Source organism: Meriones unguiculatus, chromosome 6 (genome assembly GCF_030254825.1).
Source record: "Meriones unguiculatus strain TT.TT164.6M chromosome 6, Bangor_MerUng_6.1, whole genome shotgun sequence".
In the NCBI taxonomy this organism is placed as follows: Eukaryota; Metazoa; Chordata; class Mammalia; order Rodentia; family Muridae; genus Meriones; species Meriones unguiculatus.
Window position 1 is genome coordinate 17,433,152 of NC_083354.1, and position 129,803 is coordinate 17,562,954.

The 129,803-nt window shown below is 43.4% G+C and overlaps 1 protein-coding gene and 1 long non-coding RNA gene across 2 annotated transcripts; one reads left to right on the forward strand and one right to left on the reverse strand.

The window, feature by feature from the left end:
• Nucleotides 1-12,488: 12,488 nt before the first annotated feature.
• Nucleotides 12,489-90,581, reverse strand: Aldh1a2 (aldehyde dehydrogenase 1 family member A2). Its single transcript, XM_021660031.2, has 14 exons — nucleotides 90,337-90,581; nucleotides 55,262-55,366; nucleotides 54,954-55,094; nucleotides 52,797-52,926; nucleotides 45,664-45,725; nucleotides 43,574-43,702; nucleotides 43,341-43,454; nucleotides 26,017-26,119; nucleotides 24,194-24,378; nucleotides 22,762-22,926; nucleotides 22,494-22,651; nucleotides 21,774-21,848; nucleotides 14,136-14,224; nucleotides 12,489-13,142 (listed from the first exon to the last, which is right to left on the reverse strand). Exons 1-13 carry the CDS (start codon nucleotides 90,451-90,453, stop codon nucleotides 14,152-14,154), a joined length of 1,557 nt encoding a protein of 518 aa, XP_021515706.1. The 5' UTR covers nucleotides 90,454-90,581; the 3' UTR covers nucleotides 12,489-13,142; nucleotides 14,136-14,151.
• Nucleotides 90,582-117,670: 27,089 nt separating this feature from the next.
• Nucleotides 117,671-123,403, forward strand: LOC132654598 (uncharacterized). The gene is made up of 3 exons (XR_009592229.1): nucleotides 117,671-117,741; nucleotides 119,031-119,176; nucleotides 120,594-123,403. It is a non-coding gene; the product is annotated as an uncharacterized LOC132654598 (long non-coding RNA).
• The last annotated feature ends 6,400 nt before the right edge of the window (nucleotides 123,404-129,803 follow it).

Here is a 129,803-nt window from a genome sequence, read left to right on the forward strand (position 1 = left end):
AACACACGAAGATTACGATCACCCAGCCTGTAACAGGAAGTAGGGAATGGTTAGGTGGATTACAACCAGACACTGAACTGCTAACATGCTAGGCACACGTGTTCACACAACCTCCCTTGGCGAATACTATTATATTCCCATGAAAGATGGGGAAACCAAGGCAAAGTTATGGTAGATGGCTTGGCTGGGCTCAGAGGTGGTGGTAGAGCAGGTGTGTATCCAAGTGGCCCGGCTGGCTCCAGGGTCAGAACCTCTGATGTTCCCTCAAGTTGATGTAAGTTCTTGGATGTACTTGGTGCTTTTCACGTAACTTATTCTTTCAAAGGAATCTGAGAAAATGCTGCTAAGAGAAAATGGGGCTTTCGCCATGGAGCTCAAGCGCCCTTCGGCTACCTAACTTCCATGCCAGGAAGTTCCTAGGAGGAACCGCTGGTGCCCATCTGGCGAGAAGCTTTCCAAGCCCTCTTCTGCCTCTGACAATCATGTTTTCACACTGTGCACAGGTATGCTTGAGTCGCAGTTCCAGCCTAGTAGGCTCTTGCTCTGCCTGTCTGCCTGTCTGTCTGCCTGTCTGTCTGTCTGCCTGTCTGTCTGAGTCCCTGGTCTGGTCTGTGTGCTTCCGTGTATGAAGATTAGAAACAAGCTTTCTTTACTTGGCAGCATGTTAAAGCTTTGCCGTGCTCCTCTCCTCCCCCACGGGGAGGAGCTGGTGAGGGAAGCCTACCCGCTAGAGAGCTACACGAGCAGGGAGAAGCGCCAGGGCCACCCGCTCAGGGACAATCTACACGGCTGTCACTCAGAGTCTGCTTGCAGGCTGGCTGACCCTTGTAGAGTCGTTCTTCCGCCGTTCACCCCGTCACACCGCTTGTTCGGCTTTTCTGCCAGTGTGGCCTTTTTGTACTGATTGGCTAAGAGCTCTCGATCTGTTAGGTGCGAACATTTTGGATGTTGTACATATTTCAAGAATTTTCTTTCCGGTGTATTGTGTGCGTGTTTTCAAAGACTGTTTATTGAATGCCCTTCGTGCGTTGTCAACAACCCCCACAAGTGTGGACACGCCGGGTATGCTATTTTTCCGTCCGTTGTCTTTTTTTAATTTAGATTATTTATTTATTTATTTGTGTGTATGTGTCTATGTGTGAGTGTGTGTGTGTGAGTGTGTGTGTGTGTGTGTATGTGTGTGTGTGGTGTCCATCTGAGTGTACGAGGGGTGATGCTGTGCACATCTGTGCATGTGGAGCCCAGATGTTGACTTCAGTGTCTCCTCAATCATTCTCCACCTTCCATAGGGAGGCAGGGTCTCTCGCTTGAACCCAGAGCTTTCAACTCGTCGAGCTCGACAGGGCCCTGGCTGCCCTGTCTCCTCCTCCTCCTCCAAATCCCTGGGGTTACAGGAGGGAGGTCGTGCCCACGTGGCATTAAAGTAGGTGCCTGGGGTCTCAACTCTGGTCCTCATGCTCGAGCCGCGATCGCATTCCCAGAGCCCCCAGAGCCGTCTCTCTAACACTCTCCCGCCATTGTGCAGGAGAGGGATACGCAGTTCAGGGGACCGGCAGCTGGCCCAGTCTCACACCAATGGCAAAGCCTGTCTCACTGCCGAGCCAGTCTTATCACCACTCAACCTCAGACTAAGGGCTCCCCTGGCCGACTGCAAAGATGCTCATTTTACAGCTCAGGCCATTTTGTGATAGGAAGTGAGAAAAGACTCAGATCTAACGATGAATGTCAGTGGGTGTGACACTGAGAGAAAGGAAGGATAAATCAAACCCTGGATGCAGGGGCGGAGTCATGCTCATAGGCAGCAGCAGAGCCCAGCACAGGGCCTGGGAAGCAAGCGTACTAGGAACCTGTGAGTGAAGGATGTGCCTCTGGCAGTCTACAGTTGTATTTTTCCGGCATTGGTACCTGTAAGGTCCACTGTCCTTGGAACTGCCTGTGCCCTTGACTTCAGGCTGATTGCTGTGTGTATCCTGCCCTGGGTTTCTTCTTCCTGTCTGTAGCTCTCCTGGGGACTCCAGCAGAGCATCCATTAGCCCACTGGCCAGCCTGGGACACAGGAGAAGCCCTGTTGAACCTCCCTGTGTTATGGTTTGAGAGTGAAGAAGGAAGCCTGAGGTTCAGCTTGTTCTCCGGAGCCCTGCCTTTCCCTGCAAAGTCCACTCAGAATGAAATGGGTTCTCACCACCCTGCTGGCCCTTCCGGTTTTCCTAAACCATACACTGGGGAACCTCCCCTTGCCTGGAGGACAGGTGCTCTCCTCTTGAAGTAGACTTCATACCCTTGCAGTTCTCTTCTCTACCTCATCTCTGCTGCTTTCTCCCATCTCTTCTCAGATGCTACTGTGCAAGAGTGAGTCAGCATAGGGCTCAGGATCCGGGTTTTAGACAGGCCTGTGACCTCTGACCTCCACCCATCCCTCTAAAATGCCTTTAGAAGCAAGGAGGTAGTAAATAATCCAAATGTCGTCCTCCCCATAAAATTTCTCTCCAGGATGTCATCAGTTCTTTCCCCCTTATCAAAATTTATCACCATCTTCCTCTCCCTCCCCAAGAAGCTCTTCTTATTGCTAATGGAGGATTACCACATCATGCTACAGAGATTTGTTTTGCTTTCTGTGTCACAGCTGAAGCAGGGGTGTGCCTCAGGACCGACATTTCTCTCATTCAGTCCCCATGTCCAGCACAGGGCCCGACTGGACACAGGACATGCTCTCTTTGTTCAAAGAATGGAGGGACGACCACAGGGAATATGACCAGATTGGAAGTGGGCATGTATTTCGGGGGTGGGAGGGGGAGAAGTAGAGGCCATTGGCTAGAGTAGGAAGGATGCCGCATGAATACAAGTGGGTTGGGGGAGAGACCTCTAGAGAGCGGGGAGTAGTCAGGGAGAGCTTGAAGGCTGGAGCTCCATCGTTTCTACTGATACCCCACAGTCAGGAAGAACTCTGCTTCCTAGCTCCTGCATCTTTCTAATATCCTCTCCAATCTCATTTGTTGTCAATAAAACGGGCTTACTCAGAGCTCTCACCCCAGGGAACGGTGGGATTTAAGCACGGCGATGTAACGTGAAGAACGCGAGCGAACACAAGGGACGCATATGGAGAAGAGCAGGCAGCCCCGGGGCTACGGAGCACGGCCAAGAGCGTGGAGTCAGCACACAGCTGGGACCGCAACCCAGGTGCCTGGATCCTAGCAGGGTCCCTCCCACAGCACTGGGCCACTCCCAGGGCCCTCTAGATTTTCCACAATGCAAAGGGATTCTTCCTCTGCTCACGCAGAAAGCACACGCTTCAGGCCCAGCTCCGAGGCAAGCCAACTGGATGGGATAGCAGAGGCAACCCGGTGACGAAGTCAAGGGATCCAAGTGCTGAAAAGATAATTTATCCCAAAACCAGACCTCTGGTATGGCCTTCCCGGGTTATTTATTAACTAAGAGCAGGAGAATGTGAATCCACAGAGTGCTAGGACCATTAACAGATGATCCGTGAGCTGTTACTGACTTTACTCTCCAGAGCCGGGACTTTTACCCTCTAGCACCGGGGTAGTTTTTCAGCTACATAAGTCAGCTTTTGGAAACGATCTCTGCATTATTTCCATTTCCAATGCCATAAAGGACAGAAGGAGAAAAAGAGGCAGAACTGCAGAGCTCCCATCGTCCCAGGGGTGTGGAGAGAGGCACCTTTCACTCCTTCCCAGGCAGTACCCAATGCTCTCCATCCCGACACTCCAAAACCCCCATTGCCCTGCTCTGAGTGTGCGCGCCCTTCCCCGCTGGTTCCAGGCCAGAGGGAGAATTCTGCTTTCCTTTGCAAAGGGGAAAGAGGCTTGGGCCTGCACACAACTGTAGCCCTCAGGTCCCTGAGCAGTGCTGACCTTCGGCAGGATGTCAGCCGGGCAGAAAACTACGCAAAGCAGGCCCCAGGCCTGTCTCAAGACCAGCTGCAGCACAAATACTTCAGAGAACATCTCTGGAGAGCTGTCAAGAAACAAGATCAGGCTTGTCTGGAGAAAGGACATTGCTGAGGTACCATGGACATTTCAGGGGGAAATGTCCAATGTACAAATACAGCTTTCTTCCTTTAGAAGACTGAAGATAATGTTTGTAATCAACTATTAATAATAACCAAAATTATTCAAATTTAAAATAAGACAAATAAATGGTACCCCGGACCTCAACCCTAGTTCACGTGAGTCACACTCTCCAAAGAGAAAATGGGAAGCTAGTTTTGAACCAGTTCCCTGACAAGATTCTGCCTCGAGTTCAAAGCCATTGCCCTCAAGGACCACACTTCCCTTTCCAGCCAGAACCCCTGCTTTACAGGTAACAGAGAGAAATCCTGAAAGGGCATTGACTGGGCCAAGGTCAGGAGGTGGACCTTGATGGAAGACCTCTCTTTCGTAGGAGTCAGCAAGGAAAACCCGGGCTGGGTAGGTGGGTTAGTCTGTAAACACTTGCTGCACAAGTATGCGGTCTGATTTCCAGCATCCACGTAAAGGATGAGTGAGCCATTGTGGGTGTCCCCAGTGCTGGGTAGACTGAGGCAGATGCATCCCCAGAACCCACCGACCAGCTAGTCTAGCTGAATCAGTGAGCCTCAGGTTCAGTGAGAGTCCCTGTCTCCAAAAAGAAGGTGGAGCGTGATGGAGAAAGAGGCACATAGCCCGATGTCACCTTTTGGCTTCTAGCCTACATATACATGCTCATGTGCATACACAAGGGTACACGTACCGACACGCACTCAGGAACATGTCCACACAACACATATATGCACATGTCTGAATACATACAAGTACACACACATACACACACATCTGATTTTTTTTGATGCCGGGACTTTGAAAGTCACAACGGCCATCCCTTGCACCTCACCATCTTTTCTTCTTGATTGTTCTTTCTACACAGAAAGACTTTTGTTCCAGGTTTCAAAGTTTCATAGTCTACAAAACTCCTGCTTTTTTCCAACTTAATCTTGTAAGCCAAGTGGTCATGTGTTTAAGGGCACACTAATGTGCTACAGAGATGCTTCATGTGATTTTCTGGAAGCATCTGTCATCAGCCACCACTTCTTCAGCAGGAGACGAGCGTTGAGGCTCAGAACCTGGACATAAGGGTTTGTCTCGTGGGAGCCATTTCTTCTTTTGGCTCATTTCCTATATCTGAAAAATGAAGGCATTATACGAAATAATCCCCAGCGTCCTGTTTACTTCTTGAAATGCCATCACACAATTGCAATCCCCACCTAAACCATCTTTATGTTTGAAACTCGGGTGAGAAGTACTGTCCCTGGGAAGCCAGTTCCTGGCACCCCTGACATGTCTATAGCTTTGAGAACAAGGAACATGAGTTGTGCCATTTCAGATCTGAGTGGGTGGCCAATTTTAGTCTTTATCAGAAAAAAAAAAAAAAAAAAAGAGCAGCTGAGATGAGGAATAGCCTGTTAGAGCTGCAGAGAACCCAGTGTGGAAGGCAGTTCGCTAGCTCGGATGTGCCTGACCCAGGTCATCCTGGCCTCACAGAGAGAGGAAAGCAGGGTATGTGCTGGGGAAAGGAAGGGGGTGGGGCATGGGGGGGCTCTAGGGTTCATACCATGGCACATTCTGCTGTCCCGGCTAGGAGGAGGAGGGGCCTTGGTTTAACGCCGGGCTCCTGCCAAAATACTGAGAGAGCAGCACTTCAGGCCTTATCAGTCATATACCCTGTGTGTGTGTGTGTGTGTGTGTGTGTGTGTGTGTGTGTGTGTGTGTGTATGGACATATCAAGTCTTACTATGGGCAGATTTTTTTAAAATGTATTACAGTAACATATACAAAACATAAAACTCAGCCTTTTAACCACACTGAGTGCATAGTTCTGTGGCATTTGGAGCATTCGCCCCGTGGGCTGCCATTACCACTACCCATCTTGCCTACATGAAGCTTCCATCCACGTTCCTCCCTCCAACCCCCCGATGCCCACCATCCACCCTTCCTTCCTTCCTTCCTTCCTTCCTTCCTTCCTTCCTTCCTTCCTTCCTTCCTTTCTTCCAGTGACTCTAGGAAACTCACTGAAGCAGAATACATTTGTCTTTCTGTAATTGGCTTATCTTACTTCACATAATGTCATAAAGATTCGTTGTTTCAGCTCATCACAAGATTTCCTAACTTTCCAGTGCTAAGCTTGGATTGTATAGATAATAATGCATATACCAATGCATAACATGCAATTTTTACATTGTCAGACACAATGCATAAAATAAATAAACGTAGGCACCAGAAGCAGAGATTTAGTTGCTTCAGGATGAGGTAAAGAGGAAAACACTCAGCAATTTTCCTTTTCTACCAAAGGAAAGTACTTGGGACTCAGTGTGGGGAAAGAAAAGGAGAAACACACAGGCCCTTCCTCATAGTGTTTTGCTTATCCCTTCCTCCCTCCACTAATGCTTATGGGTGCCTTTAGTCATGAATGCCACTGCTATGGACACAGGCACACACACACCTGCTGAAGTCTCGGCTGTGACAGGTTTTCACTGGCCTCAGAGGACACTACTTGGCACACTGGGCTCTTGAGGGCACATGCCTCAACTTGAGGATTTTGTGCAGCGTTCCATGGAGCTGGTCCCCTGCTTTTAAACCTGTAAACACCCTGGCCCCAGGCTGAGTCCCATCACCCCGTGGAGCCCCCTAGTGGGCAACTGCGGGTTCTGCAGGTTCCCATTTCTTCCCAGGACATCATGGCCGCGCTGCAGAAAGCTTTCCCTTCACAAGTGTCATGGCTTCCTGCCCCTCAGCTGAGGACATGGATGTGTGACTCAAATAAGCACATATCTTGGAGTCTTAATGGCCTTCCAACTCAGAAATAATTCAATTGGAGGGTATGGGAACCCCCATACTAGAGAAAACTTTAAAGGTTACCCAAACATTTCTAAACAATCTGTTGAATAGACAAGATTCAAACTGTGGCTTAATTTCCTGAAAAGAATCCCTGACAAGCTCTTTTAGTGCCAAGCTCTTCCAAAGCCAGAGATCTCTGAGGGTTAGAGGGAAGAGAAAGAGAAGTGTTTCCAATATGTATGTGGCTTTGGCACTAATTTCTTTGTTATCTTTGAAAGGGAAAAGAAGCCAGATCAGAATTCCTGGGTCATCGTGCCCCAAGCTAAGCCCTCAAGATTCTGTGGGTTTCCCAGATGGGTTTATTTGTGCTAAGTTTTTAAAGCTTATCAATTAGTCTTATGGGAAAGCCTTTTATAGTTTGCAAGAATATCAGTTTTATTTAGGAATGAAACCAAGCAAGCAACAAAGAAACTGTTCTGGGTTCTTGGGAGTTTGCTATTGGTGCTCCTTCAGGCTTGGCTGATGTGAATTCGGCCCCTACGGGGAGACACTCCTGTCTGCAAGGATCGCCTGGAGCTTCCCTAGCTGGGTCCCTTTGGGGCTTTGGAGAGGAAAAATTAGACTTTTTTTTTTTTTAAGATTCAGTGTGTGAGTGTGCATGTGTGTGTGCCCCGACCACACGCTTGTTGAATGTGCCATCTGTGTTTTCTTGTGAAGGCTAGAAGAAGGTGCCAGATCTCCTGGAACTGGAGTTACAGGTGTTTGTTTGCTGCTCAGCACGGTGCTGGGAACTGAACTCTGGTCCTCTGGAATAGCATCGTATGCTTTTCACTCCTGAGCCATTTCTTTAGCCCAGGAGAATCTTTTCAGATTTCTCCTCTGGGGGAGTCTATTCTCCTTCCTAACGACCTTCATGATTTCTCCCTACCACTGGTTCTCAACCTTCCTAATGCTACACCCCTTTAAAGCAGTTCCTCATGTTGTGGTGACTCCCAACCAAAAAATTATTTCATGGCTTCTTCATAACTGTAATTTTGCTACTGTCATAAATCATAATATAAATATCTGATAAACAAGATATCTGATGCTACCCGCCCCAAAGGGGTTGAGATCCAGAAGTTCAGAACCATTTCTGCAGGCAAAAAGTACCACATTTCTTACATGTATGGGACCACAGCAACAATCATAACCTCAGTTCACCAACACTTATTCAGCACAGGGTGGCAAAGTCCTCTTCTGGATACCCACTCACCTTTGACCCCTTCTCACTATCTGTCCTTTCAAATAGAAGGAAGCCAGGACAACTAATTGACCCTAACTCTCTATGTCTCAGTGATTGACAGGGGTGTGGGAGCTGCTGGTTGAGATTTTTAAACAGCCATTAGCCTTTCAGCTCCACAGCATACACTGTATCACTGATCACTGATCCAAAACTCACAGGTGCCAGGTGCCCTCTCTCCTGGCTTACACACACACACACACACACACACACACACACACACCACACACACAAATGTGAAATCAGCCACTTCCTTGGAACTACAGCTCCAGGAATGGAGACTTTTCATAGTCTCTGTTGCTTGTTTGAGCCCTTAAAATGAAGCCAAGCATTGCCTGGGCGGTCTCAAACCATCACAAAAGAGCTAAAAGTAAGGTAGGTCATTTCATCATCCCCTTTTAGAGGTAAAGAATCTGAAATTTTGGATGGATAGCTTTTCAAGGACACTTGACTAGATGCTGGCAGAAACCCTTTCGAATCATTTCCCATTGCCCATTGCTCTTCTCTGTGGAATCAGAGTGTGTCAAATCTGAACAACACCAACACCACCGACAAAACTAAGGAAAGGATTATGCGACAGCCTCATTCGTCCACCTCCCCCGCCGTTCCCCTTGATTTGACTGCCCATCTCCCTGGGCTGGCATCGGCAGCTCAGGGCCAGGACTGGATAGAGCTTCCAGCATGAGCGCTGCTGCGCTAGCTGGGGGCCTCAGCTAACTGTATTAATGCAGTGCCTGGGTTCTACTCCACGTTACACAGATCCCCTGTTGCTCATGTGTGGCCAATGGAGACTGAGGTTCCTGCTGTTTCCCAAACAGCTCCTCTCTCCCATTCGCTTTTCCAAGCTCTGCCTAGCGAAGCACTATGTCTCCCACCATTTGCTGCTTACGCACCTCTAGGGGGTACTGAGAGTTGTCACCATAAGAGACATCAGTCCGTAAGTGGACACACCCCATCTGGAATCACAGAGGGGTCTTCCTAGGACCCTGGGAACCCTGCATTTGGCTGTGGGTGTGGCAGGTCCTGAGGACTCTGGTCCAGCCAGGCGTGCTGAAATTGGTCTGCCCCTCGTGCTGCTCGAAACACTGACTCTGAGGACACAAGTGCTTCTCCAAACAGAGAGGGAGACAGTGCTGAGAAGAAATCAGGCCATTTGGGCTGAGCTGACCAGGTTGCTTGCCTTGCAAACACGAGGACCTGGGTTTGATTCCGGTTCCTATATAAAAGGTGTGAGACACATAGATCCGTTGGCCAGAGAGCTGAATGGAACCGGGGGGTTCCAGGCCAATGAGATCCCGTCGAAATAAAGAATGATGCACATAGATGTCCTCTAGCCTCCACATGTACACACAGACACACGGGTACCTGCACACACAGGAACACATGCACACACAAAGGGGAAGAGACAGGGCGAGAGGTTCTCGTCCTGTTTTCTTCAGCTACCACTTAGACGGTGTGGCTTTCACCGTGGGCTTCCACATCCTCCCTCATGGGTTTTCATGATCGTTCTCACCCTGCCTGCTCCACAGAGGAAAAGGAGGAAGAAGCAACTTTAGTTGGCCCAAGAGGTGCAGCACGCACAACTCTAAACAGCTACCGGGAGTAAAATCTGCCAGTCCATAGGCCATTGGACCTCACGGTGCCTCAGCCAGCTGTGAGGAAAACGTGAACACCCTGGCTCTCCAAGATACTTTCCTCCGGGAAACCTTGGATGAGAGAAACTTATGCAATGATCCCTGAGTTGTGTTACAGATGTATCACTTGGGACTGGGCTCCTCAGCCTTGCATTTTGATTGGTTGTGGTTTTCTGTAGTAGTCTTTGTCTGTTGCAAAAAGTTTCCTTGATGAAAGGTGAGGACAACACCTACCTGTGGTCTAAGGACAAACACAGAGAATGTAGCGAAGGAATGGGCTGCTTTTGCAAACTGGCAGCTGTAGCTTCTCCTCCAAGATCCATGCCCCCACTAGCCCTGGGTGGTTGGTTAGGTTGCCAGCACCAGATGTGATTTCACTCTTGCTGAGCTCTGAAGTCAAATTAGAGATCTGTTTGTTACCACCAGATGGCTTAATTTCTTTCCAGCATGGTCTCCTTGGTCTGTGTTTGGAGATGCACTTCTGGTCTCAGATTCAGTGTTTGGAGCAGTATAAAGGGCAAATCAACTCCAGCACTCCTAGCTGAACAGTTCTCCAGGCTCTAGCACACCTGCAGCCAAAGGCATGATTTCTGGGGCCCTAGGAAGACACCTCCTGTGATTCCAGACAGATGTGTTTAACTTACAGAGTGATGTTGAATTTACGCCAGTTCCTTCTTGCTGGCCACTTAAGAGTGGCAACTTCTGGTACTACCCATTTCCACACACGGCACAGGCCACTACACCCAAGCACGCAGACTCTCATGTGAGGCAAGCACCTCACTGAGCCATCTTTCTAGGTCCTCCTTATCTGCCCCCTCTGACACAGTGCTTTTCTATTCACACTGCCACGCTGGCACTCAGCCATTGCTATGGGCAAAGTTTCCAAACTGGGATTGAGCAGTTAGAAAAGCTCTTCCACCTTGGGAAGAGACTCATGAGATGGTAAAGTCACTGTTGCCTAAGTTCCTTTGTGTCATAAGATTTGCAAGGCAACAGGTAGAACTAACTTCCCTGTATGCCCATCAACTTTGCCCGGATCTGTCATGGTGAACATTTTGGAGAGAATCACAGAGCGGGATAGGAAGTCTCCTCATGCGCATCTCCCCTGACCACAGCCCCTGGCTATCAAACTGAGTGCTTCCTCCCTGGCCCTTGTTTCATGCTGTCAGTCCTTCCATGTTTAGGCCACAGCAAATTACCCAGGCAAAGTTCCAATCCCTTCCTCAAATACCTGCTCATAGGTTCTATCTGGGTATCTCCGGGTCAACCACAGTATCCATGTCCAAAGCCCCACGTCAAGCTCTCAGCCTGCGACTTTGATTCAGTTTCTGGGGCAGTGTGCATCTGCCTCCCTTCCGACCTGACTTTGAAACAGCAGTTACCATTTTCTTCTCTCAGATTCATTCAAGTGCTGGTAGTTTCTTTTCTTCCCTTCCTCTCCATCCGAGTATCATGTCAGACTGTCTCTTTCTCTGACCTCTGCTGCTGTCCCTCTATAGCAAACCCACCTCCAGGGCCTCTGTATGGGCACGTTGTCAGTATGTTGGACCTGCCTGGTCAACCCATCTGTTAATCTTGTCAGGCTTGGCCTCACCTCTATCTCTATAGTTGCTTTCATCAAGACTGCTCTCTTACACTAACCCCATTCATTCTGTATACACACACACACACACACACACACACACACACACACACACACAGAGACAGAGACAGAGAGACAGAGACAGAGACCGAGAGACAGAGAGGGAGACAGAGACAGAGAGAGAGTGTGTGTGTGTGTATGTGTAATGGTGTTCCAGAGGACTCATTACTCCAGGCCTTTCTCTTGCTTCATCTACTGTATGTGAGGGCAATTCATAGAAGCTTTGCCTTACATCTGATTCTGGCCCAAGGGGCTCCACTGCCCACTTTCCATCTGTTCCTGTGAAGGACCATAGCAAGGAATCCCGGTCCACAGTGGCACATCTCTGCCCACTGTCAGTTTGCTTTGGGCAAATTCATTGGTCCACATTTTGTTTCTCCTGACCAGAACCTTGATAGAGACTCCAAGGGTTGGAAGTGAAAGATGTGTAGATCCTAAGTGTGGGAACCATTCCCTAAAAGCTCCACCCTGAGGCTGACGTAACAGCTCAGCAGGTAAAAGTGCTTGACGAATGGGCCTGACTACCTGAGTTTGATCCCAGAAACCTATGGTGAAAGGAGAAAACCAACTCCAGCAAGTGGCCCTCAGGATTCTACAGGTACTCTGGCATGTATGTTCCTGTCCCCACATCAATACATTCACACACACACACACGAAATAAAAAAATCAAGTCTATTATAACTGGACTCTGAGAGCACAGAGAATGTCAGTGAACTGTAGCTAACAGAGAAATCCTGCTTACAGCCACAGGAAGATCTCACCAGCTCATCGGCCTTTGATTTCCTTCTGGTAAGAGTGAAGCTACTAGGAAGTGCCCAGCAGCAGGAACCCTGATGGTGAGCTCAGGGCTTGTTGAGGTCCACATCACAGATTCCTTTGAGGGTTGTTTCTGAAACCTGAAGTTCACATGTGCCCATATTTATGTGCCACAAAACTGTAAACACACGGGTTTTAAGTAGTGTCAGAGCACAAGTTTGTTTGTTTAACCTTAATGTATTCTATAAAATACCCTCGCAGACTTCTGCTCAGTCACGTAAGAGCACAGCCCAGCCAAAACTCCCAGCTAAGAAGTAAAGACGAAAGTGTTCAGTAAAACAGACTCACAAACACAAACAATCCCAAGGAGTACACAATATAAATGCTTTATTGCTAGCACAGAGGTTTCTTTTGAAGTAAATTAAAAGTCATAAATCTTCATTTTCACATTCTATGCTGTGGTTTGAAGGGAGCTAGCTGGTTAATGGTGTGTTCACATCGGTGTACTGTAGAAAGATCAGGGCGCCCGCTGGAAGGACTCAAAGCACATGTCAGGGCTCTGTCTGCCGAGCGCATTGTCGTCATTTGTCACGAACAGTAAGGAGAGCTTGCTTGAAGACATTGTGGACAGGCAGGTTATAAATAGAAAACTGAAAACTGATTTGGTTAGAAAGCAGGAAACCGTTAAATAGAGAGGGCGACAGATAATATGTCCATATTCTACACCTAGGTTATATTTGGCATTTTTAAATAATGTTGTTCACCCAGGCTAGAGGCTGGCTTCGATTTGGCAGCTGGGGAGAGAAGATGAGGAAGCCAGTGCTGTCTCCATCCCAAATGGGGTTCACTGGAAGGCAGAGAGAAGGGTAGGATTGGAAGGAAGGAAAGCTGTTGCTTCCCCTCTTCCCCCCTGCAGGCTGAAGCTCATTTGTTATGAGGCAAGAATGGTGAATGGATGACTGGGCCACAGGGCATGACAGAGGAGGCCGGGCGGGACATGGCAGTCTTGGCATACTGGCGCTCTGCAAACAGAGAAAGGGGATCATCAGGCTGGAGCGCAGCTTTCAAATGCATTGGCAGCAGACTGCAGGCAGGTGATCCAGGCACAGGGGGCCAGAAGAGCCAGCGCACTGGAGTAGCAGGTGTTGGTGCAATGGGGACAAGGATGCAGGAGAGGCCGTGGTTCTGACACCAGCAATAACTCACTCCACAAGGCCAGCCAGCCTTGGGAACAGTCATTTTGCAAGGCCTCTGGCATCACCAACTTCCTGAGCCTACCTGGTGTATTTTAGTTGGTCCTAAGATGAGCTTTGGAAAATAGCTCAGTCATCAATGGAAGCAAGGGCTGTGGTCTTCACTTTATTCCAGAATAATCAAGAATTTCACACACACACACACACACACACACACACACACACACCAAACTGGAGCAAGCTCAGAAGCTGTGATCTACCAAGATGACCTCTGATCTCCTCATCTGCATCTTCTTTTTGCTGTGCTATTTATGGAAGTAAGAAAAGGACTATCCTTCACCAGTGCCACTTAGAACATCTGCAGTGTACCAGCTCCTGGCATTTTTAGTCTGCCCTGGCTCTAACTAAAACCATTTCATGTTTTGCTTTGAAGAAATGGATAACATGAAATGGTAATTTGGCTGCAAAACCTTGGAAAATTGTTCCCGGCCCAAACATCTGCCCTAAATGAGCTCAGCTGAGGTCTCCTTGGAAGAGGGAGGAGTGAGGAGCGAGCAGGAACTGGAAGGAAGAAAATGAAGACAGGGCCAAAAAGCTCTTTCGGACAAGTGCCCCGCCCCCCCTGCCATCTCCCTGATATTTGGTATCATTAAGGTGACTTCTTCCAGAGTGTCTATAAACCCTGCCTTGCTGGCCTGTGTCAAAGGTGCAGTGACCTGCCTGCTATGTCATCAAGTAAATATTTAGAGAAGGGCTGGCCTCAGCTCTGTACTCTTCAGGCTGGGCTCTACAGAGAACACGGGGAGCCAGCAGTGCCTTCACCTTCTGCCTGGGCCTCTTAGGAGTTCTTCTGGGGGATCTTCACCGTCACGGTCTTCACCTCTGAGTACTCTCGCAAGCCAAACTCACCCCTGAAACACACAATGGGTAGATTCAGACACCGGCCGCACAGGGGACCGAGCCTGAGTTGTGATGGCACCCTCTGTAAGGTGGGCCTGTCAGCTGTGAGTAGCAGGCCATGGAGCTCTGCCTACAAACTCCTTGTGCAAAGCCCTCCTCAGGGCAGAGAGCTGCCCGCTCACGGGCAAACACAGACTGCTAAAGGTTTACTTGTTTTCAGAGCACAGGATAGAAAGGAAGGGATTCCTTGGTACCCTGAGAGCCAGACCTGGGCTTAGCCAAGGTGAGATAGCTCACAGCTGAGCACCGTGGCAGTGAGAAGCCAATCTGCCAATGCCCGGGCCATGTTTCCACCTTCTGGGAACACTGGTCCTTCAGGACTGAGTGTGCCACTCTGTAGGGCCTGCTCCAGCCTCTGCGGACTTCTGATGTCCCCGTGCTGACAGCCTGCCTAGAGGGCTGCTCTCTACCTATGAGAGGGACCTCTAGATTAGAATCCTTTTCAGTACATAAAATTTTAGTTTCTCATTCCTTATACTTCCTAAATGGGGATGGGCAGGATAGCCAAAGGCCCACCGTGTGAAAACGAAAACCACCTTCATCACCTTCAATATGGTCCTGACGAAAAGCTGGCGGGAAGATGTAAGAAATAATTAAGATGGCCATTAGGGATCCCTCTCCCTAAGAGTCTCCACAGTTACTTCCTTTCCGGAATTGTGGCTGGTAATGGGTCAAGGGTTGTCAGGAAGTAGTTACGGAGACATCACTGCTGGGCTGAGGAAAGCAAAGCCAAGTAACTGGTTGTAGCCCAACTAGGTTGCAGGTGAGTGCACCTCAGAGGAAATGTCTACCACAGTGTCACTTCAGCTATGGCACTCTGTCCCCCATGGAGCTGGGCTCAGTCAGCTGGCTTTCTGACCTCCCTGGAACTGTGGGCTGGCCACACTACTCTTCACATTGAGGACACAGAGGGAGAGGAAGTGGAGGAGAGAGTGGATGAAGGCTTTTGCTTTACAACCCTCTATTCAAGTTCTACCCTGTTGCCACATTGTCTCTGTCAAGAGATGGACTACTCAGAATTGCTTCTGCATGTGAAAGACTAGTGAGAAAACCGTCTTCTGCATCCGTCAGCCACGAAAGACCCGGTTCCTATAGCTGAGTTCTACAAGCAGGACCTGAGGCAATGGCCCATCCTGCTACTTTTGGGATCCCACGGTCCTATGCACAGCTCCAACAGCATTGTCAGTAGCTCCTCTGGGGACCACACCCAAGTTGACAAGGGACCCCTGGGATACAACAGGCAACCAAGAAAACTCTAAGCACGCCATTGCCATCACTGTCTGGGCCATTCTACTCAGAGGAGAGTGAACGGGGCCTCATTACACATAGCCCCACTAACTCCATCCAGGCCCTGGGTGTATTACCAGCTTCCTCTGGCTTCCTCTGGCCTTTTTCCTGCCCTGGGGTCATTCTGAAAGTGTCTCCTCTTCAGGACATCGCGTGCTTTCTGGTGGCAGTGAGGTCACTCACTGCCTTCTGTTTCCTTACACATGCACTTGGGCAGACCCTGAAGCATACTTTCTTCCCACTCTGGTCCCCAAGCTGTGAGAAGTATGAGGGGGATCTATGGAATCAGAAACAGGTCACCATGGCTGCATTCGAGTGTGCCCTACCCTGTTTGTGTGTGTGAAGCTCTTGGGTGGCCTTACTGGCTGGAGGGTTTTTGCCTAGTCCTAGGCAGGGATGGATACACGGGCTTCTTGGAGGCAAAGGAGGTAACTCAAACCCACAGTCAAAAGGACTGCCATGTTCCCAGGGTTATCAAGGAGTGTCAGTGAGAGGCCTCAGAGTAGTGTAATAGGGACATTGTGGAGCAAAAACAGAATTCTGTAGTCAGTTGACAGGGAAAAAATGGCTCTTCCGCTAGCTAGCTGAAGGGTTCCTTTGGGCTACCCTTTTCCCCAAGAACAGTCACCTCCCCTGTGGCAGTTCTTGGGCCCCAGCATACACAGTTATCACCCAAGGACTACACTGTGGGGCTTTGACCCGTCCCACACCAAAGTTTCTGCTTCTGTGGGTCTGGGGAGGGTCAGAAGACTGGACACGGGACTCTGAAATCTTTGAAGTTTAGATTTTTCTGCAATTTCACATCATTTAGGGTCTTTCTCTCAAATCTGCTCACTAACTGTAGTTAGTCTGCGAGTCTAGATGCACAGTTAACAAGAGAGAACCTCACTGCTCAAGAGCCAGGCCTTCCTTAGGGCACTTCCACCTTGTGCCCACCATCATCACTGCACGTGGTCTCAGGGCAAAGACCCCAAGAGGTTCCCGTGTCTGCTTCTCAGTAGATGAGGTTAGTCACCGAGATGAATAAAGGGGGCGCCCAAAGATAAGAAAAAGTGTTAGAGTTCAGTGGCACCCAGCAAACCGTCTTAGGAAGCCTTAGATTTCTGTCTAGAGTGTATTTCCCCATTCTTCTATTGAGCTCCCTGCAGCAATTTTCTGAATGAGGTCCGCACTCTGCCTGTACCAGCATCATTCCCGAAGCCTATTAAAACATGAAGCTCCTGGTCCCTAGTCCAGAACCACTCAACCAGTCTCAGAGCGGGACCCCAGAGAGGCATACAATAATCCCAACCCTTCAGATCAAAGATGACTTCTGATCATGCATGCTGTGTATGTGGGTGTGAGTTTGTACATGTGTGTGTGCGTGTATGATGTATTTGTGAGTGTGTGTGCATGCATGTATTTGCGAGTGTGAGGGTGAGTGTGTGTGCGCGCATGACTTGAGAAGCTTGGTTGCAGAGCATGCAATCATACTTTCAGTCCTAACCCTAGCTGTCTCAGACCTTACCCTCCACAGCTGTCTTTCCATACCTTCAGGTCAGAGTGATTTTGTAGGTAGTGTTTTCCCACCTTTCATCTCAGGAGACTGAAATCATGCAGGAGCAAAGGACAGAAAACAAGATAAGAAAACCAGCTTTGGGGCAGGCAGCCCCTCTAGCCTGTAACCTGGGGAAAGGGGGAGGGGCACATCAGGTAACCTGTAGAGGGCAGCCACCCTGCAGTCTGGAGAGACACTTAGGCAAGGCAGTCAGCTGGGAGCTTGCTTCCCTTCTGCCCCAGCTGGGGATGGGCAAGGAGACTCTGGGATGTGAGACAAACAATCCTTCCTGGAGGGAAGGCTAAGTGGATTTTCTGGAGACTATCAACTGGATGGAAGGCAGAGCAGGTTCTTTGGTTTAAAGCATTTCCTATTACTCTAGGTCATTAAGAAATAGAAAACATGTTTTGGGAGTAAGTGGAGACCAAGAACCAGGTCATTTACATCACAGCTTCTTAAACTGTGGCCCATAGGGGCTTGTGTAGGGAATAGGCTCACGAAAAGGTTGGCAATGGTACAGGGTTTCTGAATACTCAGTGGCCAAAATTAATTCAAAATCAAATACATAATGTAAGGGAGGTGTTTCAGGCTGTGCTCGCCCATGTTAACTCTTGTGGCTTCATGTGTGCCCGTGTGGTTCTGAAAACGAGACACACTTAGCACCTTACATGCCATCATGCTATCTTCCAACCTCAACACATCAGCTCAGGTTCCAGACCACTATTTTCGCTATGAGGCAGGGGCATCTGCCATGAATTCCATGTTTATTAGAATACAAGATTGCTTATAGAAACGTGATTTTTTTTTTATTATAGAGAAGAAAAGCTTTTAGTATTTTCCTCTTTCCTTCCTTGGCCTGTAAGTAGCAAATGAGCACATCTTTGGATTGTATTATTAGAATGTTTGATTTAAGTGCTATCGTGCAATAAAATGCTATTGTAGTTCGATAAACATTTGTTAAGTGACTTTGGGTTGGGATAGGATTGCCAACAATTTCTGGCCCTAAGCATGCTTCTGCTACTTGGCAGTCCATGTTTGTGTGAAGCTGTGTTCTCAGCTCTGACAAGATGCCCTCTGTCCTACAGCATCAAGTATCCAGCAAATTTAGTCCTTTATATAAAAATAAGCGAGCATTCCCATCTCTTTAATAACCAAAGTGTGTAAAGTTTGATAAATTTTTGACCAAAAAGTAAAACTATATACATTAATAATTACTTTTTAAGAAATTTCTTTATGATTACCAGGAAATGTTTGGGTTGTATGCCTATTTTGCATACTTATATACTTAGGGTTTCCTAAAAATTTCTCAGGCAAAAAGGAGTCACAAATAGAAAAGGGTTGAGAAAGCATGACTTGGGTAAGATGGATCAGTCTCATCAAAGCACGCCATCCCTCATTTCTCTGCAAATGCCGGGGGAGGTCACACCAGCCACTCTCTCTCTGTAGGGAGAGAGTCTCTCTGTAGGGAGAGAGTCATGTTTTCTTGGTCGTTGTTACATATGGTTTGACAGGGCCAAAGTGTCCCCCCAAACAGCCTTCTAGCAAAGGGAGAGTTCTGGGAAGAGAGCAGAGCCACATAACATCAGAAGTCTGAATCCTGGCAGGGCCTCTTTCTGATGAGGGACAGGGTAGCCTGGGGCTGGGCTCCACTAGCCGGAGGACATTTATAACAAGTTTATTTTATGCTGGTGATTCACCGTGTTAATGATCTGTAGCAAAACACTGAATGAGAACAGTGCTCCCAGCACCAGTGACTGTCCCAACACTTCAGAGAGATTGGTGAGGACAGCCACAGAGGCAGGAAATGAGAGAGCAAGCAGAATGCAACCCCAAGAGTGGGAGCAGAGAGTTAAGGCCATATGGGGGCCAAGAAGCGGTGTGGTATGCAAGAAGGCTTTGGACAGCTGATGGAGGACAAGCTCCCGTGAGGACAGGATTCCAGGTGTGTTACAGTCCTGGCTGGAAGACAAGTGTGGACAGAGGGCAGGGCCACGGGAGCAGGGGAGCAGAAGAGCTGTGCCACTGCTCGGAGGGAGAAAAACTGCTGCACCTCAGAACTACCATGTTCCTCAAGGAAAAGAAGAGCCACACTCCCAGCTCCCGGCTCCCTCCTTGATCACCGCTGGCAGCTTTGCTCTCCAAAGGCTTTCCAGACTCTACATGTTTATCTACTTAATCCTAGCGTATCCACAAAGCAACACTCCCAAGCAGGTACTATAATTATTTTCATCTTGTAGAGAAGGACTCAAAGGCTTGGGGGAGACTGAAATTTTTCTCCTAAGTTACAGAGGTAGGAAGCAGAAGTGCCAAGGTTTGCATCTAAGCAACAAGACTTTCCAAACTACTCTTAGCCTTGAAGCTGTTCTGCCCAACTAGGGCAATGGCAAGAGGCTGGAGGATGCCAGCTGCAGTGCGTGAGGCCGGCAGGGGCCCTCTTCAGGTTACTGGGGTCCCTGCACATCCCGCAGACAGCATACTCTCCCACAGCGCTTGTGCTCACGCTCCCTCTACTACCTTGCTCTGCCCTCCAAGCTCAGAAGAATATCCTTCATCTGCTCATCTGCCAAGTGCTCCCACCTTAAAAGGCCAATTCAAAGCCCTGTTCAAGACCATGGTGAAACTGCCAGCCTTTCACTGATCTCCCTCATCTCTGAGCTTCTTTCACTTCAGGTTCTTTCCCGGGCCCCTCTGAGCCCTGCCATGTTGTACATTTCATTTATCCAACAACACTCTAAGTGCCTTGATGTGCTGCAGTCCCTGCACAGAACGAGCCCAGTGATTTGCTGTCCGTGTTCACTACTAGTTAGTAGGTTGTGGACCAAACAATTGCTTTTTTAAAAAGCCATTCAGTAATATCAGGGGGAAGGGGCCTGGATAATGTTTCTTCCTGTGAGCCACAGGATTCAGAAAACAGATTCACTCCTTCCAAACTGAGACTGTTGAACTAAGTGGGGATGCCAGATCAGGAAGCCTCTGGCCGCAACTCATTCCAAGAATGGCACTCTCCCCCCAAATCAATTTGTATTGAAGTCTGCACCAAGTCTCCTGTCCAGACTACTTGTGCTGCGGCCCTGTTTTTACAGCTCACCAGCATCTCAGGACAACTGTGTTGGTTTTGAAGACTTTCCAGAAGAGCCCTGTGCTTGGCCCTAGACGGCCATGGCTGACTGTCATGTTAACTATCTGAAGCCACTGAGGCTTAGGCTTGAGTGTCAGAGCGGACTTGTACTCTCTGTGGGGCTGAGGTAAGTCGTGACCACTCGACCCTGAGCTCCTCAGCTGAGTTATCTGCACATTAAAGGGAATACATCTTTATCACTGCAAAAATCAAACGGGATGATGGGAAGAAAGAAGGTAGCACAAAGCCAGATAAATGGCAGCTACTTAGCTGGAGGCAGCTGCTGAGGTCCAGCTGCTGTGTCACCCCCAACTGTGTATGTGGGAACTTGTTGCACAATGTGATAGTCTTAACAAGTGGGGCCAGGCCTCATGATTAAGTCATGAGGGCTCCGCCCTGACAAATGGGAGCTGAGCCCTTCTAGGATAGGCTCCAGCACACTTCCTTCCCTCTGAACTTCATGAGGACATGGCAAGTGCCATCTGTGAGAAATGAGCCAGACACCAAATCTACCAGCACCTTGTCCTTGGACATAGTTCCCAGAGCCATGAGCACAAAGTTCCTAATGTTTACACTGCCAGAAGAAGGTTGTGTTGTAGTGGCCCAAGCGACTAAATAACACCCGCTACTGTTAATGCAGAACTCTTCTGTTCATCTTCCCCACCAGGCTTTGCCAAGGCATCTATATGTCAGGCATTATATGCCTTCAAAACTCTGATATCCCCTCAGTTGCCAAGCAATTTCCCTGAAAGGCCTTGAGATGTGTTCAATTTAGATCTTCATCCAGTCCCCTCCCCAGACCTGTGTGCTAGTTCCACAGTCCCAACTCTAGAGGCTCTAGAGGGGCTGAGCAGGTGGTACAAACAAACAGCCCGGAATGGCAACCAGCAGTTAGCCCCTTGACACTACAGGACTGCAGCAAGCTGCAGAGCTCAGAGCACTGGTGAATTTGTTCTTGAGGGTGAATGTAAACAAGCCATCCAGGCTTTCTGTAATGCATCATGCTTTACTGCCTCAGCTCAAGGTTCCCCAAGCTATGAAGGCAGAGGGAAATGTTCCTGGGGCGGGTTCTGGGCCCTGGCCTGGCAGCTGCTGGGTGCTAGGCCTGAAAAGCTGCAATAGTGTGTTCTCTGTGGGGTCTTTTCTGCCCTCAGCAGACAACAGAGGTTTTTCCTCTGTCCTTACAAGATGAAGTCGAATAATGGACCCATGTTCTCTGTCCACTGTATGAGGGAGCCGCATGTAACCTTGGTACCATGTGACACTCAGCTTATATGAGTTTATGCTCAGTAAAATGTCACATTAAGCTGGGCATGGTAGCTCACACCTGGAATCTCAGCACTCAGGAGGCAGAGGCAGGAGGATTGCTGTAAGTTTGAGGCGAGCTGACAGGACAATGTCCCAGGCATTTCCAGGCTTCAGGGTGAGGCCCTATCCCAAACAACGGCAGAAACAAAGCCTGTGAATGGAGGCATGAAGGTGGAGTGGAGTGTTTTGTCAGCGCCCTTTTGTACCGACACATCCCATCTATGCAGACAGCAGAATCTCCGACACTTACATTTCTCTCCCATTTCCAGACATCTTGAACCCCCCAAAGGGGCTCTGAGCATTTAAGGCATTGTAACAATTGATCCTGAAAGAAGAAAAGAACACTGTCAATATGAATCCCACCTCACAAAAATAATTCAACTGATGTCTTTCTTTGAGAAATTTTTTTCCAAAGTGAAAAATTCATAATGACTTCCATTTTCTGGTCTAGTTAAAGACAGTTTTCTCAGGTTGAGGTCTGGCTGTCTTCTGTCTTCCCCCCTTTCAGAGGACCCCTATCTGATAACACCCTGCCACAGTTTCAATGTTGTTGAACCCTCAAGGGTTCACAGGTTGATAGCTTGGTCCGCAGGGTAGCAATGCTGAAGATGAGGAGAAATTGTTAAAGGTGGAGTCGGAGGGGGGGTGCTCCTTAGTCACTGGGGGAGCTACCATAGAAGCAAGGGATTGAGGATTGAGGCAGTTTCTGCAAGAGCAAGCTGCTCTAAGAGCAAGCCTCACCTCTGACTCTTGCTCTCTGTTTTCTGTCTGGCCATGTGACCTCTTCCTCCACCACCCTCTGCCATGAGGTAACATGGCCAAGAAAGGCCCTGCCAGAGTCTGACCATGCTCACTGGGCTAATTGCCTCCCCTGTGAGCTAAATAAAACTCTGAAATAAAGCTAGTATTTAGTGATAGTAATAAACTGTGGACTGACACAGGCCTCTTGAGCGCACAGGGGGCATCTTACCAAACTGTCCCCGCTTGCATTGCAGATGACACCATGAGAGCCTTGTTGATGTCATTAGTGAAGACAGCTGCTACAAGTCCAAAGTCTGAGTTATTGGCTCTTTCTATAACTTCATCCATAGTCTTAAACCTCAAAATTTCCTGAACAGGACCAAAGATCTACAAACAAAACAGTGTATGCAAAGATGAAAACTATTAAAACCGAATTACTGTCCAAATGCTTTGGAAATCTCGGGAAAGATGTGGCTATTTTAGGAATGCCATGATACCTCCTCCTTGGCAATCCGCATGTCATCAGTGACGTTGGAGAACACGGTGGGCTCAATGAAGAAGCCCTTCCTTCCCAGTCCTTTGCCTCCACACTCCAGCTTGGCACCCTCAGCCACTCCACTCTGGATGAGCTCCAGGATCTTGTTGTATTGTTTCTTATCAATCTACAGGAGACATCATTTGATGACTCTTGGAAGGTCTTCCAAGAAACCGCGAAACACGCACATTCTCATGAACCCCTTCTGTGTGACTTTCTTCCCCCAATGTCCTTGTATGCAGTCACATCCTATGAGGGTGATGCTACCAAATACATTTTGAACAATGAAAAAAGTGGAATTTTTGTACGATTGCACCTTACAGAGAAGGAATCCAAAGGACTCTGACGACTGCCCAACCGGAGATACCAAGGCGAGATTTTTTAAAACTTATCAAAATGATAGAAGCCTGGCCCAATGGATATTCAGCTTCTATAAAGAATACTTGGACTTCTTTATATATTCTTACAAAGAATGCTTACTTTTTTCAGATGAATAATTAAACAAATCATATACTGACATTAAAAAGACAAAACCAATGGATTACAGCCTCTCAGTTGTGCCCCCTTAAGGTACTATTGGGTTTTTCTCTAAAGGAATTCCTTTAGAGTGGTGAATTAAACTTCCTAAGGGCAAGATTCCTGGTTGAAAACAGAAGCCGGCATGGAAGTTGCTGTTCAGTCATTATGGCGAATAACATAAGAAACTGTATTCACCCAGGTTTTCTTAGCTAAAACCTCAATCTTCTCACCAGGGGTCCCCAAACTGAGAGGTGGTTTCCTTTGCTAGAAAACCCATACTTTGTGACCCAGATGAGAGCTGGTTCAGACAACCCCCCACAAATTCTGACCCCGAGTAGTTTAAAACTGTAGGTTTTGGAAACCTAAAATGGTGGTTACAGCTTGACATGCTCCAATGTGCAGCCTGGCTGCTTAGGAGGTACATTTGTGAAGTGTCTGCTGTACCATGAGTGTAAGAAAGCCAGCCAACTTTCCAGTCCTACACACTACTTCAGGGTTACTCCCTGGTAACAGGGAGAGGAGTCTGAGGAGAGGTCCATCTTTTCTGACCAGAACATCTGAAAAGCAGCTAGAAAAATGGGGGATGGGGCTACCTTAACAAGATCCACCCTGCCACACCCAGCAATCTCCTTCCTACTAGATCACCCCCAAAGTTTAAAATGCATTTCCTGTAATTCCAATTCCATAGTCCTTTAGAGGTTATCTATAGTGATGTAAAGAGAGGCAACATCCCAGAGGCTGCATTTTCAACTGTAAAGAGAAGGTATAAGAGCAAGGAGGCAGTTGGAAGTGGAAGAGGCTGTTTGGCTGGGTCCCATTAGCACGTGTGCCAGCTCTGACTAAACTACATAAGGGTGCTGCTTACGGTTTCTTACCTGAGGACCCTGCTCGGTGGTGGGATCAAACGGGCTCCCCACAATGCGCCTCTTGGCCCTTTCCACACTTCTTTTCACGAATTCTTCATAGATGGACTCCTCCACAAAGATGCGCGACCCTGCGGTGCAGCACTGCCCTTGGTTGAAGAACACTCCCTGGTGGGCCTGCTCCACAGCATAGTCCACTACAAGAGGGGGCACCACACTCTCAGCACAGCTCCACTACAAGAGGGGGCACCACACTCTCAGCACAGATAGCCTGGGGCCTGTCTAGGGAGCCATCTTCCTGTCTGCTCCGAAGGCCCCGTTATAGCGCCCTGCTCATCATAGCCTACGCCAGTGAGTAGCTCGGGATTAAAAACATATCTTAGTATGTTCAAACCATACAATACTTGGAAACCTCACCTTACTGAGCCTCTTTCTTGTTTCTGCAAACAGAAGGACCAGCCCTCATCACTCATAACAGATTTAAATTTCTCTATACAAAACACCCAGGATGATAACTGATCAAGAAAAGCAATGGAGACTAACAAAAGCAATGGAGACTAACACATAAGGGTAAGAGCTTAGCAAACCTTTCCAGTTTTAAGAAAAACCAGAAATCAGAGTTTTAATATGTCCTTTTAAGCTCAGTGTAATGGTTGGAAGAGTAAACATATATTCCATGCATTTGGCCTGTGGGCTGCTTGCTTAGGACTCCTGATCAACTGGGCCTTGTACGTTTAATTGTAATTTGGGTGATTAAACTGTAACAGCAGTGATTCTTTGCAGATACTACATCTCTACAGATGGAATTGCTCAATAGCAGTGTGATAATTACTTCCCCCTCCTTTCTGATGTCTCCCACTTCAGGGTAATATTGATAAATCTGTGTACTGGTTGCTACATGACTGACTGAATCACTGGTGTAATCGTAGAAGCTTGTACCCCCAGGGGGAAGATGTGCAAGATCTCTGACTTTTTTGAGATCTATTTTTATTGCTTTTAATTATGTGTAGGAGTTTTTGTCTGCACGTAGGTATGTGCCCATGAGTGCAGATACACTGAGTTACAGACAGTGTGAGCTGCCCAGCATAGATGCTAGGAATGGAACTCAGGTCCACTAAAGAGCTGCAAGTGCTCTCTTTCTAGGCTCAAGATCCCTAATCTTGTCAAGAAAGCTAAAGGTGAACTCAGCAAACCCCAAGCTGGGATGCGGTTCAACCAGTGAGCTTTCTCTCTCCTAACTCACCCCATTGTAGAACTGCCTGGAATGTGTGAAGAAGAAAAGCAATGATTGAAGGGGATTTGGGAATTTTGTCCCGAGTTTCTAAAGATAAGAGCACACAAACTAGGAGGTCTCTTCCTGGGCGTGTTTCCAAGTTACCAATCTATGCTTCTGGTAAGGTTTGCTCCACTCAAAGTCCTAGGAGCAAGGGAGAGGGGTTAGCATGAATAACCAGAGGAGTTGGCATGGGTTTGGGAAAATGTAGCCAGTGTGCTGGAAGCAGCATTACTGCTCATGAGTGAGCTGCCGCTAGAGCCAGTTGAGAAATTCAGATTTCCTGAATCTACGCAGAGACTATTTGAGGAGCTAGAGCCTTAGAATGTTGCTCTTTTCACTGCATACTAATGACCAAACAGTCTCCTTCCTACTCCATTCTTCAGCATCAGAGAATTAAAATGTCCCTAACTGTTCAGTAGTTGGCTAGGTGTTCTTTATAAATTTTTTTTTTCTCCTCAGAGTACTGTGATGTCCTTGACTCTGGACACTCTGTCAGGAGCGGATGTAGAGAAGAGGAAGGGAAAGGTTAGCATTCTGGGACATATGAGAGCTCACTTACAGTCGGCATCTGCAAAAATAATGTTAGGGCTTTTCCCTCCAAGTTCCAGAGTAACTCTCTTCAAGTTACTTCTTCCGGCTGCTTCTTGAATTAGCTTGCCAACCTGAAAGGAAGGGAGGGCAAAGAGGGTTGGTACATCTCACACTGCGGCAGTCAGTGGGCACAGCAGCTCCAGGCAACAATAGGACATGGTGGTTAATTGAGCATAAAGGCAAAATAATCCCAAGGGACAACTTTGTGGTCAACTTGGGAGGACAAAACATAGGCAGCTGAGTACCGTTGAACACCTATGCTGAAGAGGACAGGGGCAGGGCTTTCCCTTCATCATGGAAGACACAGGCCAGATTTTGTCAGAGGTAAATGGTAGGCAACACGTGACTAAAGGTTTCACTGCTACATGTGGCTTTTTCCTTGGGACTCTAGCTTCTGGGGACAAAAGGCCAACTGAGCTCACCTGAAAGCCACCATATCAAAACAAAAAGCTGCTCATTTATGGCCCAAGTTACCAAGTCTTATAGCTTTGTCTCTACTCTGGGCTAGATTTAAGTGTTCTAGAGAGTTGGGAGACTGTCTAACTAGTGTGATATTGTAAAGGCTTATTCATCTAGAATTCAAGTGAACAAGAGACAGTTAAAAAAAACATCTGACACTAAATAGGTATCAGTCATAATGAAATCAAATGTATCAAATGGAAACAGGTGGGGGGAGGGCACAGAGATGCTCTGCTCAAGAAAGAACATGTTACCTCAGCAGCTGAGGGTGCTTCCAGAAGACTGAAGCTGCTAGAGCCCTCAGGGTGTGCCTGAGCAGGATGAACCCTCTCTGGGGATGGCCTGCATCTGCTCACTGAGGGCAGCATGAGTATAAAGGCCCTGCCCAGCACACGACCTCTCTGCAGTGCCATATATGCCCTCCATGCCCAACGTGAGTGGCTAATGCTGCCAGGCCTGTGCTGTGACTCATCTTCCTTTTGGCAGTGGTCTGATAGGTGTCCTGTGCAAAACCTACACCTCAGTGATGGCCTCAGAGGATTTGCCTGCAACACCGGTGTTCTACTGGGAGAACACAGGTCACGTCATGGAAAATGCTGAGCTGTCATGTAGCCTATACAGGCTGCTTGTTCCTATGCTGAGAAAATGTTGTTCGTATTAAAATCTGCTGAGAAATAAAACTTTCAAAGGTCTAGAAGAGAAACGCTATGTTTATGTCTGGTTAAGTTTTAGCTGCTTTACTGAGACTCTGCAGCAGGATAATGAGTTATCAGGTAGTGAATGAAGAGGTGCAGTGAAGAGAAAAGGCTCCCAGCTGGACTGCCTGGAGTTTTTATCGCCTCTACTCAACTGTGGGGTCATGAGAAGTTTGGTCATCTTCCTGAGATTTGGTTCCCTCAGCTGTAGATGGGCAGAAGAATAGTATGTGCATTAGAGTTTAGATGTGCCATGGTACAGTGACTTAACACAGACGGCCCTTAGAACCCAGCCTAGCACACTGTAAGTGCTCATACATCCTAACTCTACATACAGGGTTGAGGAGCAAGGAAGGCCTGTTCTTCCAAGTTCAGTGCAGAGCTATCCAGGCGGTAAGAGAAGATGCCACCAGACTTTCCAATGCATGCACCCCAGATCTCCTCAATTACGGTAATTACCCCAGGAAAAGCCATAGTTGACCATACTGTGCATTAGCTGAGCTGGATGCCTTTGTAATTCTACTTCATATCTTTTTTTTTTTAAGGCCTCATTCTAGGAAACAACCTTTATGTCACTAGATATGTTGTCCAATAATTATTGTCATGTCGATAATGACTATATAGTCCATGAACACCAAGAAGTCATATCTTGGAAAGACATAGAATTAGTTTCTTGTTTTGCACAAAAATGTTACTCATCAAGGTGTAGGAAATGCTTAAATCAGGACCTGAACATTAATGGACTGACTTTGGTTCACCAGCCAAAGTTCTCCTTTCTGTCCTCCTAGCTTATATCTCTACTACCTCTAGGCAAACTACTTAGAAAGACTTGAGCTCTGTAAAAGCTATGTTTCCAGACAAACATGTTCTCTCTCTCCTCTGAGAAGAGAACACGCAGACACAAGATAGTCTCCGGTCCTTTGGAGGGATAGACAACAGTGTGAGGTAGAAATTATGAGTGAAGCCTGAGACACCAAGAAGAGGGAGAAAGCCAACTATGGGCAGTTCAAGAACTAGTCACTCTTCGATCCATGCCAGCACCTATGAGGAGCCCCTGAAGACTTGGCCATCTGCGACTGCTTGCTCTTGGGAGGAATTTCAATGTGCTTGGCTCTCTCCACTCTTTGTAATTGATTTGGGCAGGTTGTAAAGTGTTAGGAAATAAACAAGAATGTGACTTGTTAAAGAAGACAGTTACTGGAGTTCATAACATGTCATTCGTGATGTGACTCTAAGGCAGACATTCACATGTCTTGACTCATTTACGCTGCCCACAAACCCCTGCAGGACGTATTATCTCATTCTAGAGAACAACAGATTTAAGAGTCAGAAACTAATAAACATTAATTAGCAGGTTCCCTAGCTGGTCAGTAACAGGCTGACTACAAGGCCCAAGCTTAGAGGCCTGCCCGGCCTTCCCTAGTTTGTCCTCTGTTTTGTCTCCTTTTCTACGTCAGCAAGAATGCAGTGTGTGTCACAGACCATCAGATCTCATCACTACACTACAGACTTATGGGAAAGGAGAAGCACAGCTACTGAATTTAAGAAAGAAGTTGTATCAGGGAGAAGCCATGGATTTCATACTGAGCAAGACGTTGAGTAAATGCTTAGGGCGGGTAGAGAAAGCCCCAGCCCAGCTGGCACTGCTTGTCTCTGAGCCTTACTCCCTGAATTCATCAGGGATGAATGGACCACCGGGCTGTTCTGTGAGGCACTGAGCTTTGCCACTGGATATGTTGTCCAATGACTGTTTTCATGGCTACAGTAACCGTACAGTCCGTGATGATCAGAGAATAACTTTTCCTGTGATAGCTTCTCCTTAGAAACCACGATTATTTATGATAGGTACTGCAGGGCTAATACGAGATGAATAATGCTTTTCCCCTTTGTTTGTGGACAAAGTTCAAATTGTAGCTCCGCCTCCAAGGGAGATGGATTTGGTAGTGATGGGAGAACCACCTCCAGCTAAAGCAGTCTCAGAACAGGACAATTCTAAAATCCACTTTCTCACAGACCACCTTCTTTTAACTGTCTGCCAGGTACAAGGCTGACTTGGTCCCTCACCAACGAGGCACTTGTAGCCAGAAAGACTCCCATGTAAGCCTGTAAGGTGTCCAACAAGTGTGGCTGGCTCTGAGGTACGCTTTGCAAACCCTAGGTCTAATTCAATACTAGATCCGCACAGGTTAAACCACAGGGGTACTTTTCCATTAACACAGCTCTTCACTACAACCGACTCTGTCAGGACATTCTGATGCTTCCCTATGGAACAGGGCAAGGATGCAACAGTCTTCATCAATGCAGGGTCAAGCGTCATAGGCTGACCCACGGTATTCTTCATTTCAAGATCAAACTCTCTTTGACAAATATACTGCTGGCTCATAAATCTTCCCAAGACTGGAGAGTGGAGAGAGGGTAAGTGACCCCAAACAGGAAGTGTTACTTATGACCACTAACACAAAGTGAAGACAGAATCACTGCAACCCCAAAGCAGGGGGAAGTAATGTGCTTAAAATCAGAGTCCAGGCAGAACTGTGCTAACCTGTCTGCAAGCCCTGCAAACCAAGCTAAGGGATTACATACACAGTTCCTTGCAAAGGTGTCAGATCAAAACCTATGGGATTCGGAAGTCTAAGAACAAGTGATTGAAAATGTAAGACAAATCCCTGGGGTCGACCACCCCTTCTTATGTGGGAGGGTTTGGGTGTAGCTCCCCAGGAGTACATTCTACACCCTTTCCTACATATCCAGAAGATGGGAAGTGCATGGTGAAGAAAGGAGGCTTAAGGGTCAAGATAACGGGGAAACTGTATAAAAGCCATGCCCACTTTAATGAAACAGGCAATGTGTAGATGAAAAGAGAAAAATCATGGTTTGGGAAGCTAAGTCTTGCATATGGCATAAATAGAGATCCTAAGAACCTAGTTTTCAGCCCAGCATCTTTTGCAATGTGAGATGGTCTCACAGCATACTCTTACCACTCCCCTCCCCTGCCCTCCCCTGATGATGTGCCTGGCTAAGTATAACTGCATGCAGTCCTATGGAGTAGTCTGGTTCCTAGGGTCAGAAGTCCTAGCCTTGCCAAGCATGGTGGGCCACACCCTCAAAGCCAGCACCCAGGAAGCAGAGATTTATGTGGTATCTTGAGTTTGAGGCCAGTCTGATCTATCGTTAGTTTACACCTAGTTCTAGACCAGCTAGAGTGACAAGGTGGGACTGCCAAGAAAGAAAGAAAAAGAAAGAAAGGAAGGAAGGAAGGAAGGAAGGAAGGAAGGAAGGAAGGAAGGAAGGAAGGAAGGAAAGGAAAGGAAAGGAAAGGAAAAAGAAAACTCTAGGCACTATCACATGGCCTTTGCTTCAGTTTGGAACTGCCCCTTCACTTCCCTGGTTTCAGCTTCTTCAACTGCAGAATGAAAGTTCAGCCCAAGCACCAAATTCATTCCTTAGCACTCTGGTTAACTGGAGTTAAAAGGACAGATGGGACTCCTGGGGCCTGTACTCACTCGGAGACTGTGTTTTTCTTGCCTTAAGGAGCAGAATTAGCTTTCCCAAGAGCACCACAGCTGCTCAGAACAGTGGAAAAGCGGTCTGTTTTGAGTTTCCCCGGCCAGCCAGCGCTCCTTATGAAAGGGTTGACAGTGTGCCTATCGAATTGTTTCCCAAGGCTGCACTCCCTGCAGAGACTCTAGCTCTATCTGTGTACCCCAAAGCAGGCACGGGTAGTGAGTGGGAGTTCCCACACACGTGTGAAACTGGGCTAATTCTCAGCAGGAATGTTGGCACAGACCAACTCTGCCTCCCATCCTTGTTTGAATAGACTTCAAGATTGATATGAGGAGTGTCCCCGTGCGAGCCGCAGCACTCCCTAACCCTGTTCAGAGCAACGCTACAGTGAGGGGAAGGTAATTTGGTTTTCAATAAAGAAAATAATTTGTTATCCAGAACAACAACAACAACAAAAAAGGAACACAAAAGGCTTTTCAAGGCCATTTTTATACAAGGTATTTGCTCTCTACAGTTTCTAAAATTGGGTAAAATTTTTCACGAACTGATGACCTCATTTAAGGTGGGTTTCTTCTCAGAGGTAAGATGCCTTTTAAGAAACAGACAGAAGAGGTGTACGAAAAGATCTCAGTCCACTTTCTGAAGGTGCCAGCTTTCTCTAGAATATGTTCATTTCTTAAACTAAACCCCAAACACACTGACTTGGCTTCTCCCCTCTAAATTTTCAGGGTACTTCCTGGTTCCAGCTGAGGTGGAAACAGGAATAGCAAAGTTACATGAGGTGGGCACATTTTTTTCTTGTCCTTCTAATATACTAAGAAACAAATTATATTAATCTGTTCAATTTTTTACCAGAAAGAAACAGAACCAAGACAGTTTTCCAGTGGTAACAGCAATTTCAAAACAGTATCTATGAAAGACAGATTACAGAAATCAATGCAAGCACGACTATGCCTCTGGCCTTTTGTTCCCACGATCCTCACCATGACCCATCTACCATTGGAGCCCCACAAAAACCACATGCCCTTCCTGGAACAGCCTCTAGGTCTCTGAACAAACTGCTTCGTCTGCCTGGCAAGGCTTTCCTCCCTTGGCTTACTTGATAAACTCCAAGCAGACCTCCCTCTGGGCACCTCCTCTGAGTAGCTACTTTTCTCTCCCACCCTTCCCACAGAGGAGCTTGCTTCCTTCTTCTCCAGTCCACTGTGCTTTTGCCCATAACTCTCACCATGTACGTGTGTGTGTACGTGTGTGTGTGTGTGTGTGTGTGCGTGTAATTTGAGTCACATTTGCTGAGTGGAAGTGAGGGCCCTGGAGGTGAGGAACTGTGGGAGGGCCATCCCTGGTTGAGCTTGCAGCACACATGGTCGTGAGCAGTCCTCTTGCTGATCTTCCTGAACGTCTAGCCTCACCTCTCATGCAGGGGATGGCTTCACAGTCGGAACACTGACTGGACCCAGGAAGCTCAGGCACTCAGCCTTTTCTGTGTCTGGGCTCCACCTCAAGAGTGGACCCAGCTCAGGCTTGAGGGCACACAGCTATGCCTATTGTTAAAAAGATCCCACAAGTGTTCAAATGTACCACTACCACCAAAAACCACAGAATCAGGCTGGGGACATAGCTCAGTGGCTGTGTGCTTGCCAAAAGTGTATAAAGCCCTAGGTTGAATGCCCAGAACTGCAAAAGAACTTGGGAGACGGTTGTCAAAAAGCAAAATAAGCCAAAACCCATCACGACGGACAGTTTTTGTCTGTCATCATAGCTCCATTCTAATGTTAACTGCTGACTGAGTGCCTCTTCTATGCTGTTTGTTTTCACACACATTATTTTAATCTTCACAGAAATCACGAGAGGCAGGAATTATTGCTCCATTGTATAGCTGGAGAAAAAGAGGACTTAAAAAGGTTTAGAAATGACTTAGTGACTGACACCTATGGAGTGGCAGAGCTTGGACTGGACCTAGAATGTCCACAGGAGTTTAGAGCTTTTGCCACCATGGCCTCTTTCTGTGTGGCTCCTGTCCTCAACTTAGTCTAAATCGGTGGTCTGCTCCAGCTGCCATCCTTTGCTACATGACACTTTTTAATTTCAGATAAACAAGAAACAAATCAAGTTTAATTTCTTATCTTCCTTTGATAGGAAGGAGCATGATTTCCTCAAGTCAGAAAGATGCATGTCCCACTAACCAGCTGAGCTACAAGGACAGATTTTTGAGGACCTGGTCGTTGAGCCTCAGCCTAGAGAGAGAACTACTGCGTAATCCTTGCTTTAGCAAACGAGAGAGGAAACCAGAGCACCTCAGCCAGAAGAGGTAGAGGCACACTTCCTCTTATTCTTTCACATTCACGATTTAAGAATAAAAAAAAAAAATAAAGCTAAAAAATTAAACACCTGTGTATTTGAACATTTTGTCACATCAAACTGGTATTTTTTTTTCCATTAAAAAATCCTTTGATTCACGACAGGATTTTGTACAACAGGGAGAGCCCGGAGGAAAGGGCCTCTTTGCTATTCAAAATAAATAAATAAATAAAGCTAACATTGCTCCAGACCACAACCTACCTACGAGGGGTAAGGTCAGAGAGAAAAGACAGCTGACCCAAGTCATCACTCCAGCAGCAGTAATGGGTTTGCATCATACAACAGGACAGTCACCCACTTGAGAAATGAAAAGAGAACCCCACTGTGTGAATTAGCATCAGTGGTAACACAGCTGCTAGCTACAAACATTGGCTTGGCACAGATCAGTCTGGACTCTCCCGTAGTTTGCTTTGATGGTCTCCCTACTATCTTGTTGACTAATGATGAAATCATGGTTTGTTAATCTAACTGAATGAAAAAGAAAAAGAAAACCATTATATCAAGCAAAATGCAAACTGTCTTCCCATACTTTGTTGAGGATGTTTATTGACTCTGTGTTTATAAGAAGCCTTTCATATTCACTTATTAAATATTTACACGCATTGCTTATGTATTTAGCTGCATAAAGAGACGTTAATCCTATCTTTAATCTGAGTACTGTTTGCTTTCTAAAGACTTTTGCTGAAGTAAAACAGAAAGCAGCCACTTCAGCTAAGCCTCTTGTTTCAGGCTGTTGCAGATGTTTGGTGATAGGTCAACAGGTTCCCTCTCCTGGAACAATCCTACCAGAAGCCATGATGAAATCTACTTTTAAGAGACATGTTTGATCTAGATGAATCTATGTGATTTTTTTCCAAGTAACCAACAAAGTTAGAAAAAAATAGATGGAGGAGTAAACACAAAGCAAGGGGGTGGGGGCCGGGGACAAGGTGACCGTGTGGCTTGCCTGTGAGCAGCCTCCACTCGCTCAGTATGACTGTGAATAGCCACAGCTTGATTTTCATGTTCTAGATAGGGTCTTTTGACATCTGCCACTGATGCCATTCTAGAGAGAAAACAAGAAGATACCTAAAAAGCCACAGAAGTGGTTCCCCTCCAAATGGATATACATCTCCCTTGAGAAATACCAAATGTATATATTCCACTGGAAAGTTAGCTAGAACAATGCACACTGGAGTATGGTTCTCACTATAATACAGGTTCCTACCAGCTAAGCATGTTACAGTTCTCCTTCTACCTGCTTCTCCTTCCCAAACTCTCCTGGCTTCCTCCCTGTGTTAGTCGGTGTTCTACTGCTGTGAAGAGATACTATGACCAAGGCAACTCTTATAAAGTAGAATAGTTTAATTGAGGCTGGCTTATAGTTTCAGAGGCTTAGTCCTTTATCTCCAGGGCAGTGAGAATGGACACCCATGGCACTGGAACAGCAGCTACAGCCTGATCCACAGCAGCAGCAGAAATAGAGAGAGACTGAGCCTGGCACAGGCTTTTGAAACCCAATGATTCATCTCCTCCAACAAGGCTGCACCCCCAATCCTTATCATTATTTTAAACAGTGCCACTCCCAAGTGACTAAGCATTGAAATATATGAGCTTATGGGGCCATTTGATTCAAACCACCACACTCCCTCTCTGTCTCTCTTTTCCATAGACTGCCTCCACCTTTAAAGAGTGCTTAGTAGTTGCTATACTTTCTCCTGTTTTTAATAAAACTGTTGTTATCAAAATCATGAGGTGTTGGTGAATGAAAACACAGATAGGTGAAACAGAACAGTCTAGAAAGAGCCAAACAAATATGGACACTCATGCTTGAGAAAGACGTGGGGTAATCCAGTGGAGAGGGGCATCTTTTCAAGAAGTGGTGACAACTATAGCCATTCATGTCAACAAGAAAGAACCCCAATTTTTTTCCTCATAACAAACACAAGAATCAACTAAAAGTGCATATACTTAAATGTAAAGCAAACCCAAAAATCCTCATAGGGAGAAACAGGAAGCAATCTCTGAGCTCTTAAGTCAGGCAAAGGTTTCTTAGGAATAATGCCACAAAAGGAAGGATCTATAAAAGGAAACATTGCTGTACTGGATCTCCTCAAACCTAAGAACATCTGCTCTCTTCCAAATTACTGTTAACATGATTATGGCGAGACCAGAGGCTGGGGTTAAGATCTGCAAAGTACAAAGGACTTGTATCCAGAATATACAAAGAACTTACAAAACTCAACAGTAAGAAAACAATGCTTCCCTTCCCAAAGGGCAAAGATTACAAGAAACCCAACCAAAGACAGTGTATGGTGGTAAATATATACATACATATATATATATATATATATATATATATATATATATATATATGCTTACTAGGAGAGAATTCCAAACAAAATCACACTGATACTAACATCATCTAGCTATCTGAATGGATTAAATAAAAAAGACTAACCATATTAAACACTGGTGAAGATATGGCGGAGCTGGAAGCACTTCCATTGCATGTAGAAATATAAAACGATATGAAAACATCAATCTGCCATGATGCAGCCATTCCATCTCTATACCCACGCCCACATCCACACGTGCACAGGTGTGTGCGCACACACACACACACACACACACACACACACTGGGGGAGGAAGAGGAATCAGGGAAGATTTATACATCAATTGTTCACAGAGGTTTTTATTTGAACTAAACCTGATCTGGAAACAACTCAATTCCTATCAACAGTTGACAGGATAATCGAGTCATGATCTTTCCATAAAATAAAATATTGTTCAGCAGTAATTAGTAGAACTATATATCAACACAAGTGAATCTCAAATTAATTATTCTGGGAGAATATAGCTATTGATACTATCTGTGTCCATTCATATAAAATTGTAAAAAAATGAAATTAGTAAGGAAACTGGGATGGAGAGAGAGATGGGAGAAGACTTCTGAGTGTAATGGCTGCATGCCCTCTCTGACTGAGCTCATGCTCTCATAGGTGATGGCTACACATGCCTGCCTTACCATGCTTACTTACCTCACTTCAAATATGTGAGATCCACTGTACCTAGAGTACGCCTCACTAAATCCATTAGTAACAATATATTAAGCAAGTAAAATGCTAAGGTATAGGCTAACTGTACCACATAACTCTTTGTTGTCCTTTGTGGACTCCTAACGTAAAAATTACATTGAACCCATGTGACTGGTGAAGATATATGTGGAGTAATAGATTTTAAAGTAAAATAGATGTACTAGGGATAAATTAATTAAAAGTTAATAAAGATAATTAGAGCCTGAAAGGAAAAGAATCGTGAAGAGAAGTAAAAGAAGTTAAGTGAAAAACAGAAGTAAAACAAATACTGTATCAGTGCTCAAATTCCCATGATTTCTGGCAGAGAAGATGGTGACAGGTAAGGCAGCCGCTCCAAGAGTCACGGCACAGGGGCTCGTCAGCTCCCACTGTGCAGCACGGGACATCTGGGAAAAGCCTGTTAAAGGGGCTAGCAACGACACTGTGCATCCAGAAGACAGTGTGGGTGGTCCTCCAGTATATACATATGTCTTGTTTCAGCACAAAGTAACACACTCAGCATCGTGGAGTTCTAAGTGGATGCGGAGTGCGACCCAACTAATCCAATCCAAGTAAGCCACTGATTCTTGACCATGGGCGAAGAATTCCTAGACAAGTTTGTTAAAATAAGGATTCCTAGACTCACTGCCAAGTCCAACTTAATCCAGAAGCTCTGGGGTGAAGTCCAGCAACCTGAATCTAAATGAGATCCCACCAGCACCACAGGCGAGGTGTTCCTGAGCAACTGCTGAAAGCAGTGATATCTATGTTACATGTTCCTTTTAAGTATGCCCCTCTTGCCACGGGATTTTATTTTGGTAAACCCTGGTTGAAAGAATGACCCTTACACTAGACCACAGCAAGGAATCCTAAGTGAGTTTTTCAATGGGTTCCCAACTGTCTTCATGGGCCACATTCTAAGTGTTCCACTAATTTACCTAAAGGATTTTAAAGGAGTTTATGCAAGCTAGCACTTGGTCAATCTTCCAAAACATGAAACAGAAAAACACACATACACTACTTACTGGAAGCCAAAATATCCCTAAACTATTTATGAAAGCCACAAAACAAATAAAAGGAGAGTGAAACTGCCAGAAGAGAGTGGGAATTAGCCCTCCACAAACATGCTTTGCAAATGGAAGCTTCATACTCAACTAGTGTTTACTGAAATCTTTCAGTGTGCCAAGCAATATGGGTGGACCTTTCAAGGGTGTTGTCCTAACCCACAAATAAACCTCCACAGAGTTACTACAGGGCTGCCAAAATGAAAAATAAAGGCTAGGAAAAAGGCCAGGATCATGCAGTGAGAAAGCTGGGTCCTGACCGTTGTCTGGAAGAACCCATTGGCCCTTCTTTTATACCATACATCCCAAAGCATAGATTTTTCCTATAAATGTCATTCAGAAATAAATAGGAAGCTGGGAATGGTGGTGCACACCTTCAACCTCAATACTCATGGGGCAGAAACAAGCAAGGAGATCTCTGTGAGTTCAAGGCCAGCCCAGTCAACATAACCAAGTTCCAGGACAGCCAGGGCTTATACAGTAAGACCCTGTCTCAATCCTCCTGTCCCCCCTAAAATGCCCCAAACAAACAAACAAACAAACAAACATCACATAGCTGGGTGTAGTAGCACATGCCTTTAATTCCAGCACTCAAGAGATGGACCTCTGCCAGCCTGCCTCCAACTACAGCAAGTTCTAGATCAGGCAGGGTTTCATAGTGAGACCCAGTCTCAAACAAATAACAACAAAATCTAAGAAACAGTGATGGCTCATCTTCACTGACACTTTGCTAAGAACCAGGTCCACACCAAACACACTTCATTCCAGTTTCTTTCACCCTCTCAACCCATGAAGTAGATAAAAATCCTCCCTACAGAAGGAAAGCTGAGGACTGCGAAGACTGCACCAAGTCCCGTGACTAAATTCGTACGGCCACAACAGGCATCTAGATCAACCGGGTTTCACACACAGATCTGCCACAGGGAACCCTGATTGCCTGTTTTACTGTAATTTGAACCCCATGTTTGCATTTTTTCCTGAACAAGTACAACTTTATCTACTGCTTTCTAGAAAGAGGCAAAGGATAGCTCACCGATAGCGTTCTCTCAAGTTGCATTGAGCTGTACTTTATTTTCTAAGTAAAAGATTGAGGGGTACTTACTCAATGTGAACTAGCTTAAGTTCCTAAGTAAATATAAAATTCTACAAGAGTTTTTGCTTTAGCACAAGGCTATTTCAACTGACTATCAGCTGTTCAACTTAGACATGAGCTTTGCTTGTATGTCCTTGCATAGCTTTGCAGATGGAAATTAATTCAGTCTAATGTGGCTGAGAACCATAACCCGAGGGACTAGGAGACACCTACAAAAACAAAACAAAACAAAAACTTATTACCTTATTATTTATCTACTCCTTAAAGACTAAGTATCCTAGCAAGAACTCAGAGGTCCCATGAGATCCAGCACAGACAAGCTGCACCTTCAAGTGTAAGCAACATTAGGAAATCAAACATGTACTGAGTCCTCAAAAGGTCTCATCTGGTGTGATCAGGGCGGCTTGAGGAGACTTTGCGGGATGGGCAAGGTCCAGGGATTGGTATATAATATGCAGTGTTGGAATTGTAAATGTCTGTCAGAAGTAGAACTGCTGGAAAAATGAAAAATAACCCTGCATGTTATTGCTGGGGTGCGTCAAACGCTAACCCTGAATCCTACACTGCAGACAAGGAAATACTGGCCTGTTAGAAGGTGCTGGTCCGGGCATGTGGGACTGATTTTGAGACATGACTAATACAGACTAAACAATACATAACTCACAGGGGTCTCCAGAGTTGGGGTCCTCCATGGTTTTTTTTTTTTTTTTTTTTTCTTCACAATTTGGATCCCATAACCTGAATTCTCCTTTTCTCCAAAGAGATCAGTGGTAAGATTAAAAAGAAGGTTTACCAGATCCTTCCCAGGTGAGAGTAACCACTACAGAATTAAGAGTTATCTTAATTTACGATAATTTAAGAATTAGCTTAATTTTTTTAAAAATTATTCTCCAGTGGCTCAGTGGTTTAAAGCACTGGCTGCTCTTGCAGAGGACCTGAGTTCGGTTCCCAGCGCCCACACAGTGGCCCAGACCTCTCTAACTCCAGTTCTGGGTAGCCCTCTTTTGGCCTCTACGGACATTCCATGCATGCACATGGTGCACACATTCAGACATGTGGGCAAATGCTTACACATAGAAAAGAAAAATGAACAATTTAGAAACCATCTCAAAAAAAAGTAAGGGAAGAGGAATGCTCTTACTTTGTAAGCACATCTTCATTTTTGAATTAAGTAACTTTTTATTTGTTTAAATGTCTTGAACAGTTTCTCTGGGTGCACGAGAGACAGGGTGACTCCACACGGAGAATTTGGGTTCTGTCCCATTAGAACACATTTAAAACCAGACAATTTTAAAGGAAACGGCCTCTCTTCAGGTGAGCTTGCACACCACACTGAGAGCTGCTCGGAGACTGTCCTGCGGGCTACACTGCCATCCATGTTCCACTGTCCTATCTCCAAAGCCTAGCAGGGTATGGCAGCTCAGTGCTCGGGAAAGGTTGGTGGAACGGACTTGCAATAGCTTGGGATCAAACTTTAATTCCTGTATCAGAGAGTGGCAGACAAATGACCTGCACCAGATCAAACGACAGAGGTACTAGAGATGCAATCCTGATTTAAATTTTAGAAAAAATGAATTAGAACAACAGTGAGAAGTACGCTCAGGATGCGAGGCTAAGCACTGCACTCAGGGTCAGCCGCTTTGGACCCAGAGAAGAGCATGTCTGATTGCATGCGGGTTGATGCCCCAGGTCCCGCCTCTGAGAAAAAGGTATCGGACGGGTCTGATGCTCTTTGGGTGGATGACACCTAAATGAACATCTGTACAAAGTCCCAATTTATTTCTAATATCAGAGATCAGACCTCTACTCTTGCCTGATGCATCTAAAACAAAAAGGGGGAACTGTAGAGAGCTGCGGAATGCTATGCCTTAAAGATGGAGCTGGTTTCCGCCTTCCACCTTCCCGATGGTGAGTGCTCTCTGTCACGAACAACTCCACATTTGGCTAAGGCTGAGGATCTGGCTTGCTTCCATGTATGTGGACCTATCTGCATTGCCCCTGTGGCACGCCTGGGTTGGCTACCCAGAGGCTATTTAAGCTGTGGGCTGGCTTTCCCCAGGGTCCGAGGATTGTTCAATGTTCCTGAATAAACTGCATTGAAAAAAAAAAACAAAAAACAGAGAATTAAATACTTTTAAATGAGTCTTGCTTCCACTGAAGTGATTCTTGTTTCCATTGAAAATTTGCGATAATTATCTAAAAACTGTGCTCTTTGAGAACTGGGCATAGTGGTTCATGTCTATATTCCTTGAATTTCGTAGGCTAAGGCTGCAGGACTGAAGAGCAAGACTGCTTTAAACAAACAAAGCAATAAGTGAATAAATAAATGCCCTCTTGGAGATGCTATTCTGGACTTCAACGAACCCTGCCTGCTTAAGTCACGCACAAGCCGGCAGTCAGAAAGCTGTGCAGTGCCGCCTGGCACCAGGGCTCTGGGTATGGCTCATAGCCTAACTTACAAGCATGCAGCAGGGTAACCTAACCTGCCCAGCAGTGCTTAGCCAACCCTGCACTTCTCTGGCTGCTGAGACGATATGGCAGGATGACAAGCACTCGGCTGGCATTAAGAAGTCTCAGTTCAATCACCGTTGACTATTAACATCCAAAGTTTAAAGCCTCCCTCAGAATCATCCATTTTCTACAGCTTTATTGAGATTCACGTCATAACCTATCAGACGTTCCTTTTGATGTACGTGGTTCAGGCATTTTAGTTTATTAACAGAGCTGTGCAACTCCCACAGTGATTACAGCTATCTAAATACGAGACATTACAACCAAACCACAAGAAACTTCATATCCATCCAGTCACTCATCTTGGCCCCTGGCAATCACTAGCCGGCTTTGAGCCTGTACGTTTGCCTCTTCCAGATACTTGGTAATAAAGTATGATCATACAATACATAGCTTGTCATTACCACATCCTTTAAGTTTCATGTTTACAAAGTTGGCCCCTATTATCTATGTTTCGTTCCCTTTTTAATTATTGAGTAATATGCCATTTGTGGATATATTATGTTTTATTTACTCATCGTTTGATAGAATGATAGATTTGATAGAATGATTAGGGCTGTCTCTACTTTAAGTTTCAGTGTCAGGGCATTCTTTGTCAAGTTCTTCTTTATGTCTCCTGAGATGACTGTGTAGCCTTTGCTCTTATTAGCCTAATATGGAGTATTAAACTGCTTGTTTTCTATATTAAACCAGTCTTGTATTCTGGATAAATTTCTAATTGGTGGTGGTAAATGATCCTTTTTAGGTACCTCTTCATTCTGTCTGGAAGTATTTTATTCGGGATTCTTGCCAACTATATTCATATGAGATAAACATGTAGGTTTCTTGTGATTCTGTTAAAAGTTTGCCTATATTTTTGCCACGGTTTTAAATTCAGAATTCTTTCCAATGGCTTGCTTTGTAGATATTACTTTCTAGTCTGATCCTAATTGGATGCAGGTGATTTTAGCATCTGGTCTTTAGCAAATACTTTTAAAGCAACCGACTCAGTGCACCCAGGGAGAGTACTTCCCTGTCACAGACAAATTTTGGGTTGCACGTTTCATACACTGCAAAATTATGATGGCAAATAAAAGTTTGACAACAGAATATAAACTCTTGACAAATATAAAATTCAATCATTTTAACTATAAATTACACCCAAGCCTATTAAACTTATACAAAATCAATAAGAGACCATTTAGCTAAATATCTTTGCATCATCTGACTTTAGGACATTTCTAGATCTGCTCTGGCAGGTATGCTGGCCACATGGGGCTGTAGAACAGTTGGAACATGAATAATGACACCAAGTAGTGCTATAACGTGAATCAGATACCAGATCTTGAAGTCTTTACAGGGAAGTAAGGATGTAAAATATGAAGGTACTAATTTTAGAAAGATAGGCTAAAATAGTGTTTTAAAAGTATTGTATTAAACATGTTACTAAACCCAGTTTCACTTGTTTCTTTTCCATTTTCCACTCTCATGGACAGACACAACTCTCATCCTTCCCACGGGTTGCACTGTTGCAGACTCATGACTGTCCCTCACTCGATGCTGTCATTCCAGCAAGGGTTCCTGTAGTTCTGGAGCGGGGCTAGCTCACAGAAGAGAGTGAGCGCAACGCTTTCAGTTCATTATTCGGGCTGACCCTCACCAGATGCGGGCGTTCTTTAGCATCTAGTCTCTAACGACATTCTGAAACTTTTTATTATAAGAACCCAAATCAAAGACACGCGAGTACAGCAGATTTGTGGTGATCAGGGTATGGCTTACTAGATGAAAACAGTCTTCGTGGTTTTCACTATCTGGAAAAAATAAGGTATTTTTTTGATGTACAAAAATGATACAGAATTCATATTTCTGCATCTGTAAAAAAAAAAAAAGGAAGTTTCATGTGTGCACAGCCTCACTCGTAAGTTCATATATCATGCGTGCCTGGTACCTCTCAGGCAGAGTGGAGTGTGCGATGGAGGCCATGCTGCCTGCGGACTCTCCAGCACTTCGCATCTGGCCTTGCACAGAAATCTTTGCTGACTGCTGCTCTACAGCAGCCCTGCGGCTTACAGGGCAGTCAGAGGCCCTTGCACCTGCCGGACCTGGTGAAATGGACCAAGGGAAAGGTGCCCCTATTTTCTCCATCAAGGCTAGTTGGGATTGCCGGCCTCTCTGCTTGCTTCTGCCCTACATTCTTGACTATGTTTCCAGAGCCCCCACCTGGGTGCTCAGTGTGGGTGCTGAGCTCATGGGCACCATTTGCAGCATTCATTTATGTATTTACTGTGTATGGGTGTGTGTACCCGTGCGTGTGCACCAGAGGACAACCCCAAGTGTCTGTCACTCCTCAGGAGCAGTCACCTATTTCAGCTTTTGAGGCAGAGCCTCTTTCTTGTCCTTAAACTTGCCAAGCAGCCCAGGCTGGCTGGCAGACAACCTCAGAAACCTGCCATCTCCAGCTCCCCCAGCACTGGGATTACAATGGGCACCACCACATCTGCATTTCCATTCAACCCCTTTGCAAAGTCATGGGATTCTCCCTCAGCCCGCCGTCTCTCGGGTCCTTACCTCAGTAGAGCCTGTGAATGCAATCTTGTCTATGCCAAGGTGAGAAGCTATTGCTGCCCCAGCTGTTGGCCCGTACCCTGGCAGAATATTGACGACTCCAGGCGGAAAGCCAGCCTAAGGAACACAAATTGGAGGAAGGAGGGTGTGAGTGTCACCCTTCAGGCCAGCGGGGCTCCGAGTCACAGGTTCCACAGGAGGGAGGTGAGGAACCCTCTGCGGTCAGCTCGTCCTACCTCCTTGATGAGGGCTCCCATGTAGAGCGCGCTGAGGGGTGTCTGCTCTGCTGGCTTTATAACCACCGTGTTACCGCAGCACAGCGCGGGAGCAATCTTCCAGGTGAACATCAGCAGCGGGAAGTTCCACTGTAAGAGAAGAGCAAAGTTGAGCGGGGGAAATTGCTCCATTATTTTTTGTCTTCTCAGATTTTGAAAGGAAGAAGCTGTGTCTTCTCAGATTTTGAAAACCGTCCTGAACATAAATCTTCCCCACCACAAGGTGATGACATCATTTTGCAGAGAATGGCGCTGGCCTTGAAGTTCCTCCGTTTCTCTGATCAGTGTTATCATTACACAGCAAACGCCCAGCTAAGGAAAGCTCATGCTGAAAAGGAGCAAGGAGTCACTCTTCTTTCCTTAGCTTTACTCTTTATTTTGTTTACATATTTCTAGACTTGGGCTTTGTTCCAAAGTTTCAGGATGTGAATTTTTCCTCCTAAATTTAAAATTTTTTTACACCAAGATTTTCACACTGGTATGAAAAATGTTATATGCATATTAACTAGAAACTAAAATCCTATCTATCACATTATTTTAAAGACAATGTTAATTTCAATGTGGCATATTCGTATGTAGTGTCATAAACCATACACCTATACATTTTATAAAATGTACCTACCAGTGAATATACAAAAATTTCATCAGCATCCTTCCTACAGCAAAATACATCCATGAAAACCAAACTAGAGTATCTTTATGAGGCTATGAACATGGGGACTAACAGGGTGCAAAATGATTTTTAATAGAACATTAATCTTGCATTGCCATAAGCTCAGGCATGAGACTCCTTTCTATCAAGTGTCATTGATAATTTCATTAAGGGAGAAAACAGCACTCCTGGTCCCCTGACCACAGTGTGTTTCTGCCTGAAGCATCTCAGCTGCCATCCTTGAAGGATTCTCACTGGCTCTGGCAAGCTGCAAAAATATACAAGTGTCTTGCCTTCACCAAACACCCAATTTCTTTCCCCTTTCGTTGTTTATAAACTTAGGCGTCCTTGGTGATGTTTTAATTCCATCTACAGTGTGTAAATCTTGGAGGCAGTAATTGGGGGAGCTGGCTGACAGGGGCTCCTGCGTTGTGAGGCAAGCTACAGATCTGAGGATCTAGGAGAACAAGAGGGGCAGGTTCGATGCTTGCAGGGAAGGTGACAATGGAGGGATCTCTTCAAGGGAGAAAAGGAAGAACTTCAACCAAGCCTTTCTTTTTCCTTCCTTCGTTCTCCAATGAAATTCACAAATAGACCAGGGCCTATTGATCATTTGAACAAATATTAATAAGCTACCAACAATCTTTGGCTCCCTAATTCAAAGTTTATTCTTGAATCATCATTCTTCTATATATCGGAAAAAAAAAAACCCAAAACTTCCTTGTCTTATCTATACTGAGTTTAATGTCAGCACACGCAAGCCCCCTCCCCACTGAAATCCCAGCCAGAACTATGAGCTAGTATGGTCAGGAGCTTGGGTGACACTTTGTGTTGTGCCGAGGGTGTGTATGGGAAAGAGCAAAGGACAGTGTTTAATGTTCCAATCCAAACACCAGTCACTACATCTATCTTTCTTTACAGATAGAATGTTTTCAATTTGGACTGGGATGTTAACTGTACTGCTGAGTCTTCCGAAGCCCATTCTCTCTACATTCTTGTGAAAAGAGACAGTGGGAAGGAGGGGATTAAGAGACCGTATCAAACAATACGCCTGGAAAGATGGTGAGCTGCCAATCTAAAACATAAACAAGCAACTACAACCCCACATTATTTCTCATAACCAAGGGTCGGTTATTCATACACTCTGCTTTGCTTTGCTTATTTTTACCATAAGAATTCCATGACTTGAGGACTCTACTTGTGGTAATAGGCCTGAAACTCTATTCACCTGTTCAAATAAGCATTTACAGGGAGGCTGTTAGAGATATGTCAACAACATGAGCTCGGGTTTTTCTTCCCGGTAATGGGAAACACACATCACCAAAGACCATGTTTTATGTGTCTTTAGGAGAACTGGGTCAAATGAAAATAAATACAAAGCGTGAGGAGATGCACTCACTGGAATGATCTGTCCACACACGCCGATGGGCTCGTGTCTTGTGAAAGTAAAATAGTCTCCATCTGAAAGAAATAAGCATGGTCACTCCACAGAGAGGGCCAGGGGGAGTCAGAGGAGGACTGAGGTGGCAGCAAAGGCCAGAAACGAAGTCGAAGCACATCCTACTCACCAAACACCACAGCTGGCATTCAGGGTGTGCGTGCACGCGCTTGTGCGTACGTGTGCTTGTGTGTACGTGGGCACATGCACTCGCACAGGTGGCTACAGGTAAACCCTCCATGTGGACAGAACAGATGAGACAAAATGAAGGGCAAATTTATGATACACAGAGCAATCGAGAAGGAGAACCCTTAAGACTGGGACCCCTTAAAATCTCATCTTCTTGATGAGCTGCTGGTCTTCATGTTCGTCTACTAGCAAGGGGAGCAGGCGTCGCAGACTATCTCTGACATGGACTCTGTTGCCTGCTTTTGGGTCACTTCCCCTAGATGGGCTGCCTTGTCTGGCCTCAGTGGAAGAGAATGAGCTTAGTCCTGATGTGACTTGATGTGTCAGGGTAGGTTTGTGAGGGGAGCTCCCCTTTTCTGAGGAGAAAGGTAGGGGGAAGGGGAAAGAGGGCGGGAAGGTGGGACCAGGAAGAAGGAAGGTAGGGGGCTGAGATCAGGATGTAAAATGAATAGGTTTAATAAAAATTTTACAAACTCAGTTTTATGTTAAATATTAACACATATAGAATAGTTAGCTGATTTAAATGCCAAGGTACCCCAAGCTTTTAAACCATTTTTCAGGGTATTTTTCAAAATCAAAAGCCATAAAGCACAATGCTATTGAGCACATTTTTAATGCTGGGCAGCTGGAAAGTGTGAGGAAGACGAGTAAGGTATATTCCCTTACTCAGTGCAGTGGTTATAGGCATGGCCTGGGACCTGGGGGCACAGGCAGATCTAGAGTTCCATCTCAGGGAGGCATGACAGGAGGTTGCCATTGTATCCCCAGGAGCTTGGAGGATAAGCTGCAGAGACACGGAACAGCCTTGCTTCCTTGTGGGAATAGTAAGCACTTGGAATATTAGCCAGGAAGCCCAAACCAACTTCTTTAGAAAAATGCTGCTACATCTGGGTACTTTTAAAGAGCTAATTAAGCCAAGGCTCTGTTTCCTGCTTCGTTGCTGGTCTCTGGTCACCTCACTAGTGGTTTGTCTGTCAAAAGCAGCCCCCTCTGAAAGGAAAGAGAAGCTACAGCTGACACTCAGAGAAGCCCTACTATTGGGAATGGGGACGAAGGTGAGGACAGGAGGGTGTGAGCGAGACAAAGATAAATGACTCATTAAGTTGTTTATCTTTGTCGCTCAACACTTCTTAACCACTAACATTTATCACCCAGGCTTGTTTCAGCTAAGTTCAAAATTATGTTTTAAAATAAAGTTCTCTTTCTGCTCCTCTTTGTCCTCCCTGGCCTTCCAGTCCCCCATGCCACCTATGATCCCTAGTCTCTTCCCTAAATTAGCCGCTGTCTACTGCCTTCATGTCTTCAAGGAACTTTCACTTGCATGAAAGTTTATATGGAAGCTTCTCATCACAAGTGTAATCACGCAATTGTCTTCAGTCCTCCTTTCCCCAGTCAAGCTAACTGCAAGTCAGTTCTGGGCTCGGTAGCAGAGTACTGCAAACTCTCCCAGGGGTCACCACGGTGGCTCTCTGCTCACACTTCTGTAGGCAATGCAAAGGGTAACACTTTATGTATGTCTGCTTATCTGTACTGGGATTTCTTGATTCAAGTATATGTTTTCATAAATGTTTGCAAATCATCCTTTATAAAAGTTCGAAACACTAACAACATACTACATTTTCTACTCTTTAACCAGTTTTTTGGTTTAAAAAAAATCTGAATTTTAGCCCATTTGAAATCTGAAAAATAGCAACTTGTTTTGTGTTTAATTTTGAAATTTTTATTGTTTATTTTTGAAAAACTTTTTATTTAAAAGAATTTTTAAATTTTGTTTGTCATTTATTATTTATTTTTTCCTTTTTATTATTATCATTTATTACACTTTATTCAATTTATATCCCGACTGTGAGCCCCTCCCTCATCTCCTCCCAATCCCACCCTCCCTCCCTCTTCTCCCCCTATGCCCTTTCCCTAGTCCACTGATAAGGAAGGACCTCCTCCCCTTCTATCTGACCCTAGCCTATCAGGTCTCATCAGGACTGGTTGCATTGTCTTCCTCTGTGGACGGGCAAGGCTGCATTCCCCAGGGGGAGGTGATCAAAGAGCCTGTCACTGAGTTCATGCCAGAGAAAGTCCCTACTTCCCTTGCTAGGAATTATTTTAATGAATTTAAGGATGAACATACTGACCATTTTCATTTTTTCCTTCAAATTTAAATCCTTTGCCCCTTTTCTATGGGGTCCTTCATTATTTTAGTTGTTTGAGGAATGCTCTGCATTTAAAGGAAATTAAGTCTCAGCCACATATTTGCAAACTTTTCCCCCCATCTTCACTCTGTCTCTTGGGCTTGTTTAATAGATGCTTGCCTAACTAGGGGAAAAAAAGGAGGAAGGCAGGTTAGGCTCGCACAGGCAGGACAGTGAGCCAAAGTGTAGAAATGATCCATAGGACGACATTTAGTCTTAGTGGTACTTTAAAGATCAACCAACTACATCAACTGTGCATGGAAACAATTTATGACTACTCTGAATAAATACCATCAGCTGGGCCAACCCAAGTCACTACTGTCCATCAGTTTATTGCTCTCTGGAAAGGTGAGCAGCGATAATACTGATCAATACTCAAAGAAAATTTCATTGGCAAGGAAAGCTCCCACACTAAGTGATAACTTAGCTAAGGTGACGCACGCAAGTGGGTAAATACAAAGCCGTGAATCTGGTGGGCGGGACAGGATGAACACTGAGATGGAGGACAGAAGTGCTGCAAGAGGAGAAGGGAAGATGGATTGAAGAATACAATGTTTAATTTAGCACAACTGGAGAAATGGAGCGGTTCAGAGTAAATTCACTCGTCACCCATGTAAGCATGGCACAATGATTCACAGACTCCTCCATCTCTGTCCTACATTTACAAGATTGTAGAGGTATCATGTAACGTTGAAAGCTACTGAAAAATGAAAGCAAGGAAAGAAACACGTAGACAATAGCTTCAGAAGTTGACCTTATGGGGAGTAAACTTGACTTGATAACTGTGTCCCAAGATAAACTGAGTTATTAGGAATAAAATGTACTTGATAATCTGTTCATAGACTTGATACACATGGGGCTAGAGGCTGGCAAAGGAAGGGTACAGATCCTTCCAGTCCTCACAGATGGTTCACTAAGTCCTAAATAAAGAAACACAGGGCACCTTGTCCCTTGAAGTTTTCCCAGAGGAACACTGAGTGGAAAGAGTAAAGAAAGGGCCCTGTGCCCTGTGAACTCAATGGGAGTTCCTTTACGTCCAAGGGATACTCCCAGTAGGCAGCTGTGATTCGTGGAATACATGAGAGCCGTACCTTCTACTGGGACCCGTGGGGAGGACTAACAGCCCTTAGAGGCCCGTCACAGCTATCAGGACCCTGCCTGAGGCCCCCGAGCTTCTAGGTCAGGGTTACCAGGGCCCGTCATTTGGGAGCCACCTTCCTGATCCTTTCCAGGGTCACTGGCTCTATCACTTGCTTCATCTGCCAAGTTGGCTCACTCCTTAACAATGTACACAGAGCTACTTGCTGGCTTCATTTCAAGGAAAATTACCAAGTGACAAGTTTCACAGGTTAGTAGCATTTTTCTTCCCATATTCTTCAAACCTAAGAATTAAAATAAAACAAGCCTACTCATTTACGACCATACGGACCCAGTTTTGCAGGCTGCCCATGATGTCTGGGTGTACGTGGTACTTCTCATACTTCAATGCTCAAAGCACCAATGAGCTTGCTGAATGCATTCGGAACCCTCTGCTCATGAAGAATGTAAGAACTTTACAATTAGATACTCCACTGCGCTATGAAGTTGCTTGCATAGTAAATTAACTTCTGCTGAGTATGCACACACAGTAGGTACATTAGGAAAAGCCTTTGTCTTAGAGGAGAGAGTACAGAATAAGTCTTTTTGGTATTTGTGAAAATTTGAGCCATTTCCCTACATTTTTTGTTGGGGATCTGATAAAATTATACAGGGGAGGGAAAGAAGGAGAAAGGCAGAGAGAGAGAGGAAGAGACAGGGAGATGGAGACACAGACATATCAATATTTAGTTAATTAAGAGTTTAATTAACTAAATTAAATATGAAATATGAAATATTTAATTGAAATATGAATTAAATATTTAAGTAATTTCTTCAAGGCAAACATTAATTTTAAAGTCAGGGACTATAAATGCCTTAAAGTTTTAATGTAACTTTTATTCTCCTATTCTGGCACACCCTGTACATAAACTAAAGTCTAATAATATCATTGTAATCATAGTCAACAAATCTTAATGTATCAGGAATTGAGATATGTGATATGAACCTCAAGCTCCCAGTGATAACAAACAGGAGCATTTCAATAGCAGTAGCAAGTCTTATACAGGCAATAACAACAAAAAATTAGTTCTTTTAGTTGGGCAGTGGTGGAGCACAGTTTTGATCTCAGCAACTCAGGAGGCAGAGGCAGGCTGATCTCTGAGTACATGGCCAGCCCGGTCTACAGAGTGAGTTCCGGGACAGCTAGGGCTATATGGAGAAACTCTGTCTCAAAAAAAAAAAAAAAAAAAATCAAAAAAAGTTCTTTCAGTAGCATAATTCAGTGGATGGATGCCATTACTCTGTGTTTGGGGGTATAGCTCAGTGATAGAGCATTTGACAGCAGCAGAATTACTCTGGAGGGGACAACAACCCTTTAAATAGTCTAAGTATTAAAGATTTGGACAAAAAACTTAGAACTATTCCATTCTGTACTCTAGCAGATTCCAGTGTATGCGGACACCATCCAGTTCTGTTGAGCATTTGACAACAGTGACAAATCCTGCGGCTGCTTATTCTTGTTTGAAACTTCACATTAGCACGAAGTAGCACCAATACTATTCATTGCAGGAGTCTACTGGTAGATTCTAAGATGTGATAGTACCTATTCCTGAGTCTTCTATTAACAGGTCTCAACTCTATCACTATTTTATTATACAGCCTTGAAAAAAAAAAAAGTTGATTTACTCCTCTGTACTTGGTTCCTGTGTCTATAAGTGAGATCTGCCTTATGGATCCCTCAGATTCTCTGCAGCGTCTCTACTGTGTCTCTAAAAGGTTTCTTGTGAGTGAAGAACTGACTTCACAGCCTTCTGTCACCATCCATTCAGATCCTACTAACTGGTTCTCCTCACTCTCATCATGATTAAAGAGGACTGAAGAGTTCGGCTCTTAATTCATTACTGATAGCACCAGAACGAACTGACTGAAGGCAAAAGCTTAGGGTTTGATCATTACCTGCATTTTTTTGTTCATCCTCCAGTTTAGCAGATAAAACTGGAATAAAGATGAAACTGGTAAATAACTGCATATGACCTGGGTAGTTTTTAATCTTCCCTATATGTTGACATATCATAAAGCCCTTTTTAAAACAAAATTCATCTTAATGTATGGATCAAGTTTCCCTACCTACCCTAAAATCAATAAAATCAACACTCACTCAGAGGAAACTAGGAGGCACCACAACTTCTCTTTCACCCTTAGCAAACTGTAAATAAGTTTAGATTCACCCTCTGTCACTGGGAAATTATGGGCAGGAGAGGAACAGAGGACTCTGATTTGAGTTACAAGGATCAAAAGGAGGAAATAATATTTCTCAGGGCTGCTACGACAGAAGAGATAATAAATAGGCAAAAGGAAAGTATCCAATAAATTGAAGTAATGATGATTATTAATCATCATGAGTAGGAGTTGCCACAGGAGGGTCAAAGCACAGGATTTATGGTCAGAGAAATGTCTCCACTGAGTGCTAGGCCAAGAAATAATGGATAGTGTTATAACGAGAATAGCATCAGAGCCTTTGCAAATCCAACCGATATCGCATAATTCTACAATAGCAGCTAATTGTGGCTCTCTAGTAAGATGGAATAGAGTGTGGTGGGTAAAATTTCCAAGTCAGGGGAAATGGCATCTTGTTGAAGGTTCAAAAAAACCCTTCTCCACTTCCCAAAGCCTTCTAGCAAAAGACTATCCTTCAAAAACCAAATAAGGTAGAGAGATACTTTTTCTCTGTACCTGATTGCCCATCTATTATTAAAGCATACAAAATACAGTGACATAATTCTTAACACACATTTTGGTTCTGACATTTACTAGCCAAGTGACTTTGTTGAGACACTTAAGTTTTACTATGTCATTTGGCGTACACTCTTTAATTTCAGTTGGTTTTACACTGGAGTCCTACACAATCTTCAGATCCTAAATGTGAAGAACACTTAACATGCTCAAACGTTATGCAAATAAGCATTCATTATTTCTTGTGTTACAATGACAGACAAAAGCTGACGATGTTTTGCAGAGAAATGCGGGTAAAGACCACACGACCTTCCTGCATTCTAGACGTCACTATAAAAAAAGCAACAATGGAATCAAACTGATCTTGAATTACAGTGTTACAAAGGAAAAATGTGAATAGGCCGAACAAATCTGAGAGTAAATATCTAAATAATTAGATATCTAAATATCTAAGTAATTATGACCTTGTTACCCAGTTTCCCCCAGGAGCCCCTGGCTTAGTCTCACTAGACTGACCACCAGGAGATGGGTCTGCATGCTCCCCTCAGTCTGTCCCTTCCAACAAAATTTCTTCCATCCAATAGCTAAAATAGATAACCCCGAATCCCCTTCTGTCCCTAACACTTCCATACTGAGGGTCTAATCTAGCTTTTAGTAGCCAATCCTTGCATACCTACTCTCTAACTGACTGATAAACTGATTTAAGTGGCCCTTCACACTTATACGTAGACTATCTATACGCAGAGGAGAGACACTGTCAGGGTGAGTGACATAGTCTATTTGCCCCATGCTCAGTTCAAGTTGTCACAAGTGTCTCGTATCTGCACTGTACATGGCTACTCTGTGCTTGGTGAAGTACTCCCGGCAGAGCTCCACATTTCTCTTTTTGACATATCATGTTTCACGTACCTACAGGAATGGTCATTCCATGAATTTTATCAGCCCAGCCTGCATAATACCGCAGGGTTTTAATGACTCCCTGCAAATCGATGTAAAAAGCTTGCAGGAATGGCTTGCCACCATTCAGGGATTCCATGGTCTGTAGGGGGGGAAAAGAGAGAAGAATTAAGACCTCAGAACTTTGCAGTGACAGACTAGTTTCTACAGAAGAAGAAACAGGAAAGAGAGGGAACCTGGCTGGGTGTGAGTGGTGATGCACACTTGTTCAGCTCTGCTTTCCCAAACGGGAACGTGGCCATCCTAACAGGCTTGCTTTAGTAACTGGTCAGAGACCACAATGGACATACATGTGCTGTTCTTGTGCCTGTGTGTTTTCCTTAACCACCGTCCAGATATACAGGCAACGCTTCTTTAACGGATGATAAAAGACATTGCTCTGCTTGTCAAACCACCTTCTGGTATATTAATGGTCAGAGCAGAATGAAGATCTTTATGAGAGTGCGCCAGTAACTCGAGTCCACACAGAGAAGCAGGGATGTCAGTTTTGTGTGTAGTCAACACGGACATAAAATGTTCTGCACAGCTGCCAAGCCCCCTGCTGAGAAGTGAAATATCCATGGTGCACAGCGAGCTTATTTATTACCACCGAGTAAACAAGGTCTTCTCTGGGGAAGCCCGGACTTTAACAATTTAAAGACTGGTTGTGTAAACATTTATGTTAACAACCATTATCTATTAAGAGTAAAGTATCTGGTCCGTTTATAAAAATAGCAATAATAAACAGCTTTACATTATAAACATTATTTCAATGACATGTTCCTAAATTGGTTAAGTCTGTTACAAAAACGGTGACCACTGAAACAATGAAGTAAGACTATTTTTCACTCGAGGCATACTAGACTGTTAGAAGTTTAACAAATGAAATAAACAAAAATGGATATTTATATTTTCATGCTTCTATCTAGAAAGATGTTATATAACACATACTGGTATAAAATTATTTAATTATCGACAAAGCCAAAACTGAAATGCTTTCCACTCAGTGAAGTTAATGAATAGTATTTATTACTCATGACAGTATTGCTTACCTACTTACTGCACAAAACAAAGCTCATCTTAAAATTCTATTTGTTACCATACTGGCTCACTTTTATAAAAGAAGATCCAATAATTTCCCAGTCCTTCTAAGAACATTGGACAATAATTTTCTATGTAGTTTGCTAATGAACAATCAATGTCTACAAAGCATAGAGGAAAAAGTAGAGTCCCTAACCAATTGATGACCATCCAAGGATGGACCCCTGGCAAACACTCCCTACATTCTTAAGCGGTCCTTATCTCCAGAAAGTCTTCACTCTCAAGGAAACTAGCTATTTTGAAAAGATTTCTTTTCTGTTAAATTGTGTGTGTGTGTGTGTGTGTGTGTGTGTGTGTGTATACATGTGTTCTGTGGGTATGAGCACATGGATACAGATACCTGTGGAAGACAGAGGTCTAATTTCCTGGATCTGGAATTTCAGGGAGGTATGAACTGCAGTATGTGGGTGCTGGGAACCTCGCTAAGGTCCTCTGAAAAAGCAGATGTACCCTTGACTACCGAACCAACACTCAGTCCTCAAAGTAACATTTATTTTAAAAACAACAGCAAAAACAACAAAATCTACCAGATATGGTGAAATCCCTATGTGTATTGTGGTGTGTGTGTGTGTGTGTGTGTGTGTGTGTGTGACTGCTCTAATGGAAGGAAATGGAAATCTCTCTCAGGATTCTAGACTATAATGGAACAAATGGAGTAGAATGTATGAGAGTACACAGCCTTCTTTTCCGATTTGATTTGCGAAAAAAGCCACTTGGCATTTGTCTTTTACAAACAGCCTGGAGCTCTGTTTCTTAATGCTTTTGTTTTGCTTGTCAAGTGCGTGTGTTTTGCTTTGCTTGTGGGAGATGTGAGAAAATGAGAAAGGACGATCCTGAGTAGTGATGCAATGCTATGACTTTTTTTTCCTTCAAAATGCCACAAAGAGCTTCCCCAAAGATCTCTCATATTTTGTATATATGCACTATACAGTCTTCCGCCTCCCCTGCCCAACAGCACTTCACAGAACACATTCCGGCTGACTGGCCATTTTGGAGTAGAAACATAACCTGCTTTCTTGGTTTACTTACTGCAAGAACTGCCCTGTCCCGTTCTACCAAGTCTGCAAGCTTGTCCAACAGACGTCCTCTTTCAGAAGCATCCATCCTTCTCCACACTGAACCAAGAGAGAAGGCCAGGCGGGCTGCCTGCACTGCCTTGTCTATATCTACCTGTTAAAGAGTAAGAGGCACAACTGAAGATAAATACTCCACACACAAAAAACTACCTGCTGTCAGCAAAGAGGTGATGCTTCAACCTAAGGGTAGCATCAAGAACACATTCATTGTTTTTCTGTTACTGATGATTATTCCACAGGGAATCTTTAAGCAACACATACCTTGTCTGCTTCTTGAACTTCACACACTTGCTCTCCTGTGGCTGGATTACAGACAGGGAACACTCTCCCACTCTCTGAGTTCTGCCATTCATTGTTAATAAAGATCTACAGAAAGACACAACAAAATAGGATATGAGATATGGGAGCTCAGAAGCCAGTCAATGGCCAAGCAATATGGAGGCACAATGGTCACATCAGTTCTAAACACTTATAGGTACAGACACATAGATTCTGAACTGTTGAAAGACATTCAAAACAGTATCAAGTACGGCCTCACTCCTCATGCAGGAATATTTCCTCATGACATTTGCTTCATCCAAAGATGAAGTAGGAATCATAACTTCAGTGAATAAGTCAACCAATTAAAGTGCTCTTCCATAAATAAATATAGAAAGTCAGAGTGTTTTGGGTATAATCCCACACCAAGGCTAGCAGTATTGCTAGTCTAATTTCTGGCCATTATCTATAGGGGTAAAACTGTTGGTTAAAGTGATGGTCATTAGGACTTTCATACCAGTTTTTCTGATGGAAGCCTCAGGGAATCTTCAAGGAGCCCTTTGTAGTCCTCTTTCAGAGTCTGCACCATTCCTCCTTTGCTCTGGGCTACAACTGTTCCTTCCTCCAGCTCACCGATTCTCAGTTTACTTAGATCTAAGCTGTTTCAATATTTCTATTTTTTTCTAAAACAACTTCTTTGTTTTTCAAAATAAATAACGATAGTAACATCATTCCCCATGGAATGACATGGACATCTGATATTTAATGATATCGTTTAATAAATAAACAAGTAACAGGTAAAGTTCCTCACAGTCAAATTCCAGTTAGCAAATGTGAAGGAACAGGCGAGTTAGGTGCTCACCATCTGTCAAACACTACAATAATCTCTACTGCAGGGAAAAAAAATCAGTGGATAGCAAAACTAGTAGGAAAGCTTTTAATGAACAACAACAACAACAACAAAAGAATATTCCTTTATTTATGTCTCAAGGATCTCCCTTCCATAGTAGTTTTCTCTTTGGAGAAGCTACTACTTGGCAAATACCACTTCAATCCTGAGATCAGACTCAACAGAGTGATGAGACAAACTGGCATCAGTCTGCTCCTGATGTTAGGTCCAAGAGACATGAGGTCTCCTCTGAAGTGTTTTGCCCAAAGATACAACTTGAGTTTAATCAGGACAAAACTCTGGCTAATCTAAATTAATCAACAGCCAACAAAAGAGCTGTCCATGCTTTTCTACATAGCCAATGTCATAAAGAAGGAAAGGAGCAATAAGCCACAAAAAAATGATTGCATCATGTCACCATGGACTAGCTCCTGGACCAAAGGAAGAAAAGAGATGGTGAGAGAACTGATGAACTATGATTAAAGCTTCAAAGTTAGGTAATAATATTATGCCAAAGTCAACTTCCTGATCTTTAATGTTGTAGTGGGATTATATGAGAACATCTAGGGAATCTGGGTAAAGATTTAACACGAGTTTTTCAACTTTTTGTTGATCTAAAATTATTTAAAAAGAAGAATGTTGAAAGTTATGAGTCTTCTTTTAGTGTCTATCATTTTTTATTATAAAATGCCAAAAAAAATAATCTGAATGAATAAATGGCTCAACGCCTTCCTTTTTCCAAGGTTTCCTTTCAGTGCGAGTTTGTAGAAAATAAAGCAACTCAAAGAATAACTTAAAACATGGAGCTATATTGTCAGAAGTTCTTAGTTTAGGGTTTTTCATGTTATTTGGACTCAAAGACTTGGTAACAGAAGACTAGGGAATTCTGCTTTACAGTGTGATGTATTTCGAAGTGGGTGTAAGAAAAAATGTGGACTTTTCCACTCTGGAGTGCTTCAAAATAGGAAAAACTTCTGACTCCCTGTGTGACTATTGCTCAGTTTCTTTGTAAATGTACTAGCATTCACTTTTTAAAAATTTTTTTTTATTAATTACACTTTATTCATTCACTTTATTTATGGGTATCCCCCCATAAACCCCTCCCTCCTCCCCTCCTAATCCCACTGTCCCTCCCCCTTCTTCATGCGTGCCCCTCCCCAAGTCCACTGATAGGGGAGGTCCCCCTCTCCGTCCTTCTGATCTTAGTCTATCAGATCTCATCAGGAGTGGCTGCATTGTCATCTTCTGTGGCCTGGTAAGGCTGCTCCCCCCGCAGGGGGAGGTGATCAAAGAGCAGGACAATCAGTTTATGTCAGAGGCAGTCCCTCTCCCCATTACTATGGAACCCACTTGGACACTGAACTGCCATGGGCTACATCTGTGCAGGGGTTCTAGGTTATCTCCATGCATCCTACTTGGTTGGAGTATGAGTCTCTGTAAAGACCCCTGTGTTCAAATTTTCTGGTTCTGTTGCTCTCCTTGTGGAGTTGCTCAAATTATCACTATTTGCAGATGGTATGATAGTATACTTGAGTGACCCCAAAAATTCTACCAGGGAACTCCTACAGCTGATAAACACCCTCAGCAAAGTGGCCGGATACAAATTAACTAAAAAAAAAAAAAAATCAGTAGCCTTCCTGTATACAAAAGACAAAATGGCTGAGAAAGAAATTAGGGAAACAACACCCTTCACAATAGCCACAAAGAACATTAAAGTACCTTGGTCTAACCCTAACCAAGCAAGTCAAAGACTTGTATGAAAAAAATTTCAAGTCTCTGAAGAAAGAAATAGAAGAAGATATCAGAAGATGGAAAGATCTCCCATGCTCATGGCTTGGCAGGATTAACATAGTAAAAATGGCCATCTTACCAAAAGCAATCTACAGATTCAATGTAATTTCCATCAAATTACCAACACAATTCTTTACAGACCTGGAAAGAAAAATTCTCAACTTCATATGGAATAACAAGAAACCCAGAATTGCTAAAACAATCCTTACAATAAAAGATCTTCTGGAGGTATCTCCATCCCTGGTCTTAAGCTGTACTATAGAGCAACAGTAATAAAAACTGCATGGTACTGGCATAGAAACAGAATGGTGGATCAATGGAACCAAACAGAAGACCCAGAAATAAACCCACACACTTAAGGACACCTGATCTTTGACAAAGATGCCAAAACCATACAATGGAAAAAAGATAGCATCTTCAACAAATGATGCTGGTCTAACTAGATATCTACATGTAGAAAAACGCAAATAGATCCATACTTATCACCCTGCACAAAACTAAAGTCCAAGTGGATCAAAGACCTCAACATAAAACCAGACACATTAAACCAATAGCATTCACTTTTAACTAATTCTGTTGTGTAAGTGAAAGCAAAAAGAAACAGATGGTCCATAAAAGAAGGAATCTGCCCTGTTCAGGTTCCTAAGACCATGGTACAAATAAGCTTGTGAACGTTAACTTTCTTTTCATGCTTGTGAGAAGCTGTCCCACCGATGTTTTGTGGGTTGTTGTTGGTATTAAAAGACATCCTGGATGTGGTAGGCTCTTAATTAATGTTACCTGAATGGAATGTCTATTGGGAGGGGAGATGAATCGCTGTCTAACATTTTTACAGATAAGATTAGGAAAACAATACCTCTGCACAAAGACAAAATCCCAAACGTACTGAAAAATAAGAACTTCACTTTGCAAGACATTTTTATTATGTTCTATTGTACTTTATACAAAAGGATATGCATAACAAAAACAGAAGTTAAAATCTATCACATTGGAACATACTATGAGCACACCATTCAAGCACTAGACTATTAGCAATATTGCCTTCCTGAGTGCCTCTTCCTGATCCTACCTCCAGCTTGACCTGCCCTTCTACTACAGTTAACCCCTAGCTGAACTTTTTGTTCATCTGCTCTTATGCATCGTCTTTTTTTCCTTGACCTGATGTACTAATTATCAGAGCCACCTCTCTACTTGATCCTGTGGAATATGCTGTTCAGTCGTTTTCATATTCAACATTATATCTACTCGTCTATGATAACTGGAGACATCTATCTTCCAGCCTCCCTCCTCGGCATGAACTTGTGCGTGAAGGTCTTGGCTCCATCACCTTTGTCTTTATAAATATCAGTCATTGGTTGTTTTCTTCTACCGTACTTATTATGAGACCTTTTTAGTAAGTCAGTCTTGAGTTGTAAGTTGGAAAATGCTAGCTTTCCAACTTTGTCCTCTTTTAAATAGTTAGCTCTCCTGGGTCTTATGCCTGTCTATATCTGCCTTACAATCTGATGGCTATAAATAATTTACTAGAAATTTTGTGATTTTATTTAATCTAAAGATCAAGTTAAAAAGAACTGACATTCTGACATACCAACTCTTCCTCTTCATGTAGTATACCTCCATTTGTTTAGATCTCTTTTAATTTATTTTAGCTAAACTGTGGTTTATAAAGAATATATTCTCATAAAGATGCAGAAGCCAGTCTCTCTCATCCCTCTACTCCTTCAATGGTACTATGAGTTTTTAATTTTAAATCCCAGCACTTATCTCTGGAAGAGAGGTTGTTCTGGAACCTTGTTGTAAACTCTCACTAGTCTTAGGAAGCTTCATATTTTGGAGTGAAGGGTAGAGTCCTTCAGTTTCTACGACAATCACTTCACCTATAAGCAAAGGCAATTTCATTTCTTCTTTTCCAGTCCATACACTTTTATTTCCTTTTGTTACCTCACCGACTAACTAAGAATTCATTACACTATTAGAGATGAATGACAGTAGGGAACATCTTGCCTTTTCCTAGTGTTAAGAATGAAAGTATTAGGCTGGAGAGATAGCTCAGAGGTTAAAAGCACTGGTTGCCATTCCAGAAGGTCCTGAGTTCAATTCCCAGCAACCACATGGTGGCTCACAACCATCTATAATGAGATCTGATACGTGCAGGCATACATGCAGACAGAACATTGTATACATAATAAATATGTAAATAAATATTTAAAAAAGAAAGAATGAAAGTATCTAGTTTCTCACCACTAAATATACTGATGGTTCTACATTTTATATAAATGTTCTTTATTAAATTGAGGAAATTCTCTTTCTAGTCCTAGTTTGTTGAGAGGTGTTTTGTCTTGAATGGGCATTAAAAGTTGTCAAATGTTTTTTTCCTGCAGAGACTTGATGATACAACTTATTTATCAGTGCATCGGTCAGGAAATACAGTGGTGTCTAAGATGCTGTTGGACTAAATTGCTAATATTTTGTTGAATGTTTTGCAGTTATGCTCATGAGAGTCTGCTTTGTAGTTTTCTTTTCTTATAGTCTTTATATAGCTTTGGCATTTGAATAAGGATAGCCCCATAAAATAAATTAATGTCTCCCTCATTCTACTTTCTGGAATAGAATGTAAAGAATTTGTATGTTTGAATCAAATCACCAGTGGTAACATCTGGATTTGATGCTTTTAAGTTTTTTAATTGCCAGCTCAATTTCTCGAATACATTTAGGCTTATTTAAATTTATTTTTCCTTGTTTAAGTTTTGGCTGAATGCATCTATAAAAGAATTTGTTCATTTCACTGAAATTATCAAGTTTGTGGATCCATAGTTGTTCATAATACTTTTAAATTTTCTTTTTAATTTAATACTTTTAAATGCCTCTTTTTTTATTCCTAATATAATAATTTGAAATTTCTCACTTTGGCCAGCTAAGCAAGCAGTTTGAGGCTCTTAGTGAAATTTTTTTTTTTTTTTTTTTAGGAAACAGCTTCTGGGTTCATCAGTCTTTTTTAATTTTTAGTTCATTGCTAACTTTTAAAAATTATTTCCTTCTGTTTACTCTAGACTTAAATAGTTCTTCATTCTCTAGTTTCTGGAACAAAAGCTTAAATTTTTTTTTCTTTCGATAAATACATGCAATATTATTTTGATGTTTTCTTTTTATTTAGTTCAAAATATTTTCACTTTCTATTGAGGTTCCTTCCATTGGCCCTGGCGTAGTTTAGAAATACGTTGCTTAACAACCTCTGAGTATCGCAGGGGGTAGGGTTGTCCAGCTATCTTCCTGTCCTAGTTCAATGCTCCTGCAGTCTAAGAGTGCATTTGTCTTATTTCTACTGTTTGGAATTTGTTAAATGGTGTCTATAGTCCTGGACATGGTCCATCTTGCTGGCTCTTCTCTGAGCATCCTGCTGTGCTGAGTGGGGTTTATTTTACTAGTCCTTGAACTAACCCCCGCATCTGCTGCTAGAGAAAGCCTAGCCTTTGTATTTTCCTTTAGCTCTCCACTCATTTTTAGAGCATTGTTCTTTTTCATTACTAAAAGTAACCGCTGTAAGGATAACTGCTCTTAGTATTTCCCTTTCATACTGTAACATTTCATAGTATAACATGACTATATATATTAGCATACATACTAAGGCAGAGACTAAAAATAAAAATGTCTTTAGAAATGACATGATTATGTAGAAGTTCCTAAGAAATCTACAGAAAAAGCATTTTAAATTTTGCAAAATCTTAGAATATAAGATCAATAAATAATTGACATACTATCAAAAATCCAATAGGGATTGGTGTGACGGTGAGGCTGAAATGTTAGAATACTTCTGGAAACAAGAAATGAGGGAGGATGACCTGGGGTAGGGCAGGGAAGGTAGACGATGGAAACTCTAACCCTAATAAAATGATTCCGCTGTCCTTCTTTGTTGCAGCCCCTTTCGGGGACCATCTGATACCCCTGGCTTAAGTGTGGCAGAGAAGAAAGAGCCCACGAAAATAAGCAAACAAAAGTTGAGGGGCGTATGTAATGAGTATGCTATATATTTTAAATTTATTTATATAAATATATATATTAAAAATTTAATCTATTTTAATATATATATATATTTGTCCAAGATCTTGTTGCACTGTGACAAAAAGAATCTTAAAAACATGATTTCCTCAAGTGGTGGGGACACATGCCTTTAATCCCAACACTTAGGAGGCAGAGGCAGACGGAGCTCTGTGAGTTCAAGGATAACCTGGTCTTACAGGGTGAGTTCTAGGACAGCCAAAGCTACACTGAGAAACCCTGTCTCAGAAAAAAAAAAAAAACAAAACTCCCATGATTTCCTTCATTGATTAAGCCAAAGTCTTGTCTAACTACTTCCAGCAGCAACCACTAACCTCCTAAAATACAGAAATTTGAAAAAATACTTGCTTAAAGAAAAACCTAAAAAAGAAGAGCTATGGATCCATGAGATGAAGGGACCAGCACAACTCTCTCTACTATCCTCCCTGTAAAATAAATAGACAAGACATAAATAGTATGATTTGGAATTAAGGTTGGAGGGTGAATAATTAAACAGAAATTTTATTTTATAAAAAAGAAAAGAAAAGAAAAAAAACCCTGTGCAATCTTTCTTAAAGGAATCCTGGACTTGTTTGTAAGGACTACTGGAAACTCACAGAAGATGTATCCTCTGCTGTTCTGGGACTTATAATAATATTTCACAGAAAGATTGCTTTCAGGAAAGTTAAATGATGTAAGGCAGTCTGTGATTTAGTGCCAAGATAGACAGCAGAGATAAGTATTGTAAATGTTCTCTACAGAGAAGGGAGGGATTGGTGTGACGGTGAGGCTGAAATGTTAGAATACTTCTGGAAACAAGAAATGAGGGAGGATGACCTGGGGTAGGGCAGGGAAGGTAGACGATGGAAACTCTAACCCTAATAAAATGATTCCGCTGTCCTTCTTTGTTGCAGCCCCTTTCGGGGACCATCTGATACCCCTGGCTTAAGTGCGGCAGAGAAGAAAGAAAGGAACGTTTAGCTTCTCTCTTCCTGTTGCAAAGTCCCTGCGCCTATAGAAAACTCACAGGATTGGGCTTCCTCAGGCTATTCAACATCAGCCCTACCATAACATCATCCTCAAGAAGGAAGTGAACATTCAGGAAAGCAAGGCCCAGCAATCAAGGAAATCCATTTAAAATAAACAGCAAGTAAATCCAAAAACATGTAAGAAGCAGGCAGAGTCATAGAAAGTAGGAACCCATGTCAGAAGAGAAATAATTTTCAGTGTTATCAACTAATCACACATTTATTAAGAACAAAGACACGGGGTGAAGAATATTGTGGGAGAAAAAAGAAGTTTCCAATGACACATAAAGTGATTAAAATAGTGCTAGAAAAAAATATTTTAAGTATAGTTCTGTTACAGTAGAAGAGGCCCGGAAGCAATGTCACAGATCTGATGCTACAAATAAATCAAGAGAGAAGAAATCAATGGATTAAGCATGAAGAAATAGGGAAAGAGGAAGTATACCTGGGCAGTACGTGACTAGAGAAAGTGTTCAAGAATGAAAGGTGAGGGAACAGAGGGGAAAATGAGCACAGTGACAGAGAAAATGTCACCTCCCAGGACAACTCACAACTTGAGCACTGACATTCTGAGTTATTCCAGCTTGATAACTAGCTCTCTTTTTCTTTTCCCAACCATGAAAATATGTTTTAAAAAGTCAAGACCAGACAGCAAAGAGAGAGCCCATGAAAATAAGCAAACAAAAGCTGACGGGCGTATGTAATGATTACGCTATGTGAACTCTTAACTTGCTGTACACTTGAGTCATGTTCTTGGCTTCAGCAGCCTTTGCATGTTGCTAATGCCCTCCACGGTGGAGGAGGAGCTGCAGGTGGGTGTGCATGCTTGGGTAGTGCCATACGGATACTTCTAAGTCTGTGTCCTTGGTCCAAACGAGTCTGAGAAGCCAGGCAAGGAAAGGTAAAAATAAAGGCCAGGAGCCAGACCCGGGAGGTCAGCAGTCTTAGATTGCAGGTGGGCAGTGTACCCAAAGGACTTGGGGGGTCAATGGGACTCAGAAGGATTTGTTTTCTTCCTTATAATGCCTAATAAATCCAGATTTTTCAATGATAGCAATGCCTTCTGGTCTGTTTGCGTGTTTGTTAACCTCAGAATTTCCCTATATTGCCTCTCCTCTCCCTTTTATTTTCCAAAAATCTGAACACAGTTGAACTCAGGAGGCTGCCTCCTAGACATGGGCTTTTATCGTCTTTTATCTTTTTATTAGCACCCTACTGCCCTCCCTCCTTCTCTTTGTTTCTTATCTTTTTAACCAATATTTGTTGAGTGTCTACTCTCTTCTAGACATGATGCTTGCTAGGGTCTCCTAGATTTGTTTTCCTTCTCTAGGTCAAGTGCATTATATCTCTCAGTCTAAACACATTTGTCTATCTCTGGCATATCATCCCATCAGTAAGAAGGCCAAAGAGGGTCCTGACTCACCATTCCAAGAGACAAAGACCAGGGCCTCCATATCCTCAAATCATATGCAAATAATTTTTAAGAGGATATAAATGACTCCTGAGACCAAATCAGTCGGAGAAAGCAGGCTTGGCTAAAGCACAACCAATTATGTATAATCTACTGTCCCATAATTCCTAACTTTGCTACTGGCATCTGTTTTAGTGAAAATAGCAAGAAACAGTCAAGTGGGTGGCTTTGATAGAAGCACGTTGAATGACAGCACGTGGGACACTGTTGGAGCAACATGGCATCGAAGCCAAGCACACACAACAGTGTCAGCTGTGACAGAGTCCCCAACTGGAAAAAGCAAGACTTGCCATCCGTACTGCCAGAGAAAGCAGTGGGAACGGCTACCGGTCCTGGTTAATGTTCATTTCTTCCTGTTCCACTTTCTATAAACAAGGTAATGCCTATACAAGCTCATTACTGTAAACTGAGCACATTTAAATTGGTAGTAAAACCAGAGTATTTACTCTAGTGCGTGTATAAAGTGCCTCGTCCAAGGTTTTGGAAATGTTTCAAGTTTTGAAACCAAGCAGCTGGCAGCTTTACAAGCCAAACCTTACACTGAAATCCCTCACTCTGGAAAGTCTTTTGGTGTCCCGTGTCAGGTAGTACCATTCAGCAGACATTCATCTCCTCCCGCACCTTGGATTCCTTCGCCATAAATTCGCATTCACAGGGCTCTTATAACTCTTCCAGCACTACGGGCCCCAATGGCTGTTGATTAAACGTATGTATCCCATGCATTCAATCTGACTTTCATTATGGTCACTTCGTAAAACCGCCATGAGCCGGACAAGCGATGACACATAGCAAGAACCTGGAAACCCTGCAAAGTCTCAGATGAGACTTTTTTTCTCTCTCTCTCTCCCTCTTTATTAATAGTGACCATTTCGTGGCCTAGCTCTAAATCACCAAGCGTATTTGACAGCAAATGTTCCTATCTATGGATTATATATAACCCGTCCTAAACACCAGATGAAAAAGGGATAACCCCAAGAAAGGAAGGGCTTGCTTCCATGTAAATCATGTTACAAATTGGACAACACCCAGAGAGTTCATTGTTCGCCCTCAATTGTAAAGGCCATTCCCATTTACTATTCCCCTGGAATGGATGTTAATTAAGGCCGACTGAGACCATAAATCACCCTGAGAGTTTTACAATGTAATTCAGCATTAAGCATATGTATTTAAATAAAAAGTAACTGATTAACCACTAGTACTTTTCCAGGAGTTGCTGAGGCCATTTCTTTATAATAGAGGCATGTCGCTTTTCATTTTTGTGGAGAGGAAATGAAGGAAGTATTATCTTATAAAAGTAATAGATAGTTAAGGGATTCATGACACTGATTATTAGGAGGAAGAGAGGAACTGAAAAGCATGAGGGAGAGAGGAGAACAAAAAAGTTAGGGGAGGCAGTTGGCACCTATCTCTTATCTACTTTATCATTTTCTTCTTTTAGTCCAAGCATTCATTCTGCATCTGCCTGATACTGGGCACCATGCTGGGCACTGCTGGGCTAACCGTGCTTTTAACATGAAGCGTGCCGTGCTCTGGTTGGGGAAGAGCAGCCCAGCTGTTGCTGTAGTAATGCAGTGTTTAGCAACACTTAGACATATTCGCTGTGTAGCTCCTATGCATCTAGACGCATGCTTACAAAATAATCTATCTCCGTGGGTGCGAGTTCATGTATGGGGTGGGGGTGCAAGTGTCCGTGTGAATGCGGAGGCCAGAGGACTCCTTCTCCAGGCATCCTCCACTTTTTTTTTGGAGTCAGGGTCTTTTAGTGTCCAGAACTCACCAAGAAGGGTAGGCTGGCCGGCCAGCAAGCCCCAGGCATCCACCAGTCTCTGCATTTCCAGTGCTGGGATGGCAAGTTCGTGCCACCAGGCTTAGCCTTTTCTTATCTGGGGCTCAAGCGCACATCCTCGTGCTTGCAAATCAAGCACTTTATTGGCTAAACTATTTTCCCAACTCCAATCAAAATGATATGTTTTACATTCAGATTGTAAATAATAATATCAGAGGTAATTTGTGTGCTTCCTTGAATTCCAGCCAAAGCAACCACACCAGCCTGACAGAAGCAAGACCGTTCTTCTAGAGAAAGGACTTGGGCCTCATGTTTGTGAGCACAGCTAAAGAGGCGGGGCTGTGAAAGCACATGTTCTTCAAGAACGGGGCTGAGAATCTAGCTAAATGGTTCTGACTATGCTTCTTCAGAGTAAAAGAAACTGCAGAGAGACAACAATAATCCAGGAAGGCACTTTGTTTTAACACAATACGTATGTATAGTAGAAATTCAGAAAATTAATCTAGAAGAGCTAGTATAATTAGCTACCCCAAATGCACTGAGAACTTTTACTATTTCATTTGATTTGTATAAATCTGTGAGGTAGGCACTATTTTATTCTTTCATAGAAGGAACTATGATTTGTGTTACAAGCCCAAACTCATGCCACAAAAAATTCACATAGTAAAAACTTGTAAGTAGGTCTGCTGGACAAAGCTCTTCCCATTCTACCCAGCATTCCTGGGTTTCCTTCTTTTCTTTGCCAAGCTGACACCTTAAAAAAAAAAAAAGACCTATATTCCATCCAGCCAAAGGAAGGAGAAAAATAATATAACTAGGGAATTCACTGTAAAGTCAAACATGAACGTGGTTATCAAGGGAATACTAAAATCCAACATTTGCACACATAGGCTGGATGGCACTGCGTTCAGGACAGCCAAATGAAGTGACTTCTTTCTGTTCTAAAGATTAGGAAACTGAGGCTCAGGAATATAAAGAACCTTCCAGCAGCCAGGAATGCTATGGATCTGGAGTCCAAAACCTCAGCAAGCAGCTACCTCCCACTCCTTGTGAGCACGGTACAAGGAACAGGGCCGTACCCGGGGCAGCCTCCTCCGTGTAACCTGCGAGTAGCATCTCTTCTGTCCCTAAGCAAGTCAGCTGCTTCTTCCTGCTTGAGCTGGCCATGCCAACTCCTCCAGGCCCCACTCAGGCCTAAGCCAGAACTGATGCAGAACACCACAATTTCATGCTGAACTCTCAAACATCATATTTTCCATCACGTATATGTCCATACCTAACTACAGGCGGAAGCTGGTGCCTCTGGGAAGAACCAGCATCTTTGCATAAATCAATGGCAGATAGCGCTACCATGAAGCCGGGGGCTTACAGAGAACAGATGGTCAGTTCTCACTGTTCTGACAGCTAGATCAAGGTAAGTGAGGACCCACTTTCTGCCGTTCCCCTTTACACTCTCAGGGCAGAACAGCTGGGCTGTTTGAGGCCTCTTTTATAAAGACATAGTTGACTCGTGGCAAAGTGTCTAGTCACTTTTCAAAGACTTCACCATTAATACTACTGCCTTTGGATTGTCACATAAAAAAAAAAACTGGGGGGGGGGGGAGATGTTGAGATTCAGACAATATATCCATGCAGCCCCTCCCCCAAATTCCATATTAAAACTATAGCAATTCTTAAACAAAACATGAACTTTCATGAGCCAGGATATTTGGACATGCTGCTTCCTTTACTTGTTAAAATCTTAAAATAATGGTGATCTTTCAAAACACAGTTCAAATACAGCCTCTTGGAAAAGACTTCCTAAGTTCCTCACCTATCTGCTGTCTACCTATCATATTGCCTGTAATACTTCTGCCCGTGTTCCTGCTATGCTGTTTGCTCCTTACGGACAAGTACACCACGATGCCATCTTTATTTTATAGCTATCTGAAAATAGAACTATGGCCTTAGTAGTTGCTCAATAAATGTTTGCCCTGTGCTGAGAACTGCGGAAGGAGCCAGGGCTTCTGTCAGGAAGAACTAGAACAGTACACACCTCAAATTCATGGTTCTTGGAATCCAGAGCCATTTCTGCCTCGCCTTTGAGACAAGTTGTCCCTTAATCAACACTGAGTTTCATCTCACTCATAGTGTTTATTTTCTCCTTTACCTTGTCTGAATTCAAACTCCTATTTTATGGCACACTATTAGGATACTTGTCTGTGTGTTTCTTGTCTAAACTAAGGCAAACAATTTTCAACCACAATATGATATTATTGTCCTAAAAATAATGGCAATATCCTGGTGAAGCCCTTAGGAACAAGGTCTTCCCAGGCTCTCTTGAGTGATCCACAGCTTGGAAGGCCGAATGTGAACGGCATTTTCCACAGCTGATCACAGCAAATGTGTAATGTAGCCAGTCCACATTAAGGGTGTATTTGCAAACCCTTAAGGAGATATTCCTTTACGTGTATATTTTCTTCGATAGCATCAGGACTGTGTGTCTGGGAGGAGAGGAGGAGTAGCAGAAGGAACAGGGAAAGAGCAGCTGGCTTCATGCTAAATACCTGGCAAGTAACTCAGCTTTTCTGGCTTCCAGCATCTGCCTGAGAGTCTCCACCTTGGCACCCAAAGAAAGGCGAATGTATGGCCTTTGTGACACAAATCCTTCCCACCTCTTGACAGGCTTCCCAGATGAGTTTATGGGTAAGTTCTGAGAGCATGCGTTAGGAAGAGCCTATTGACTAACTGGGCAGTAGTGCTTGTATCAAGTCTACTGTCACTTCTCATTCACACCTGAGGTCCAAAAGAGCAAATGCTACCACCAGCGGGTGCTTGCTAAGATGGCTCAGCAGAAGTTGTGCTAAGTCATGGTGTTTCCTTGCCTCAGTGTGCCTCAAGGTTTCACAGCCATTTAGACAACAGCTGCTGAATTTGCCTTTTGCCTTCTGCATTCACAAGTAGCTTGTACGATTTCCCCATTATCTAGGTTTTGAACGTGTAATGGATAGCTACAAAGACATCCTAAAGAATTATAAAATTTGGATAGAAGAGTCCTAAAACACAAGCCATCTGGGACTCTGTCCCATCCTTCTCCCAGGAAAACTGGCCTTAGTGAGTAACCGTATATGTGGTAAGTTAGTACTCTGACAGGCAAGCTACTAAAGCTCTATTTTAGTGTTTACTGATGAATATCTTTGTCTGGTCTGAATTTTAACAGAGGCTGGGTTTGGCTCAGAAGAGACAGTGACAGAGCTAGAAGGAGCTGTAGAATACACACAGAGAGAGAATACACACAGAGAATACACATGTGCATGCACGTGTTCACACACACACACACACATACACACACACACACACACACACACACACACACACACACAATCATGTATCCACCGCTGTCTATCCCCAGAGAGGCAGAAGAGAAGCCAGAAGCACCATGCACCAATTCCCACACTTGTGCTTTTTCTACATTTAATTTTTGCTAATGTCAACTTGAAGAGCAGACCAATAAGGTATGGAGCTAGTCCTCCCTGCTTCTTTCACGGGGTTTGCTAGAAGCCTTGATATAATCTCTTAGAAATTATTCAGCAGAAGGAATTTTACTTGCATAAAAGCCACTTTTTACTCCAGAGCGGGGAGACAGTTACTTCATGTTTCCTTTTTAAGGCACAATGTGTTAGCAGAACCTTGGCTTACGCTAGGAAATGTGACAAACCTTAAAATGGGACACCTCCGTTGGTGTCCCTAGGTGTAGGAGAACTGCTGCTAGGGAACAGATAGTAGCCAGATGATGAGCCTCTGATAGCACTTTCTTTCTTTTTTCTTTTTTCTGGGCTTCCTAAAGAAGAGTTGTATGCTCTTCTTGAACCGTGAACCGCTACACAAGAGCTTCAAGGTGAGACTTCAAAAGCAATCTCATCCTAATGACTTGGCCCAGAAGGGCTGGCTTGAGATGACAGAAGGAAAGAGGAATGGCCAATGACTGCTTTTAGGGGCTGGCTGGATCTGAGTGACTGAGTGCCTTTTCACACTCCCTTTCTCTGTAGAATCTGGGTATCCACGCTGAGCAAGGCGAAGGCATCAATTGCCACAGTGTTTATGAAGCAGTCACAGCTGTTTGGCGACAGTTTCCCTTCCTGGCTAAGGAAATGAAAATTAAAAATGCACACTGGCACTTTACTAGAGACTCCATGGAGAGCATCTGAAAACCTCTGCACTGGAGTTTAATTCTCCTCTGTAAATCCTTTACAGCATCCTAGATGCTCGGCACCTGGGAAGCAAACGCCATATAAAATACTTTCCTCTCCCAGAAATACTACCTCCCCAGAGGTATGCTTTCAGGAAGCCTAACAAGGACAGTGCACCACAGTGAATGATTTCTGCCAATCAGAAGTGCCCCTTCCCAAATCATAAAGGCACGGACAACTCACAGTCTCCAGGAGAGATGCTCAGATAATGCAAGTGGAGAATATGGCTGTGCTAACGAGCTAACACAGGAAGATCATATACACGTGTGTTAAGGTCAATTCAAGGCAACTGTGCTGGTCTGGACAATTTCATTTTCTAAGAGACCACCGGAAGTGGGAGATTAGAGAGATGCCTCCTGCAGTAAGATGGTTGCCGCACATGCATGAGGACCTAAGTTCGGATCCCTAGTCTTCATGGAAAAGCCACAGGGTGTGTGTCTGTAACCTCAGTACGGAAGTAGGCGGAGACAGGTGGATCCTTGGAGCTCACTGGTCAGCCAGTGCAGCCAATCTGTGAGCTCCAGGTCCACTAAGAAACTGCTGACAAAATAAAACTGAGGAAGACATCCAAAGTGGACCTCTGGCCCTCCATCCATCCATACACTCACATGCACCCGCGTATACACACACACACACACACACACACACACACACACACACACACACACAGGCCATCTGTCCTTGCCTGACCCCAAGGGAAATGCAGAGCTGCTTTATGTATCCATGCTTGATGACTTAGGAGAGTTGAGAATTGCATCTATGTTTGTAAACAAGGTAGAGTAGGAAGTTCACCAAGGACCGAGGGATTATAGTATCTTTTTCATCTTTCTGGTAGAACACCCGAGGAAGGAAGCACCAGAGCTAACGGTCTCCGTACAACCATCAGTCTGCCTGTCCCCAAAAGCCATAAGCAAGTTAACAAGCCACTTTTTTTTTTTAACAAGCCACTTCTTTAACCATGTTTCTTCTTCCACAGGAAGGGGAAAGAAGACCTACCTACCCTACAAAGCTGATGTCCCATCAGTGAGACAGAGCAGGCATGTGCTCTCTACGCTCCTGCATGAACGGTCTCTGAACTTCATTTGGTTTCTACTATAACGTAAGAGAGCAAACATGAGAAAATACCCAGGAGATACAAAAAAACCATGTTCCTATGGAAAGGGGGCCAAAATATGGCACTCATACTGGCTCTCTACAGGACAGCCTATCCTAATGACTGCATTAAGTTGTTTTTAATCTCACCGGTTGCTGGGAAGAAGACCCAGCAGTGCATGTTAGCCATGCAAGCTGCGTCATTTAACCGCTTCTGAAGCAGTTCTGCAGGGTGAATCAGGCTTCGCACCCTTTTCAGCTCACAGCACAGTTGCCATGACTACAGTATAGACAGAGGTGGTCGGTCATTAATAATATTCTAACAGGGCAATCTGAACGCTGAGGAATTCTCTAAACAGTAGGTATGGATATGATTTAGGAAAGAAATCATTTCTTATCCCCAGTCAGTCTTTTGACACAAGCTGCCATGTTTTATTTCAATACTGAAAAGTTTTGTTGTTTTTTTTTTAAGTAAATGCTTTAAATTATGTGCATTAAACCCCGAAGTGTGCCGTGCCTTGGGAAGTTAAATATTACTTAGTTTGGCACTGAACTGCACTTGAATCATCACTGGAGAGAAGCAGTCAGTGGACCAGTAGGCAGCTCTGTCAGTTTGTACACAGAGGCCCCACAGGTCCTGGTTAAAGACACCACGCAGCTGTTTGGAGCCCAGCTGCATGTGGTCACCTCCACTTGCAGGTCTACCTGTTTCAGTGGATATGCTTGACTGGAGTCTTAGGAACAAGAGCCAAGCGCTGGTAGCAAGCACAGTACAGTGCTCTGTAACGCGAATAGATTTTGTGCATTACAAAGAACACAAAAGTCTTTTTAACTTAGCGAAAGCATCTCGGCTTACTTTACTAATGGCTAAAAGTCTAAAACGACAACGTGAAAAGACAGAGCTGGCTCAGATTGCTAAGAGTGAAGCTCACACCTTCTCTTGAAATATCTGCCTCCATAACTGGAGCAAGAGTGAGGACCCCCAGTCTATGCCTCGCTTCACACCAAAACAACACCTGGCTAGGAAGTGCTAAAGCCCATCCGAAGGGCATGTTACAGGCAACACCCGCCTAGGTGACTGACAGCACTTTCCACTTTCAGGTCTATGTTTTGGTACTGTGGAGACATGGCCTTTGTTCAATACATGGGATCTTTTATTGGCAAAAGCATGGTTTTTACCAAGCTTGCTATGCCATGATCTAATTCATCAATTCTAATTTAAAATCAGTTAAAAAAAATTAAATAACAGACCCATTTAGTGTATAACCTAAATGCCACTTATGCTGTGTCCTAAATGAAAAGACAGAAAAGAGAATAGGCTTCCCAGAAAGAATGAAATTACACTATTTCAAATAGCTGAGACACCAAGGTCAAAAATTAAAAGCCAAAGGAAATGGTTTAAGGCAATTACTTTTCTGAGTTGACTGTAAGTTTGCGCTTTAGATCAAGCACTGAGTGCCCAACATATGACACCAGCGTGCAGGGTTGACATAAGCTGTAAGCACGTAGGTAGAAAGAAGCAGGACATTGGCGGTGAGGCAGCAAACACCCACCCAGCTTCTGAGAGGGTCATCTAAGCCCAAGGTCTCTCTCACTGCAAGTGAAAGGACAGCGAGGAAAGCAGAGAGACAAAAGCACAGTCTGATTAGTCAGCAGTCATATTCTCCAGGGGACAGCTTATTTTGGCCAGCCTGAGGGAGACAAAGCTAGCTCCAGATTAGCTGGGAAGGAGCTAGAGACGCCTGGCCTCTTTCAAGTCTCCTTGAAATGCTTGCTGCTGTCTCAAGTCATTCACAATAAAACGTCCTAGGAAATTCCAGGAGCCCTATGAGCTGGGTCAGCCCAGACCGAGTGTTCCCTTGGATCATAATTCCACGCACTGTGAAGGACACCCCCATACCAGCTGGGGCCTCCAACCTCTTCCAACTTCTCTCAGACACATAGGCCACGCTTTAGTCTTGTACTTGGTTTGGTCCCCTACAGGCCTTCCTAGTTTTTTATTGAATTTCAACCTCTCACATCTCCCCCCTCCCCCGCCAAAACACACCCCAAACGTGCATGTGCACATGTGCATGCTCCCTCTATGCTTCACATAGTTCCTCAATGGGTCAAATACCTACGTGCATAACAGTTACTAGAGAACATATCTTAGGTGTATCATGCAAGCTCAGTTTTCTCATACACAATGTAAGATGAAAACACTTTGCCAAGAGGTAATACAGAGTGAAGAAGATACTGAATAACAGAAAATCCTGGCTCAGTGTGCACTGAAATGTTTTACTGATTTTGATTCAAGGTATGAACAATCAATTCAAGGGGTTGAAGAGAAGGCTCAGCAGTTAGGAGCACTTCTATCTCTCGCCGAGGATCTCAGTTCTATTTCTAGCACCTGTGTGGTAGCCAACTCCAGTTACTCAGTAACTTCAGTTTCAAGGGATGTGACAGCATCTTCTGGCTGCTCAAGGTTCTAGGCATGCACATGGCATACATACAGGCAAAATATCCATACACATAAAATAAAAATAAATCTTTCTTAAAAACAATCAACTCAAGGCAACTTGTGAATGCTCTGATCATCCATAGTCTCTGTGTGTTCATTCGTTCGTTCATTCATTCACTCATTCTCCAGTGTTACTTGAGGATCCATTGCCAAACCATCACAGCTGGAAAGGGAGAAGAGGTCATGCCACATGTGAACTGGTTCCCCATGTCCTTCCTATTGCTGCATGAAAGCAGGCTAAGAAAGGTGCTTCAAACAGCCCTATCCTGGAAAGGGACCAACCAGTGGCCTGGGAAATAGGCTTTGAGAAGAAAAGCTGGGGGAGAGCGCAGCAGTGCCCACTGGCAGTCCTGAGTAAGCCTAACGTAACATGATTTCTTTTTGTCTTCTGCCTGGAAACAAATGTTCTTTGCCTATCTTCCCTGGGTTTAATTAGTCTCTGTCTTTCTCAGGATTGACCGTTCATTTGCAAATAGAGGACATCAGAAAGGCTGGTGGGTGTGGGTGTTGGAGTGGAAAGAGGTTGGAGTGTTTATTTTCAAAGCCACAGGGGTCCCCATTTGAAAAGCACCCAGCTTATCTCAATGTTTTTGTTTGTATGATTTTGAATTGGAAGGTTGGAGCAATTCATTTAGAAGATTAAGCTGTCTTTACAATGGATCTGGATGGCCTATCTATTCAATGGTATTGCTAAGGTTAAGAGAAGTCTTTCCAGGGCACTCAGTGGTCCCAGTACAATAATTAGAAAGGATTCTTTGAATCTTTCTTCATTTCAATGCCAATTAATTTTCCATAAACGGGTGTCTATTTGCTGCTCACAAGTAAGACTCAGAAACTTTCTGTCTAACAGTTCAGGGTAGCCAATTTCAACAATACAGGATAGACAGTTACCTGAAAATTTATTATGAAGGGAACACGAGGAAAACTTTAGTCTAAGCATATTCCAAATCACTGAAAAATCCTGGGGTACACTTACACCAGAGAGTTACTTAATAATCCAATTTAAATTTAACTAGATATATTTTATCTGGCAAACTTAATTAGATTTTCTTGGGTCACTGTACGGGTTTCAAGAATGCCGAGTGAAAAATAGAGAAGATATCATCTTATTATTGCGCTTAAAACTTACTCTTGGTGGAGTTGGAGAATTTCATCAGACAGAATAACCCTGATGTATGAATGATGTGACAGCTTAGAAATCAAGTGAGTTTTGACTCTCAGGATAAACCCAATTCTACCCATGAAAGCACAGCCCACTTATGGAAGTTCATCATAGAGAAACTTGAGGCCAAAAAGTCACCTGGCACCTTCAGTGGAGAGAAATTAATTTACAAGTTGACAAGTGAATAGTCCTTTTCATGTATGTTATGTTGCAAAGTGACATATGTCTATGTTATGTCTAGAAGGGCTGGATATCCTAAGGTTAAGAAAGTCTTTTGAACCAATAAACGAAAGGATTCTCATTTCCTCTTGACAATAAATAAATTTAAAAAAAAATGTTTTCATTTACTGTTGGTATAGAGGAATTATTGAATTTCTGAATGAGAATAATTTCCAGCATAATTACAAATACTTTATATAAGATTTTCTCTCTCTCTGTTTCTTTCTCTGGCTTTTACAAATGTGCAAAAGGGTCTATAAAATATCTCCTCCTACCTCAGGAATTAGATTGTAATATTATTTACAATGATTCATTCCAAACATCTTTGACTTAAAAGGCTGATGAACTAATAAATGCCAGACTTCGCAGTTTATACATTCTACTTGTTACCTTAAACTCCCATCTAATGTTTAGAAAGACTTTAAAATTTTTGAGCGCTCAAAGCTCCTTAATTCATTCATTCATTCATGCATTCCTGTTTCCATCCACCTTCCCTCTTTTTGTCATGAGTACCTTCCAAGGAGGAAGAAGAGGAGAAGGAAGGAATTGGAGGGAGGGAGGAAGGAAGAGAAGGAGAGAGAGAGAGAAATTATCAAATGGTTATTTGGTCAAGAAATCTCTCCTTACAATTTAAATGTTAAAAACAATCACTAGTAGTTCTTGATTGTGAAACAAACCCCATGCTGACAATAAGTCCTTCCAAGAAATACCACTGAAAGCTGACACTTGACATGGAATTCCTCTTCAAGCAAAACTAGTCCTAACTACATGATAGTCCTACACGAGAAGCTGCTGGAATGTCAGCTTCACTCCCAGTGGCCCCATCTGGCCTGAACACTCTCCCTGGCATGATAAATCACTGACAGGGTCCTTACCTTACTGCGTTTGATCTCAGCTCAGCAAGATGTGGTTTTGATGTGAAGAACTCCAGAACTCTTAGGTCAGAGACAAATCGCAGTGGCACTGACCTGCCAAGTGCTAAGTCTCTATTAGACTGTGTGAAAAGCTGTGAGCTTCTGACAAGTTTTCTCACCTCAGAGTTTCTGGGCCCTCTGTGATTTTCATGAACTTAGCTTGGCAGAAAAGCTGCTGCAACAGCTTAAAGAAGTGACTAGGACCCTTTCCTCTCTATCTTAAGGAATTTTCACAGCAGCCACTGCTCTAATTTCTAGAGCTGTAAATGTAGCAAATGTGAAACATGTGATTTCTGTTGGGTATATTTTTATAGAGAGATGCCTTTTTTAATGTAGCAAAATATTAAGTCTTTTGATATGCTTAAAAAACAAAACAGAGTCTCAAACTGATTCTTACTCAATGAACTTTTACTGCACTGCAAACCACTCATGTAGAGAAGGAGAATCATTAACAGAGGTTTTTGTGGACCACTCTTTGGTAATTACCACTATATCTTTGGGAAAGTATTCTTAACAAAAGCATCCAAACAATTAACAAAATTGGTCCCAGAAAGACAATTTCAGTATTGTCCTTCCTGTTCTCATAACCCCAGGTTCTGGGTATTAGAGAGTGGAGTTTTAAAGCATCCAGATAGAGGGAAAACAGTTCTTCCAGTTCTTTATATAGGCAGATAGATGAATACGCATCTCATTCCTTCTTCTTCTTTTATTAGTAATAAAATGATGTTTCAGAAATTGTCATTCAGTACCACAAAGCATCTTTCTGTTTCTAGGGCCCAATGTACTGGGACACTCCACAAGCAATCAAACAATTTTGCTCATTCATTGGATGAATAAATATATGTCACATGAGGGACCACTAAATGTTCACAAATTAGAGGCACATCACTGTACCCAAATGCCCCATGCTCTGCCTTGTTCACTCGTATATGGTACCCTCAGTGAGAGGCTCTGTTTCAAGGGACTGTGCAAGCGGGTGGGAGTAGAGGAGCTTCCCATCCTGGATGTGTATGTTTTGTTTTTTTTTTTTTTTTTAATACTTAAATGGCAGTTGTTTCAAAATTATATCCTGGCACTCCACTTCCTAGTTGACATTTTACCAATTAGTGACTCCACAAATGAATAAGACGATTTTTTTTTCTAGTGTGTGCTCATGAATGAATTAATTCAAATACCAAAATGTTTAAGGTACACAATATATCAAAGCAACCATGACATGAAAGAACATGAAATTGGTAGGGAGGATTTGGGAAAGGAAGAATGTTTTGTATGGAAAACGTTTTAAATAAAATTTAATAAAGTTACTTAATAAAATAAAATTTTAATAAAATTACTTTTGAAACAAGAAAATTCAAGTCCAGGAAGAAAGCTAGTGTAAACATTAAGCAATAGGTATAGTCCTTGGGGTAACATCAAACATTCACATCATTTATTAGTAGTAAGAAAGATAAATATTAGAACTAAATCTCAAATATTACCTTTTGGAAGACTTCTTGTAAGAGACTTGGTAGACTTAAGCTGATTGAAATGATGAGGTTCCACGTAAGCAAACAGCATGCCTCATGATCACAGACATTTTCTTTGGGCCACTCACAATCAGAAATACAAATCAGACCCACACTCTCCCCCTGGAAAACTAAGTTAGTGACTTTACAAGCTCTCAGTGAGAAACATGTATTTCTTTTGCCCATATTTGTATACACACATCTACAGTAAATTCGGAGCAATGCTCTCTCTCCTTAAAGCACATCATCAAAGGCCCCCAAATCTCTGTTCTGTGTACTTCTTTTTTTAAGCCTTCTCTTTTTCTCTGTTGGAATTCCTGGTAAGGACACCCGAATGTGGGCAAACCTCATTAGTCTCCCTGCTGTTTACAAGACACAATTTATGCTCAGTGTGCCGAACACAATGACACACATCACTTAATGGCTAAAACTACCACCCAGGCTCTAATCTGAGAAAATTTTCACTCAGTACAAATACCTGTCAGCAAAGAGGAACGCAGAAGAGCAATTACCGCCAACACATGCAACATGCAGTCCTTTAAGAGTACACCAATAAATGCCCATTTGCAAAGGTTAATTTAATGCAACCCAGACTGTTATCTGGTATGTCACCAACTCAGTCCATTAAGTAATTACCAAATTCTCAAGAGAGCTCATAGAAGGCGAATGTGGCTATTCCAGGTTCACTGCTTCTGGCTTCCCTGAAGACCATTTGGGCCAAGAGAGAACCACAAAGGTTGCCCTCAACCAGCCACTTTATGAAAAGAGGTAAATGAGTCTAACTAGGGATGCCCATTATCAAACGGCTGCCCTGAGAGAAACACCTTGAGACACAGAAGTAAGTGAATAAGAATAAAAGGAGGTAGTAAGAGTGAGGAGGGGTGGGCCTGTGGGGATGTGAAGAAGGAAAAAGTTCCTCTTTGAAGACAGAAATGGAAAGGCTCTAAGATCCCACCAAAGGAGACAGCTAACAGCCAGCATTTCTTTGCATAGGAGTTTCCAATGAAAATGTAGTCATGCACCTAGTCAGCTCCTTCCTGTATCACTCACCCTACTTAAAAAGCTTTGGGGATTGCCTGGATTGCTCCGCTTGGTGTTCATGCTCAGGTGTAATATTTATCTTTCTTACTACTAATAAATGAGCATGGGCAGTAATCATGGAACCTGACAGGAGTTAGCCCTCCTAGGCAGCCCGAGCAAGCATCTCCATTCAACTCTTTCTGAAAGTAACTCCAAGTAACTCCTTCACTGAGGTAATAATAAAACTCTACAAAATAATCAGCTATGGAAGTGAGGGGTGGGGTGGGGTAGGGGTGGGGAGCTTCACGAAAGGCATGTGAAATGCACATGAGCAAATGACAGCCCCTCTGTGCACATCCTCGTGGCCAAGAGAATTATCATCATGACAAAGAAGAGCACCTTTTAAATGAAAACAGAACAAGCAAGCAGGTGTTATTCAGGGCACTGTGTGAGTCCCCTGCCTGTGAGAATCCCCAGAGCCCCCTGTCTCACCTGCAGAATCTCACCTGCAGAATCACACCTCCCCAGCTGGGTCATACCCAGTATGTCACATTCACTCCCTTGGCCTTTTCTCTTTAGCCATTCAAACTGTTTCTACTAATGGCTACAGAAAATATGAATCAACTGGGATTTGTAGACCAAGAGCTGGGTTGGGAATGTGTTGTTAAAAGTTAGTGGAGCCGATGGTGCAGACTGTACCTCTTTCTGAGCATCCCTGTGCATTTCTTGCTATTACCAGCAGGAAAGAAGAGGCCGGCATGCTGGTGTTGTTCCCTGCTGTGGTTGAGGAGCCAGGAACAGGCACTTAATTTAAATATGCTCCACGTTCTCACTTGTAAAAGGGAGATATTACTATAATACTCATATCACAGGGTTATCACAGGAATTAAATATACTCATGTGAAGCCGTGCCCATCTAGCAGCTATCCATAACAAATTATACAGTAAGCATTCATTCAGCAAACATTTCCAAAGCATCTACACTGCTACACATAGAACTCAATGCTTTTGATAGAACTTGATGCATAAGAGTTTGCAATTTAGTAGCAGAAATACAAGAAAAGGCATAATCTCTAACACAAAGGTACTCAATGTAAAGAAATGCAAATAAGTAATATGGGCACACAGACAGTACAAGCTCATTATGGAAAAGTATATTATGCAGCTAACTTTGTTGGGTGTTACATGGCACTACACCCAGAAGGGCTGGGCTCCATGCCATGGTCAGAGAATCTCTCTGCTAACAGTTTTTGCAACTATAGGCACAACTGCATGAATCGCATTGCCTGTAGAATCCAAACACAAAGGTAAATGTATAGCACCAGCTTTGAGTTTTATAACGAGTGAAAGTATTCAAATGGGAAGTACTATGATGTCATTTTCAACCCTGATGCTCAAATTCTCTACACACTGTACTGAATAAGTTGGGGGGTTTTGTGGATTTTTTACTTATATTTATTTCATCTATATGAGCATTTGCCTGAATATATGTTTGTGCACTACATGCATGAGTGTCCAAAGAGGCTAGAAGAGGGTGTCAGATGTTGGGACTGTAGTTACAGATTATGTGAGCTGCCTTGTGAGTGCTGGAGAACGCATGTCCCCTGGGAGAGCAACTAGGGCTCTTACTTACTGAACTATCCCTTTAGCCCCTGGATTAGTTGTTTTGTTTTGTTTTTAAGAATTTTGGACTAGTCATTATTTTTCAAATTGTCACCTATACATGCTTTCTCCACAAACCTATAAACAAGTAGAGCATAATTAAGGACTTGTCTGCTTACCATGGCCTTTCAAAACCAAAAGAGCAAGCGAGTCCTATAGTGAGAACAACACTAGCTGACATTTAAGCACTTACAGTTGTAGGTAATGAAAGAACATGAGGAGAATTAAATATGACACCAGTGAATTGTAATAATCCTTGTCTTGATGGTTTAATTAAATTCACCTAGAAGTAGGTTCTTAGTTATCCATCAGGTTCTTACAGTGTCCCTAAAAGAGAAGATCAGGCTTACAGACCGTATAGTCTAGACTTCCTAACTTTATTACAAGATTGCACAGAACAAAAGATGACAGTGAAAGAATATAATCAGAAAGAAACATTTGCATAGTATATCTATCTGACAAAAGACTGCAATTCTGAATATGAAACCTTACTATAAATCAACACTAACACATAGGAAATAAGCAAAAAAAGCTAGCTGGTTTGCCTAAGAGACAAGCCAAATGGCAAGTAAGCATAAGAGAAGCTTAGTCTCACAAGAAATCAAGACATTGCCTAATAAAACAGCAGTGAGATGACACTCCATCCTTCTCAGATTGCCAAGCCTAGCAAGTATCAGAACCCAAGTACAGGCGAGCATAGAGAGCAGTGGGACTGTGGTGGGCTGATAGATGGGAAAGATGGAAACTTACATAACCCTGTGAGACAGAAACCTGGCATTCCCGACTGGACTGTTAAGCGTGCACAGCCATGAGCCAGCACGTGCGCTGTATGCATCATTTCTAGAAGCTCTCTCGTGAGTTATAGAAGAGACATACTGAAGACTGCTCACCACAGCATCATACTTAATAGCAAATACTGACAATATTTTAAATGTCAATAGTTGACTACATTAAAATTGGGATAGAGACACCGTATAAAATAATATGTGATCATGACAATGAATAGAATGTAGGGATACCTAATAACGCAGGTGAACCTTGAAAATATGATGCTAAACAAAGCAAAATATATCACAAGATATGTATAACATGGTGCCGTTTACACAGAATATTTTGTCATGCAAAACAACAACACAAAAACACACTGTTTGTGGATACTACTATGTATCTGGAGAAGATGAAGATTAATGCCTGTGAGAAAATAAGGGGACGGAAGGAGTTTGCAGGAGGGTCAAAGTGTGACTATTTAAAACTTAGTAATTACAGATGGTCTTCAACTCATGAGGGCGTCATTAAGTTTTTCAGTTCTATGCTTAAAAGCAATATCCATTCAGTAGACACTACACTTCAAATGCTGTATGTGTAAGGCAATGTGAAATGACGCCCTCGGGTGAGCAGGTGAGTCTGGATGGCGGCAGCGGCTCTAGAAGAAACTAAGGTTGGAGGCCACAACCTTCCCCTGCAGCCCACTGTTGCTAAGCTGTGTGTGAGGTAGGTTACGTTACATGAGTTTTCTACTTCAGGCAGCTTCACCTTGAGCTCGGGAGGAAGTCATCTGTGTTTAGAACCATTACCATATCTATATAAATACACACACGTGTGTTACCATCTAAACCTGTCTATAAGCGACTCCTCTTGCCTATATCTAGCAATACAGTGAACTGCTCAAGCAGCCTGGAAAGCCTCCTTCTTTCTGACTCCTCGAGCACTTGATAGGCTTTTTGTCCGCTGATCACACGTGAGAGTCTCTCATGTGCGTATCCTCGCTCCGTGGCTGAGTGGGAATTCTCTTCAGGTTCTTCCCAGTGATGACCACATCCATCTATCACTTTGTGCCAGACAGTAACTACCAATGCTTTGTACAGAAGAGGTCTTACTAAATGCTAAGTTAAGAAACAAATGAGCAAATTTAAATAAGCAGAAGTACAACTCCAACTACAGTTAAAAATAAAATTGGCCCTAGGCAATACCATTAGATAGCTTCCTGTGGAGCTAGAAAGATGGCTCAGCAGTTAGGAGCATGTGAGGACCTGGGTTCCATTCCGGTCACCCACATGTTGACCACAACCATCCATAGCTCTAATTCTAGAGAATTCTACCACCCTCTTCTGGCCTTCTTGGGCAACGAATACACACATGGTACACAGACATACATTCAAGCAAAACACATGCATATAATAAACAAACCTAAAATTTTTAAAAAATTGAAAAGCCGCTCTACCAAGTTGCATTGGTATACTGGGCATCAGACTTAAAGTAAGGATGAGACGGAATTGTCCAGTTCCAGGTTTGGTGGGCAATGAAGCCAAAGTTTTGTACTGACTACTGATCTCCCAACAAAGGAGGAAGTCCAAAATTTCACATCTTTGGAAAGAAGATCTCCAGTTGTTCCCATAAATTCACACAGACATTTTCTAATTTCATTTTCCTAGCCAAAGCCTTGTTATTGCACGTTCTTACCCTAAACTTTTTAGAGCATTATACTCAGTCTATAGAGTTGGTATAGGCACTAGTGGCTGGAAAAAAAGAAAATTAGGTTATATTTGTCTATTAGTAAGTTTGTTAAAATTTGTAATAACTTGCTAGACTTATTTCTTGAAGGCAGTTCTATTTATAGGATGGGCTTGTGACCTAAGGCACTTTGTCTTGATTTAGCCTTCAGGAAATCCTAGAAATGGCATGAAGCAAAATGCTTGAAGTAACTATCAAATTTGAAATAGGCAGACTCAGGCTAAGTAATGAGAATTATGGTTATATATAAATATTATCTTTTAATAATTAGGAAATGTTTTCTCATCTTTAGTAATCAATATCAGAAAGAATTTTCATATTCATGTTCCCCTAAATTCTTAAACATAAGAGTCAAAGGTTTGTTCTTTCATCCGGACAGCAAACTGTATCTTTCTGGAGATCTAGGGATGAGGAAACTAGGGATGACTTTTGGTTCTCCAAAAGTCAGATGGCGTATGGGTAAGGAAGCTGAAAAAATAAATGCTACAGGCACAAGAGCCCAGCTGCTGCTTCTTTCTAGAATAAAAATGAGAATGTTTACCCCAAGACATTCTAATTTTTAACCATACTGCAAGGAGAGCAATTAACTCCAAGGTGAGTCCCAGGGAACCATAAAGAGCTCAGCAGAAGTCAGAAAGAGCCCAGTTATTATTCCTACAGAAACTTCCAAAGCCTGAGAGTGTTTTCAAATCATGTGACCCAGAGACTTACTGTGAATATATTGGTAAGAGTTAAGATTCTAGTAGTTAGGTGGAAGGGAACTTGCCTATTAGGGGAAAAGTTGATAGTTTTAAAGGGAAACAATTAAGATATAATTCGATATTAAATAAAGACAAACAAGTAACACATACCAGAGATAAGAAATTCCCAATTTGGAAACTTTAATGTACTAGAAAGGTTACATGGAGTAGGATTTTGAGAATGTCTGAGAGGAAATTAAAAATTAGCCAAAGTAGCGTAACGGCAATCCACTCTACTGACATTCGATTTGCCTCTGAGAGGAAATGAAGGGTCTCGAATGACCTGTCACCATAAAAAAAGAAATTAAGAAGAGGCCAGGAAGGCTGTCAATTAGTCACTGGCAGATACCTGTTCTTTCTGGAAGGTGACTGTCTTCCACTTTCACGTTAAGACATTATCCTGGGCAGTCAGAGCCCGTGAAAGTATTTTCAATTTCAGATTACATAAATCAAAGACACTATTCCACTGCCAAGAGATAGCTGCCTTCTGAGAACTGACTACATCTTTGTTCAAATTGTTTTAAAAGTATTCATAACTTGGCATTTCGTTTCAGCCAGCTGAGCATATTGCGTGCAGAACATTAATGTTAAATCTTGGCTCAAGTGTCAGATCAAGAATTTGTTATTAAAACACTAGCTGGAAAATCAATTTATTGACTTTCTGATAAATATAACAACCTGCTGAGGAAACACCCAAGAAGTTTCTAAGTGAAATACACTGTAAACACATAAGAACTCAATTCTGGCATTTCTTAAAATTGGCAACCTTCAGTTGGAACTACAAATATAATAATTATGATCCAAATGAAATCATTTATGTCTGCAAAAACAGAATTAGCATTGGCTGACTGTCAGGACAAGTACTTTCTTATACTCATGAGAACCCTGTGAAGCAGGTACTGCTATTTCAGTTTTGACCAATGAAGAAATTGAAACTCAGTAAAGAAACTCCTTGAGAGAATACACCATACATAGTCTTTTTTTTTTTTTTGGCATTTTTTTTCCTTTTTCTTTTCCTTTTTTTTCCCATACATATTCTTGACTACTGACTCTCCAACACCTGACACCACATGTTTAATATATGTTAACTCTCCATGTGCTCAAGAAATGCATGCCTGACCAGGATTTAATCAAAGGCCTATTTTAACTCAAAGCCTTTTTCCCCCATACCAAGGGCTTGTAAACTTTTCCCAAAATATGGGCTATCTGTTCTCTGCACTATGACATTGTAAGTCCCAATGTAACCATAGACGATATGTTCCTGAGCAGACAGGGCTGTGTTGCAATGAAACTATATTTACAAAACGAGGTGAGCTGTATAGTTTGTTGACCACATTAAACTGTTAGTAAAATAACAAAATCCACAAAACCACATATCAGTATTTGCATCTAATTATTCTTCTGAGAAAGGCTCGGGACTTCACCTGAGATGCTTATTGGCTTGGTCATGGTTGGATCGAGATTCACCAATGAAAAAGAGAGAGAACCAACTACACATGTCTAGGGTATATTATTATTATTACAGTTGGCTACACTGAAGTCAGACCTCACAGAGCAGGCCCCTAAGTCTTCAATAGATGAAGAAAAACTATTGCTCATCATTCTATAGAGCAGACGTGCTTCAGTAAATGATGGCGTCATGTGGAAACCACAGTCCCTTTAGTAGAAAGCATTGGGGCAGAACCTCAGGAGAATTATCTAACCCAAGTTCCATGGCGACATTGTTTAGCTACTCTGTGTGAAAGAGATGATACAAACATCAAAAAGGTTGTTTTTTTTAATTATTTAACTTGTGTGTGTGTGTGTGAGGAGTGTTGAGGGGTGTGGAGGCCATAGGTCAATGTCAGGTACCCTCCTTGACTGCTTTCCACCTTTTTTTTTCAAAGCCTCTCACTGAACCTGGAGCAGCAATTCAGCCGGACTAGCGAGCAGGCTAGCAAACCCTGGGATTTTCCTGTCTCCATACTGCCAGCAATGAGACTACAGGCGAGGCTGGCACAGCCAGCTTTTTGTAGGAGTGCTGAGGTGAGGGTCTCAGGTCCTCATGCTTGCAGGCCACATACTTTACTAACTGAGCCGTCTCCCCAGACTCAGAAAAGGTTTGGGGAAAACAAAACAAAACAAAACAAAACAAAATTAAAAGTCTTCTACATACAGGCAGTTATGATCAAAAAAATACTAATGAGTAAAGATTTGGAACAAAATCCACAATGGCTAGATCCAAGACGCAGAACAGGCAAGAATCATGACCACTACCACCAACAAAAAGAACAAGTAGTAAATTAAAGTAAAAGGATCAAAAATTATAAAGGCGGTGCTGGAGGTCCAGCTCGGGGGCTGAAGGACTTGCTGTCCTTACAGAGAACCTGGGTTTGATTCACGACACTTATACCACGTGGTTCACAACCGCCAGCTTCAGAGGAGCTGACATCCTTCTCTGGTCTCCTCAGACATGTGCACACACACATTACACAAACCTAGAGATGCCTAAACACGCTTAAAATAAACATGTATTTTGAGAAAAATTATAAAGGTGGCTCTTTTAAGTGGAGTAGATCAGGTTCATATTCCTATGTTTCCATCACAACACAAAAATGAATTTGAGCTTTCTGCATTTAAAAAGTGTCATAAGAAAAGTAAAGAGCATGACAAGGAACACTCTATCATTTTTTTTTTCAAAATTCAAGGCCAAGTTCTTTCTTATCAATTGTTTCTATTTTTACTCTCCTTCAAAGGATCTTACAGAATTAAGACGTGTGCATGTGTGAAAGTGCTAAGTCAACCAATGAGCCCTGTGAAAATGCTAGCAGCACTGCAAACATTGTCACTGCATTGATCAGCTGATCTACTGCTATGCTGACAAGAAAATTTTGTCACTCAGTCTTTCTAATAAGACTTTAAGTTCCTAGAAGGCAGATGTTCCATAATCCAATTTGCACCATTGTTAGAAACATGGCCCCTCAAAACCCCTTTGAACTGAGTTGAAACTGACTCCGGAAAACAGAGTGCACTTATTGAAAGGGTTAAATGAACAAATAAAAGAATAAACAGGAGGTATCCAGACGTATATCTGTTCTGATTTTTCCCAGCGAGCTGCCCTTTGTGTTTTCCATTGTAGTGTAGCACACAGTGCCCAGCAATGTTCTCTCTCCGGACTGTTATACCTTCCACAGTGTCAGTGCTGGGAGAACATGAAATCCTGTTATGTTGCTGTCAGTTATGAGCATTTTTCAGCTGCTCACTAAAAGAGTGAGCCATTGGAGCTAGAAAGAAAGATGGAGCCAACAGAGAAAGCAGGAAAGTAGAAGTGGAATAAAAAGAAGCTTTTTAAAGACCTGGGAATCTGGGAAAGGGAGAGAGAAAGAAGGAAGGGAGAGGAAGAGCGACCCCACCCCTCCCCACAGCCAGGGCCAGTTCTTAGGAGAATGCTAACATGTATGCTCCCAGAACATGGCCGGCAATACAAAAATGAGGCAGATGAAACAGAAATAACCCAGGAAAACGATCTGAGAAAAGCACAGCTAGACAAAGGAGCATCGTTCTCCCAGCTCCACTCTGGTGCCTCTAAGCTTTCTATTAGTACTCCTTTCTTGACTATTAGCCTTGAAACAAACGAAACCCATATTCCTTAGTAAGAATCATTTTAGAAACTTGGGATCTAGGTTCCTATATTTTAAAAAAATAGACATAATCCAAAAGTATTACTGTCATTTTTCTTAGTCTAAAATGGATAATAGAACTTGGGGCAAGCTGTAGGCTTTCTTTTTATTTTTCTTTTCTTTTCTTTTCTTTCTTTCTTTCTTTTTTTTTTTTTATGGAATGCAATTGCTTAACAGCCAATACAAAGCCACACTTAAGCTCTTTCAGAATGCTTCTGGATTGAACTTTGCTTTCATAGCATTTTTAAAGAACCTTTGACAGACAATTAACATAATATTGACTAACATAATATTGACTACTCCCCCATTCTCTTGTTTTAAAAGAGCACAATTCTTTTGGAAGAAGAAATAAAATGATGAAAATTGCAGAAAAGTGCAAGATCACAAATGCCAAATATTCTAAATACATACTTTTTGAAATTCTCATAATCTGACCAGTTATGTTAATCACTAAGTAGTTTATATTGATTGCCAAATCACATTTTAGTATCATTTTGTAAAAATCATATTGTAGTATCATTCAATAAGGACATGTTTAGCAAGACAAAAATGATGAATGAGAAATCTGTTTGCCTTATAGTACCTTTATTTGACACAAATGTTTTGTTTCCTGATTTTTTTTAACAGACCCTAAGCTGTAATAAAACGTCCATTTAAATTTTTCCTAACGAACATGATAGCACTGAAGGATTGTCCGGCTACCTTGTTCATTGTTCTGTTTGAAAATGTTAATATAACTTCCCTCACTTTTGATCATGAATGAATTTTTAAAAGACCTCCCAACTCTTTCTTTTGAAGAAAAAAAAAAAAATCTTAGGCTACCAAAAGAGCAGTCACTGTTCTTTCCGTTAAACTAAAATAAATCAGAACTCCGTGATTTCTGTCTTAGAAAATCTAGAAGTCTCTCCAAAGAGCTGAGCACAGAAGCCGCTGGGAGTGTTCAGAGATACCTGATTTTACAAGGCTTTGTGAAAGAGCTTGCCTGTGGAGGAGTGTTGCTCCGCGTGACGAGGCTTGTTTGTCAAGACAAAAAATAAGGCGCCTCCTCCCCACAAATTAAAGAATCAAGTTACAATCCATTATTTCATTTCTGATTGTTTTTCTTGGTAATAAGTGGGAAAGTGGATACTGGATAAAAGTCTTCACGAGGCTAAAAAAAAAGACTCCGACATTAAAGGCTCCAATTAGCTATAAATCAGTTGTCTTTCCTACTGGGGGAGAACAAGAGAGAGAAGAGAGGGGGCGGCTAAAGAAAAGGAGAATAGCTGGGGCTTCCAAATGAAATTCTGAACAAGATATCTACTTGCAGACTTTCAGGGGCTGTTAGGATAATCTGATCAAAAGTAAGTCTAAAACAAACCCTTCGGAATCCCGCGTGGATCTTGCTTCTTAAGCTCTCCAAGGCGCATCTGAAGAGGTTAGGGACCCTCATAAAACAAAACTTTTTATGTGCATGCTTCCCTGGCTTGTTCCTAAACCCGGAGATGTGCTACACACTGGCACTATTGTTATGCAAACAATGCCTAAAGGGCTATAACCATTAACGACCCCTCATTAAAACGGCTTTCAAAAATTTGTCACACCATCTAAAAGCTAACAGGTACATTAAATCCACCTAAATCCACGTTCAAAAATACGAATTCCGCTGATCGGTATTCCCAAGCCCCACGCCACAAAACTTGGGAACCGATGCTTTCGCGTTTCTCTTTCGGTCGGCCGCGAACGAGCCAACTCCTCCACCTTCCGTTTGCGGCTCTTCTCGAGCCCGCCGCGGACCACGTACCCGCCGCACCGCGTGAGCGCGGCCAAGGCGGTCCGCAGGAGTTTGCGGTGGGAGCAGAAAGCGAGCGCGCGAGAGGCTTCCAAAGTGAACTCTCGGGAAAGGCGGCTCCCAAGGCTACGCCCGCCTCTTGGCTATAACCTGCAACCCCTTTGTGTATGCATTTCACAAGTTACCCTCGCGGATAAAATAGGATTTTTTTTTTCCTCCTGAGAACGTGGGGTTGGGTGAGGGAATCGATTTGCATCGGGGCGGCGGGCGTGTGTTGCTTTTTTCTTTTCTTTTCTTTTCTTTTTTTTTTTTTTTAAATGCGGTTTAACAACGAGGATCCTCGCTGCTTGGCAAATCTGAGATGTTAAGATTCGTTAGGGGGAGGGAAAAATAAAATAAATAAAATAAAATCATTTAGGTTTTTCAAGTGCAAGAGAGCCTGGCACCGATCCACTGCGTCTGGGCCAGGTTCCCGCGAAGCCTGTGGGACCCGGGTCCTGACAAGCCCCTGGGCGGGCTCCGCCGGGCTCCGAGGGCAGCTCATCCCGCCCGGCCGACCCAGAGGACCGGGGGCGACGCGGGGCTGCGACGCCACCCCGGCGGGGAACCCCGGGGGCTGCTCGGCGACCGACGGCCCCGGGACAACCGCGCGCCGGTGCGCTCCGAGGACACCGGGGGGCCCCCGCCCCCGAGCCCGGCCTGCCCCGAGCAGACCCGGGGGACCCCGAAGCCGGACCTCCACGCAGAGCCGGGTCTCCGGTCTGCTCTGAGACCTGAGGGAACCCAGCCCTGAGCCTCGTCCTGCCCCAGGGACGCCTAGCGGGGAACCCCAGGACCGGCCCGCCCTGAGGAGACCTGGGGGGACCCTGGAGCCCGAGCCAGGTCCGCTCCCGAGAGACCCCCACCTCCCCGGGGCGGCCCGAGGCCGTCGCCGCCGTCCGCCGTTGCCGGCGGCGACCCCTCTGGCCGGGACCGGTTGCCCCCTCCCCACCCCGAGACGCTCCCCCGGAGCCCCGCGTCGCGGGGAGCTGACAGGCCGCCTCTCCGGGGCGGGGAGCCTGCCTCCCTCCGCCGAGCCCCGGGACGGCCTCTACCTTGGTGTACTTGATCTCGAGGTTGGGCGTGGGCGACGGCAGGAGCTGCAGCGAGGCCATGAGCGCGGCGGGGTCGGCCTTCACCTCGCCGGGCATGGCGATCTCGCTGGAAGTCATGGGCGGCCGCGGGTGGGTGTGCGCGGGGAGCGCTGTGCGGCCCCGGGGCGCGCTCGCTGTATATAGGCAGGTGTCAAGCGCGGCCGCTTCTTATTGGACGTGCGGCCCCGCGGGCGCGGGGGGCCGGCCCAGGACGACGCCCCGCCGCGGCCCGCATTTGCATACGGCCGCGCGCGCCCGCCCGCCCGCCCGCCCGCACGGTCAAGTGCGTGGCCCACGCTCCCGCGGCCGTCGCTTCCCCCCCCCGCCCCCGCCCCCGGGGCCCTCGACGGCCCGGCGCGCGGGGCCCGGGCTCGGCCAGAGCGGCCCCGCCGAGCCGAGCCCGGGCCCCGGCTGACCCAGGGGGAAAGGCGCCCGGCTCGGGCCTGCGGCTTGCCCCGCGCCCTTCCGCTCTCTTCTCCTCCCCTCGGGGTCCCGGGCGGCCCCGGCAGACGCCCTTCGCCCGGCCTTCCGCGTGGCGCGAGGGGCGCGCGGCCACTCGGTGAGCCGAGGTGCTCCCCACGCTTCCCGGGGAAGAACCTTCTGGAGTCGCCGACGCCGCGCTGGGCCCCCGCGCCGGGCCTCCCGGCCCAACTGCTGCCCTCTGCCGGTCCTGCGGCCCAGCCTGGGCCTGAGGGCGTGGGCTTCATCTGCCCGGGGCTGAGTGGTTCCAAGTCCGGTCCTAAGGGTCTCCCTCCAGCCCTTTTCTCTCCCCGGTCCCAGCCACGCCCTGAAACACTTGTGGTCTTTCTGGTGCTCTTCTAGTAACAGCTGCCATCCTGTCAGGGTTGAGCTTCCATCTTCATCCCTTCTCGTCCAGCAAGCAGTCTCAGAGTTAGTAAAGTCAAGAACCTAGACGGCTCACTCCAGACAGGCTTGGAAGACTCGTATCTGGACCCCATCTAGAAAGGTCTTTATAGGGCTTTCCGCCTCGCTCCCTGTGAACGCCTCATAGCCTTTCCATCCACACTGTTTCCTCCTGGTTTTCTGTGGAAGACTCTGAACTCCCAAGCGACGGCTTCATTCTCACTTCATTTGTCAAACCCCCTGAGTCAGAATCATTTCTTTGCATGTTCACCAGAAAACATTTACTTTAGATGTGTTCATTAATTAAAACTGCCTGATTGGTGCTTAGCTGCTACTTGGACAGGAAAAAATGCTGCTGTCTTACTGGGTTTGTGAGACAGTTTTAGACTGAGAATTCGGAGTATCTGCCTAAAGCGAGCTGGGGGGATTGCTTCGTGGAGCAAAAAATACAGCTTAATTTGGATAGCTGAGAGATTTCCAGTCACAGAGAGCATCTATGGCCAAAGACTGTCTAAAAAACAGAATATGCTCGCGAGAATCATTTAAGCCGTAGAAGATCAGCTGAGGAAGACTAAAAAGAACTTGGTGGGGAGGCTGCCCGTTGGTTGAGTAGTTGCCTAGAATGCTGGGCTCGGTGGCCAGCACCACATAGAACTGGGGTAGAGTGGTGCATGCCTGTAATTCCCAGCGTCCCACTCGGGGAGTGGAGGCAAGAGGATCAGAAGTTCATCCTCCCTTACGTGAGGACAGAGCATGTCTGGGTGTGGAGGTGGGGTGATTTCAGAATTTGGCGAGGAAAAGAGCAAAAGCCCCAGCAAATGATAAATAGTTTTGTTGTTCTTTGATCTGGTTTTTGTTTGGCCCGTGGTTCGGTTTTGTTTTTGTTGTTTGTTTGGTTTGGTTTTCAAAGGTGTTTTCCCCATCTTCTAGGCAAGGCGCGGTGCTGGAGGTCACTTTGAAACTCGCTGTAGAGCCTTGCTCCCCGGCGAGCTCACGACCTTTCCTGCAGACCTGAATCACTGACTGTAAGAGGGAAGGTTCTCAAAAGTGCACGAAGGACGAGCCCCGGTGCTCCACCTAAGCAGAGCCTGGGTATCTAAGGAAGCTGACCTTTGAGCTGCATCTGACTAGGGAAGCGAAACCACTGGTGGAGAAACCGCTGGTGGAGAAACCGCTGGTGGAGGTAGGAACACTGCAGTCTGCAGGGCACCTGAACTGTGTGCGAGTGTGCCGGGGAGCCAGCCTCAGAGGCAGCCGGAGGAGCAGCAAACTGGTAAGGCAGTTGCCGCCATGTTCTGGGGGCCTTGGTGCTTGCGGGGACCTTAGTGGTGGAGGTACTGAGCCGCCATCGGAAGCTTTTGGGGAAGAAAGAAAAGGGGCCCGATGTGTTGGGCCCGATGGCTGAATACGGTCTGGAAGGGTGGTCACGTTCTAGAAAACCACTGCTATAGTCTTCTCAAAGCAAAGGCCAGAGTTTCCACTTTGGGCCCAGGTCTTATTTGCTAACTTCAGTTTGAAGGGACAGTACCCATGGATCACGGGATTATCAACAGCTGATACAGATAAATTGACCTCTCTCTTGGAAAGTGAGGCAGTCTTAGCATCTCTGGACACCCAGCTCGTGCTCAGTGACAGCTGGTTTGAATTGTCCCCTCGTGGCCCCTTTCCCGTGACACTTTGTAATTAGACAGTGAAGTGACCAGCACAGGAACTGAGCCTTCTATTTTCCATCTGCCTTCTTCAGTTCCTAAAACAACATGGGGCGCAGGAACTAAAGCATGCCTATTGGCTGGTCTGAGCAAAAGAACTATGGCTGACCACTCCCACCACGGTGGAGGCAACTTCCCCACCTTCTCAGGAGACTGCACATTTACTCTGAGGTGGTAGTGAGCTTCCTCACTTGCCTCTCTTTTACTATGCATGTTTACACTCATTTCTACATATGGTTTCCTTTATGTAGTAAGCTGGGGAAACCCTCCCCCAATCTTAAACTCAAGACTGTAGCCACCTTTTAACCAACTTCTTTACTTCAAGGTGGGAACAAAATTCAGCAGGGAACAGAATATGAGAGCCATTGTGCTTCTTTAGTCTACATTTTGTAGACCCTCAGGACTTATATTCCTCCGTGTTAAGACCCTCTCCATGTCTCTCCTCAGTGTTTTCATTCTCTCCTCCTTTTCCTTTTTTTTTTTTTTTAATCTTGTTTTGTCATCGTCTCATTTTCTCCACAGATCTTATAGTTTTGGAAACAGTCTTCATATTTATAAATTTGGGTCTTTTCCCCTGGTTAGGTTGTAACATATTTTTTTTCCCACCCTTACAACGTTTCTCCTCCCAACCTCCCTAATCTGTAATTATTTATTGTTTAGGATATATCTCATTTGAAACCTCCTGCACCAGGAAACCTAAGTTACAGTATGCTCTGTTTCCTTGTAAAAACAATTTATTAGGCCTAGTGGAGCCAATATCCTGGAGTTGTAGAGGAGAAAAATAAATTCTTGCCTCATATTTCCTCACCTGAAAAATAGAATGCAACATTGTAATTTCCAGGCATGGGTTTTATGTGATGCTCAGCTTTAAGGTATAAAACCATAACAATTTAGGCTGCATTTTAGATGCTTTTAAGAGTGTGCAAGTATTTCTTAAGAGATGTGCTTTCTAAACCAACAAGGGAACCTAAATGATATGTAAAGATTCCTCTCCATGAATGTACCTTTGTTTCGGTACTGGCTGAACATTCAGCTTGGATGTCAAGCCTCTATGTTCTGGAACAGGCTCAGCGTCAGAAGACCTGCTTAATGGTGTTCCCATTTCCATCACTAACCATGCTGACCGCCTACCTTTTCTAACTGATATGCTGGCATTGTAATTTATCTTCGAAAAAATAAATCACATGTTATAGCATTTCTATCATCCGGGTTAATCGAATCAGCTCCTTAAATGTCTTTAATGATTTGAAAGAGGCGTATTGTTTGAAATATTAAAAAAAAAAAAAATCAGGGCCCTTATGTTGTATGCAGAATGATCTCAGAGCTCATTTCAGATCTAAGTGTCTTCAAATGGTCTCATCTGTCTCCAGTGGGATGTGCCTGGCCACTTTATTTAAAATGTTTCCTGAAAACTGTAATGGACAAACTTAACTCAGAGTATATTTAGAGAAAAATACATTTAATTTGTTAACAAAAGCTTATATAAAGAGCTTTACCTATTTTTATCCAGAAATGTTTAATGAAGTATTTTGGACCCATTATGAAAATTCTATAAAACAAATGCACTTATTTAACATCAATATTAACTTTTTTATTGGCCATCTAAACACCCATTTAATTAGCTCTTCCTCCTAATGCCCAGAAGAGGCTGAGATTGGGCCATTTATTAGCTATAAAAATTCTCTAGATATTAACTCCCTCGTTTCTCAATGTGGCCTCTGGCCAGTGTATTCCATGGAAAGGGGTCTCTGTAGTGCAGGAAGGGGGTAACTCACTCCAGAACTCTGTTTCCACAGAGCCCAGTGCTTTTCGTTTTGAAAAGGATCCTCCACGTTTGGGGAACTCCAGGAGAGGATTTTAAAAGTGGGAACTAGATTTGTGTTTGCTGTAACACCCATTTCTACTTCGTATGCACTCTACAGTGAGTGGTCCAGGTGTATAGCTGAGCTCCATGCTTTATCAGAAACCACACTTTAAAGAAAGGAAGAAATAAAGATCCCCAGCTCGCAGTCTTTTCTGCCAGGCCTGAGGAAAAAGACATCAGCGCCCTCTGCAGTTCACAGTGTGTATGTGCAGGAGAATACGTACTAAAATTCAATTTGAATTAGTTTGCAGGAAAAAAAAAACATCTTGGAGATGTTTTAGAATGAAGTTGGTTTAGAAGACTTTCATTAGAACACCTTAAAAAGTCAAATTTTCATAGAAAATGTTGTGCTTAAAATCTGCTCACATAGAATTTAGAGATCGAGTTGCATGGATCAGAGATTAGGCACAACTCCTACCACTCTGTCAGATTAGGAGATTTTACGTTTATATTGTGTTGAAGAGATTGTGTGCACACATTTCATGGTGTGAAGGTACAGGTCAGAAAGCAACTCTCAAAAGTTGGTTTGGTTCCCTTCTCCTGCCATCTGGAATCCAGGACCAAATCTAGGTGCTCAGGCTTGGCAACAGACATCTTTCCCTGCTGAACCGCCTTAGCAGCCCAGGTCAGGAGGTTTTAATAGATTTTTTTTTCCAACAATTTAAATGCTTGGCATATAATCCAGATTTTTTTTCTCATTTCATGTTTATGAGTTTAAAGTTTTCTTTTGACTTCTAAAATTCCTTACCTCCACACAGACACCTTTGCTCTTTGTCACTGTCCATAGGGCTCTTCTATTCCTCGGCACACACCTCCTTCCCAAGTGCTGGGTTTATGCTCACATTCAGCCCCGAGGACCTTGGGGGCATAAGGGAATCTGATGTGAACGTTAGTAATGTTTGGGGGAGAGACCCATCCTCATAGCCACCAGGAAGCAAAGCTGAACGAACAATCTTCTTCCCTCTGTTGTATTCTGGGGAGGGACAGTAGATGTCTCTGTGGCAGTGGGGGGAAGTTAATCACTTCTCAACTTGACATTTGGTGTGGAAGGCACAGGGCAAAAACAGGAGGCCTTCGGGCCAGCTTCAAGAGCAGCACGCGACTATTCATGCGGACACCCAGAACCGGATAGCAAGGGTCTGGCTTCGGGCGTGTATATGTCCCTCCTTCAGGGGAACTGTGACTCCACGGCTGCTATTGATAAAGAACTATTTATAAAGAGCACACACACACACACACACACACACACCTACACACCTGTGTGACATGCCCCCATCCTCAGATTTGTAGTGACTTTGGATGACAGTAACTAAATATGCAAAGCCAATGGAGAGCGGCAGGGAAAATGCAGGGTGACTGTGAAAAGCGATATTAGAAAAGACCAAAGTCCCTCCCTCAGTGTCTGCAGGGCCTCCCGTGGGTTTCTTTGTACTTTTGATTCTTATGGGAACAGATAAAAACCCCAAAAGATGAAGAGTGGATTTTCCAACGTGAGGTCCAACAAGAAGCTCCTGTGACGTTTTTCTTTTTATTTATTACAATTTATTCACTTTGTATCCCAACTGTAGTCCTTACCCCTCCCTCCCCCATCTCCTCTAATGCCCCTGCCCAAGTCCACTGATAGGGGAGGTCTTCCTCCCCCTCCATCTGACCCTAGCTTATCAGGTCTCATCAGGACTGACTGCATTGTCTTCCTCTGTGGCCTGGTCAGGCTATTCCCCCCTCAGGGGGAGGTGATCAAAGAGCCAGCCACTGAGTTCATGACAGAGACAGCCCCTGCTCCCCTTACTAGAGAGCCCACTTGGAGACTGAGCTGCCATGGGCTACTTCTGTGCAGAGGTTCTAGGTTATCTCCATGCATAGTCCTTGGTTGTAGTATCAGTCTCAGAAAAGATTCTTGGTCCCAGATTTGTTGGTTATGTTGCTCTCCTTGTGGAGCTTCTGTCCCCTCCAGGTCTTTCTGTCTCCCCCTTCTTTCGTAAGATTCCCTGTACTCTCCCCAAAGTTTGTTTATGAATCTCAGCATCCTCTTAATACACTGCTGGGTAGTGTCTTTCAGAGACCCTCTGTGGTAGGCTCCTGTCTTGTTCCTTGTTTTCACCTTCTTCTAATGTCTATCCCATTTGCCTTTCTGAGTGAGGATTGATCATCTTACCCAGGGTCATCCTCCTTGCTTAGCTTCTTTAGGTGTACAGATTTTAGTATGATTATCCTATATTATATGTCTAATATCCACTTATAAGTGAGTATATACCAGGTGTGTCTTTCTGCTTCTGGGATAGCTCACTCAGGTTGATCTTTTCTAGTTTGCACCATTTGCCTGTGAAGTTTTTCATGCGTACGTGTGCTCATGTGTATGCTTTTGAGTGTACAGACTAGAGGACAACCTTGAGTGTTGATCCTCAAGTAGCTAGCTAACTTTTTTTTTTTTTTTTTAAATAGAATCACTCATTAGGAGCTCGCTAGCCAGGCTGGGCTGGCTGGCAGGACTTGAGTCCCTGCTCTCTTCTCGTTCCTCCTCCCCAGCGCGAGGATAACAAGCACTCACCAGCACACCTAGCTTTTCCCATAGGTTCTGGGGGCTGAACTCCGGGCTGCATGCACTGTGCCAGCGGAACCATCTCCTCAACCCCATCGTGTGACATTTTTAGTGGAAAGGTAACACAGACGTGATCCATCACACTGACTTCATAAAAACTGGGATTCCCAAAAGCAGATGCTGGGAACTGACACCGTTTTCAGCTTCCCAAATCCAAATGATGTGATCTCAAGTGTGAGCCTTTGCTGTCCAAAGAAAGAGAGGAAATAGAGGAGAAACAGGCCCATTTTCCTATTACCTGTAATATTGTCAGTTTTCTTACATTTATAGATTTGGCCATCTTAACTGGGGGTGTAGGCATAGGCATCCATGGATAGTCCGATCGATGGTTTTTAAATCTTGATTTCAGTTATTATTATTTAGGGAGGTTTTGTTTGTTTGTTTGTTTGTTTTTTGTTTTTTGTTTTTTAAGTACGGTTGCCTGGTTCCACTCCAGAGACTTCAGTTTCTCTCTGTCCAGCAGCTCTGACTGTCAGCTTGACACAGTCTAGAGTCTCAGCTTGACCTATAGGTATGCCTGTGGGACAATGTCTTAGTAGCTGATGTAGGAGGGCCCAGCCCACTAGAGGCGGCCCCATTCCTGAGCGGGAGAAGTGTCCTCCCACGGCTTCTGCTTGACTTCCTGCCCCGACTACCTTCAGTGATAGTCCGTGGACTGGGAGTAGAAGCCGAATACACTCTCTTCCCTTTTAAGTTGTTTTTGGTCCCAGTGTTTTATTACAGAAAGGAGACCAAAACACTTTCAGGGGAGTCATGAGATATTGACTGATATTCAGATGGGGGCCTGAGTGTTGATATCTGTCAGGAAGACCCACTCTGCAGCCTCCAGGTTGGCAGCGCGGGTCCATGCCTTCTCATTTCACAGTGCTCTCGATTTGCTATTTTAAATTTAGTATCTGAAAAACAGATCGAGCCTCAAATGGACTGACCTTTCCACTAATGTGTTCCACCTAAATTAACAGAGATGATTAACTAATTTATGCCGGGATTATGCACTTTCCAGTTCACATTTATCAACTCTTAAATGCTTGATTTGGTGTTACAATTTAAATTTTTTATTATTACCCTTTAAGTATGAAGAAATGCCTTACATCTAATTAGTCAAACTTACATATTCAATTAATAGATTCATTATAGGCTAATGAATATGGAGGCAGCGCCGGGGAAACATCTGCTTGCCTTGTGGAACTCAGACTTTTCAGCTACAAAAAAAAGGAGGCAATCTATTATGTAATTTAAACAGCATGAACTTTCCATGTGAGAGTCTTTGGTCAGATAGCTCCCTTTTTGGAAGAATATGGGAATCAGGACTGAGAGAGAAGCATATCTGAAAACACATTTTTTTTTAAATAAAAAAAAATGTAGAAGTCTATATTGTCATTCTAAGCAATCACTTTTTTTCTAATGCAAAATTTTAAAATAATACCTGCTTCAGAAAAGGGCACGACTAGTATTCCAAATTATATATTGTAAATACATTAGTGTCTCTCTCTCTCTCTGTGTGTGTGTGTGTGTCTGTGTGTAAGCACACCTCCTGTGGGGGAAATCAGAAGATTTCCTGGAGTTCCTGTCAGGTCTGCCTCAGGCTGCTGTGAGCTACCCTGTTAGTGCTGCTGGGAACTGAACCCTGGTACACCGGAGGGCAGTGAGTGCTCTAGCCACTGAGCCATCCCTCCAGCCCCCAAATTAAACACCTTTAACTGTAGTATGTATCGGGCGCATTCCAAAGCCATATGATTTTGCAGCTTGAAGCGGGTGTTTTGGCATTCTTTAGGAAGCTAGACACTCTTGAGTTCAGTTGTGTTTGGAGTGCAGACAATTCAGAGAATGAAAATGAACTTCCACACACATTCTGTTGTTGGACCCCCCTGGCTTCTTATTTCTCTGGCCCTGAAGAGGTTATCACTATGACCTCTATGAAAAGAAAAAAAAAAAAAAGTCACCGATTTCAGGAAAAGTGGATGAGGGATGTAATTCACTTGAAAACTGTCTTTGGGGGTGCCAAGACTGACTGCCAGGTGGGGGAAGCTACTGACAAAATCTGTGATACTCTTCACGTCAAACCAGGACTGATTCCTACAGTGACTCGGTAGGAATATTTCAGGGGCTGAGGAGATAGTTTGGTCAGTAAAAAGATGGGGCGTGGTGGCACAAAACTGTAATCCCAGTGCTGGCAAGGTGGGGAAGGTGATCCCTGGGCTCCTTATCTCACCAGACTAGGTAAACTCCAGGTTCATGTTAAGCCTTTGCGTTCACATGTGTATGCATATGTGCATACACACAAATGCACATATAAGCACAAAAAGATAAAATTCACCTTAAAATATTTCAGAATAGCTGCACAGTATTCTACTGGGGGACACATTTATGCAGCTGCTTATATTATTAAAACATCACATTTCTTTTTTAAATATAGGTTTTATTTTTTCATTAAAATATAATCACATCATTTCCCCCCTTCCCTTTCCTCCCACCATCCCTTCCATGTAACTCCCAAGCTCCCCTTGATCATGGCCTCTTCTCCTTTGCTACTGCTAAATGTATGGATAAATGCATGAGTATATAAATGCAACCTGCTGGGTCCGTTTGGTGTGGCTTTTATGTGTATGATGTCAGGGCTGACCACTCGGAATTGGGTAACGGAGTAGGGGGCTCAACCCCACTGACGACTAATCCCCCCCCCCGCCTCAGCAGTCCACACTGCCTATAGTTCCGTGTATAGGAAGGGGGCTCCATGAAATTTTCCCCTCCCACCATAGCATGGCTGTTAGTGTTGTCATTGCTCAGGTTCTCTTTAGGCAGCTGTGTTGCTGAGACTTTATGGGTGTAGCCTCCACCATCAATCTCAAAGCACACTTCCTGGTCCCCTGACACTTAATAATCATTCCACCCCTTCTTCAAAAAAAAAAAAAAACAAACGTTCTCTGAGCCTTAGGTCTAGGAGTTGTCTTGTAAGTCTGTCTGTTGGGTCTGGGCACCCTATACTCGGTTCTCTGCGTTTTGACCAGTTTTGGTTTCCTTTGATGGTCATTGTCCGATGCAGAGAGATGATTCTTTGATGAAGGGGAAGTGCTACACTTAAACATTTATAAGTGTGTAAACACCACATTTCTTATGTGCGAAGTCTCAGTGTCCTTGCTAGAGTATTTAAGTGTGTGTTCGCCAAATATCTACAAATGAATTGCTGCCACATAGACTGAAGGTCCCTCATGTTCTTAGCACTGCTAGCCAAACCCATGAGTGGGCGGGTGAGATGGCTAATGGGCAAAGGAGGTTACTGTGCAAGCATGATGACCTGACTTTGAGGAGGAGGCAGGGTGAGGAAAAGAACAGGACCATGACAGACTTTCGCCTCTTCCTTTTCTCACACAACATGTTAGTCATTAAAATGAGACAACACATAGTGAGTTCCAAAGTCAAATAGCATGATTAACAACAGCCAAAAGGCAAAAAATCACCCAAGTGACTGTTGGCTGAAAAATAGATAAGCCAACAAGGCATATCTATGCAATGGAACACCACTTAGCCACTAAAAAGCCTGCAAGGAAAAAAAAGGACTGCAAGCTACAATACAGATGAACTTTGACGCCATCCTAAAATAGCGCTTCTCAACCTGTGGCTCATAACCCCTTTGAGGAGCGAATGACCCTTTCACATGGGGTAGTATATCAGATACCCTGCATATTTACATTACAATTCATAACAGTAGCGAAATCACAGGGATGAAGTACCCATCCTCAGTCTTCCTCTAATGAGCTCATCCTATTTTTATAGATAGCCACTTGAAGTCAAATCACACAACATATGGGTCATCCAGGGAGTGTGCACAGCACAGTGCCTGCCAGTATATTCAGAGATGTGTGCTCTGAACTGTGCCTGCTCCCTGGATGACCGTATGCTTTGATTTGAAAATGGCTATAGAAATAGGATGAACTCATTACAGGAAGGCTAGGGGTGGATACCGAGCATCAGATATAGGATTTGGTTTTTAAAAGGTTTCTGGTAACCTTTAAAAGGGGACTTTCTAAAGTGTGGAGGGAGCCCAAGTGAGTGGGTGAGGAGGCAGTAGGGTTTGGCTGTGAAGAGCGAGGTCAAAGGGCCTGGCTTCTCCAAGTCCCTGCAACAGTCTGATTTACAGCTGTCCTTTCTGAAGGAAGATATCCCTTTGAGCTAACGTCCGGCTCTCTGAACTCACCTTCCACCATCACCTGATCTCACAACGTTTACAGTGTTCCCTTCTGGATTACAACACGAGGAAACATGAAACACACACAAGTTGGGGGTAGTCTATAAAACAAGTAGCCTACTCTTTAAAAGTGCCTCAATCTTATCAGGACAGAAAAAACATCCAAGTACATGTTCTCACTTAAAGGATGGTCATACTGCATATATATAAAAAAATATTCTGAGCTGGGTGGTGCATGCCTTCAATCCCAGCACTACAGAGGCAGAGGCAGGCAGATCTCTGTGAGTTCTCGACCATCCTGGTCCACAAAGCGAATCCAGGACAGCCAGGCCACACAGAGAATCCCTGTCTTGAAACAAACAAACAAACAAACAAACATAAACCAAAAAAGATGTTCTGGTTTTAGGTAGTACTGAAGAGAGTATAGGATGGAACTTCATCTCAGCTAGTTGAGGAAAATGGTTTTTGACTAATCCTTGCAACTTCTCTATAACTTTGGGATTCTTTTTAAAAACATTGATTGGATAGAAAAACCAAATGACCATATATGGTAATCCTCCCTCCCAGCCGCCTGCAAAGTGCAGGCAGAAGTCTTATCTGAGGGAACACAACTTTAGCCTGGGTCTTAGAGAATGGCCATTTATGAATTTACAACTAAAACCCCACCATTTAGGAAAATAAGTTGTCATGAGTAAGAGCCAGCAGGGAAAAAAAAAATCCACAATAGATTCATAGACTTCAGATTATAGACATGCCAGAAAATACAATACAAGATGGAAATTTATGATTTTGTTTTTAAAACTACAAAATACACAGAGAGAGAACACAGAAAAAAAAAAGCGTGTCAAAAAGCCTTTGTATGTTTGCCAGTTGAGACTACAGTAGCCCTCCTGTATACAAAAGACAAAAGGGCTGAGAGAGAAATTAGGGAAACAACACCCTTCACAATAGCCACAAATGACATAAAGTACCTTGGAGTAACCTTAACCAAGCAAATCAAAGACTTGTATGAAAAAAATTTCAAGTCTCTGAAGAAAGAATTAGAAGAAGATATCAGAAGATGGAAAGATCTCCCATGCTCATGGCTTGGCAGGATTAACATAGTAAAAATGGCCATCTTACCAAAAGCAATCTACAGATTCAATGCAATGCCTATCAAATTACCAACACAATTCTTTACAGACCTGGAAAGAAAAATTCTCAACTTCATATGGAATAACAAGAAACCCAGAATTGCTAAAACAATCCTCTACAATAAAAGATTTTCTGGGGGTATCTCCATCCCCGATCTTAAGCTGTACTATAGAGCAACAGTAATAAAAACTGCATGGTACTGGCATAGAAACAGAATGGTGGATCAATGGAACCAAACAGAGGACCCAGAGATAAACCCACACACTTATGGACACCTGCTCTTTGACAAAGATACCAAAACCATACAATAGAGAAAAGACAGCATCTTCAACAAATGGTGCTGGTCCAACTGGATGTTTACATGTAGAAAAATAAAAATAGATCCATACTTATCACCCTGCACAAAACTAAAGTCCAAGTGGATCAAAGACCTCAACATAAAACCAGACATATTAAATCGGTTAGAAAAAAAAGTGGGGAATACCCTTGAATTCATTGGCACAGGAGACAACTTCCTGAACAGAACATCAACAGCACAGGCTCTAAGAGCAACAATCAATAAATGGGACCTCATGAAACTAAAAAGCTTCTGTAAATCAAAGGATACCGTCATCAAAACAAAACGACTGCCTACAGATTGGGAAAGGATCTTCACCAACCCTCTATCTGATAGAGGACTAATATCCAGTATATATTAGAACTAAAGAAGCTGAAAAGCAGCAAACCAAGTAATCCAATTAAAAAATGGGGAACAGAGCTAAACAGAGAATTCTCTGTAGAGGAATATCGAATAGCAGAGAAACACTTAAAGAAATGCTCAACCTCATTAGCCATTAAGGAAATGTAAATCAAAACGACCCTGAGATTTCACCTTACACCCATCAGAATGGCCAAGATGAAAACCTCAAGTGACAACACATGCTGGAGAGGTTGTGGAGAAAGGGGAACCCTCCTTCACTGCTGGTGGGAATGTAAACTTGTACAACCACTCTGGAAAGCAATCTGGCGCTTTCTCAGACAACTAGGAATAGCGCTTCCTCAAGACCCAGCCATACCACTCCTAGGCATATATCCAAAAGAGGCTCAAGTACACAATAAGGACATTTGCTCAACCATGTTTGTAGCAGCTTTATTTGTAATAGCCAGAAGCTGGAAACAGCCCAGATGCCCCTCAACTGAAGAATAGATGCAGAAATTGTGGTACATCTACACAATGAAAATAAGGAAATCATGAAATTTGTAGGTAAATGGTGAGACCTGGAAAGGATCATCCTGAGTGAGCTGTCCCAGAAGCAGAAAGACACACACAGTATATACTCACTCATATAGACATAACATAGTATACACCTACTAAAAACTGTACATCTAAAGAAACTAAGCAAGAGAGAGGACCCTAACTAAAATGCTCAATCTGCATCCTGAAAGGCAAAGAGGCTGGACATCAGAAGAAAAGAAAACAGGAAACAAACTAGGAACCTGCCACAGAGGGCCTCTGAAAGGCTCTGCCCTGCAGACTATCAAAGCAAACGCTGAGACTTAAGGCCAACTGTTGGGCAGAGTGCATGGAATCTTATGTAAGAAGTGGGAAATAGTAAGAGCTGGAGAGGACGGGAACCACACAAGGAGAACAACAGAACCAGAAAACTTGAACACAGGGAACTTCCCAGAGACTCATACTCCAACCAAGGACTATTCATGGAGATAACCTAGAACTCCTGCACAGATGTTGCACATGATAGTTCAGTGTCCAAGTGGGCTACATAGTAATGGGAACAGGGATTGCCTCTGACATAAACTGATTGGCCTGCTCTTTGATTACCTCCCCCTGAGGGGGGTGCAGCCTTACCAGGCCACAGAAGATGAAAATGCAGCCACTCCTGAGGTGATCTGATAGACTAAGATCAGAAGGAAGGAGAAGAGGACCTCCCCTATCAGTGGACTTGGGGAGGGGCATGCATGAGGAAGGGGGAGGGAGGGTGGGATCTGGAGGGGAGGAGGGAGGGGCTTATGGGGGAATACAAAATAAATAAAGTGTAATTAATAGTAAAAAATAAATAAATAAATAAATAAATAAATCACACATGCAAATATTAACAAGCCCAAGTCAGCAAATCTCCTAAGGATCATGAGTAAGGTGGGCTTTTCCAGAGAAGCAAGGCCCACTTAAAATTAAGAAATCAGCTTATGAGGGATACAGTATGACAAAATCAAAGAAAAAAGCATGACCAAACCAGGAAGTACACAAGAAGTGTTTAATAAATGTCAACACCCATTCATCATAAGAAAAATTTTTCTTTTTGCCTAAGAAAAGGGAAGTACCTTAATCATAAATGGTTGTCTTTCTCTTCAAAAGTACATAGAGTAATCATGACATTTAAGGCAAATCTATGTTTTGTATAGTCCAGAGAATGATCAGACTTTTGGTTTTGGATGAATTAGTTTACTAAATGTATAGCAAATGAAAAGTAAAAGGACAAGTAGCTAACATCAAGAAGTAGGTAGACAGACAAAGATGACAGACAGCAAAACATCAAGTTGGATTCCCAACATCCAGCAGAAACTGAGAAAGTCCTGCTGTGGCAGCCAGGGTGAGGCTTCCAAGAGAAAGAACAAATAAGACCAAGATACATACCATCATCAAAATCCGGCTAGAACTTACAAATGCGCAGGAAAAACTGGGGAAGTTGAGGCAATGGGCTGAAGTTCCTGAATGACACGGTCCTTTTCACTCCCCATGGATGAGCTTCCCAAGGCCAAATGTACAACCTTTCCCCCCTACTGTATCCCCCTTCATGCCAGGGAATAAACAATTGTTCCCTCTGTTGGAAATGGTTACCAACCAGCTGCTTTCAAGGACAGGATGTTTTCACTCTTGGGTTGCTTTGCTGTTCTTTCCCATCTCTATCACTGAGCTAAGGGGGGGGGGCAATCCATCCCTAGACAAGGGGCCTTAAAGGACTCTTGAGGCAAACATGCTTCAAATGAGGGGGAGAAGAACCAACCCTATTTCCAGATCCAGCTTCACAGTGAATTCAAACAGCACATGATGATTTACATGATGGTATGTATCACAATCAATAATACTTTATACATATAAAATCTAACAACATATTTACATATCTGTAATAATTTTATATACTGATATATGTTCTGATATACATGCATAAATAATAAGAGCAAAAATAAATATGTATGAAATAGCCAAGCAAGGCTCATACTTGTAATTCTAGCACTCAGGAGGTGGAGGCAAGAGGATCACAAATTTGAGACGAATACACTGAGAACTTGCCTCAGCAAAAGTAATTTCAAAGGTGTGTGTGCAGCCAGGAATGGTGGTGCACTCAGGAGGCAAAGACAGATGGATCTCTGTGAGTTCAAGGCCAGCCTGATTTGCATAGAGAGTTCCAGGACAGCCAGGGCTATATACTGAGACCCTGTCTCAGATAGATAGATAGATAGATAGATAGATAGATAGATAGATAGATAGATAGATAGATAGATAGATAGATAGATAATACTTACATATATAAAAACATAAAATTATATAAATTTCACAAGCATTTATATAAATTATATAAGCATGCTTACATAATCTATAACATAACATAATGTCCTGTACAGATAAGTAATTAGGCATTTATATCATAGATGCAAATCTCAACAGGTTTCTTTTGGTGTGCCTGAGTGATTCCTCCACTACTTAGAACTGTTGTTTCCTTGTTTTATTGGGGTGTTGTTTATAATCTTAGCTTTGCAATTCTTTTAGGGATTCTTAAAAATTTTCCCTCTGAATTTTACTTTTGGTTTCATTTCTTGGCCTGTCTATCACCAAGCTTATTGTGGGGTTGTCCTTTCTATTTCTTACCAATTTCTTTCATGCTTCCTCTCTATATATTTAATAAAATATATAATATATAATAAATATATAATTTAAACTCACCATGACTTTTATCCAAGCAACCAGTTAGAGTTTTAGTGAGACCTATTTGTTTCTTGCTATTTCTAATTTGCCGTGACATTGTTCTGCTCTCTATTTGTGAATTCTTTTAAAATTAATTAACTTATTATGTTATCTGCATGCTTGTGTGCTTGTGTGAATTTGTGTGGGTCACAGATGTGCAGGAACCCTCAGAGGCCAGAAAAGAGCATCAAATTGCCTGGAAATGGAGTTACAGCTGGCTGGAAGACACTATGTGTGTATTGGACACTGACCGATGGTCCTCTGTAAGAGCAATAAACACTCAACCACTGAGCCATCTCTCTAGCCTCTGTTCTTTAACTCTTCAACAACTCTTTTGAACCCCTACCTTTTTCAAAAGTCATTTCTTCTCTGAATGCTTGTTTTACTAAACTTAAAATTTTACCAACTTTTTAAACTTTTTTTTCTTTTATTTGTTGACAACTGTACTCACGTACTTGTTGATCACACTCACCCCCTTTACTAGCTGTGTTTGAAGCAGTCACAGGCCGGCTTCTCTGACGGACTGTATATTCTTCTGAAGAGATTTATCTTTAGATCCTCGACCTCTGAGGAATAAAAATGACCTCAGAGCTGCTGTGGAATTCTCCTCTTTTTTGATAGTCATGTTCTCCCAGCCTTATGACTTCAGTACAAGAAGTCGCCTTTAACCCACTTTAAGTTTTGCAAGACAGTCCACACGGGGGCACGAGAGAGCTTGGCTGAGGTGGAATGCAGCTCTGCAGAGGCTGCTCTCTCCCCAGAAATCTCATTACACTTGTTGCAGGCAGGATAATTGTCTCCAGAGGTGTCCCTATCTAATCCTCTAACTTGTAAGTATTTTACCTGGTGCGGCAATGGTGGGTTTTGCTGGTGTGATTGAGGTAAAGGTCCTGAGGTGGGACAGGTATCCTGAAACACCCAGCAGGCCTCTTAGAAGCTCCTCATCAGGGAGGGATCAGAGAAAGGAGCATGATGGAAACAGAGGATGCTGGAGCCCGTGCTTTGAAGATGGAGGAAGGGACCAAGAGTCAAAGAAAGCAGATAGCTTCCAGCAGCTAGAAGAGGCACAGAAATTCATTGTCCCTTCAGTTCTCCAGAGGGAGTAAGGCTCTGTGGAAACCTTGATTTTTAGCTGGGGGAGATATATATTGGACCATTTCGCTCAGAACTATAAAAAAAAAATCAATTATGTTGTTTTCAAACCACCAGGTTTGTGAAGGCAGCAAGAGCTGTGTGTACTTAGCTGCTGGTCTGTCTTTTACACACCGAATGGTATTGGTGGGAGGTTTGAGGGTTGGGTTTCCCTCTCTGTGAATTGAGCCCCTGAGAAACAGGGCAGGGCTGGGTGCCATTCTAAAATGCCCCAGACTCAAATATTTTGTATGTTTTCTTCCTTACCATTAAAATAAATGTTATTTTTTTAAGTTAAAGTTTAAAGTTATGTTTTTTTTCATGATTGGTTACTATTGAACATTTTACCCTTCGCATACCATTTTCATTCATTTAGGAATAAGGAATTGAAGGATTTAGTGACACAATTTCTCAAGCTACCTCTTAACTCTTCTTGAAATCATGAATTAGGTCTTACTTTTTAACTATGTCCACATTTTCTTTCTCTATTTTTCCATGTGTGCTGTGCATGTTTGCATGTGTGTGGGTGAGGAGGTACATAGATGGCTGTGTATCTATGTGGAGGCTCAGGCTTGATGTTGGGACTATCCTCATCCACTCTTTCATCTTCTCCAGCAAGGCAATGGTTTTCAATCAAGTTCAGAGCCCACTGATACGAAGATACTGTAAGAACCCCCTTCTCTGCCTTCTGAGGTTGAATGCAACATACAAAGGTGCTCCCACCTGACACTTGCATAGGTTCTGGGGACTGTGGTCCAAACTCTGATCCCCATGCTTCATGACAAGTACTTTAACAATTTAAGCCGCCTTTGCAGACGCCCCAAGTAAGTCCCTGTCTTATGACAATTGCACAATTCTTGTTCTGTTTAAATTAGTAAAGTGACTATTTTGGTTTTTTTACTCTACTTTTACTTAGAAAGACTTACATTTCCTCATACTTTTTTTATTTTCAATTAAAAAATTTTAAATTATTTTAAATAATGCCTGTGGAGTGTGTGTGTGTGTGTGTGTGTGTGTGTGTGTGTGGCTATATGCAACCCTGGCCCAACTGTCCACACTAGGTTCAGTTTGCTGCACAGCTTTGATTGTGTAGCCCCACTCTAAACTGAGACATGAATCAGTTTAAGCAGTAGTGGGTACCTGGGATGGGAGATTGGCAGAAGGAGACATAGAATACAGAGTAGAGTCTGGACAGTCAAATCTTGAAGAATGGGATTGGAGTAGAACGAAACTAGAAGACAGCTAGAGCCATCAGAAGACTCTTTGGTTGTCCAGCTAGGAAGGTGGGAAAGCCTGGGTTTAGTTCTTCAAAATGGAGGTGGAGAAAATGGAACAGATTCCAGACAAATAAAAAAGACAAACAGCTTATTTGTTAATAGTATGTGTACACTATGTTTGCTGGAGAGATGAGTGATATCAAGGATGTTTCTGTTGAATCACCTGTTGACAGCACTCATGGGTAGCGGGGGCACGGGAGAAAGGCAAGGTTCTAACAAGATGAACTCAGTGTGGGGCACAGGAGGCTGAGTCATTCTAAGGACATTTATGTAAAGACGTGACCACAGTATTACAGAAATGAAAAGTAGACAATATAGATGACAGTGATTTAAAAAACACTGTTTTGTTTTGTGGTTGGGTTTTTTGGTTTTGTTTGTTTGTTTAACTGAGGTGGCTTTCTGTGTTGCCTTGGCTGGCCTAAAACACAAATCTTTCTGTCTCTGCCTCTCACATGTTGAGATTAAAGGCAGCTGTCTACCATCACGTCCATCCGACTCAAGAATTAGAAGAAGAAGGAATCAAGAGTATAGGAAGTAGTGATGACTCAGCAAAGTCAGTCCCCTTTCCCTGTCACAGGTGAGTAAGAAAAGGAATATGGGAAACGAATCATACACAAGATATTATTCCTAGAGGAAAGATAAATGTAGTTAAGACCAAAGTGAGAAGCAAGCGGAAGAGGAGAAGTGGAAGGGCTGCCTGTCAATCACACACTGTACGGGGGATTCTGAGGAGGAACTTGTGAGTGCTCGCTTGAGCACTTTGATCGAAATCATTCCCAGGGCAGGAGAAGCAGCTTTGAACGAGTAAGGAAGCAGCTATGTAACTTCCTAGTGTATTTCCAACTCAAAATAAACAAACAACACCCTCTGCTCTGTAAATAAAGCACTCTTCGCTCTTTAAATATCCCCACATTGGGTTTGGAGAGATGGTTCAATGTTTAAAAGCAGACTTCTCTTCCAGAGAACCCAGGTTGGTTCCCACCATCTAGTGGAGTCTCTAGTTCCAAGGGTCTGACACACTTTTCTGCCTCTGCAAGTACTGCACTTATGTGATACACATACACACATGTAAGCAAGTACTCACACACATAAAAAAATAATATTTTATAGTAGCAATTCTAGTAGAGTCATTATACTAGGGTAAATATTAGAATGAAATGATTGTTTTTCACTGTACCTAGAGTAGACATCAGAATGAACAGCTTTCCTAGAAGTACTTTGATCTTGAAGAAATCACTGTAGGAAACAGTGACTGTTTTCTGTTATCTATAAAGTTGTCTCTCTGAAGGAGCTTCAGAGCCTTTTCATGACTTTGGCCACAAGATGGTCCTGGCATACCTGGAACTTATTGCATTATTGAGTACAGCAAGCAGTGCACAATGAGGACTGAAGTTGCGGGGGCTTCGGGGTGTTTTCTTTCACAAAATTTTGACTAGATTAGATTAGAGGCTTTGGAATGAGGAATTTGTTTTACCCAAAAAACAACTTTAGTGTAAAGTTTATCAATGAATAAGCTTTTTGTGTGGCGGTTAGAGATTCAGTCCACAGAGGCTGGATCTCTCTGCTGCCAGCAAGTCCTTAATCCATCCTTGAGTGACCCTCTTACTTTGATCGACCCGTGCAACTCAGAACACTGATATGTATATATTAGAATTTTCTATATTGCTCCTCTTTTTAGTCTCCTATAAAGGAAAATATCTTTGTTGCTTTAAAGTGATTGAAAGAAAAATAATTTTCCATTGACTAAAGTTTCATTCTCCTCTAAACATTTTTCTTCTGTGACACAATAGAGCATATTCCAGAACAGCTATTGTTGGGTGGCAGACAAAGCAAAAGAATGAAGGCCGCAGTGTCTCTGAAAGGTTGAGAATTGTTTCTAGGTAGAGATGCAAGAGTGAATGATTCCTTAGGAGTTCCTCCAAGTGTAAGGAACTTTGTCCAAGAAATGCTTACTCCTCTTCCACCAAAGGAGGATTGGAAAGAATACATGATTACACTCAAGTCTTCTTTAAGGAAACCCTGTGGATGAGAAGTGATGGGGATGACAGTCTCCAGCACTGTGGAGGGGTGTTTTGGCTGAGAAACTTCAGGGATGGGTGCAGATGATGTGCTGAACTGATAAGCAAGAGGAAGTCCTCAAATTTAGCAGGACATTGGCCAGGTAAGAAATAATTGCCTGGGCCAGGGGTGGTGGCACATGCCTTTGATCCCAGCACTTGGAAAGCAGAGGCAGGCAGATCTCTGTGTGTTCGGGGCCATCCTGGTCTACAAAGTAAGTCCAGGACAGCCAAGGCTACACAGAGAAAGCCTGTCTTGAAAAACAAACAAACAACCCACACACACACACACACAAAAAAAAAAAAAAAAAAGGAAAAGAAAGAAAGAAAAAGAAAAGAAACAATTGCCTGGATTGTTGGAGAAGACTGTTAAGACAGAGGTGCTTCACAGATTTGGGGCATTAATTGCCAAAGTAGACTGAACACTGGCCCCTCAAAGATCTCAGGACCTAATTTATAAGGCCCATGAATGCTATTTTATAACCAAAAGAGGAAGGTTGCAAATATAGTTAAGTGAAGGAAGCTGGGATTGGGAGTGTCCTGGGTTACCTGGGAGAGGCCAGTGAGATCTCAGGGGTTCCCAGGATAGTGAGTGCTGAGTCATGGCAGATGTGACCATGTAAGGCTGGAGTCCTGCAGGGGACAGGACACAAGCCAGTGATCACAGCTAGCCTCTGGAGGCTGGAAAAGGCGAGGAACTGGAATAATGCAAAGGTGAGCAGCCTTCTAAACCATGCTTTCAAAATACTTTAAGATATCAACAAAAACTATCAGTTTCAAAGAAAATTCTATGTATTGTATAAATTCAAAATGTCTTAAAAATAATAGTAGACGTTTTATAAGTCCACTAACAGTCCCACTATGGGCTTTCTAGAGCATATTTGGATCCCTTGTTAGAAAACACCTTGGAACCGATAGGTTATTTTAATGCATACTTAATGCATATAACAAAAAAGTCTAGACTACTGATGAGGTAGAGAATATGAAATGACTCTGAATTATCATAGACAGAGGCTCAGTGTGCAATGTGAGAACGGAGTTCTCAGTATTAACTCCAAGATTTTAAGCCCTGGAGAATAAGAGGACAGGACTGTCAGCCAGAGGTGGAGAAGGTGAGGGTTGGGAATAAGGCTCAGTCGGAGAAGATGAGCAGGAAGACCTGAGTTCAGATCCCCAGAATCCACACAAAAGAAAGAAAAGGCTAAGCATGGTAGAGTGTGCTTATGCCGGCACTAGGAAGGAAGAGACGGATGGATTCCTGGGGTTCACCAGCCAGCGTATCTACTTGACAAGTTCTATGATAGCGAGAGACCCCATATAAACAAACAAAACAAATAAATGAAACTGCACTTGAGATACAATACTCTTCCTTCCATATGCACACACGCACATGTGAATGTGTACTTTTACACAAATGCACACCTCCATATATGTGTACTCACACAAGGAACACACACACACACACACACACACACAACAAGAAAAGATAGAAACACAGGCAAGCTTTCAGGGAAAAGATATGGGTTAGAATTCATGGGATGGCACGTGGTGTGACAGCTGCTGTGTGAAATCAGAATCAAATTCCAGGACCTCCCAGGCCTCAGGGTCTCAGGGGAATGAGGGTGGGTTTGGGAGGTGGGGTGACTATAATATGAAGAAACCCGGAGACCAGAGACGAGGCTCACAGAGAAACCTGACAGAATGGCTAAGTGGCACCCTTTGCCAGCAAGGAAGAGAGTGTAGCTAGACAAAGGGCCTGAAGTTGCATTTCAAGGATCCATCAGAAGAGGGCATAGCAAGCATTTCGAAGGACCCAGAAACACCTTGGTGCAGAGCAGGACTCCTCTGGTGCTCTTCATTCCAGGTGTGCACCGGGAAGCCCTTTTCTGAGTCTTGAAAGGCCATGACAGTGCTGGAGAGACAGTCTTAAGAACCCTTGCTGTTCTCCCAGAGGATCTGAGTCTGGACATAGATCTTTCTGTATTAACCTGGCATGCCGTGTCTCCAGTTTCTAGGAGCTGTGTATGTAACACACCTGAGATTCTTCCTGAATCTCTTTAATGATTTTTTTCATGGCACCATTGACCTATCATCTAAAAGAACACAGAATGATACTTATGAAATTATTTCTGTGGTGCCTCATCATACTGACAGGTACAGGGCTAAGGTAAAACAAGCTTACCCTCTCTGGTCTCATCTGCCCTGCATTGTGCATCAAGAGAGTGTTATTCTGAAACCATAACCACTCACTTATATGGTGAAACATCTGACGTCACGATGTTGTCATAAAGGAAAGAGATGTTTGGAATCTAGAAAAAGTATTGACAGAGAGGAATACTATTGTGTCCTATGAATGGTATTATATAATTAATTTGCTACTCAGAGCTAGCCTGTGGGGTTTGCATTATAACCTTTTTTGTGCAAATAAGGAAACTGAGGGACAAAGCTGGTAATTCTCTACGGAAAATTCCATGGCTGCTAAGTGGTAGAAGAGAAATAGGCAGCCAAGGCCTCTAACCCTGGGGTCTTTAAGCTCAATCCTGAACTCTAATCTCTCTCAAGAATGAGGAAAAGATCTCCATCACTGCTTGGCCTGAGTGTCAAGTCATGACCAGGGAACTGGTTCCTTCGTTGGGTAGATCCCTGAAATTAACACAGGTACCTCAATCAAACCAATGTCTGAATCCCCTTCAGGACAAAGTGATGAGTCTGAGGATGGTAGACATTCAGATACAAAAGATTTCAGGGCTACATATGGGAAGAAATAGGAACTGCCATGTTTTATCCGGAAGACAGTCAAATGTGAGGACCACGACCATCTAAAGCAGAGGTTCTCAACCTGTGGGCTGAAAGCCCTTTGGCTGGATTGAATGACCCTTTAACTGGGGTCACATATCAGATATCAGATATTTACATTATGATTCATAACAGTATCAAAACTACAGTTATGAAGTAGCAACGAAAATAATTTTATGGTTGGGGGGTCATCACAACATGAGGAACTGTATTAAAGGATCACAGTATTAGGGAGGGTGAGAACCACTGTTCTAAAGTCAGAGAAGGCACATGGGCCAAAATCTGGTTGAGGGAAAAGGAATATGAAATAGAATCCCAAGACGGGAGGCATCATTTTTGGGACCAGGAAGGAGAACCCACAGATGTGGAATATGAAGTAATCCCTTTAGGGAGAAGAAGTCTGGTTATAGAGTTTTGAGGTGTTAGTAAAGGCAGCCAGCTAGCTCCCTGTTCCAGTCCATGTTTTCTGAGATTCAAAGACTCGGCACTTGTAGAAGTTCCTGCCAGAGAGGCATGCACAGATGCCAGCAGGAGTAAAGCAGCACCTTTCACACTGTAAGCTGAAAAGCAGGCATCTTGGTTGTAAGCCAGAGGGAGCTTGGAATGTGAGTCATCTTCCAGGACCTTTGTTTCTCTTCCTCCCTGACTCCCTTTCTCCTCTTCCTCTCTCTTTTCCTCCTCCTCCTCCTCCTTTTTTTCCTTTCTCTTTTCTCTTATCCCCTGACCTTCTCCCTCCCCTTTCTCTCCTTCTTTCTTATCTTTACTTTGAGTCAGGGTCTCACTATGGAACCCAAACTATCTTGGAAATTACTCTGTAGCCCAGGTTGACCTTAAACTTTCAACCTTTCTGTCTCAGACTTTTGAGAGTAGGGGTTGCTGAAGTGCCATCTTGCCAAGAGTGAAGACAACATATTGAGTCTCAACCAGTTCTACCCAAAATCTAATTTCAGATCGTTCACTCTATTTCTTCTTTGATGCAAGCTTAATTTTGTTTGATGTAGCTCTAAATTTCACACATTTATCAATGTATTTTGATCACATCCAACCTTTCCCTATCCTTCCCTAGCCCCCAGCCCCTACAAATCCTCTCCTAACTTCACCTCCCACTACACCTCCTTCTTCTTCACCTAGAGTCCAGTGGGTGCTGCTTGTATGTGAGGAACTACGAGGCCATCCACTAGAGCTTGGGCAGCCTACCGGTGGCCACACCCCTAAGTAAAACCAACTCTCCCTTCCCCAGCAGCCATCAACTGCCTATAGAGCCTCAGGTGGGGTTGGAGCCTTCTGAGCCCCTCTTTCAGCCATGCTCGAATGTTGACGGCCTTGATCTTCTGCGCACGTCCACATTTCACACAACACTGCCCTCCATCCTTTGATCTTACATTCTCTCTGTACCCTCTTTCTTGACCTTCCTTTAGCCTTGGGTGTGGGGGATTATGTATGTCCTCCTCAGGGCTGAGGGCTGATCGTCACTTACTCCGTAAAATAGTTTTTTAGACTTCCATTACCATCTTTATATGGACCAAAACTTACAAGACTTCTATATAATAAGACTTATTTCACTCGCTTATAACTTAACAATATGATATTCCACAACATTCTAGAAAGCTTCTCATCTCCTTCACTTTCTTCAAGTCCTTCCAAGTTTCTCTACAGGTGGACCCTATTTTTTGATGTAAAATATTCTGACAAAACACTCAACTCTCTTTTTCTCTATCATGCATAGAAATTCAAAGCAAACCTCCCAGGTCTTCTTTGAACTAGACTTTTGGCCCTGACCTGCCTGCTGTACTTGAATGAAATAAAGCCAATGGACATTCTAGCATGAAGATATAGATTGAGGATTTGTGTTCTGATCCTAAGGTCATCAGAAGATGACTATAGTCACTGAGCCCTTCATGTCTTATTATGGCGAAGAATTAGGTTATATAAACGCAAAGCCAACCCCCCTCCCAATTCTGTGATCTTAGTTTAGCTTCAAGAAAGTGGGAGTGTTGCTAAGTTAATTTCTTTGACAACAACTTGCCAAATGAGGTGATTGGTACTTACCAGCCAGGGAGCCCGCATATCTGCTTCCGTTTCACCCTGAATTACTTGATAAGACAGAATTGTGTACATTTCGTCAAATTTCTCAAGACCATGCTCAGGAAAATGCTAAGTGGTAGAAGAGAGTATCCTGGGCTCCAGGGCTCCTTTTTCTTAATCTTCCTGTGCCAAGGACCTAGTATGTAGTCACTCAAAAGAACGTTTACTAAGTCCAGTGTGATGGCACACATCTGTAACCTTAGCGTTAGGAAAGCTGAAGCAGGAGGATTTTTTAATTTAAGGCAAGCTTGGACCATGTAATTAAACCCTACCTTAAAATGTTTATTAAATGATCGCTGAGCTGAACAAACTCAATGAAGAAAACAAAACTAATAAACCACACTATATAAACAACATAGGCAATGTATGTGCAGTTGGCATGTTTGAAGAGAGCAGGTCAAACCACTCTCAAGGTATTGCTTACAGTTTTTCTATGTACCAAACGTAAACACATGTGGAGTTACAGACAAAATGTTCATGGGAGAGTATTTTGGTAACCGTTTGGAAGCAAATCGATTATACTGTTTTCCTTCTTGTCTTTCAAAAACCCACCAAATGTCAACAGTCAAAAGGCTTTGATAAGGAACAAACATTCCCTGGAGAACTTTGCTTCATTTGGTTAACATGCTGCCCATTAAACAAATGTTCTCTGAGCAAATGTTTATCATCTTTGGACCCAGAAGATCAATGACTGAAGCTTGGGGACGGCAGAGAGGCCTGGATCTGAGGATTCCCTCTCTGTACACAGCGCAGCTCTGACCGTGTCCACTCAGATGACTCAGTCAAAATGAGTTGACTTGAAATAGCTTCTTTACTGCCTATGTGATCGTTACTTGGTGACCTTTCTTGGGGAGTTGATTATTTAGAAATCAGTCTGTCTTGGGTCAGCAGATAAAAACTCCAGCAGCTAAAACCTCAAGCCTGAGACCCAAGTTCAATGCCCAGGACCCACGAGGTAGGAGCAAAAGACCTGGCAGGGCAAGTTGTCCTCTGACTGCCACATGAGCATTGTGGCACATGCACACACACTCACATACGCACACACACCAAATAAAGAAAACGTTTAAAGAAAACGAAAGGGGGCTGGAGAGATGGCTCAGTGGTTAAGAGCACCGTCTGCTCTTCCAAAGATCCTGAGTTCAACTCTCACCAACCACATGGTGGCTCAAAACCATCTAGCGTGAGGTCTGGTGCCCTCTTCTGGTGTATAGGCCTACATGCAGGAAGAGTGCTGTGAAAAATAATAAATAAATAAATCTTAAAAAAAACAAAAAGAAAAAAGAAAAGATTAAAGGAAAAAAAAGCTATCTTGATAGACATGGCTGGAGTCTCCATATTCTGTGGATTAAACAGGAAGATGCAGAGGCGCTTTACCAGCATCTGTCCATTGGGAAAATGGCTTTTGAAGATACGCCTTTGGCTCTTTCTCAAGGACAAAGTTGTTGCTGTCAGGGGTGAGTCTGCACTTAGGTTATATGTCACGGTCCATTTAAAACCACATTTTATTCCCAGGTTTCTAGAGGCCACTGAACTGTCTTTTCTACTCACTAGTAAGTGGATGTTTTGATCTGTAAAATTACCCTCTGTAATTTCAGAAGGCATGTAACGCTTTCCCTGCATTTGTGTCTTCTAGACTGCAATGGAGAGCCACAGAATGATCAAGTCTTCTCTGAGGACAAGGAGAGGAGTCGCCTACCTGAGAGGTGATGGGTGACCTCTATTGTTTCTTTCTCCCTATCCTTTCACAACAAATAAGTCCCTAGGAGAAGAGCTCTAAACACTGATCCTCTGTGTAAAATGGCTCCAGGAGAATTATAATTTATGTAGAAACTTCTAGAAGGAATGTATCCTGCAGTGGTCCATGTATCGGCCTGATTGATGACATATATGACTGATGGCATGGCTAGAGAGATAGTCCAGGAGTTAAGACCACTTCCTGCTCTTGCAGAAGACCCAGGTTCAGTTCCCAACACCTGTGTGGTGGCTGACAACAGCCTGTAACTCCAAGCCTAGGAAATCTGATGCCCTTTTCTAGCCTCGGAGAGCTACGTATGTATATATGCACACCCACACTCAAGTACAGACATAGAGACAAAAGTAATAAAATAATGATTGTCCAGGTGCCAGTACCTGCTAAAACAAGATGTTCCCAGGCTCTTGGAACTGGATGAAGAGCTGACATGCAATAACTAACACAGATTGGGGGTGGGGTTCTCCCCATTGGCAGAGCTCAAAAAGCAAGCAATGGACTCATGTTCCATTTGCTGAGCAGTCGGGAATGCTGTGCGCAGCTTCCTCGCTCGTGAGAGGCATCAGGGAATACTGGGAAATAGAAGCCTCATTCAGATCCTTCCTAGCTCACTGTTGAAGTGTGGGGCACATGAACTCTATTCTTTACCCCCAACCTAAAGAATAATTAAGGCTCTTGTCATAATAACACAACCTTGCAGTTACTCCTCTAACTGCCTTGACACTAACACTGACCGTTATTGATAGTGCGTGCGCCGAGTGCAGCGGAAGTTTTGGTTTCTTTAAAAACTCAGTTATGTTATGCAAGCAGGATTTTGTTTTAATCCCAAGTGTGGGATACTGGGCTGCCTTAGTTGGTTCGTGGCTGTGGGATAGAGGGAGGGGCATGGTCTTTGCCAGGTGCAGTTAGTATGAATATGAAAGCCCAGAGAGAGAAGGTGTGGCGGCCTGGAGGAGACAGAGGGAGAGAAAGCTTTAAGAATGCTTCGATTGATAACCCTGGTTTGCTGGTTACCTGGACTTCTGGATATCCTGATCACTGAGACTGGTATTGCCCCCCAAAGCACCCGGAGACCCTACCAGCCGGAAGAAGTAAAGAGGTCTATGTCCCCTTTCCCTGCTAACATTCTTTCTCTCCTACCTAAGGTTGGGGGAGTTGGAGGGGAGGGAGAGGCTTTAGGAGGTAGAGTTTAAAAACAAAATACAACAGTACCTACAGCCGTGTGCCTTTGTTATTTTGCAGCATTGGAGAGGGAATGCAGTGGATCACTCCTGGCCTGTGTGACCAGCTGTGTGCCATTGGAAGAAACACATGATCGGGACAGTGGGATCTACCCAGGCCCAGTAACAGGCACAGGGCAGCTGTGTGACCCCAGCCTTTCTCTCACAGTAAGCTCTAGTTCTATTCAAGGACCCTTTCCCCAATTTTGTGTATTTATTCTACAAATAACAGAGTCATACAGAAACTCTGAAAGGATGAATTAAACCCCACTTAATCCCAAAATTTTCTTTCAAGTTTGGTTGAGCACGATTTCCTCGTGTCCTTGAGCAACAGTAGCAGTTTATCGGGACTAGGGATCCAAAGGTTGAAACTGGAATCCTCACTTTCTCATTTGCCTGCAGCATAACTTTGGGCAGGCCACTGTTCTTGCATGGTCTTCAGTCTCCTCATCCTTGAAGGGAAGGCTCTCTTCTCTAACTCAGCACACGCTGTGGAAGTTCTGTGTGCCATGGACATGCTAGTTCCTGAGGGAAAGAGAATGCAGATTCTAACCTTCAGGCACTGCAGTATAGCAGGAGGCATGGGCAAGTAAGACTTGGTCGCTTATACATGCCTTTTGTACATAGTTAGAGGGTTGTTTCGAGGTCTTAACTAAATACTTCTTGCAAATGGATAATCAATTAGGATAAAGTATTTTATGTGTGCCTGTGTGTGCATATTCATGTGAATACCTGAATATGATATACATGTGGAAGCTCCATCTTTTTTTTTTTTTTAGATAGGAATTGTCACTGTCCTGGAGCTCACCAATTAGAATAGGCTGGGTAGACAGTAAACCCCAGGAATTCACCTGTGTCTCCCTCTCCACGGTTGATTAAAAGCTTATACCGCCATACTTAACCTTTTTAAAAACATAGCTCTGGGGAATTGAACTTATGTCTTCATGCTTATGTGTCAAGTGCTTTATCTACAGAGTTATTGCCCCCATCTATGAAGAGCTATTCTTAGACTACTATTTACAATTAGTCTTCTATGGGATAATTTCACTGTAAGATATTTTGTGTCTTCCTTGTAAAGAAAAAATTGTAGCTTTTTTTTAAAATATAGTTTATGGGCTTACAGTAAAGTGGGGTGTTTTTCATGCAGAATATTTGGCATGGCTCTGTAGAAACGCTCAGTGCATAGATGGAGACATCTGTCACTATTCTTCACCAAATATACTCTAGATTCTCCCCAAGACACCAAGGCCATGTACAATTCGGAAAGAATTGCATACAGTTTGGTGGAGAGGAGAGACTGGCTACTCAGATGAGGGTTCCGTGACCCTCCCCTCTCTCCTGCTCGAAGAGAATGCCAATGGTCCCCAAGCCCAACTGCGATGATCTTTTGCAAGTAGTCATGGAAGAACTTGTGGCGATGGTGGCTATTTGTGGGTATAGTTCTGTGCAGCAAGGATCTGCCGTCAATGTTACTGACATGCTTTTTTACTTAAGCTAATGTTTAAAAGCTTGTATTCTGGGGTTGTGTAAATGCCCCTGTGCTAGGGTTCTTGGATAAAACAAGCTATATCATATTGTTCTACAGCCAAGGAAATCCTGGAGAGGGACAGCCCCTGGAAAATGGTCACAGCACCTGTTGTAAGCTACATAAACTCTAAACTCAGCAATAGAGTTGGCTTCAAAAACAATTCCTGAAGTAGAAGTTTCTAGTTTCTTTGGAAACTCAGTTGTGTCATGTGAATATGTTTTTTGTTTTGGTCCCAAGTGTGGGATGTGAGCATGCTTTTCCTCTCAGAAATGTGTGAAAGGCACCTGATGTTTGTAAGCTGGAAACCACCTCACTCGACGGGAATGGTTTTTGCTAGCTGGAAAATATCCTTGTGTGGACTCTGAGACGGGAATGGTTTTTGCTAGCTGGAAAATATCCTTGTGTGGACTCTGAGAAGGGATAAATAGAAGCCCACAGACAGTGAGACAACACTTTTTGCATCTCTACACTTTGCAATGGTTGACATCACTTTGCTGGTTTTCACAACGAGAAACTCTTCAGAGAACTTTTCTTGCTGCTTCATGACATTTGGGCAGTCTTGACTCTTCCGCAGAGAGACCACCACTGCTGCTGCTGTTGTTTGATATTTGCTGCTGCTCTGGTTTGCTGCTTTGCCGTTTGGCTGGACTGCTGGTATTCTGACTACTGAAATTGGTGTATCCCTAAAGAATCCTAATCAGCAGGAGGTAGCTAAAAGGAGTCTACAGCCCCTTTCCCTATTAATCTCCTACCTAAGGTGGGGGGTTGGAAAAGAGGTAGAGGCATTTAAGAACCTTAAACTAGGTGTTTTAATTTTAATTAATTATTAACTAATTACAATTTATTCACTTTGTATCCCAGCTGTAGCCCCCTCTCTCATCTCCTCCCAATCCCACCCTCCCTTTTCTCCTTCCATGCCCCTCCCCCTCCACTGATAGGGGAGGTCCTCCTCCTCTTCCATCTGACCCTAGCCTATCAGGTCTCATCAGGCTGGCTGCATTGTCTTCCTCTGTGGCCTGGAAAGGCTGCTCCCCCCTCAGGGGGATTCAAATCAGAAAGTAAGAAGTCAAAGTATCACTATTTGCAGATAATATGCTAGTATTACATAGGTGACCCCCAAAATTCTACCAAAAAACTCCTTCAGCTGATAAACACCTTCATCAAAGTGGCTGGGTACAGATTTAACTAAAAAAAAAAAAAGAAAGAAAAAAAAATCAGTAGCCCTCCTGTATACAAAAGACAAAAGGGCCGAGAAAGAAATTAGGGAAACAACACCCTTCACAGTAGCCACAAAGGATATAAAAGTACCTTGATGTAACTCTAATCAAGCAAGTCAAAGACTTGTATGAAAAAAACTTCAAGTCTCTGGAGAAAGAAATAGAAGAAGATATCAGAAGATGGAAAGATCTCCCATGCTCATGGTCAGTAGGATTAACACAGTGAAAATGGCCATCTTACCAAAAGCAATCTACAGATTCAATGCAATTCCCATCAAATTACCAACACAATTCTCTACAGACCTGGAAAGAAAAATTCTCAACTTCATATGGAATAACAAGAAATCCAGAATAGCTAAAACAATCCTCTACAATGAAAAATCTTCAGGAGGTATCTCCATTTGTGATCTCAAGCTGTACTATAAAGCAACAGTAATAAAAACTGCATGGTACTGGCATAGAAACAGAATGGTGGATCAATGGAACCGAACAGAGGACCCAGAAATAAACCCACACACTTATGGACACCTGATTTTTGACAAAGATACCAAAACCATACAATGGAAAAGATATAGCATCTTCAAAAAAGGGTGCTGGTTTAACTGGATGTCTACATGTAGAAAAAATGCAAATAGAGCCATACTTACCACCCTGCACAAAACTAAAGTCCAAGTGGATTAAAGACCTCAACATAAAAGCAGACACACTAAAGTTGTTAGAAGAAAAAGTGGGGAAGAACTCACTGGCACAGGAGACAACTTCCTGAACAGAACACCAACAGCACAGGCTCTAAGATCAACAATCAATAAATGTGAGCTCTTTCACATACCAGATGCCAGTCCCAGCTCTCAGCACTGACGCGCTGGGAACCAAATTCCGAGCGATTGAATTTGTTAGGGAGCATCAGAGTGGAACATCGTAAGTATGGATGCAGGTTATTCTGGTTTTTACTTTATACACACTGAGAAACTGCTGAGTTTTACAAAAGGAAAAAGTAGAACTAACAATGTTTTTAAGGACTTGTCCTTTGAGCAACAGCATCTGCTAGGTGACTCTGAGCCAGGGAGGGAAAGAACCCATTTAATCCATCTCAATATTGTTTTTTTGTTTTGTTTTGTTTTTTTCTTTTCAAATCAAAACTAAGGGGCTAGAGAGATGACTCAGTTTTCAAGAGCACTTGCTGCCCTTCTGGAGGATCCGAGTTTGTCTCCCAGCACCCACAATGTTCAGCTCCCAGTCAACTCTATCAACAGGGGAATCTGATGCTCTCTGTTGACCATAAGCAAGAATATGCACAAACCGGCACACAGACATCCACACATGCACATAAATTAAAAATTATACACATAAATCTCGGTTGTTAACTTACTCCTCTAAATCTTGACATTTAAAGGGCTGGCTCTGTTTACTAAAAAGAACAAAAGCTTTCCTGTAATGTTGGGACGCCACTTAAGTTTCAAGATCTGTTGGCTTGTCACATTTACAGCATGAATCACTGTGAAAGGGTAAAAATTTACTAAAGGGCTGGAGAGATGGCTCAGTTGGTAAGAGCAGCGTCTGCTTTTCCAGAGACCCTGAGTTCAATTCCCAGCAACCCCATGGTGGCTCACAACCATCTATGCTGGAATCTGATGCCCTCTTCTGGCTTGCAGGTGCACATGCAGTCATGCATAAAATAAATAAATAAAATCTTTAAAAAAAAAGAATTTACTAAAATGTTTTTTTGTGTGAAGCTGTATTTACACATTAAAGCTGTAAATTATGATGACAACAAGAGAGTCTGGTTTACTATGTGCTGGTTAATCAGCCTACCAGAACCCACACACTACCTCCATTTAAACTAAGCTAACCGCAAAGATTAACTGAGAGTTTGGAACATGTCGAATGCGTCTATGCTTGTAAAATGACCTTGTACTGGTAGAATAAATAAGTAACTCTACAAGACTGGCCATAAACTTACAATGTAGATCTAATTTTTATTCATCAGATTGAAAACTGAGGGGCGAGCAAAAATATAGCAAACACACACACACACACACACACAAAGCAGGAGTTGTAATTATTTGTAAAGTAGAAGACATAAAATATTTAATGTTCAAAGGGAAAATTTTACTTTGACAAAAAGCATAGATTATTGGAAAGCAGCAGTGATGAAAATTCATACAAAAACAGGTTAGGTTGTAGAGAAGCAAAACTATATAGAGCAGTTTCCCATGTATATTGATATATATGCAGATATATAGAAATACTGGTATATGTACATCGATATATATGTGTGCATATCTATATGTATAACGAAGAAATACACCTCAGATATTGGCCTTCCAGTTTTAGGAGCTCCTTCGGCTGCCTCTGACAGATTCATTGCTTCATATCTGAAGCTTGAAGTACACAGAAAGATCAGAAAGAGAAGATGGGTGGGAGGTGGGGGACATGGAGAGTACTCTGAAACCTGCCATCATTATCTTCATCTCATTTACGAGAACAGACCGAAACCCATCGGAACTCATCAGTTCCAGTTGCCTCTGACTTGGCTGATGTGGGTGGCTCGGGTGGCTCGTGGAAGCTAGAAGGCTTCCCTGTGGAGTTCAGTATGCTCACACCTCAGGTGGGAAGATCTGGGCAAGGTGGAGAGGCTGCAGGTGTGGATGCGGCCTCATACCAGCAGGGTGAGTCATTGGGTGAGTGACAACAGGTGAGTTTTGAACAGTTGCTGTTTCGGTCCTGTCCTCTGGAGCTGTCGCAAGAAACTCTCTTGGGATACACCCTAACAAGAGATACAGAGAAAGCGAATTGGGGGAAATATACTCGCTTACCAGAGTCATGAGCCACACAGCACTGACACAGACAAAAACTTTCCCCTGGAGCCGGAAGCACAGCCACCATCTTGGAAGTTTTGAGCATCCTTTCCCCAGAATGAGACAGGTAAAGAGGGGCAAGCAAAATCTGAGGATGGCCCCTGGCTTTCCCAGCCTAGTGTACCATAGTACAAGTGGGTATGAGCCTGACTGTGAATAGAATGAGAGTTTGCCTGTGACTAAATTATGTGAAAAAGCACGGGGGCCAATCCAGACGCAAGGTTCCCAAATCTGGTGATTGTGAGTTGATGAGAAGATAATCATACCCAGTGGGTATCTAGTTAATTAGGTGAGCCCTTGAAGTGGACTGGAATCTCCTAAAAATAAGCATTGCAGTCTGAAAAGATCTTTGGAGGAGGCTACATTTTAAAAACCAAAGGACAGCTGTTAGCAACCTACAGCCAGTTGCTGGCCACACAATGGAAACAAGGAAAGGGCGTCTGCCAACGCCCTGAGGGTGCCCACACACTGATCTTTCTCTGTTTAGGCCTCCAGATAAAGAAACAGCTGGCCAACCCCTTGATCTCAGCCTCATGAGGTCCTGAGCGGGAGGAGCATCTGCGTCAGCCAGGCTAGATTACTGGCCCCTTGAATCTGGGCCACAATACTTTAGTGTAGACAAAGCTTGAGATAATGCTTGATTACTGGAAATCTGTTGTGCAACATAAGAAACTACTGCGGTGATTATAATAAGACATCACAAATCTAAATAACCCTGAATATACCAATATATAACTTAGTGCAATGCAAAAACAGACTTTGGAAGTTTCCAGAACGTGAAAAGCTTTGATCATACATATATCAACCCTCAATGACTTTTAAAAGATATACCAAAAAGCTGAAATCTTAAACAACACATTCCCCCAAATATTCGGAAATAAAGCCAGGTAGTAGCAATAAAACTTTCCTGAATGAATATTCATGAAATCACATTATGGACAGCCATTTGGTCTTATCCCTTTACATGTATGGTATGCAAAGCTACGCAATAGTGAAACATTCAACAATGTAACTGGTTAATAACATAAAAACACAAGAACTTATTTAACATAAGTTCACTCAGTACTCCAGAGCCTTTTGATGAAATTCAACGGCCATCCATGTTTAAAATTACACTGTAGGGAGGCTGGGACCATGGCTTGAAGACTGAGAGTACGTTCTGGAAGAATATCAAAATAAGAGGTTGCCAAAATGTAAATGAGTTGTCTTCGTTTGTCTTATAGCTGATTTCTCCACTTCTCTGTGTGCCTTGTTTTTAGAATAATTTCAGAGATTAAATGCTGCTCTAAACTACAGTACTTTGATTTTATTAGATTGACAAGTAAGTTAATGTAGTTAAATTCATTTTTAAAATTCACATCAGTGCCTAGAGCCAAAAATAATGATTTCATTTAATTAACAACCACTTGTTGAGCTTAATTTAACATTTGAAACGATCATCTCATTTTACAATCATTTACAGTGAAACAATGTTCAAGTTAGCTTTAAAAGGTATTTAGTATTTTACTGAGGCCAACATTTTCCTGCTAGCTTGCGAAGTTGTGTTTTTAAATGACAAAGTACATTAAACATGTTTTTTAAAGAAGAGTTCTTTCTTCTTTTGCAGAGCACCTGAGTTTGGTTCCTAGAACCTCTATCAGAGAGCTCACAACTGCCTTTGAATACTTAACACTTTCTTCTGGCCTTTCAGAGCCAGAAGACATGTGTCCCCACTCTCTCTCTGTGTGTCTCTCATGCACAGACACAAATGAATATATATATATATATATATATATATATATATATATAATTTTAAATGCCTTAGATTTCAGACATACTGGTATACATCATATCCTCAATCATAACACTCAGGTAGGCAGAGGTAGGCAGATCTCTGTGAATTCCCAGCAAGCCTGTGTATCGAGATCCAGGCTAGCCAGAGCTAAGTAGTGAGATTTATCTGGATAAATAAACAAGTAAGTGTGTGTCTTAGAGATTAACAACAAAAACTCTTACACGCTAATAGAAACATGAAATGGTGAGTGGGAGATGTACCAGAACCATCGCGTTTAAGTGAAGAACCATGTAAGGATGCTTGTTTCCATTATTTTGAGTTATCACTTTTATAATGATTTCAAATAAAACAATAGAGAGGGAAATAAGGAAAATGTTCGTATTGTTAGAGAAAAGGTATAATGGGTATTATTCAGGCCTGAAGTATAGTTACCGGTGATAGTTTTGGTCACCTGTTTTTATTAATAGTTTGGTTCACTTTGTGGGAAAATAAGGCAACAATACAATAAAATCTTATAATACATGCCTATCTACCTTTACAGGACTTTCTAGAGGTTGTGTTATTTGTTAAGCTGCACATATCCAAAGTGTTTCTTTGTTTTTAAATGTGTGTGTATGTACCTGTACCCAAAGCAAACACGTGGAGAGAAGAAGCCTTAGGTGTTGATCCTTGCCTTCTGTCATATATATATATATATGAAATATTTATTTTTAAATATATATAAATATAAATAAATAAAATATTGCATATGTATATTATATATATTTGTAAATCCCAGAATTAAAACTGTGATTTTAGTTACACATTATATAAAATATATATAATGTATTACATATATATTATATATAGGTTTTGTTTTGTTTTTCAAGACAGGGTTTCTCTGGACTCACTTTGTAGTTCAGGCTGGCCTCAAACTCACAGAGGTTCACCTGCCTTTGCCTCCCTGAGTGCCGGGATTACATGTGTGCACCACCATGCCTGGCCACATTTTATATTTTTAAGGTGTTTCTAGCATGGTTTGTTTCCTGTTATTATTTTAAAAATTTATTAGCTAAATGAATTTTAGAGTTAAAGTTCAATCTTTTCCCACATAGCTAGTGAAACAGCATTAGTTTTATGATAAAGCTACAGTATGACATTTTCCTCATCACAAACTTAGTCTCTCCATTTATTCCTCTTCTCTTTGTCTTCAAGTACAAGGGCATTATTTCCTCCCCCATGGCTTAACAAACTTGTTCAGACTTCTCTTTTCTAGCTATTTATCTACATTTATTTTTGGGACTGAGACAAGATTCTTATCCTTCATTCTCTTTTTCATTACAATCTAAACTGGATTTGTATGTGCGCGCTGTAATGTCAATGTTTTTCATAGTACCCTCCTATGCCACCTTAGGGAGGAAGAGGCCTCTAGAGGAGAGGTGCGGTCAGCTCTGTGGTAGCTTCAGAGATGACCCCCAGGGTGGCCAACCAAGATCACTGGCTTGACATCACAGCCCTGGACACCAGGCCTCTAAAGTTAGAAACCATGCCAACATATGCAAAAAGCCAACCAACCAACCAAACAAACAAACAAACAACCCCACCCAAAAAAACCCATCTCTGGAAAATAAAATGAGGCTGTAGTTTCCTTTAAGACAGACCTAACTCCCAAGTGCTTAGCGCCTCTGCACCCATGTGGACCTAACTGAGCATTATTCTATCTCTCTGCTTAGATGCATGGAACCCTAAACAAGCCCTTGGTATGGAAGTTTTTAAGAACCTTGCTAATTCAATGTAAGGGTAGTGGAAGAAATTGTCCCCTTATTTTTCTTTGAGGAAGAGCGGGGGCGGGGGTGGAGTGATCAGGAGGGGAGGGAAAGAGAGAGAACACTAGGCTATTTGGGGAGGCAGGAGATCAGGAATGTAGGACATTGGTGGTGGTGTGCGTGACACCCTGACACAGATGGGAAAATTACAAAATTACACACATCATATGACTAAGACAGTGTTTCCATACATCCCTCCTTTGTTCAAGGAAAGGTATTTAAGGCCTAAAGAGAGCAATAAAAACTGTAGACATCACTATGCTATAAAAACAAACAAACAAACAACAACCTTTTTAATATAAAGTGGTGCTGAAGATCTGACGTGAAAGCTGGGTACAGTGGCCCATGCCTGTGATCCCAGCACTCAGGGAAGCAGAGGCAGGCGGATCTCTGCGAGTTCGAGGCCAGCCTGGTCTACAGAGCAAGTCCAGGACAGCCAAGGCTTCACAGAGAAATTCAGAAAAACAAACAAACAAAAATCTGATGTGAAGAAACAAGGAAGACAGAGAAGTGGTAAAATCCAGGCTGATTTATTTTTGCATTATGGCGTAGATGTATATCCACAGTGCACCCTTGCTCTTAAAAAATAGTAAGAGATTGAAGTGGACCTGAGTGCTGAAGTTTGCAATTACAGATCTTGAGCACTGAGCCCCAACCCTGTGAGAGAAGAGTTTTATCCTCACCAGAGGGCTGAGGTAGAAAGAAGTCTCAGAAATCGCACTGACTATGGCTTCTCAGGTTGACACCCACCACCAGAAAGGTAATCTGAGGTAGTACCGAAAAGGGTGTGGGGGACTGCCAAAACCAAGTAGGGGGATTTTAAGATGTACCGGTGCACAGACCCATGCAGCGGTATCTGGGGGTCGGCGATTTGTTACTGTCCTAACGAATCTTCCCACAAAGATGAAAGGAAAATGGGGTCCCGGCAGTGATGAGCCCACCAAAGCGGAGCCCCTCCCACAGGATGGCTGAGTGACAGCTGACTTCCTGAAGCAGGCCACATTTGGCCAAGCAGGTGCCCCGGAGAACTCTGCAGCTGGAGCAGGACGGTCTATATCTCACAGGGCGTTTGACGCACAAGAGATCAGCTGGGCGCCCTGCCTGCACAGGCTCCCTTCCGCGAGCCAGCTGAGGGCTTCAAAGTTGAAGGTCGGCTGAGTTACTATCACTTTATTGTAGGGAGGACAGAGCCCCTGGACAGTGCCATAGAAAAGGAGACAGGCTGCTGCTTGCACCCAAATATGTCTTCCTTGGAATGAAGAAGGATCTCTGAAATTGTGCCCTTGCCATCCTGGCCGGCCACGAGCTTCACAGTCAGCATAGGTGGGAGATGAGGGGGTGGGAGTGGGAGGAGTCAGGTAGGAACTGTTAACAGCCTCGTGTTTTTCCTATTCCAGGGGCTTTGTGGGCACTTAAGGAGGGTCCCACAGTTGCCTGGTAAGGGCCTGCTATTCACTTTACCGTGGAGATGTCTCAGATGGCGCTGGGGGGTCCGCGGCTCCGTTTTAAAGGGAGAATTAGAAAGAGCCAACTCTTTGCTGAAAGGAGCTTGCTTAAATTATGGCACGTTTGTACAAGGAATATTGCACAGTCACTAGGAAGATGAATTTTAC

Excerpts from the sequence above, each read along its gene's own strand:
- Aldh1a2 (XM_021660031.2), bottom strand. The coding sequence starts at position 90,453 with ATGACTTCCAGCGAGATCGCCATGCCCGGCGAGGTGAAGGCCGACCCC. Across the intron at positions 55,367-90,336 it reads TCGAGATCAAGTACACCAAG|ATCTTTATTAACAATGAATG; the intron begins GTAGAGGCCGTC and ends GTCTTTCTGTAG. Across the intron at positions 52,927-54,953 it reads GGGACAGGGCAGTTCTTGCA|ACCATGGAATCCCTGAATGG; the intron begins GTAAGTAAACCA and ends CCCCCCCTACAG.